The following is a 144,179-nucleotide window of genomic DNA, read 5'->3' as shown; positions in this document are numbered from 1 at the left end:
ACCAGCAGGAGGAAGGAGGTCCCGATTCCCCTATATAGATCATTACTTATCACTAGAGGGGTCACCAGCAGGAGGAAGGAGGTCCCGATTCCCCTATATAGATCATTACTTATCACTAGAGGGGTCACCAGCAGGAGGAAGGAGGTCCCGATTCCCCTATATAGATCATTACTTATCACTAGAGGGGTCACCAGCAGGAAGAAGGAGGTCCCGATTCCCCTATATAGATCTTTAGTTATCACTAGAGGGGTCACCAGCAGGAGGAAGGAGGTCCTGATTCCCCTATATAGATCTTTAGTTATCACTAGAGGGGTCACCAGCAGGAGGAAGGAGGTCCTGATTCCCCTAGGGCTCATGTACACTGCAGCTGATAAACTCACGTATAGAAGCTGTTCTCTCCCTAATGTTTTCCTATGTGTCCATGTGCACATCATCGTTTACAGTCATTTACAGGCAGTTGAGTTTACAGTCTTTTTTTGAATGCAGAAAACTTGCGTTCAGGAGCAGATTTTATCAGCGTTTCAAACACCAAACGCTTGTAAACGCGGCTAACCACGTTTATAAGCGTTTGGAATTTTTTTTAACTCTTCCATTTCCAGATGCTGTCCAGAGCCTTTTTTCATCATGAAAAATGCATGCAAAGTGTTTTCTCGGTACTCCAATGGACCCGGTACACCATACTTTGAGGTTTCGCATGAAAGAAAATATGTTAGACACTGCTGCAATAATTTCTGCACAGAAATGATCTGGAACACATCCAAACACCACAAAAAAAGACAGCTAATCTCAACACATACTGCTCTCTGTGCTTCTGCTCTCTCTATTTCTCTCAAAAAGTCTGAAATATTTAATTTTTTACTGTTTTTCAGTGCATTCTGGACATTTTGGAAGGTCTCCTGAGGTTATCTTTAAAAAACGCTTCTAAACGCAAACGCTCATAAACGCGGTATGAAAACACCTCTAAACAGACAGTTTTTAACCTACGTTTTCCAGCAGTCAGTTTCCATCGTTCAAAAGTGTCCTGTGTACATGGGGCCTAATACTGTAAGAGCTTGTTTACACGTGTGTGCAGCAGGGACTGCCACTCCTCTGAAAAGCGATCCATGCTCAGATCATTTTTCAGAGGTGTTTGACAGGAGGAGAGGAGGTGACATGTCACCTCCTCATCACTCAATTTAACCCTATATTTCCATGCTACTGTGCTTCATTGGCATGCATTGCAGGCAGCTGTGTGGATTGTGGCCTGGCCCATAGAAATGCCATTAGTCATGTTTGGTGGTGGAACCAACCACAAAATTGACATGCTGTTTACGTTTTGCCGTGCCCACTGTGAGGAACTGTATGTTAGTGTTCAGGCAGGCAATGGGGGCGGTTTTACTGCCCCCCCGCCCCCCAGCTGCACGCATGAATGAAGCCTAACACTAACATGGGCATTACACTTTTTTTTTCCATTTAACAGATTCTTCCAATCACACAGAACGGAAGGTGAATGGAAGAATCCCCCCAACCAGGACATTCTATTCTGACAGCTACACCTGCGGCTGTCAAGAGTACACTGATCAATGGCAGCTGATCAGTGGCTGCAGATCAAATGATTGGCTTCTGTCAAGCAGGAACTGTCACACATTGATCGAAATTCGGCCTGCCCCTGCTGAACTGGCCGAATTCTGATCAACCTATGGCCTGTTTATTGTTTTTATAAATGAACATTGCTAGGGAGTTCTTCCTTTTGCATTCAAAGTGAACTCTGCTCTAATGCATGCATTTCAATGCAACAAGTGACAAAGGGAAACGGATCTTAACAGGAGCTGCTTTGTCCAAAGAAAGGCAACTCAAAGCAGGTCATCCACACTCGGGGGCGTCCCTAGGGTTGGTGTCACCCGGTGCGATAACACTTGGTAACACCCCCTCTGACGATCCCCTTTTCGTGGAGCAGGTCCGGTGTCACCCCGTATAGGTTGCATGCCGACAATCCCTGCAGGATGGTTTGGATCTGCAGATTGAGCATAATGGATTGGAGTCCCATCCATTATTATTATATTATTATTATTATTATTACACAGGATTTATATAGCGCCAATAGTTCGCTCAGCGCTGTACATTACAATGGGAGACAATACATGAGACAGTACAATAACAATACAATGCGATACACGAGGGGTTCGAGGGCCCTGCTCCTTGGAGCTTACAATCTAGGAGGGAGCGGATAGTGGTGGATAGTGGTGGTGGAAAAGCTGTGGGGGATGGAGTGGTAGGAAGAGTGGAGGAGATCACCAATTAGCAGGGGGTGGGGTATAAACCCCTGTTATAAACGCATACTGTTAGACAGGTTAATTCGGTTGTTAGCAAGCTGGCTGGCAAGTTGTCCAAGAATATTGTTCTCTCCCCTTTATTCACTATGTGATGCCTGTTTATGTGTCCTTGCTTCATAAGCCAGTTATAGACTTGGGCGGGTGGCCACTTTTATGCATGTTTGAGTTTTTGGTACGTGGGTGCACTAGGGCCCTGGTTGCCATTGTGCTACATGCTGGGGTTCAGTGCACTCCTTTGCCTTTAAGAGGGGTGGCTCCCTCAGGTCCACCTGCCCATGATCTATCCATTAAATGCATGTGCCTCTACTATGGGGACTCACAAATTTTAGAGTTAGGACCACAGATTACCAGGGTGCCGTGTCGTGGCTCTGTGGCTTACGTATGTATTTGCAAATGTGTGCTAACTAAACCCCTGTTATAAACGCATACTGTTAGACAGGTTAATTCGGTTGTTAGCAAGCTGGCTGGCAAGTTGTCCAAGAACATTGTTCTCTCCCCTTTATTCACTTCCCTGAAGAAGTGGGTTTTCAGGGTGCGCCTAAATGAGAGGAGAGTGGGTGATAGTCTGATGGATTGGGGTAGGGAATTCCAGAGGATGGGTGACACCCTGGAGAAGTCCTGGAGGCGGGCATGGGAGGAGGAGACCAGGGAACTAGAGAGAAGGAGGTCTTGTGAGGAGCGGAGTGTGCGTGTTGGGTGGTACTTGGATATTAGGTCAGTGATGTAGTTCGGGGCAGTATTATGGACAGCTTTGTACGTCAGTGTTAGGATTTTGAATTTGATCCGTTGGGCAATTGGAAACCAGTGGAGGGATTGGCAGAGGGGGGTGGTGGAAACGGAGCGGTTGGTAAGGTGGATGAGTCTGGCTGCCGTATTCAGGATCGACTGAAGTGGGGATAGCCTGTGGCAAGGCAGGCCAGTGAGGAGGGAGTTGCAGTAGTCGAGTCGTGATATGATGAGGGAGTGGATGAGCTGTTTAGTGGTTTCTGGGGTTAGGAACGTGCGGATTTTGGCGATGTTGCGGAGGTGGAGTCTGCACGAGTTTGTTAGTGATTGGACTTGGGGCTGGAAGGATAGATTGGAGTCAAGAATGACACCTAGGACTCTGGCTTGTGGGATATTATGCTCCCCAATCCACAGACGCCGATCCATCCTGCGTGGATCGTCGGCTTGCTTTAAAACTGACTTTTTCGTGGAGAGATCAGTTAACCCCGAATAGGTTGCAAGCTGATGATCCCCGCAGGATGGTTTGGATCTGCGGATTGAGCATAATGGATCAGAGTCCGATCCATTATGCTCCCCAATCTGCAGATGCCATCCATCCTGCTGGGATCGTCGGCATGCAACCTATACGGGGTGACACCGGACCCGCTCCATGTAATGGTAAGTTGTAAAGAAAGTCAACGATCCCCGCAGGATGGATGGGATCTGCAGATTCGGGAGCATAATGGATTGGAGGTGTCCGTGCGGTAGGTGTCACCCGGTGCGGCGCGCACCCCTTGCACCTGCCTCGGGATGCCACTGTCCACATTACAACATGGGAGGGCATCTGCCCACTAGTGTTCAAAGCAGGCTTCAAACACACACCAATCAGGGGGGGAACATTAGGCTAGATTCACACTTATGTGGCAGCAGGAAAGCATGTAAATCGCATGCACCCAGGGGCGGACTGACCATTTGGAAACACGGGCACAGCCCGAGGGCCCGGGGTCAGTAGAGGGCCCCATGAGATGCCCCTGGTACCTTTTTCATAGGCTTTTTTGAGTTTGGGCAAGGACACAGGGGCCCCATGATCCCCTATTACCCGGGGGCCCCATGAATTGTCAGTCCGCCCCTGCACGCACCTGTGGGCACCCTCCAGCAAAACACACTACTCTTTAGCACCTCCACGCATTTGAAATAGCAGCAGGTTTTTGGGTGCATGAAACTGCATAATGCAAAACTACCATGCAGTTTCCATGCGGCTGCAGTTTTGAAAAGGAGCTTCCCGTACGTACAGCAGTGGAATGGGCTGCTGTGCCCGGGCAAATGTGGCACATAGGAAACTCTTAGATGTGAAGCTAGCCTTTGGCCTTGTTCACACTGGTAGTGACTTTTACCATGGATAGGTGACAGTTCAGAGTGCGATACTTTGACCTCCTAATTTATTTTTTATTGACTCTATAAACTCAACCTTACTAAGCCTGGCTGATTGAAATAGGACCGAGAAGAATGCAAGCAGAATATTGGGAGCCTTATGTTGCAAGTCACATTTCAGAGTCTGAAATCTTGGTTATACACTTTCTGAAAAAATGAATTTTTAAAGAACATTTAAAGCTGAATTCCAGACATCAATTAAAGCAGATCTGTCATTAATATGACATTAAATGTATTTTTGTTAAATCCAAGCAGTGTAAGTACTTGAATCTGACCTGGTATCAACTTCTTGCAGTCCCTGTTCTTAAAGCGGAGTTCCACCTAAAAAAAAAAATGAAAGTCAGCAGCTACAAAAACTGTAGCTGCTGACTTTTATAATACAGCCACTTACCTGTCCCTCGGTCCAGCGATGTCCTCACTACGGCTGGTTTCACTGGCCATCTTCTCTCCCTGGCGCCGGCATCTTCAGTGTGGGCACCTGGCTGTGACAGCTTGTGACTTCACAGCCGGGTGCCCACTGCGCATGCTCGAGAAGGCCCCGTAGTCTTCTGGGACCTGTCACGTGTCCCAGAAGGCTACGGGGAGGGAAGTGGAGAGGACAACTTCCGCTTCCAATCGCCTAGGCAATCGCAGCGGAATTGGGAGCGAGTACCTGTCAAATTTGGGTACCCGCTCCCAAAAGGTACCAATCTTTAATGGGGAGCGGGGGACAAAGGCTTAAAGTGGAACTTCCCCTTTTGGGTGGAGCTCCGCTTTAAAGTGATACTAAACCCAGGACCCTGCATTCCCTATATCTGGTCTCCCACAGTACACGAAAATGCAATTATTTTAGTAAATATAAATAGCTAAATACCTTTACTAATCAGCGGCTAGAGCAGTGTTCTATCAGTGCCCAGCAGAGCACCGGTTAAAGATTAAAGGAGGAGTGTACATTCTCTCCTTTTTTTTTTTTTCTTTTTTTTTTTTTTCTTCTAATGGCACTAAGATCATTTTCAATTGTTACCCAACTTTTCCCCTTATGGTTAAATGTCCAGTCATATATTCTTGCTAAAACCACTGCTTTATAGTATCTCTTGACATCTGGTAGACCCAATCCCCCTTTCTCTTTAGTCCTACTCAATGTTTCATATGCTATTCTAGGTTTTTTATTCTTCCATATGTATCTTGTTAACATTTTTTTCATTATCTTAAAGAAGGCTTCTGGAATTTTAATTGGTACCATTTGAAATCTATACAGTATTTTAGGCATAATTACCATTTTGACTAGGTTTATACGTCCTATCCAAGATGGATTTCCTCCTTCTAGTCTTTTTAAATCTTCCCTGATCTCATTTATCAAAGAGATATAGTTTAATCTATACAAATGCTTAGATGAGGCAGTGAGTTTTATTCCTAGATATTTTATCTCTTTTTCTCTCCATATAAAGGGGAATTCTTTTTGTAGTTTTTCTTTTTCATCCTTTGATATATTAATATTCAAGATCTCTGTTTTCGTTGCATTAATTTTTAAATTTGATAGTTCACCGTACTCCTTCAGAATCTTCATTATATTTGGGAGAGTTATTCGGGGATTCTCCACATAGAACAATAAGTCATCCGCAAAGGCTGCTACTCTATGTTCTATGGATTCTATCTGAATTCCCTTTACCGATCCACTGTTTCTTATTATTGACAACAGAGGTTCAAGTGACAATACATATAGCAGAGGGGACAGTGGACAGCCCTGTCTTGTACCATTAGACATTCCAATGGGTTCTGATCTCTCCCCATTTACCGTAATGATTGCAGTAGGCTCCCTATATAGTTTACTTATCCACTCTCGCATTCTATCGCCTATCCCCAGCACTTTTAAGTTGTCCATCATAAAGCCCCAGTCCACTCTATCAAATGCCTTCTCTGCATCAATTGACAAGAGCACCACCGGGGCTTTCCCTTTTCTACTTTTCTGAATAAGCATCAGGGTTCTCAAGCCGTTATCTCTACCTTCTCTCCCCGGTACAAAACCCACCTGGTCTCCATGGATCCAATCAGGCATCAGATCCCTCAACCTGTTTGCTAACACCTTTGCATACAGTTTAGTATCTGTGTTCAATAATGAGATAGGTCTATAGCTGGAGCACTGAGATGGATCTTTTCCCTCTTTGTGAATAAGTACTACATGGGCCTGTAGGGATTCTCTCCTCACTTCCATCCCACCTCCCAGAGCATTCATATATTTCTCCAGCTTGGGTAACAGTACTTCACTAAATTTCTTATAGTACTTAACTGTATAGCCATCCGGGCCTGGGCTTTTTCCCCCCCCTGTTGTACATTCTCTCCTGACTGTCCTATGAGGCTGTATGACCCTTGACCCTCTGTCTGGACAGTGTTGATTGGTCCTGTGCTGATAACATGCTCTCTCCCAAGAAAAAAAACTCTCTAGCAATACACATCAAAGAGACCACTTGCAGCTTGCTGCCAAGGCTCTGTTCCATCAGAGATGGATTGGGGACAGTAGAAGAAGGGGAGGATCAGAGAAGTCAGGATCAAACATCTTTTTTTACACAATACGGAGGATTAACCCTTTAGGTTTCACAGTGAGTATAAAAAGCATAAACAGACTGATTTTACTGTTGTGAGTTTAGTAACAATTTAAAGGCTCAAATCATTCAATTAGAGATGAGCGAATCGAACTCGGCGAAGTGGAATTCGTTTCGAATATTAGGAAAATTTCGATTCGCGACGAATCCGAAAATTAGCAGACTTCGGATGCGCGAATCGAAATTTTTCCTAAAATGGCGGCGACATGTGCGGCGACGGAGCGGGGATGTCTGGGAAGGCGCGCAGACAAGGCGCGCTGACCCATAATGCATTCATTCATGACATGTGATCGCATTAGCCAATCAGCAGCCAGCCAGCCAGCACTGTGTAATGGTCGAGCTATAAATGGCGGCCATTTTAGAATTCTCCATTTGCCTCCAGTCATTCAAGAGAGGCAGACCTGGCTGTATTGAGGGAGAGAGTTAGGGCCAGAGAAACGTTACTTAGGGCCAGAGAAATGTTACTTAGGGCCACAGAAACGTTACTTAGGGCCACAGAAACGTTACTTAGGGCCACAGAATCGTTACTTAGGGCCACAGAAACGTTACTTAGGGCCACAGAAACGTTACTTAGGGCCACAGAAACGTTACTTAGGACCACAGAAACGTTACTTAGGGCCACAGAAACGTTACTTAGGGACACAGAAACGTTACTTAGGGCCACAGAACCGTTACTTAGGGACACAGAACCGTTACTTAGGGACACAGAATTGTTACTCAGGGACAGACACAGAATTGTTACTGAGGGACACAGAATTGTTACTGAGGGACACAGAATTGTTACTGAGGGACACAGAATTGTTACTGAGGGACACAGAATTGTTACTCAGGGACAGACACAGAATTGTTACTCAGGGACAGACACAGAATTGTTACTGAGGGACACAGAATTGTTAATGAGGGACACAGAATTGTTACTCAGGGACAGACACAGAATTGTTACTCAGGGACACAGAATTGTTACTCAGGGACACATAATCGTTGAATTAAAGAGTATGTCAGACAACATGCAGAGGAGTGGCAGAGGAGGCAATGTTTTAGGAGCGAGCAGACGTGGCAGCAGAGGAAGGGGTCGAGGCAGCACTAGTCGCAGCCAGAGGCCATTGCTCCCGGTGTCATCCAGCGGTCGTGTCTCCACCGACAACCCTGCCGTCATCGATTGGTTGGCTCGGTCGTCTTCCTCTTCCCAGGTCACCTCTGACACCTACAGCCAACGGTCGGTGGGTACGTCAGACACAACCGTTAGTTGGCATGGCCCGGGAGCAAGCCCACTGAAATCACGTGTCCTCTACCTGCCCCTGTCCTTTGGTGTTCCCTCACCAAGCGAAGTATCGCATGCTGTGGGCTCAGCCCCACTGTACAGTGAGGAAGAGCTAACAGAGGGCGGTCAGGAACGGGGGGAGACATCCGCCTCTTCAGCAGCCAGGCGAAGAAGTAGTGGCGAGGAGAGTGGCTCGGTAGCCGGTCTAGAGACAGGTCTGTCTCCTGACCCACACGCAGCCGAGGGGGCTAGTAGTGAGGCGGAGACCCTAATTGATGATGATGAGGCTGATCGCACTTGGCAGCCTCGTCGTCATCAGGCTATTGCTTCCGCATCATCAGGAGAAGAGGGTGGCAGCTTGGCAGCGAGCAAAACAGTCGGTGGGTTGCCCAGGAGGCAGCAGGGTCGCAGCAGTGTCAGTGGAGGCAAACGGCCACGGAGTAGAGCACCAGCTCCACTGCAGCCTACCACCACGGCCAGTAGTGGTGCCGGTGTGCACGGAGGAAGTAGCAATCAGCCAGTGAGGAGTATCGGGGGCAAAGTTTCCTACTCGGCGGTGTGGCAATTTTTCGTCAAGCCACCCGAGGAAGTAAATGTAGCCGTATGTCGACTATGTGGCCAGAAAGTCAAGCGTGGCCAGGGGGCCCATGTTGGGACTACAGCGTTGCGTCAGCATATGCAGCGTCGCCATTTGGTGGCCTGGGAAAACCGTGATAAAGATACGGCGGTTCTGCCTGCCCCAGCCCCCGCTCCATCACCCGCTCCGTTACTTGCTCCGTCACCCGACGTTAATCGCCCTCTATCAGCCAGTCAAGGCTCCAACACCTCTGCTGAGGGGAGTTGTCGCTCGTTGGCATCTTCCGCTCGTTCAGATGCTCCTTCTCCTGCTACTCCTCTTCACGGATTCCGTCAGCAGTCTTTCTTGGAATCCGTTTCCAAGAGACAACAGTTTGCGAGCACGCACCCGACGGTGCAAAAGCTGAACGTCCTCCTGTCCAAGTTGCTGGTGCTGCAGTCCCTCCCTTTCCAAGTGGTGGACTCAGCACCTTTCCGAGAAATGATGGCTTGTGCCGCGCCGCGGTGGAGAGTGCCAAGCCGGCATTTCTTCGCCAAAAAGGCAGTGCCAGCCCTGCATTCACATGTAGAAGAGATGGTGGGCCAGTCTTTGAGCATGTCGGTCTCTGCCAAAGTGCACGGCAGTGCCGACGTGTGGAGCTGTAACTACGGTCAGGGACAGTACATGTCATTTACGGCCCACTGGGTGAACGTGGTGCCGGCACAGCCGCACCAGCAACTTGGACAGGTCACGCCGCTTTTGCCTCCACGTTTGCACGTCCTTGGTCCACAAAAGATGTCTGCCTCTACCACCTCTTCTTCCGCCGTGTCCTCAGCCGCCACCCCCGTGCCAAGTCCCATTACCCGACCGGCATATCACATGTGCAGGGCGCAACGGTGTCACGCTGTGCTGCACCTGGTATGCCTTGGCGAACGTAGTCACACAGGGAAGGAACTTCTGAGTGTAATGAACAGAGAAATCGACAGATGGCTGTCTCCGCGCAAACTGAAAATCGGAACCATGTTGACCGACAACGGAAAGAACATGGTGTCTGCTCTGCGTCAAGGAAGGTTGTGCCATGCGCCATGCATGGCTCACGTGTTCAATCTGGTTGTCAAGCGGTTCCTAAAATCCACCATCCCACTGCAAGACATCCTTAAAATGTCACGTAAACTTTGCATGCATTTCAGCCATTCCTACACCGCAAAGCACACCCTCCTTGAGCTGCAGCGGCAGAACGGAATTCCACAGCATCGCCTGATCTGCGACGTTGCAACAAGGTGGAATTCAACCCTACACATGTTAGACCGCCTTTACGAACAGCGAAAGGCCATCACCGATTTCCTGATGTTACAAGCGGATAAAGGTACTCCCCTGTGTAACTTCGATGTCAGCCATTGGCAGCTCATGCGTGACACCTGCCGCTTGCTCAGGCCCTTTGAGGAGGCCACGCTATTCGTGAGTCGGCAGGACTATGGGATGAACGACGTCATTCCTCTGTTGCACGTCCTGGAACAAATGCTGTTAACAATGGCTGGTCAGGGTGCGGTAGATGTGGCGCACAGATCTCAACGCCACATGACCCCTGTGGGGGCAGGACAGGAAGAAGAGGAGGAGGTAGAGGAGGACATTTGTGCTCAGGAATTATTGAGTGAAATGGGTGGTTTTTCCACTCAGCGGACAGGAGTGGAGGAGCAGGAGCATCTGGTAGAGGAGGAGGAGACAGAGGACCCAGACGCACCGTGGCAGTATGCTGTGGAGATGGAGGCAGGGAGTCCCTCGCATTCCTTGGCACAAATGGCCCATAGCATGCTCGGTTGCTTGCGTAGCGACAGCCGAATAATAACCATCAGACAGAGGGATGACTTTTGGCTGTCCACCTTGTTGGACCCTCGCTACCGTTCAAAAATGGTGGCCTTTTTCACACCTGCTGAGAGGGAGGCCAAAATAACGTACTATAAAAACCACCTATGTAGTCAGTTGGTCTCTGCCTTTCTGCGCCAACGTCCATCCTCAGACACTGTGGGCCCTGTGCGCTCGCGTTCCGCTGCCATGGCAGCAGGGGAGGGGTGGGGTGGTAGGAGCAGTGGCAGCTCCACCAGCAGCGGCTGCCTCAGTCTGCAGTCGATGATGAGTAGCTTTCTTCACCAGGGCAGTGAGGAAACTACTAACCAGCCGCAGCAGCAGCAGCAGCATCAGGTGGACCTGGAGCAGGACCTCAAACAACAGGCTTGGGCCTACTTGGACAGCACCCTGCCAACCGAGGTAGACAATCCCCTTGACTACTGGGCAACGAAACTTGACCTTTGGCCCCAACTAGCTGAATTTGCCCTTGAAAGGCTGTCATGCCCGGCCAGTAGCGTGGCATCGGAGCGCGTGTTTAGTGCGGCAGGAGGTATTGTAACTCCGCGGAGGACACGACTGTCCACCCAAAGTGTGGAGAGACTCACGTTTGTGAAAATGAATCAGGCGTGGATTAGTCTGGATTTCAAACCACCAGTTCCTGACACAACTGACTAAATCCGCCATGAATCATGCCCCAAACATGTGCCACTTTCAGGTCTCCTCACACTGCTGGTGTGTTCCATTTTTTGTCATAGGGTGCTGGCAGATTACGGGCCTCCCATTGCTGCTGCCAGACCCGTAATCTGCCATGGGCCCCCGTACCGCCTCCTCATGCTGCTGCCAGGTCCAGAGTCTCTCATGGGTCCCTGTATGGCCTTCCATTGCTGCTGTCTCCATCGCCACACTCTGCCATGTGCCACTTTCAGGTCTCCTCACACTGCTGGTATGTTACATTTTTTGTCATAGGGTGCTGGCAGATTACGGGCCTCCCATTGCTGCTGCCAGGCCCGTAATCTGCCATGGGCCCCAGTACCGCCTCCTCATGCTGCTGCCAGGTCCAGAGTGTCTCATGGGTCCCTCTACGGCCTCCCATTGCTGCTGTCTCCATCGCCACACTCTGCCATCTGCCACTTTCAGGTCTCCTCACACTGCTGGTGTGTTACATTTTTTGTCATAGGGTGCTGGCAGATTACGGGCCTCCCATTGCTGCTGCCAGGCCCGTAATCTGCCATGGGCCCCAGTACCGCCTCCTCATGCTGCTGCCAGGTCCAGAGTCTCTCATGGGTCCCTGTACGGCCTCCCATTGCTGCTGTCTCCATCGCCACACTCTGCCATGTGCCACTTTCAGGCCTCCTCACACTGCTGGTGTGTTACATTTTTTGTCATAGGGTGCTGGCAGATTACGGGCCTCCCATTGCTGCTGCCAGGCCCGTAATCTGCCATGGGCCCCAGTACCGCCTCCTCATGCTGCTGCCAGGTCCACAGTCTCTCATGGGTCCCTGTACGGCCTCCCATTGCTGCTGTCTCCATCGCCACACTCTGCCATGTGCCACTTTCAGGTCTCCTCACACTGCTGGTGTGTTACATTTTTTGTCATAGGGTGCTGGCAGATTACGGGCCTCCCATTGCTGCTGCCAGGCCCGTAATCTGCCATGGGCCCCAGTACCGCCTCCTCATGCTGCTGCCAGGTCCACAGTGTGTCATGGGTCCCTGTACGGCCTCCCATTGCTGCTGTCTCCATCGCCACACTCTGCCATGTGCCACTTTCAGGTCTCCTCACACTGCTGGTGTGTTACATTTTTTGTCATAGGGTGCTGGCAGATTACGGGCCTCCCATTGCTGCTGCCAGGCCCGTAATCTGCCATGGGCCCTAGTACCGCCTCCTCATGCTGCTGCCAGGTCCAGAGTCTCTCATGGGTCCCTGTACGGCCTCCCATTGCTGCTGTCTCCATCGCCACACTCTGCCATGTGCCACTTTCAGGTCTCCTCACACTGCTGGTGTGTTACATTTTTTGTCATAGGGTGCTGGCAGATTACGGGCCTCCCATTGCTGCTGCCAGGCCCGTAATCTGCCATGGGCCCCAGTACCGCCTCCTCATGCTGCTGCCAGGTCCAGAGTCTCTCATGGGTCCCTGTACGGCCTCCCATTGCTGCTGTCTCCATCGCCACACTCTGCCATGTGCCACTTTCAGGTCTCCTCACACTGCTGGTGTGTTACATTTTTTGTCATAGGGTGCTGGCAGATTACGGGCCTCCCATTGCTGCTGCCAGGCCCGTAATCTGCCATGGGCCCCTGTACCGCCTCCTCATGCTGCTGCCAGGTCCAGAGTCTCTCATGGGTCCCTGTACGGCCTCCCATTGCTGCTGTCTCCATCGCCACACTCTGCCATGTGCCACTTTCAGGTCTCCTCACACTGCTGGTGTGTTACATTTTTTGTCATAGGGTGCTGGCAGATTACGGGCCTCCCATTGCTGCTGCCAGGCCCGTAATCTGCCATGGGCCCCAGTACCGCCTCCTCATGCTGCTGCCAGGTCCACAGTGTCTCATGGGTCCCTGTACGGCCTCCCATTGCTGCTGTCTCCATCGCCACACTCTGCCATGTGCCACTTTCAGGTCTCCTCACACTGCTGGTGTGTTACATTTTTTGTCATAGGGTGCTGGCAGATTACGGGCCTCCCATTGCTGCTGCCAGGCCTGTAATCTGCCATGGGCCCCTGTACCGCCTCCTCATGCTGCTGCCAGGTCCAGAGTCTCTCATGGGTCCCTGTACGGCCTCCCATTGCTGCTGTCTCCATCGCCACACTCTGCCATGTGCCACTTTCAGGTCTCCTCACACTGCTGGTGTGTTCCATTTTTTGTCATAGGGTGCTGGCAGATTACGGGCCTCCCATTGCTGCTGCCAGGCCCGTAATCTGCCATGGGCCCCAGTACCGCCTCCTCATGCTGCTGCCAGGTCCACAGTGTCTCATGGGTCCCTGTACGGCCTCCCATTGCTGCTGTCTCCATCGCCACACTCTGCCATGTGCCACTTTCAGGTCTCCTCACACTGCTGGTGTGTTACATTTTTTGTCATAGGGTGCTGGCAGATGGGCCCCCGTACCGACTCCTCATGCTGTGACGTTGCAACAAGGTGGAATTCAACCCTACATATGTTAGACCGCCTTTACGAACAGCGAAAGGCCATCACCGATTTCCTGATGTTACAAGCGGATAAAGGTACTCCCTGTGTAACTTAGATGTCAGCCATTGGCAGCTCATGCGTGAGACCTGCCGCTTGCTCAGGCCCTTTGAGGAGGCCACGCTATTCGTGAGTCGGCAGGACTATGGGATGAACGACGTCATTCCTCTGTTGCACGTCCTGGAACAAATGCTGTTAACAATGGCTGGTCAGGGTGCGGTAGACGTGGCGCACAGATCTCAACGCCACATGACCCCTGTGGGGGCAGGACAGGAAGAAGAGGAGGAGGTAGAGGAGGACATTGGTGCTCAGGAATTATTGAGTGAAATGGGTGGTTTTTCCACTCAGCGGACAGGAGTGGAGGAGCAGGAGCATCTGGTAGAGGAGGAGGAGACAGAGGACCCAGACGCACCGTGGCAGTATGCTGTGGAGATGGAGGCAGGGAGTCCCTCGCATTCCTTGGCACAAATGGCCCATAGCATGCTCGGTTGCTTGCGTAGCGACAGCCGAATAATAACCATCAGACAGAGGGATGACTTTTGGCTGTCCACCTTGTTGGACCCTCGCTACCGTTCAAAAATGGTGGCCTTTTTCACACCTGCTGAGAGGGAGGCCAAAATAAAGTACTATAAAAACTACCTATATAGTCAGCTGGTCTCTGCCTTTCTGCGCCAACGTCCATCCTCAGACACTGTGGGCCCTGTGCGCTCGCGTTCCGCTGCCATGGCAGCAGGGGAGGGGTGGGGTGGTAGGAGCAGTGGCAGCTCCACCAGCAGCGGCTGCCTCAGTCTGCAGTCGATGATGAGTAGCTTTCTTCACCAGCGCAGTGAGGAAACTACTAACCAGCAGCAGCAGCAGCATCAGGTGGACCTGGAGCAGGACCTCAAACAGGCTTGGGCCTACTTGAACAGCACCCTGCCAACCGAGGTAGACAATCCCCTTGACTACTGGGAAACGAAACTTGACCTTTGGCCCCAACTAGCTGAATTTGCCCTTGAAAGGCTGTCATGCCCGGCCAGTAGCGTGGCATCGGAGCGCGTGTTTAGTGCGGCAGGAGGTATTGTAACTCCGCGGAGGACACGACTGTCCACCCAAAGTGTGGAGAGACTCACGTTTGTGAAAATGAATCAGGCGTGGATTAGTCTGGATTTCAAACCACCAGTTCCTGACACAACTGACTAAATCCGCCATGAATCATGCCCCAAACATGTGCCACTTTCAGGTCTCCTCACACTGCTGGTGGGTTCCATTTTGTCATAGGGTGCTGGCAGATTACGGGCCTCCCATTGCTGCTGCCAGGCCCGTAATCTGCCATGGGCCCCTGTACCGCCTCCTCATGCTGCTGCCAGGTCCAGAGTCTCTCATGGGTCCCTGTACGGCCTCCCATTGCTGCTGTCTCCATCGCCACACTCTGCCATGTGCCACTTTCAGGTCTCCTCACACTGCTGGTGTGTTCCATTTTGTCATAGGGTGCTGGCAGATTACGGGCCTCCCATTGCTGCTGCCAGGCCCGTAATCTGCCATGGGCCCCTGTACCGCCTCCTAATGCTGCTGCCAGGTCCAGAGTGTGTCATGGGTCCCTGTACGGCCTCCCATTGCTGCTGTCTCCATCGCCACACTCTGCCATGTGCCACTTTCAGGTCTCCTCACACTGCTGGTGGGTTCCATTTTTGTCATATGGTGCTGTATGGCCTCCCATTGCTGCTGCCTCCACCGCCGCACTGTGGCTCCACACTCTGGTTTTGGCCCCGTGACTGCCCAAATGAGTGAAGTGTGCGGTGATTCTAAGATCGACGGCACTCATCTGCATGTCATACTGACTGACAGTATTATTTCTCTTCCCCAGCAGACTCCAAGGGCATTTAAATTAAAGGTACAGTGTTCTGCACTAATATAAAGGCTCTCTGAAGCCTAGAAACACCCTTTTATAAGTTAAAATCGCAGCGAATATATTCGCATCGAATCAAATTTATTCCTCGAATTCGCCGAATCAGCCGAATCGAATTTTTTAATACTTCGCTCATCTCTACATTCAATCATTCAAAGGCACGAGAAGAAGCGTTTGGTATTTGGGGAATACCTGGAGAGGTCCTGGTGCCCTGGATAGTTACATAGTTAGTCTGGCTGAAAAAAGACAAAAATCCATCCAGTTCAACCATTAAAAAAAAACAATTTATAATCCTACACCCAGAGTTGATCCAGAGGAAGGCAAAAAAAACCCAAGCAAAGCATGATCCAATTTGCTCCTGCAGGGAGAAAAAATTCCTTTCTGATCCCCCGAGAGGCAATCAGATATTCCCTGGATCAACTTTACCTATAAATGTTATATCCAGTTATATTCTGTGTATCTAGGAAAGAATCCAGGCCTTTTTTAAAAGCAATTCACTGAGCTGGCCAGAACCAACTCTTAATGGAGTCTATTCCACATTTTCACAGCTCTTACTGTGAAGAAACCTTTCCGTGTTTGGAGATTAAATTTCTTTAATAGGATAAGAGGGAGTTTTGGACAGTACATAGATTGCTCAACCTGGGAAAATGCCCGATGACCGCTATCATCATTGGTGAGAAGTCGCATGCCCTGAAATTGTCTTCCTTGAAGTTGTGCAAGCAAACCTTTGCAAATATATTGCCTCTTCCTTATACCGATGGCCTATTCTTTGAACGGGTACCTGGCTTAGCCGGGAGGAATGTGGGGTGAAGTGTTGAGTATGTGTCAGGGCAGGGGCCGAGGAACGGACAGGCAGGCCTAACAATGTAACGCACTGGCTGACGACAACCACTACCCACAGACCGAAGTCCCTCAGGGCGCGGAGTCTAAGTCCCAGGCTGCCCTTCACCAGGGCCCCTGATGGTGGGGATGGACTTGACGCAGCCAGGAACCAGGTCGCGGCCCCCGAGACACCTCAGTTGCGGTAATGGCCGCCGCCAATGGCGTGTAGCTGGTGGAAGAGACAAAAGAGTAGTCAGACAAGCCGGGTCAACAACAACAGGACAAAACAGTACAGGACAGCAGACGAGAATCACAGGTCACGAGCCGGGTTCAGCAACAGAGGATCAGATCAAGGGAGAATACAAAGAATAGTCAAGTCACAAGCCGAATCAGATACCAGGAGAGTCACGAGAGTCAGAACAGAGTAATAGCAACACCAAGACACAAGACACAAGTGCAAAGAGCATGTGCGGGCCACAGGCTTATATGTCATCAGCCACACCCCTCTGGGGGATGGACCACAGAGACCTGAAGGCATAAAAGGATTCCCATCATGCACAGCAGAATCCAAGATGGACGCCAGCACATGGAGTAACATAACCTCAGGGAAAAGGTAGGACCTTGACAGTACCTCCTCCTCAAGGACCCCTCCCCCTCCGCGGCTCAACAAAAGGTTTCTGAGGAAAGCGGGTATGAAAAGCGCGGAGGAGGGCAGGAGCATGGACATCCGCGGAAGGGACCCAGGAACGCTCCTCGGGGCCATAACCGCGCCAATGAACCAGGAACTGTAATCGACCTCGCACCAATCGAGAGTCCAGGATCCGGCTCACCTCATACTCCTCATGACCGTCAACCCGGACAGGACGGGGCCGAGGCAGAGAGGTAGTGAAGCGATTGCAGATCAGAGGTTTCAACAGGAAAACATGAAAGATATTGGAGATCCGCATCCCAGACGGAAGGGCAAGGGCATAGGCCACCGGATTCACTTTGCGGAGAATGCGGAAAGGACCGACAAAACGGGGAGCTAGTTTGGGTGTGGGCACCCGAAGATTGAGGTTGCGAGTAGACAACCACACACGATCGCTGACCTGGTATGAAGGAGCGGGCAACCGTCTGCGATCAGCCTGGAACTTCTGGCGCTGAGCTGAGTCCCTCAAGGCCCTCTGGATCTGCCCCCATGAAGAACGCAGGGCAGCAAGATGGTTCTCCACAGCCGGAATGTCCTGTGGTGAGAACCTCTCAGGTAATACCGCGGGTTGAAACCCATAGTTGGCCATGAAAGGAGACATCCTGGAGGAGGAGTTGACCGCCGAGTTCCTGGCAAACTCTGCCCAAGGCAGGAGATCGGCCCAATCGTCCTGATGGTCTGAAATATAACACCGAAGGAATTGTTCTAAGGCCTGATTGGAACGCTCCGCAGCCCCATTGGACTGCGGGTGGTAGGCTGAAGAAAAGGAGAGACTAATACCCAACTGGGAGCAGAAGGCGCGCCAGAATCTGGACACGAACTGACTCCCGCGGTCCGAGACAATCACCTTAGGCAACCCATGCAGGCGAAAAATCTCCCTGGAAAAGACCGTGGCCAGTTCTTGCGCTGTGGGTAATTTCCTGAGTGGAATGCAATGGCACATCTTGGAAAACCGATCGACGATCATGAGGATGACCGTATGACCCCGAGACACCGGGAGGTCTACAATAAAGTCCATACCTAGATGTGACCAAGGACGCTCCCCATTGGGAATGGGTTGCAGAAGACCCAAAGGGAGATGCCGTGGAGACTTATTCTGGGCACAGATCGAACATGCCGCTACATAAGAGGCAATGTCGGCACGGAGGGTTGGCCACCAGAATAAGCGAGAGACGACCCAACACAGCTGGTTCTTCCCCGGATGCCCGGCAGTTTTGGCGTTATGGTAGGTACGCAGCAGGCGGGTGCGCAATCCCTCGGGTACGAAACATCTACCCTCCGGCTTCCCGGGAGGAGCATCAGTTTGAGCCGCCAAAATCTGCTCCCCAAGAGGAGAGGTCAGACTGGTGCGAATGGCAGCCAGGATCTGATCTGGAGGTATAAGTGAGATTGGCTCAGAGTCTTCCCTGGACAACTCAGAGTATTGCCGTGATAACGCATCAGCCCTGACATTCTTGGAACCAGGCAAATATGAAACCACATAGTTGAAGCGTGACAAGAACAGAGCCCATCTGGCCTGGCGGGGTGTCAATCTCTTGGCCTCCGCAGCAACCTTCTGAGGGTCCATGGAAAATCTCTCCGCGGAAATTATGTAGCCCAAAAAGGCAACTTGGGATCGATGGAACTCGCACTTCTCGAGTTTACAAAAGAGTCCGTTCTCACGCAATCGTTGCAGCACCTGCTTGACATCCTGGACATGAGACTCCATGGAGGTAGAGTAAACCAAGATGTCATCCAGGTAAACCACTACGCACTGCTGCAACAAATCACGAAGGACATCGTTTATGAATTCCTGAAAAACCGCGGGCGCATTACACAATCCGAAGGGCATCACCAGGTATTCGTAGTGCCCGGTTCTGGTGTTAAACGCGGTCTTCCACTCATCCCCCTGTCTGATCCGTACGAGGTTGTACGCCGCCCTAAGGTCGAGTTTGGTAAAGACTGTTGCTCCCTTAAGGCGGTCGAACAACTCAGAAATCAAAGGAATCGGATATGCATTTTTAATGGTAATCCGATTGAGACCCCTATAATCGATGCAGGGCCTCAATTCCCCACCTTTTTTCTTTACGAAAAAAAAACCTGCTCCTGCTGGAGAAGTAGACTTACGAATGTGCCCCCGGGAAAGTGCATCCACAACGTACTCCTCCATGGCCTTATTCTCCGCAACCGAGAGAGGGTACACCCTGCCACGCGCAGGAGTGGCCCCGGGTTGCAAGGATATGGCGCAGTCGTAAGGACGATGCGGTGGTAAGGTACCAGCGTGTACCTTATCAAACATGTCCCGGTACTCCCCATAGTCGGTGGGCAACGCAGAGTCCGAGGAGGCACACAATACCTTAACCGGCCCCCGGATGCACCCGGCCCCACACTGTGGAGACCATGAGAGAATCTCGGCTGTTTGCCAATTGAAGGTTGGATTGTGCCTCTGGAGCCAGGGATACCCCAAAACCACCGAATAGTGTGGGGAAGAAATCACCTGAAAACAGGCCAACTCCCTGTGAACAGCCCCAATGGCTACCTCTATCGGCAGAGTCTCGTGGGTAACCTGCGGCGGCTGCAGGGGCCTGCCATCTATGGCTTCGAGAACCAATGGGGTGGCGCGAGCCTGCAGGGGAATGGAGTGCTGTACAGCAAACAAGCTGTCCAAGAACAACCCACCGGCCCCAGAGTCTACCAACGCCTGGGCCGTCACCGAGCCCTCCGTCCAAGAAAGGACCACGGTGATCAGTGGCTTATCCTTGTGGAACGCCGGGGACGAGGAAACTCCACCCAAGATCTGTCCCCGACATGATCTCAGGTGCGAGCGTTTCCCGGAGGGACCGGACAAGACTGCCGAAAGTGCCCACCGAGGCCACAGTACAGGCAGCGACCCTCTCGACGCTGAGCGGCCCGCTCCCCCTCGGAAAGGCGAGCAAACCCCAGCTGCATGGGTTCCCCACCAGACAAGCTATCCCCAGGAGGCGTGGGAGGAGAGGGAGGAACGGGTGGGACAGAAAACGCAGGTGCCAGTCGATTGGAAGGCCTCCGCAGGCGTTCCCTGAGTGAAGGCCTCTCCCTGAGCCTGGTGTCAATCAGGATCAGGAAAGAGATGAGCTCCTCCAACACCACAGGCAGTTCCTTAGCTGCAATCTCGTCCTTCAATGTGTCAGAAAGACCATGGGAAAACGCAGCCACCAGAGCCTCATTGTTCCAACCGACCTCTGCCACCAGGGTACGAAACTCTATAGCGTACTCGGCCACGGTCCGTGAACCCTGATGCATGGTCATGAGCAGTTTGGCCGCCGAGGCGGAACGAGCCGGTACGTCGAATACCCTACGGAAGGCATCGACAAAACGGGAAAAATCTTGAATCACCGGGTCGTTCCTCTCCCATAAGGGATTTGCCCAGGCCAAGGCCTTGTCTGAGAGTAGGGAAATTAGGAACCCCACCTTTGACCTCTCAGACGGAAAGGCGTGGGGTATTAATTCAAAATAAATACCCACCTGGTTGAGGAACCCACGACACTGACTAGGCTCACCCCCAAAGCGCTGTGGAAGAGGGGCTGAACCAGTCATACCTCTGGGCGCCGCTGATGCAGCCGTCGAGGTGGTGGACGCAATAGGCGGAGAAGCTGCGGGAGAGACCACCGGAGTGACTACTGGCCTAATAGCACCAGGATCAAGGTGTGCAGTGCGTGCAAGCAGAGTTTGCAACGCCTGAGCGAATTGATCCAACAGGTGATCCTGTTGATCGAGTCTGGCGACTAGCATTGGGAGCGAAGGCGTGCCTGCACCGTCAGGGTTCATGGCACTTGTGTAATGTCAGGGCAGGGGCCGAGGAACGGACAGGCAGGCCTAACAATGTAACGCACTGGCTGACGACAACCACTACCCACAGACCGAAGTCCCTCAGGGCGCGGAGTCTAAGTCCCAGGCTGCCCTTCACCAGGGCCCCTGATGGTGGGGATGAACTTGACGCAGCCAGGAACCAGGTCGCGGCCCCCGAGACACCTCAGTTGCGGTAATGGCCGCCGCCAATGGCATGTAGCTGGTGGAAGAGACAAAAGAGTAGTCAGACAAGCCGGATCAACAACAACAGGACAAAACAGTACAGGACAGCAGACGAGAATCACAGGTCACGAGCCGGGTTCAGCAACAGAGGATCAGATCAAGGGAGAATACAAAGAATAGTCAAGTCACAAGCCGAATCAGATACCAGGAGAGTCACGAGAGTCAGAACAGAGTAATAGCAACACCAAGACACAAGACACAAGTGCAAAGAGCATGTGCGGGCCACAGGCTTATATGTCATCAGCCACACCCCTCTGGGGGATGGACCACAGAGACCTGAAGGCATAAAAGGATTCCCATCATGCACAGCAGAATCCAAGATGGACGCCAGCACATGGAGTAACATAACCTCAGGGAAAAGGTAGGACCTTGACAGTATGGTCATGTACATGTGCTGGTGAATGTACGCTATTTAGCTCCCTCCGGAAGCGGTAACTCACACAAATGGAAATTAGGGCAAGAGGCCTGTTAATGGTACCCAGGAATGAAACATTTTGCACAAGTTCCCTGCTTACAGGTTGGCAAATGCTTCATAACATGTTGAAGAAAGCTTTAAAAAAAAGGGAAGCACAAGTGAAGTCCTGAATACATTAGTGTGATGGTTCCACCAAGTCCATGAGCAACACCAAAGATTCACCTGGGGAGTGAAGAAGAAATATACACCCACCGGCCACTATATTAGGTATACCTTGCTGAAGCCAAGAAAATCTCCCCCACACAGGGGCCGACTGACCATTTGGAAACTCAGGCACTGCCCGAGGGCCCGGGGTCAGTAGGGGGCCCCATGAGATGCCCCTGGTACCTTTTTCATAGGCTTTTTTGAGTTTGGGCAAGGACACAGGGGCCCCATGATCCCCTATTGCCCGGGGTCCCCATGAGTTGTCAGTCCGCCCCTGCCCCCACACCATTACACCACCACCACCAGCCTGAACTATTGATACAAGACAGGATGGATCCATGCTTTCATGTTGTTTTTTGAGTTATTGGAGTTACTGTTGCCTTTCTATCATCTCACACACGTCTGCCCATTCTCCTCTGACATCAACAAGGCATTTTCATCTACACAACTGCCACTCACTGGATATTTTCTCTTTTTCGGACCATTCTCAGTAAAATAGGCAGTTTTTGAAATACTCAGATCAGCCCGTCTGGCACCAACAACCATGCCATGTTCAAAGTCACTAAAATCCCCTTTCTTCCCCATTCTGATGCTCAGTTGGAACTTCAGCAAGTCATCTTCACCACATCTACATGCCGAAATTCATTGAGTTTCCGCCATGTGATTGGCTGATTAGCAATTTGTGTTATCAAGCCATTGAACAGGTGTATTTAACCCCCCTGGTGGTATTCCCGAGTGTAGCTTGGGGTTAACTTTCAGTACCAGAAACGGTAACCCTGATCTACACTCGGTATCACATTGCAGCGTCGCTCAGGGATTCCCTCAATCACTTACCTTGTCCTTCACTCCCGCAATGTCCACCCTGCAGCGTCCCTGGCCATCTCCTCCAGCCGATGCCGGGATCCGTCTTCTGGGTTCCGTTCCCTGCGAGCGTCAGGACATTCACTCAATACACTAAAATCATATAGTAAAACATTCCTGTATCAAACCATTTCACATACATTTTGTCCCGAGTGCTTTGTCCGGCGCCCTGCCTGCATTTTTACTGTTATTTCTGCCTGGAAACTGAAAAATGTCCATGGCGTCCAAAAAGCGTCCCTTTAGGTCAAAAACGTTTTTAGACCGGCTAGAGAACAGTGATAGTAAATTAGAACCACTTGCAGAATTGAGTGATAATGATTCGTGGGGGAAATTCATCATCAGACACTGAAAACGATTTTGTGACTAAGCTCAGTGATGTGCGAACTTGGCGCTATTATATTTCAAATTTCAGTGTTTTTGGTTTGATTATATTATTGAATTAAATTTATTATTATTATATTATTATTTTTTATGATTATTTATTATATTATAATTTATGATTTTGTGTTTCAAATTTTATCATACCCGGGATGTTTAATAGACTCTTGTTCGGACAGATTTCAGTGAGTTATTCCTAAGAATTACAGGCCTACATAAAAAAACAACATATTTCCATGCAAAAAAATGTACCGCTTTGAGCACAGAAATATGGACATAATCAGACTGCTAGGGAGGTTAAAAAAGTGGCCGGTGAGTGCAGAACAAAAAAACAAGAAAGCCCTATAATGCATCAGGGAATTTGACCTACCATGCCATTGCATAAGCCGTGTTGCCAAATAGTGAAATAACAGCGTGTTCCACATATTTTGGGAGGGTGTTGGGTTAAGGATAGCTGCTGATTTGCTCAGCAGGTACAATTACTAAAAGCAGTACAGTGCAGGCCTGGATTCCATTGTGGACTGAGAATTTGGGAAATCCCTCAGTTTCCTTTTGCTGTACATCTAGTGAATTGAACATATAAATAACTGGCCTGTCATAATGTTACTGTTTATATCTCCCGTCCTATAGTCCCACACGGGGCCTCAGCTGTCCCCACTCTGACTCCGTACATGTGGAATGTTGGCCCCCAGGGGCCGGATTGGGATTAATTCCTATGGTTTCTGCAGTAGTCTGCCCCATTACAAACAGTAACTGTTGCACTACCAGAGAGGAAGCTGAAGTATTTCTAACCGATGACACAGGTGAATTATACAGGATTTAGACACAGTGTCAGAAGATGATTCAAAGGGAAGGCCAAAAACGGTCAAATTAAGTCACATTCATGACTGGATCCTGCTTTTTAATGTATTATTTTTTTGCTTTAATTTTTTCCTTCTTGCCTACCAGGCACTTATACCCCCTTCCTGCCCAGGCAAATTTTCAGCTTTCAGAGCTGTCGCAATGTGAGTGACGATTGCGCGGTCATGCAACACTGTACCCATATGACATTTTTATGCTTTTTTTCACACAAATAGAGCTTTCTTTTGGTGGTATGTACATGCCGCTGGGTGTTTTTTTTTTTTGCGCTATAAACAAAATAAGAGCATAAATTTAAAAAAATATATATTTTTTTCTTTGTTTCTATTATAAAATTTTGCAAATAGGTAATTTTTCTCCTTCGCTGATGTGCGTTGATGAGGCTGCACTGATGGGCAGCACTGATGGACACTGATGAGTTAGCACTGATGAGCTGGCACTGATATGTAACAATGATGGGCACTGATAGGCGGAACTGATGGGCACTGATAGGTGGCACTGCTGGGCACAGGTGGGTGGCACTGACGGGCACAGGTGGGTGGCACTGCTGGGCATTTGTGGGCAGCACTGCTGGGCACAGATGGGCGGCACTGGTGGGTATCACTGCTGGGCACCGATTATCAGGGCACTGATCATCAGTGCCCTGATGATCAGTGCCAATCCCTACTCTGACAATTGCTGGTTATCGGCAGTACTTTCCTCATGCTGTGACAGCGTGAGGAAAGTGCAGCCGATGACCGACAACTGCATTTACCGGTGATCTGCTGATTATGTGTTAAGAGGCTGCTGTGATTGGCCTTTTACCACATCACGTGATCAGCTGTGACTGTAAGACACGGCAATCATGGAGATCAGCGGGGGCGCACGAGAGGGCGCGTTCTGGGAGGACGTCATAGGACGCCCTCCCAGAACATACCGGCTGCAGTGAAGCCGTCATTCAGCTATCTGCGGTCGGCAAGTGGTTAAAGCCCAACTCAGGGAAAATGTTAAAGTGGTTGTAAAGGCATTCTATGCATGAAGGTAAAAAACCTTCTGTGTGCAGCAGCCCCCCGTGCCTCCCTAACACTTTCCTGAGCCCCTTCTCTATTTAGTGATGTGCGCAAGAGCCTTAGTTCTCCGGGGAAACTCCCTCTTTGGTGGGACAGCAGCAGATGTCTATGGCCATCACAGCCAGTGAGCCAATGAGGAAGGAGAGGGGATGGGGCCAAGCCGCGGCTCTGTGTGTGAATGGACACACAGAGCAGCGGCTTGGGAGCGAGCCTGCATGGGTGCCCCCATAGCCAGTTGCTTGCTGTGGGGGCACTCGACAGGAGGTAGGGGCCAGGAGCGCTGGTTGGGGACCCAGAGAAGAGCAGGATCAGGGCTGCTCTGTGCAAAATTGTTGTACAGAGCAGGTGAGTATAACAAGTTTGTTATTTTTTTTATTTACCTTTAATATTACTTTAATTTATCCTTTGCAGTGGGGCTACACTCTCAACATGTCCAGTGCAGGGCTAGGGACCCTGCTCTGGCCTTGATAAAGTCAGGATCCTAGACTGCTATAGGGTAGGTGAGAAGACACTGCAGGGACCAGTCTAGCAGTGGGGAGGAGAAGAGAATCAGGCAAGTAATTCCTCTTTTTTTTGTTGCCCTAAACCTAAAGGTGGGCCGTGTCCAGAGGTGATCATTCACAGGTAATAGCTGTTTGAGCCATTACATGTAAGTGGCTGCGAATAGCTGCGGGAACTGTCAGCCTCCCATTGCTTTCAATGGGACATCCTGTTTACAGCTAATCATGGGTTACCAGTGCTGGGACTCCTGCATCTAATCGTGGCCTAAGGCCTCATGGACACTGGGTGTTTAGCCCTGGTGCATGAGATCCCAGCATTTTGGTACGGGTAGAAGGCACAGGCACACCAACCAGTCCACCCACGCTTCTGGCAGCCTGAAAAAGTCAATGAGAGCCTGAAAGGTACTGTGGCTGGACAGTATATGTAGTGATACTAACATGAACGGCAGTAGGTGTCCAGTGATGAATGGTCGCAATGCAGACTGCTGGGCATTCATCCCTGGGCACTTACTACCCGCTTGTTAGTACCACGCAGTACACTGTCCAGCCACAGTACCTTTCAGCCTCTCATAGAGTATTACAGCCTGCCAGCAACATGGCTGGATGACGTACTTTCAGCTCACCAGTGTGCATGAGGCCTTAACTTTAACATTTCTGTCATCAGTTTTGGTTTGCGTTGAAACAGGAGGTATTAGGCATGGTTAATGCCAGACCTCTGTCTGTAGTCTAAGAACTGACACTTCCTATGAACAAACTACATACCCCACAATCTTGGGTCTCTCAGTCTAGGTGCAGGTGAGAGCTACACAGTAATTAGATCTAACACAGACACACACAGGCAAAGCATTCACAGATACATAGAGAGCTCGCCATGCAGCTAGATTTTCTTTTGATATATTAGCATGTCCACATTTGTGTTGCTACACAGCGAAGAAGTTAACGCAAGCAATGGAAGTTATCCTGTCCTCTTGGTGGATAGGGGCAATGTAGCTAAACAAATACATGGATAAAAGGGAATCGATCTGTATTGACAGTACAAACTGCAGCCATCTGAGACAATCATTACAAAGTAAGTCAAACAATCGATATAGAGAATATAACTACACCTAATACACTAAAACAATGAAAACATTTGGAAGTGTATAATGACTTTAACCACTTGCCGTCCGGCCGCTGTACATAAACGGCCAGACAGTGGCTGTCCAGGGGCGGGTTGGCGTTCATAAACGGCACCCGCCATTATGGACTGTGTGCACTCCCTGGGAGTGCGCAGCACTGCGATCCGGTGCCCGCTGTGTCCTCCGGACACAGTGGAACACTGATCATCGTATGGGACACGATCATATGATCCCGATCATATGATCACTGATTGGCCAATCAGTGATCACATGCAGAGTAGTAAGCAAGATGTCACTTCTGGCATCATTGCTTACTACGTGTGAAATCTGTGAATGATCACAGAGGTCACATGGTACAAGGCTAATCACAACAAATGATCACAATGAAAGTAAATGTTGCATTTCATTTGGAAATCAAGGTCCCAGAGTCTGGAGGAAGAGTGAAGAGGCACAAAATCCAAGTTGCATGAGGTCCAGTGTGAAGTTTCCACAGTCAGTGATGATTTGGGGAGCCATGTCATCTGCTGGTGTTGGTCCACTGTGTTTTATCAAGTCCAAAGTCAGTGCAGCCCTCTACCAGGAAATTCTAGAGCTCTTCATGCTTCCATTTGCTGACCAGCTTTATGGAGGTGCTGATTTCATTTTCTAATAGGACTTGACACCTGTCCACACTGCCAAAAGTACCAGTAACTGGCCTAATGATCATGGTATCACTGTGCTTGATTGGCCAGCAAACTTGCCTGACCTAAACCCCATAGAGAATCTGTACTGTATTATCAAGAGGAAGATGAGGAACACCAGACCCCAACAATACACATGAGCTGAAGGCCACTATCAAAGCAACCTGGGCTTCCATAGTGACAGCTCTTTGGATCTCATCTTGAGAGTTGACAGCAACAGATTCCAAATGCAAATAGCACACTTGAAATGAACTCTGGACCTTTGATCTGCTCATTGTAATTGGGATAATGAGGGAATAACACACACCTGGCCATGGAACAGCTGAGAAGCCAATTGTCCCATTACTTTTGGTCCCTTAACAAGTGGGAGGCACATATGCAAACTGTTGTAATTCCTACACCGTTCACCTGATATGGATGTAAATACCCTCAAATTAAAGCTGACAGTCTGCAGTTAAAGCCTATCTTGTTTGTTTCATTTCAAATCCATTGTGGTGGTGTATAGAGCCGAAAATGTTAGAATTGTGTCGATGTCCCAATATTTATGGACCTGACTGTATATATATATATATATATATATATATATATCAAACCACTATACATTTCTTTTTCCATTCTATAACTGGGTTTCAATGAAGATTGAGTCAACTAATTAGGGTGCATACATTATCCTCTAAAAGTCTGGCATCAAATGTTTTTCATAGGTAAGGATGCTGTAACGTGCGGAAACACTCAAGGATTCTGTTATTTCTTTTTTGTTTAGTAAATGCAAGTTGGCACTGAAGACTATATACTGCTGAGACTAGCCAAGCAGAAAATACACTCCGAGAAAGAGAGAGATCAGATGCTTCCTGTGCTCCCCTCATTCACAGCTGTGTATACAGCTCACCATTTGCCGAAATGCTTTTTATAGCAATTCAATTATAGTGCCATAAATCCTATAATGTGATCAGTTGTAGAAGAGGATGTACTGCGTGATCTTAGATTTCCTTCAATGTCAGAGCCAGCTTGCTCCTTCAAACAAAGCTGAGTGTGCGCCATCTATCCCAGTCACTGACTTAAAGTATAACTAAGGGCAACATGTTGGGTTTTTTTGGTTTGGGACAGAATGGAGATGGATTAGAACACCTGTCCGGTGTGACCCCGTTACGAAGATTCGCTCTCTTTATTTGTCCAGTTTACCACCAGGGGCGGACTGACCATTTGGAAACTCGGGCACTGCCCGAGGGCCCGGGGTCAGTAGGGGGCCCCATGAGATGCCCCTGGTACCTTTTTCATAGGCTTTTTTGAGTTTGGGCAAGGACACAGGGGCCCCATGATCCCCTATTGCCCAGGGGCCCCATGAGTTGTCAGTACGCCCCTGTTTACCACTATCACTGAAAGTAAAAGAAAATACCACATTTAGAGTTGTCACCAGAACAGGAAGAGAGGAAAAATCTTTCAATAGGGACACTAGTTTGGGCTGTGGCCAGGGATTTCCTCACTTTGGAGGGATTTCCTCTCACTTCCTATTTGGGCTATGGGACAAGAAGTGAAGGAAAGTCTCCCCAGTGGACGCAAATGGCAAAAAAAAGCTGAAACGCCAAAAAAACCCCAAAAACCATGAACAGGAAAATTAGAGAGGGTGAATCTTCCTAACGGGAGGGGGAACAGACACCAATTTAAATCTGACCTCTGCACTCTATACAAAACAAAAAATACAATTTTGCCTTTATACTTTAACATGTCCCTACCATGTTCTAGCCTACTGTAGCTGCATGGGAAAGAGAAATTTATTTATTTCAGGTACTTATATAGCACAGTCAATTTACACATATATATATATTGTACATTCACATCATTCCCTAACCCTCAGGGGGTGTACAATCTAAAGTCCCTAACTCACATTCATACATACACATACTAGGGCCAATTTAGACAGGAGCCAATTAACCTACCAGCATGTCTTTGGAGTGTGGGAGGAAACCCACACAGGCACAGGGAGAACATTTAAACTCCAGGCAGATGATGCTGTGGTTGGGATTTGAACCAATGAACCTAGGACTAGCAGGTAGATGTGTTAACCATTTAGCCACTGTGCCACCCTAAATAAACTAAATAAAAGATCTAAGATCAATCAATAAAATCATACATAAACTTTAACATATTAATGAAACTCCAAACATTTTCAGTCTTTTTTAAATTTCTATCTTTAATAAAAGAATACTAAAGGGTGTATTTAAAAATAATATGGAGAGCTTTGTTGTGCAAAATTGTACTTTTGTTCTCTGTAAATGTCAGCAAAATTGATTGTCACTAGGCTTTTTTCATGGATGTTTTTCATTCATAATAGCAGGTATCAGGAAAATACTGCATTACGGCCTCTAGATGGAGCTGACGATCATAGTAAATTGGTATTTCTTTCTTATAATCCTTAGCCCATTCTAGTGGCCATATCGAGTCATTTTATTGATTCACACTGTTCGTATAATTGAAGAACATCTGACCAGGAAAGAAATTATCTTAGTAGCATTCAATTTGGCTGGCATTCACAGAGCGAATGGACATGCAGTTTTGCAGGACAAATAGATGTGCAATTTTTTTAATGAATGCACCCTCTAGTGATCCTGACCTGAAGGTCATTGTTTAGGAACATCCTGCTACAAGGTGACAACTGTGGCAGCACAGTGGTTAACGGTTAGCACTTCCACCTGACAGTACTAGGGTTGTTGGTTCAAATCCCAGCCACAGCACCACCTGCCTGGAGTTTGTATGTTCTCCCTGTGCCTGCATGGGTTTCTTCCAGGTAATCCAGTTTCCTCCCACACTCCAAAGACATGCTGGTAGGTTAATTGGATCCTGTCTAAATTAGCCCTAGTATGTGTATGTATGAATGTGAGTTAGGGACCTTAGATTGTATGCCCCTTGAGGGTTAGGGACTGATGTGAATGTACAATATATATGTAAAGTGCTGCGTAAATTGATGGCGCTATATAAGTACCTGAAATAAATAACTGTCTCCATTGTCACCCTGTCACAAGCACCTTGTGTAGACCACAAGCATCTTTGACATGCATTGTGTGGGTATGGCCCACCATTGTCACTGTCAGGAAGCTGATTCAGATCAAAGATGTGCAACTGACACTGCATGTAGACAAGAAATGGCAGTTCACATTGGTTACTTGAAGCCTGATGTTTTTCAGAGGAAACTACCAATGCCAGACTTCTAATACAGAGAACAAACTATTGCATTTTCTTTGTCTACGACAGCACTGGTACTAAAGGATCAACATGACAGCAATGCAATCAGCATTTTCAGGAGGGCTCAGCACAGGTCTACCAAAAAAGAAGTACATAGGTTGCTGTTACTGACCTCCTCCTTAAAATGCCTGGCTACTCAAGTTCAGCACTTTTTGAGACAGTGACATGAAACAAATATGCGGATTAGGAGATCCTACCTCCCATTGGCCTGATTTGCATTAGACATGTTTTGGGATTGTGATACTGAACCCAAATGAACTGACATCACAGCCATGTAAATAGCATTTCCGGTAGAGGTCGCGGCACTGCAAGTCCATAAATGTCTCAAATTCCAGGGTTTCCAGCTGAAAGCAAAGAACGTACGTTTAATATTAAAATATTAGTACTGCTAAACAGTTCTTTAACTATTTGCCACCCACAGATAGCCGAATGATGGCTACACTGCGGCCGGACAGTTCTTGGAGGGCGTCATATGACGTCCTCCCAGAACACGCTCTCCTGCGCGCCCCTGGGGGTGTGCACCCGGCGATCTCTGTGATCGTTGTGTCCTACGGACACAGCTGCTCACGTGATGTGGTAAAAGGCCAATCACAGCGGCCTTTTACCACATGATCAGCCGTGTCCAATGACACGCTGATCACGGGGAAATGCAACTGCCGGTTCTCAGCTGCACTTTCCTCATGCTGTCAGAGCGCGAGGAAAGTAACGCCGAGAACCGGCAGTTGTCAGAGCAGGGATCAGCATTGATCACCAGGGCACTGATGATCAGTGCCCTGATGATCGGTGCCCAGCAGTGCCACCCACCAGTTCCACCCACCTGTGCCCAGCAGTGCCACCCACCTGTACCCAGTAGTGCACCCACCTGTGCCGCCCACCAGTGCCACCCACCTGTGCCCCACAGTGCCACCCACCTGTGCCCAGCAATTTTGCCAGTCAGTGCCCAGCGGTTGTGCCAGTCAGTGCCCAGTGGTTGCACCAGTCAGTACCTAGCAGTGCTGCCAGTCAATGCCCAGCAGTGATGCCAGTCAGTGCTGTCTATCAGTACCCATCATCAGTGCCGCCTATCAGTGCCGCCTATCCATGACACCTCATTAGTGCTGCCTATCAGTGCCGCCTATCAGTGCCCATCAGTGCTGCCTCATCAACGCACATCAGTGAAGGAGAAAAATTACCTGTTTGAAAAATTTTATAATAGAAACAACATTTTATTTTTTAATTTTTTGCATTTTTTTTGTTTATAGCACAAAAAGTAAAGCACCCAGCGGTGACTAAATACCACCAAAAGAAAGCTCTATTTGTGAGTAAAAATGATAAAAATTTCATATGGGTACAATCTTGCATGATTGCGCAATTGTCAATCAAAGTGTGACAGCTCTGAAAGCTGAGAATTGGCCTGGTAAAGAAGGGGTATAAGTGCCCGGTAGGCAAGTGGTTAATAGAACATATGCATTTGAACACAAGGGAGTTCCTTAGCAGCAATATAAAATATTACATGATTTAAAAACCTGTCCATTACATAAACCTAATTCTGGAACAGAAATGATTGAAATTGTTTTGCTGTCTTTGAAACAGCTTTGCATGAGAGAAGGGGCTTAATATTGGGTTAAAGGAGTCTTACACAAAGCGCATAGACTGCCCTCTAATGATGACTGAGGGGTATTGCTGACACCAGTTGGAACTAGAACTGGCAGAGCATGAGAATATCTAACTTTCAGGTAAAGCTGAATCTCACTCGCTGGAAATATATCACATTTACTTCTTTTAAACGTTTTTTTTACATTTCTTCAGTTGCTTCCTGGTTTCCAGGCCAGGGCAAATTATGTCAACTAAGCACACCTTACTGTCTAAGCTAAGGGCAGATGGATTCCTGAAAGTAAATGTGACATAATTATTCAGCCCTATCTCAAGATGGCCATAACCAGAAATGCTAAGGAGTGATTTCTCAGCAAAATAAAGCATGTAGACATGGGTGGATGGGTGAGTTTGCTTTGAATAATAAAAAAGTGGATAATAAAGTGAATTAAATAGTTTTCTTGCTTTGTGGTGCTCAGATGCAGTTTAGTTTCACTTCAAGCTCTCAGCAAGCAAAGCATAGCTGGGTAATGTGCAGTCTTTTAGTTGTTGAGGTGCAATATCTTCATGTATTGCCAGGCAAGACATGTTGGGGCTTAAAGTGTTACTAAACCCAGGACCCTACAATCACTATATCTGGTCTCCCAGGACCCTACAATCACTATATCTGGTCTCCCAGGACCCTACAATCACTATATCTGCTCTCCCAGGACCCTGCATTCACTATATCTGGTCTCCCAGGACCCTGCATTCACGATATCTGGTCTCTCCAGACCCTGCAATCACTATATCTGGTCTCCCAGGACCCTGCAATCACTATATCTGGTCTCCCAGGACCCTGCATTCACTATATCTGGTCTCCCCGGACCCAGCATTCACTATATCTGATCTCCCCGGACCCTGCATTCACTATATCCGATTTCCCCGGACCCTGCATTCACTATATCTGGTCTCCCCGGACCCTGCATTCACTATATCTGGTCTCCCCGGACCCTGCATTCACTATATCTGGTCTCCCCGGACCCTACAATCACTATATCTGATCTCCCCGGACCCTGTATTCACTATATCTGGTCTCCCAGGACCCTACAATCACTGTATCTGCTCTCCCCGGACCCTGCGCTCACTATATCTGATCTCCTCGGACCCTGCATTCACTGTATCTGATCTCCCCAGACCCTGCATTCACTATATCCGATCTCCCTGGACCCTACAATCACTCTATCTGGTCTCCCAGGAACCTGCAATCACTATATCTGGTCTCCCAGGACCCTGCAATCACTATATCTGGTCTCCCAGGACCCTGCATTCACTATATCTGGTCTCCCCGGACCCTGCATTCATTATATCTGATCTCCCCGGACCCTGCATTCACTATATCCGATTTCCTCGGACCCTGCATTCACTATATCTGGTCTCCCCGGACCCTACAATCACTATATCTGATCTCCCCGGACCCCGCATTCACTATATCTGGTCTCCCAGGACCCTGCATTCACTATATCTGGTCTCCCCAGACCCTGCATTCACTATATCTGGTCTCCCCAGACCCTGCACTCACTATATCTGGTCTCCCCGGACCCTGCATTCACTATATCTGGTCTCCCCGGACCCTGCATTCACTATATCTGGTCTCCCACAGTACACACAACATGGAAATGCAATTATTTTAGTAAATATAAACTGCTAATTTACCTTTTCTAATCAGCAGTTAGAGCAGTCTTCCGACTTTTATCAGTGTCCAGCAGAGGACATTAAAGCTTGTAGGAGTTTTAATTCTGCTCTAGGAGGATACAGAACCCTTGACCTCTGTCTGGACAGTGCTGATTGGCCCTGTGCTGATCACATGCACTCTCCCAAGAAAAAAAAACCCTCTCTAGCAATACACACTAAACTGAGTATGTGCAGTGACTCCACACGATATATCTTATCAGGAGATAAGAGGGGAACATTGGAAGAAGGGGAGAATCAGAGAAGACAGGATCAAATAGCCTTTTTATACAATGCAGAGGATTAACCCCTTAGGTTCCACAGTGAGTATAACAAGCATGCTTTACTACATATAAAGACTGATTGTACTGTTGTGGGTTTAGTAACACTAATGTTCTAATGCCAAACCATGATCATTAGTCATCAAGGGGAAGCTCTGATATGTGGAAGAAAAGCCCAGATTCTATGATCAAAGACACAGTACAGAACAAAGGCATTGTAAGCTGGTCATGGGGAAATTATCAGCTGCAGGGAGGCCGGTGACTAAAGCTAAAGAATGTACACATATTTGCCAAGATATTGCCTATTTATCCTTACTTATCTCAGATACACCGTATGGTCAAAAGGTTGTGGGCACCTGTCCATCCATCACCTATATGGGATTGTTGGACTTTCCATTCCAAAACCATGGGCATTAATATGGACATTCCACATTGCTTGTGGTTATTTCAGCCTCCACTCTTTTGGGAAGGCTTTCTCATGATTTTGGAGTGTCTGTGCCCATTGAGTCCATTTGCATCTATAAAAGACTATAAAAAAGAAATTCTTCTGGGAAGTCTTTTCACAAGACTTTGGAGTGTGTCTGAATATTTTTGCCCATTCAGCTAAAAGAGGAATTGTGAGATCAGGCACTGATGTTGACAAGACCTGGCTCACAATGAGTGTTCAAATTTATACCAAGGGTGGGGTGGAGGTCAGGGCTTTGTGCAGACACAAGTTCCTCCACAACAAACCTACCTAAGATGGCTTTAAAGCAGAACTAAACTGCATCTGAGCACCACAAAGCAAAAATGCTATTTTATTCATTTTTAATAATCAAAGCAATCCCCCCATCCTTCCAAGTCTCCATGCTTTATTTTGCTAAGAAATCACTTTGAGAAGCACCATTTAGCATTTCTGGTTGTGGCCATCTTGAGTAAGGGCAGATGATTCATGTAGCATTTACAATGTGGCACTGATGGCAGAGGAAGTCTGACTGCCAATTGTCCATGCCTGACATTTTAAATCAAGGACAAGGCTGAAGTGTGAAGTTCTGCCCAGGACAGAATGCTTTCTACTTCTCTTGTCACAGCAAAAATTTTGATTCCCCTGATAACTGATGTACTGCACTAGAGTGGCGTTGCCCGACTTAATCTTGATTGAATGACCAACCAGATAGGGTGTCCAGTATTTCAGAACCATCCAGAATTCCTGATCTTCCAGAATGTTGATTGGGGGCCAAGATTTCTCCAAAACCCCTGCCCTGACAGGGTATCTAGGACTCCTCCCCAGCCTGACAGGCTGGCATCCTTCATGAGGATCTTCCATGAGATTGAGCTGGAGAAGCACTTCCCCAACCACAAAGAAGGGTTCCAGAACCAGTCATATAGGTCTGTACAAGGAATGAACCAACTTGGCCAATGACAACAGGATGTTATGTTGTAGGGGTTTGAGGTAGAACTGGACAAATGGGACAGTCTGGGAGTTGAAAGTTCCTCCTGTGGAAGGAAAACTCTGGAGTGAGCAGCGAACAGCATAAAACCAAAATATCCTAAGTAGCGACTTGGTTCCACACTTCTGGACGGTTTCTGATACACTGTGTGCCAGAACCGGAGCCGAGTGTTTTCTCAGCAGAAGGCTATGTATTCCAGAATGGCAATGTCCTGGGAGCACAAAAAGGTTAACACAGGGACTAGCAACTTGTTGAACACTAAAGGTACAGAAGAGAGGCGGAATGACAGTGCCACAAACTGTAGGTGGGGAGAACCCACACGAAAGTGAAGGAATCGCTGATGTACTGAGAAATGGGAACATGTAGGTACGTGTTGTTAATGTCCAGTGACAAGGTTGATTTCATTTGGAATTTCTGGGCCCACACAGACAGTTAGGGACTTGAGATCTAAAGGAAGGATGGAGGTTCAGGGTGGGCAGATGGACTGGGAACCATACTTGGCTTTGGAAATCGAGTCCTGCGAGTAACAAAAAGGACTCTTCCAATGAGGAGTGAGCCTTCCTAGCCCGAACCCTAGGTTTTTTCTGCTGAAGATGGATGGGATAATCTTTCCCCCAGTAACATTCTTGATGAGGTTGTCCAGTGCCGCTCCAAAGAGACCTCCCTGAAAGGGCATGCAAAACAAATGCTTCTTGCATGCGGGTTCCCCAGACCAACACTTATCCTCAAGTTCACCGTTAGGGTTAGAAGGAATGAGGGGGGTGTATCAGCGCAATCACTGCTGAGAGCCTTTAGTAGTCTAGTTGGGGGTAATGGTGGTCCATGTAGCACTGAGGGCAAAGCTTCAAAATAGGCTGTAGCAGACTCTGTGGATGAGAGGAGAGAAGCACCTCTAAGTGCAATATGACTGTAAGGGACCGCCCTGCGGTACCACTAGCGCTCCACTGATCAGGCGTTCCCAGAGCACGGAATCTAAGCCCCAGAGTACTTGTTCACCAGGGCCCCTGATGGTGGGGATGGACTTGGAGTACCCTGAGACAAGGTCATGACTACTGAGCACGCCCGTCAGTGGTAGGGGTATTCGCCAGGGGCTCCCGAAGGGGAGAGCCTGATATGAGGAGGTCGGGTGACCCCGATGGGATGGATGGATGGCTGAGCAGGTGCAAGGTCAGACGAGCCAGGTCGGGAGCCGTGGGGACGATGTGGTACAAAGCAGCAGGCAGAGAATAGTCGGGTCACACGCCAGGTCAGTAACAGAAAGTCAGATCCAATAGGGGGCATCCGGGAGAGAGGTCAGACAAGCCAAGGGTCAGAGCAGGAGAATACAGCGCGGTCAGGTACAATCCGGGTCAGCAACTTACAGGATACAGGTTCACAGGATCAGGAATGCAGGTAAGACCAGAAGGCACTGAATGACAGCTCAGGGCCGTTTAAATATCGCGCCCTGCGCCGTCATTGGTGCCAGGCGCATGCCCGCGGCTCCTAGTGCGCATGCGCGAACCCGGACGCCGCGGCCGGCCAGGACCTAGTGCCCGCGTCCCTGCACAAGGCGGCGCACTGCACCTGCGCCGGAACCAGCGCCGCGGGGATCCCTGACAATGATTCTTTATTAAAAGTTTATGTGTAGGAACACTCACATAGATAATGTATGGGCATAAAAACCGTGGTGAAAAGGTAGGGTGGTCTTCAGGGTGAGAAGCCGTCATCTGCTGCGGTGAGGAGCGGTCAGCTTGTCGCTGGAGCAGCGTGGTAGCTGGAGGAGAACAGCGGTGAGGCCGGCGTGCACGTCCTCCCTCTGAGCTTGGTGGAATGCACGCTGGAGCGCAGCGGCGGCGTGGCCGTGATGATGTCAGACACCCAGGATGCACTGCGACGCGTTTTGGAGTATGCACTGGCCGTGGAAGGCGGAAGTGCGCTCCTTTTTCAAGCAGCTTGAAACATAAACTTTTAATAAAGAGTCATATTGCACTTAGAGGCGCTTCTCTCCTTCTCTCACCATTAGGGTTAGGCCCATTCTGGGAATTCTAACACATGCACACTGTAGTTTGACTGCAGGCATGAGTTTCTGACATGCTATGATTAAGGAATCATCTGTAATAGGGAACAGATCCCTTCTGATGGCCCTATCCCAGTCAGCTAGAGAACAGTTTTTTTTTAAAAAGGCCTTCAGCCATTTAATATGAAGTCCTTCAAGACAGGTGCATCCTCCACTGGGATCGTCTATGCTTTGTTAACACAGGAAGCTGCCAGAAACCACCGAGGAGGCAATCCATTTTTAAACAAAGTCCTCCTAAAACATATAGAAGACACACAATATGTCAGGATTCTTTCAGTGACCATAAAGGAAGACTGCAAATAGCGGGTACAGCAGAAATGTCTTGGCTGTCTTGAGAGCCCTAAGGGAGCCTAGACTGGGAACAGCACTGGTAGAAACTACAGGCTGACCAACACGTTTTAAAGTGTTGTATGCCGCATTAATAACTGAAATGGTTTCCTTTAATTTTGGAGTGATGGCACAAAAATTAAACTCTTCAGTGTAGGTTAGTTTTTTAAGGCCTTAAGAGCTTCAGCATCAGAGAGGGTCTTGGCAGCTTTGGGCTCAGAAGCTATAGCAGGTCAGATAAGGATCTTCCAGGGAAGGCGTAAAACACTTATGATCTCTACAGTCAGGGTTCACAATTAATTATGCTATTTGGACCATGAAGTCCTACATGTATGCAGTGAACGTCTCCTGGGATATAGCCAAGGAGGTGTCCACACCTGACAGATCTAAAGGAAGATTGAGAGTATGTCATAGACTATCAGAGGCAAAATTCAAGACTGTCAGGGGTTTATTTACTAAAGCTGGAGTCCAAAATCAGACTCCCTTCTGCATAGAAACCAATCAGCTTCCAGGTTTCATTGCCAAAGCTTCATTGAACAAGCTGAGGTTAGAAGCTGATTGGTTTCTATGCAGTAGGGAGTCTGATTTTGGACTCTCCAGCTTTAGTAAATAAACCCCTCAGTGTCAGGCACCTCAGGTGGGGGGGGGGGGGGGTACACTACAAGGGTGTATGCTGGACCCACCTGGTACAGCAGGACTTCCCCCCCCCCCATGTGTCTAGAACCAGACATGTTACACAGCAAGGTGGAGCTTAATGAAAGGTTAGGCCTTGGACACTCACTAATCTGGCTGCTGGGTAGCAGGATTAGGGTCAGGCGGCTGAAGGTGACCAAGTGATTGCAGGCAGGCAGCAGAGATGAGCTGAGAACTGATCCATGTATCACTTGCATTTAGAAGCAGCAACAGCGGGAAGGCGCATTCTCAATTCTGAGTGGCAGGACAGAATGCAGCATGCACAGAACTCCACCCAGCAGAATTGAGCAAGCCCCCAGTGTTAACTCCTTCTGTGGTAAAACTGTCAGGAATTTTAAATGGCTCCCAGCAGTCCTAGCAAAGAGGTAGCTCCCAGTGCTTGGCCCGCACAGCTGACTCGTGAAGTGTCCCTCAATGAACGAGAAAGGAAATTGGATTAAATGTTCAGGTTTAGATACGCTTTAAGGATTTGAGGTTTTTTAAATAACAAATAATTGATATTCTGCTGTGCTTGCTCTTCCACATGAGGAAGGCAAGAGTAATTTAGCCTTTAAAACGTATATAAACCTGAAAGGGTTACATTTGTTGCAAAAACAAAAAAACCTGAAAACCCTGCCAAAAATCCAGTGATGCCAAGTACACTTTACCCTACCCAGTTTAGCTCTGTGAGCCACTGTATACTACAGAACAACTACCCCCCATGTTATGGAGATAAGGAAATGGGAGGTGTTCTGTGGCCCTAACACATTTCTTGTCCTAGAGTCGCAACGCTGCTCCACCGCAGATACAGAACGATTACTCATGGTCATCCTAGGACAGAAAGTGTGTTACTGGCAGGATCTCCAGGTAAAAAAAGCCTGAAAGAAGATGAAATGAATGCAGCGATCACTGCAATAAGCTGTAATATATACATTTTCACTTTAACCACTTCCCGTCCTGCCCATGTACATAAACGGCTGGGCGGGAGCAGTGCAGGGGCGGGTGGGCGTTTATAAACGGCCTCTGCATTCCCTGCCTGTGCACGCTCCCTGGGTACACCGATCGCTGTACGGGACCTCTGTGTGAGGTCCCAATTCATGTGATCACTGATTGGCCAATCAGTGATTACATGAATAGTAGCAAGCAAGATGTCACTTGCTGACATCATTGCTTAGTACGTGTGAAATCTATGAATGATCACAGAGGTCACATGGTACAAGGCTATTCACCACAGCCTTGTACCATGTGACAAGCTGTGACCAATCACAGCTCTCACAGTATTTCTTAATGGCTGCAAGAATGTAGCCAGAGAGGAGAAATGATTGCTTTTACAGCCTTTATGAGTATAAAAGCAATCAGTGCAAAAAAAAATATATATATATCTTCATCACCCCCCACAAGTAGTACAGTGTCACTATGGTGACACTGTACTGCTAGGGTGACAGTATGTTAAAAAAAAAACATAAATAATATAAAAAAAATAAAAATATAAAAAAAAAAAATGTTGAAAAATAATAATTTTTAGTTATAAACTAATTTGGGTTTTTTTTTACCAAAAAGATAGCTGAATACATTTTGGCCAAGATTTATGAAGAAAGATTATATATTTGAAAAAAAAAGTGTTTTTCTTATAAAATTTTGCAAAATGTTTGGACTTTTTCATTTATATAGCAAAAAAATAAAAATCCCAGTGGTGAATAAATACCATCAAAATAAAGTTTTATCTGTCTCAAAAAAATTCATATGGGTAGTGTTGCATGACCGCGCAATTGTCATTCAAAGTGTGATAGCGCTGAAAGCTGAAAATTGGCCTGGACAGGAAGGAGGTGAAAGTATCTGGACCTGAAGTGGTTAAAAAAACAAAAACTTAAACACTCATAATGGCTCCTATTGATTAGAAACATATTTTTCTTATATATATTTTCTTATATATAGGATATATATGTCCCTAAAGTCTGGACAAACAGAACAGGAAATATAACTGTGTGTGTGTGTGTGTGTGTATATATATATATATATATATATATATATATATATATATATATGTGTGTGTGTATGTATATAATGTATCACTGTATAAGCTCCCCAGACCTTAACCCCCTTGACTTCTTATTCTGGGGTATGCTAAAGGAGAAGGTGTACTCAATGAAAATCACAGATATGAATCACCTGAAGGAACGCATCATAAACAAATGTGCTCAAATTGACAGAAATGTGGAGTTACTGCATCGGGTTCATGTGAGTCTTGCAAAGCACATGGAACTTTGCATCACAAAAGGTGGAAATCACATTGAAGATGTTATTGATTAATATTCCAATGAAATAAAATATTGTAGAAAAATGTATTGAAAACATGCATTTTGCCTGTGTCCAGACTTTAGGGACCCCCTGTACATAAATATACCATTTTTTGTAAGTTGGAACAAACCTGTTTTTTATTGCCATCTGCATCACTATTAGCGAGATTTACTATCGCTTCCTGTCAAGACAAGAAGAGTGGGGAAGGGTCAGAACAATTCTGTTGTAGCGGTCTCTGCCTTCCTGTCCCGGTGACAACTGCTCTCCCCATTTTCTCTAAGTGTCCCAAGGACAAAAAGAAGCAGAACCCAGCAGAAGTTTTTAACTCCTACCCATTCTATCCAAAACCAAAAAATGCTTTGAGATTTGTGATTAGTATCAATACGTCCAGAAACATATTACTCTGTATGAGGTCTTCATAATAAAAATAACAGACAACAGATTTCTAAAAAACAAGTACAAACATTTTTATTTTGTTTCTTTACAAAGGCCAATGCCTAGAAGGGTTTTTTTAATGTCACTTTCTTAACAAAATATAAAATAGCTTTTTCTTTCCTCAATAAACACAAGAGCTGAAATGGTTTAAAAAAAAATAGACAGGAAGATCAATCATAGGTAAAAAGGGGGGAGGAGTGCTGAGGATGGGCGGGGTACCCTTATTTCCTATGCTAGAATCATGCTGTAAGGATCAGTGGTACAGAGCTTAACCATCATGAAGGGGCCATTTTGTTGGAGACAAACAGTCTACCTAATTGAAGACATAACTGTGACATTAGACATGAAGGAAAATATTAGCTTGGTTACAAAGTACTATAGATATTTGCATGACTGCAAGAGGGTGAGAAAACAGAAAACTATTGAATTAAGAATGCTAAAAAAAATGTAGTTCAAGTGCTTTTGGAGCTTAAAGGAAAGTTTGGGGTTCTATACTGCAGCATCGGTCCCATGTCGGTTCTAAGCCTGTCAGCTGAGTGATCACATAACCACTGATCGCTCAGTTCCCGGTCTGCTTAGAGCAGAGAGCAGTAACTGTCAGTCACCGCTCTTCCCTTTGCCTCTCCAGCACTCACTTGAGGGCTGGGTAGGAGAGGGGGAAGATGAACAGGGCTTCTATCAGGCAGCTGGATGGATCCTGACAACATTGTCGGGATCCTTCCAGAGCTCTGTGTAGCCATCTATCAGGCAGCTGGATGGATCCTGACCACATTGTCGAGATCCTTCCAGAGCTGTGTAGTCAGCTGATAGTGAGCAATAGCCCACTATAAACTGATTCTGAGTAAAAGCAAGTTCACTTCTGTGACCCACAAGAGAACTGTGGCCAAAAAAAAGCTTTGATCATACTTCTCTTTAAAAGCGACCCTTTACTCTTCCATGTAAGGGAAAAATGAATTTTGGTAGGATGCCATGGGGTTTATTTACTAAAGCTGGAGAGTCCAAAATCAGACTCCCTTCTGCATAGAAACCAATCAGCTTCTAACCTCAGCTTGTTCAATGAAGCTTTGGCAATGAAACCTGGAAGCTGATTGGTTTCTATGCAGAAGGGAGTCTGATTTTGGACTCTCCAGCTTTAGTAAATAAACCCCCATAAGTCAACAGATAGACTCAACTAGCTGGGGAGGCTTCACCCTCAGTGCTGATGGAGCCCAGAGAACTCACTATGCATATAATATAGCCAGGACTTGCATAGGCAAAAGCTGGCCATACACTGATGGTCAGAAGGCTCAACAAAAGAAATCCAACAGAATCATCCATCCATGCTAAACGGTGCCCCGCTGCGCCTGTTGAATTCTATGCTGCCACCTGTCAAATTACCAAAACAGTGGGTGCTTCTGATTGGAGGCAGATGTTGTTCAGGAGACAACTTTCTGTTTGGCTCCTTCGATTTTTCAGTCAAAGGATGTCAGGTGGAGTGTTGCAGACAGGGCCATCATCTGATCGAACTTTAGCTGGTTCATTAGCAATCAGCTAAAATTTGCTCGGTGTATGGCCAGCTTTAGTCTTGACCTGCCATGACAGTGCTCTGGCATTCGGATCCTTCACTGAGTACTGTCAGATGACCACTGTCTCAGGTCAGTTTCTATTTTCTGTAGGTTCCCACAGCTCTGGAAAGAAAAAATTCCAGGCAGACTGAAGCTGGATTTACATCTACCCATTGTGGTAACACATGCCACTCCGTGTGCTACATTACGGTACCGTTTCTTTAGAATGGCACCCCAGTGCATAAGTACAGTAGGTGCCGATGGACCCACACTGCCATGCACTACAGAATACATGGCTTGTGTGGTAGTGCATTGCTTTAAAAAAAAAAGTACAGGTCTACATTTCCCTTCCATTGCCATGTGTTGGCAACAACCCATTCTAAATGAATAGGCTGCCTTAACACATTGCACCTTAACATGAATGTGGTAACACCCTACAACAGAATGCTGTAGTGAGAAGGAGACCTGAAGGTACTACCAGCTACTTTTTGGTCCTTGCCAAAAATATTTCAAGCTCTAAATAGACATTTTGGGGTTTATTTACTAAAGCTGGAGAGTCCAAAATCAGACTCCCTTCTGCATAGAAACCAATCAGCTTCCAGGTTTCATTGCCAAAGCTTCATTGAACAAGCTGAGGTTAGAAGCTGATTGGTTTCTATGCAGAAGGGAGTCTGATTTTGGACTCTCCAGCTATAGTAAATAAACCCCTTTGTGCCTCAACCTCAAACATCACCAAATCTTAAAGAATGGAAAGAGTCAACTTCACAAATTGAAGAAATACAAATCTGGTATATTTCTTAAAGCAACCAACTAGACACCAACACCTATCTACTTCAGAATGAAAAAAAATGAAAAGAAGCATTTACTGGGTGCTGTGAGACATGCCTATCCTTTCTTTCCTGTAGTTCTGGCATACACCTCACATATGTCCCAACAGAATGGCTTCCTCATTTGTGTATAATTCTTTTGGTTTTCCCTTGTACACTCCTTGTGCTGAAATGTGTATACACAGATGTTGTAACTTTGTGAAAAGCTTGCCCCACTGAAAATCACAGCACGTTCCTCTGCAGGGAAAAACTAGGAAGCAAAAAAATACAATAAAAAAAAAATGTTTCCAACAAAATGACAGAACATGTAGGGGAAACTGCAGCAGCCTATCTAATAGTTAGCATCTTTACTGGCAGAATTATCGCTGGCAAAACAGAAAACATAAAAATGACTTAAGTGCTTACGGTTTTAGGGAAAATAAATGGTAAACCATGGAGCTATTAAAGCACAGGTTCCATCTGGTTAAATGGGAGCCTGCTTCTCCACACAAGAAAGCTTTATATTTCAATAAAACTGCATGCAGCTTCAAATCTCTTGGGCGCCAAAAAAAAGGAATATAAATCTTTCACAAGCATGGAGTTGATTAAGATGAAGAACAATGTGTTAGGTGCAGTAATCCATAGTAATGTACGCTAATTTGATTGCTCCAACCTGAATAAGTCAAGTTGGTTACTGTGGTTTACTGTACATCATTACCCTTTGCAGTGACTTATTAAAGGGACAGTCCACCCAAACATGATATTTTCAGTGCATACTGCTGCAATGCGATTTTTATCTCACTTTCAGTGTGATTATGTAGTGCTATTTGGATGCAACTTTTTATATTCCATGAAGCCACAATTGCACTGGAAGTAGTACAGGAACCTTTTCTGAAAATCACTCGGTGCTGAGTCGCATTGATGTGAACGGGCACCAGTGAAAACAATGTGATTTCCATTGTTATATAAATCTCTCAAGTCGCATCTAAAATTGCACTAGTGTGAGCTAGGCCTAGAGGTCTGTGTCACCGACTTTCTATTACTCCTGGGGACTCCAGTGGTGCAAGCTTTTTCTTTTTTTTTTCCTTTTTAGTTTTGGGTCCCTACTCCTTCTGATGCATTAACCATGTTATACACTGGATTAAGAATCCAGCAAGGACAGCATGACCCCTTGCTACAGCTGCAGTAAAAGTGATAATATTGGAACAGCAAGGTCCCAAGGTTCATACCGAAGTGTTGCTCGATTCCTAAAATGCAACAGCTCTCAAGCAGAGGAGAATCCCATTTTTCTCAATGGGCCCATTCACACTTGCTGTATCCTTTGTTACACAAAGCTCGAAAAAGTACATGAGCTTCTTTTGGGACACATTTAGACTCTAATAGGAGTGCCTGTAAAAAAGAGCATTTACAAGCGTGTTTCAGGTGTTCCTGTACAATTTTGCTCAAGTACTACAAGTGTTATTAATGCAGGCCATAAACGGGTCGAAAATCGGCCGATTTTTCAGCCAAAAAAAAAAAAAAAAATCGGCCAATTTTCACACCGTTAGTGGGTTAATTGGTCGGCCGTTTTTCGGGATTTTGGCAATTTGTTTTATCGGTGAAGTTGGAAAAGAAATCGGCCGCTTTTCCCGGCAATGATTTTTACCGATAAAAAATCTGCGCATGAGCCGTGACCTGCAAGAAGAAGAAAAAGAAGAATTCCAGTCCGCTATTATATTTGTTGCAACCGCAATACTTTTTCATGTCAATGTATCTATTTGTATCCGAATAAAAACATCTGTATCTGAAATGGATACAATTAGAGACATTGTTGCAACCGCAATACTTTTTCATGTCAAATATAATAGCGGAGCTCTCTGCAGGGACAGAAGTAATTAAATGCCAGCCGTAGACGGGACGAAAATCGGCCGATTGTTTTACCGTTGGTGATTGAACGACCAATTTTTTTTTTTTTTAAACAGTCAGTTTTCGACCAGTCTATGGCCTGCGTAACAGATACACGATAAAAGCATCTAAAACAGGGGTGTCCAAACTATGGCCCTCCAGGTGTCGAGGAACTGCAAGTCCCATGAGGCCTTGCAAGACTCTGACATCCACAGGCAAGACACCCAGAGGCAGAGGCATGATGGAACTTATAGTACTTCAACAGCTGGACAGCCATAGTTTGGACATCCCTGATCTAAAATCACCTGCCTGTGCCCACACCTAGTGTGAATGGGTCCTGGGAGCTGTACTTTAACTCTTTTGCATCTACCCAGCATGGAAATACATTTTGAATGGACTGACCCATTAAATATATTTTTATTAAACCTGGAAAAAGTAGCTTAGCACAAGATGGCTGCCAAGTCTGTTTTCCTGGCTCAATCTGGAACAAAATGTTTAGGAAACTAAAATAGACCCAGAGCGCACATATATCCCAGAAAGCTACCTGGTGAGCTGAAAGGAGCTATTCACTAACTGGGCTAATCAATTCATTGTGTGTGATACTTCCACTTTAAATATATTGATGTCTAAAATGGCAGAAATAAATTCACACGTAGGTTTTTTTTTTTTTTTTCTTTTTTTGTTAATGAAGAACAAGATTTAGAATGTCAGCTGCTTTAGCTTCCAAACCCTGTTTAGCTTCTACAGGGCTTGCAATTTCATAGCAAGAAGATTTTTGTTCCTATTGGTGAAGGGTAGACGTACTGTTATCGTTGGCAAACAATGATGCCAACCAAACATCAGCAGACCGTCCTACCCAGTTTAACACCTTTAAAAGGTCTTCAAAACTATAGCCTGTCAGTTTGCTAGAGACTAGCGACAACACTGCATCCGGAGACATGGGAGATCTCGCCATCTCATATTGAGCCGACACAATAAACGCTAGTTCAGGCAAACTCTGCTGTCCAAACGGAGTTCAACCCTGAAGCAGAATAGCGAAAACATTCATATGCTCCACAATATTGCAACTGAGCATATCATAATATAAAATTATTAACCAAACAAGTCTAACTTGTTATACTGGCTGAGTCCTCTATTTTTTTTTTTTTTTTAACCCCTAGTAAACCTATTCTGGCTTCAGAGAAAATGCAAATAGATTAGAAAATGAAGGCCACAGCAGCAAATACTAAAGCAAAATAATTTGATGAATGGATGTCATCATCTTACATGTAGTGCTAAGACTTTGTGTGGGCTCATTTACAATGCAAACAAGAAAAAAGAAAAAAAAAAAAAAAGGCAGAAAACTTCTGATCCCCACAGTGCCATCATGTGGTCTTAAAGAAGAAGGCCTGCACAATACTTTCAGGCAGTTAACAAGGGGAATATTTCAGGATGACATTATTAACTCAAACCAACAAATAGTGTTTGCTATGCTATCTCCCTACTGCTGTTCCATCCTGATGACGTTGTTTCCTATAAAAGAAACACATGTCAAATATAGGTCTGCTATACGCGTGCTAGCTCTCTATAAAATATACAGAAGTATAAAATGTTTCTATAAATTTAGAAATTGCAAAGTTACCTGTATGTATTGCACTAATACATACAGTATAGATTTTGTACTGTGTCCTTTCAAGGGCAGCAAGGAGGGACACTTTATAAAAGCTTATTTTAACCCCTTTTTACCAGTGCAGGCCTTAATCCCTTCCACTAGGAAAGACTTAAAGAGAATCTTAATAGGAATAGAGGGACTGCTGCAAGCTTTGGGACTATGTTTAAGGACCCCCCACCACAATGAACCTCCTCCTTATCTTTATTAGACCAGGGCAATCCCTTAGTGCGCTAACCCTTTTGCCCTCAACCTCATTACAGTATCTTTGTGGTCAGCGGTAGACCACCCCTAGAAACCCTACAAGATTTGGGAAGGAGGCTGGATGAAGGCAACTCTTGGTAGGGCTCCCTCTTGTACCCCCCCCCGCAGCCTCCCCCCCTCCAGTTTCCCCCAGTCTCTCCCCACATGTGGGTGGGGCAGCAGATGTCAGGGGTCCTCCATGGTGTCGTCCTTGCTTTGCTCTGCACCACTGTCATCGCATTCTGTGTCTGAAGCGGTGTCTGAATCTTCACATGGGCGGGGGGCATTCACGATGACAGCCCTCCGCTGCTCTTCTTCTTGCAACTGCTTCTCCCGTGTGCCCTCTATGTGCTGTATGGCCTGGTGGCGACAAGAAGCAGTATAGAACATTAGTCTGTTAGCTCTACCATAAACCCTAAATCATGTCTGGTAATGCTTGACCAACAATGGACAATTTCATGCAGAAATCAAAAGCCAGTCCAACTAACCTAAAGCAAGCCTTATGCAGGCCATAGATGGGTCGTTTATCGGCCGAATTTTCGTCCACACAAAAAAATCGGCCGATATTCACGCCGTTAGTGGGGCAATACCGTCAGCCGTTTTTCGCGGATCTTCTCGTTTACTTTTATCGGTCATGCTGGAAAATGGCAGTTTTTCGTGGACATTGGTGGCAGCATTGGTGCCAGCAACGACCGATTTTTCGTTTATCGGCCAAAAATTTGGCTAATAAACGACCCGTCTAGGGCCAGCCTAAATCCTAAATCTGCACTCTACCCTTACCTTCTGTCTTGCAGTTATACAGGCTCATCTCCTGTACTGAAATTGGTTACAATGACTTCACTGGACACTGTCATTTCTCATTGTGTGCATTAGAACCTACAGAACATCAGATTAAGTCTGCCTAATTTCCTGGCTGGAGGACATCCAGCATTATCTAGCTCTTTTACTTTTTCAATCATAGCGGCTTAGCATCACACGTGGGCATTACCTAGGGCAATCTGCATACAGATGCACACTATCTAGGAATGGCCATTGTTCCACACTGATATCTACATATTAAGGCCTCATTTGCACAGGGTGTATCAGTGTGTGCCCAATGTTATGGCCATATTTACCCACACAAGGATGCACAGGTGTTCTGTGCATCCACTCCCATTAATGTCAATTGGAACGCAGCTACTGTACAAGCATGGCCACTGCTCCCAGTCTGACATCCATGCAGGAGCACTGTTCCTGGTTGTGTTTGGGGCCATGCACTCGCGAGGATATGAAATTGGGAGCAGTGGCCGTGTCCGTGCAGCCGCTGCTTCCTAATTGACATCCATAGGAGTGCTTGCATGGGAATTCATGTAAATGAGCCCTAAGACACCAGGACACCAGTACTCTTGGGAAGAGTACTGAGGCAGGGTGCTGTGATGTTTTCAGGAGGCTTTGTACAGCACCCTGCTGGCCCAATCTACCGAAATCTATCAAAAAAGGTATGTAATAAATATAGAAAGGTTTTATTTAAAAACTTCACTAGCATGTTGATGATTTGGGGGAAGAAAAGGAACCAGAAAAAACAAAACATAAGCAGGGTAAACTCCCGCTTTAAAAAACCAACAGTGGAAGTGGTTTAAAAGAGTCGGCCACTAATTGTAAATGTATTTAAGCCCAAAAGATAAAAATTCCAGAACCTGTGTAGAATATTTCTATGCTGTGAGGGAAATAAACATGTGTTTTTGAAGCAATGAGGCTTCAATCTCTCCCTCTCCACTGGCACTTTCCCCTCCCCTCTAAAGCACACGCACATCACCCCCTAAGGTGTCCTAAACAACCTTAGACCCATCTCCCTGCTACCATTCACTTCCAAGCTCCTTGAGCGCCTGGCCTACAATCGCCTAAGCGCCCACCTCACTGATAACAACCTCCTTGATCCACTACAGTCTGGCTTCCGTCCCCTACACTCCACCGAAACCGCCCTACTTAAAATCACCAATGACCTGCTAACCGCCAAAGCTAATGGCCATTACTCTGTCCTCCTACTCCTTGACCTCTCCGCGGCCTTCGACACAGTCAACCACCCCCTCCTCCTTACTAAACTGCACTCCCTTGGCATCAGGGATGCTGCTCTCTCCTGGCTCTCCTCCTACCTATCCCAACGCTACTTCAGCGTCACCTATAACACTGCCACCTCCCCCTCTCTCCCCCTCTCTGTTGGGGTCCCCCAAGGCTCTGTCCTCGGACCCCTTCTCTTCTCCATCTACACCTCCTCCCTTGGCAAACTGATACACTCCCATGGCTTCAATTACCACCTCTATGCCGACCTCACACAAATTTACCTCTCCACCCCCCACCTCACTCCCTCTCTCTCCGCCCGCATCGCCCACCTCCTGAACGACATATCAGACTGGATGTCGCCCCATTTCCTCAAATTAAACCTGTCCAAAACCGAGCTCCTGGTCTTCCCCCAGCCTGTGCCCCCCTCCCATCCTCTCCATCACTATTAACAACGCCACCATCACTCCCACCCCACATGCCAAAGTCCTGGGTGTCACCCAGGACTCAAACCTTTCCTTCCAACCCCATGTCCAATTACTATCAAGGTCATGCAGGCTCCACCTCTGCAACATCTCCAAGATACGTACATTCCTCACCCCAGACACTACTAAACTACTCGTACACTCCCTCATCATCTCACGCCTGGACTACAGCAACTCCCTTCTCCCTGGCCTACCCAAACAAACGCTATCCCCACTCCAGTCGATCCTAAACTCAGCGGCGAGACTCATCCACCTCACCAACCGCTCCACATCCGCCACCCCCCTCTGCCAATCCCTTCACTGGCTCCCGATTGCCCAACGCATCAAATTCAAACTGCTAACTCTGACATACAAAGCCATTCACAACGCCGCCCCAAACTACCTAACCGACCCGATACCCAAATACCACCCTACCCGTGCCCTTCGCTCCTCACAGGACCTCCTACTCTCTAGCTCCCTGGTCTCCTCCTCCCACGCCTGACTGCAGGACTTCTCCAGGACTTCCCCCATCCTCTGAAACTCCCTGCCCCAATACATCAGACTGTCACCTACCCTCCTCACCTTCAGGCGCACCCTGAAAACCAACCTCTTCAGGGAAGCCCACCCCACACTCACCTAACAACTGACCTCCTCCACTCCTCCCACCACTCCATCCCCTACAGCCATTTCCTCCTGTACCACCTTCCCCTCCCTCCTAGATTGTAAGCTTGAAAGAGTAGGGCCCTCGAACCCCTCGTGTATTGTATTGTTACTGTCTTGTCTCATGTTCTGTCCCCCTTTCTATTGTACAGTGCTGAGCAAACCCTTTGGCGCTATATAAATACTGTATAATAATAATAATTTATTTGATTACATTATAAAACAATAGAAAACAACGTATAGAGCCATTTATAACTCGGCCCCAAATTACATCAATGATCTTGTCTCTAAATATCACCCAAACCGTACTCTCCACTCCTCGCAAGACCTCCTGCTCTCTAGCTCCCATGCCCGTCTGCAGGACTTTTCTAGAGCTTTCCCCCATCCTCTGGAACTCTCTACCCCAATTTATCAGACTATCGCCTACTCTGCTCACTTTTAGGCGATCTCTGAAAACCTATCTCTTCAGGGAAGCCTATCCTACCCTCAGCTAATAATGGAATTTTCTACTCTTCCAACCAGTCCATCCCCCACAGTTACTACCTTTTGTACCACTAGCCCCTCCCTCCTAGATTGAAAGCTCCAAGGAGCAGGGCCCTCCTATCCCTCTTGTATTGTTGCTGTATTGTCTCCCGTTATATTGTAAAGCTCTGCACAAACTGTTGGCGCTATATAAATCCTGTATAATAATAATAATAATAGAAAGCTGATGGGCAAGTTACTTATGCAAACTCAGGCTTTTCCTGATTAAGTCTCGCAAACTTCCCGAAAAAATGTGCAGCTATATGTAAATCAGGGGTGCTTTGTAATAGAGGGAGATAAAAAACAAAGAACTTTAAGTGAAAAAGGGAGAATGACTGTACTGTGCGTCTTCTATTTACAAGACTAGATTGTATCCCCCCTCCTTTTTCTACACTTACCTGCACAATGGTGTCCAGGTTTTGACGGGACGTGGACACAGAACTGATTACAGAGGAATGTCCCATAGTCACAACATTGACATGGTGAGAGGGTGGAGGTGGTGGAGCAGGCACTATTACTGTGGGGTGGTGGGTAGGTGCCAGGGGCAGATGCGGTGCCAGGAGCTGTAGGAAGAACAAAAAAAAAAAGAAAAAAAGTGTCAAGCATGCTGCAATTAAATATTAAAGAGGAACACAGATAACACACATAGGCACCACATTGTGAGGCATTATTGGATGCAGGAGTTAGAAGTTTCAATAAATACATTTTACGAAGCAAATCAACATTTCGACAAAAAACTGACACGACTTTGTATTATATTTTAGCTGATGTTTGGGCAAATTATGCACATAACCTATTTTGTCCTTGATCTACATGTTGGTAATGACGGCAAGTTGGGCAACTATGCTTGGACTTAGAATAGGCACTGATAGAAAAAAACAATGGAGGACTCACCTGGGAGTGAAGGAGCTGCTCACTCCTCTCCGGTGACTCTTGTGGCTGTCCCTGTGCTTTCCCTCCCTCATCTTCCTGCTGGATTTGCTGAGCTATCGCCTTCAACTTCTCGGGGTACATATGAGCTTCCAGAGCTCGAACCTAGTAATAAGGCAGATCAATTAATCACTCCAAACCTAACCAATTAGAAGTTGATAACCCACAAGCACCAATTCTCATAGACCCTTCTCTATAATCAAAGCAGAAGGTCTCTAAATTTTAAAAGCTACCAGGAAGTGTGTGGGTTGTCTATCCCAAAAACTCCCCTAACTAACATTCCCTCCATAATAATAGGCTCCACCTTACAGTTTGGGAATTTAGTGGTTTTATACCAAATGTATTTTTAATTTTATGGACAGTATTAAAGTGTTACTAAACCCACAACAGTAAAATCAGTCTGCATATGCAGTAAAGCATGCTTGTTATACTCACTGTGGCACCTAAGGGGTTAATCATCCACATTCTGTAAAAAAAACTTTTTGATCCTGTCTTCTGTGATCCTCCCCTTCTTCTAATGTCCCCAATCCATCTGCTGGTAGTACAGAGCTCTAGGAGTCACTCTGCACATGCTCAGTTTGGTGTGTATTGCTAGGAGGGTGCATGTAATCAGCACAGGGCCAAGCAGCACATTTTAGACAGAGGGTCAAGGGTTATGCAGCCTCATAGGACAGTCAGAGGAGAATGAAAACTCCTCCTACAAGCTTTAACCAGTGCTCAGCTGGACACTGATAGACGTCACAAGACTTCTATATACTGCTGATAAGAAAATGTATTTACCAGTTTATATTTACTAAAATAATTGCATTTCCATGTTCTGTGGATATAGACTGGATAAAGTGAGAGCAAGGTCATAGGTTTAGTAACACTTTAAAAAACAAATTAAACTATTTTAGGCACATATAAAATAATGCATTTAATGTCTTGCATTTTCTTTTGAGCTTAAGATAACTTTTCACTTTTTAAAGATTCTCAGCTTTCTTCTTTGATGTAGTCTATTAATGCAGTTTTATAAACAACTGAAAAAGTCAGAGCTATCTAAGATGCCTCAGTAAAAGTTTCCGAGCCCCTTTATACCAGTGTGGAGTGTAGCATCACCCAAGTGCAGGGTGATGGGAATGGGTTGTCAATGTACCCAAAACCGTAACTGACTTTACTCTGGCAGTATACCGCCCTACAATGCATAAGCATTGGAGTGTGTTTGGCATGAAGGGTTGGGGTGCCATTCAAAATGAATGGCATCACAATGCTTACATGAATTGCATCAAAGCACAGGAAAACATGCGCTTTACTGCACGTTAGCACTATTATAGGTATAGGTGTGAAGCTGGCCTGGTCAGAAAAAGGTAGTCTCAAAGTAGGCAGTCTGCTGTGCTAGATCACAGAGCCCAAGGGAATCCTTTGTCATGTATTAAAAGTTTTTTTTAAACAAATATGGTTTATAAATAGTTCAAAAAAGGACATGTAAATCAACATAAAAAAGTAAAAAGATACAAACAGAAAATCCAATGTTTGCCTTTGTAGTTTCCCTTTAACCTCCTTAGCGGTATTCCCGAGTGTAGCTCGGGGTAAAATTTCAATACCAAGAGCGGTAACCCCGAGCTACACTCGGGCTTACCATGCGGCATTGCTCAGGGGGTCCCTGCAGCACTTACCTTGTCCTTCGCTCCCGCGATGTGTCCCCTGCAGCGTTCCCGGCCATCTCCTCCGGCCGATGCCGGCATCCGGCTTCCGTGTTCCGGTCCCTGTGACATCGGGACATACGGGCGCCGGAACCGGCAGGAAATTTGAAATTTTTAAAAAATTTAATTTTTGCTGTCATTGCTGTTTCAATGCATTTCACATATATTCTGTCCCTACTGCTTTGTCCTGTGCCCTGCCTGCATTTTGAATGTTCTTTCTGCCTGGAAACTTAGAAAAGTCCATGGCGTCCAAAAAGCGTCCCTTTACGTCAAAAGCGGTTTTAGAACAGCGATAGTAAATCAGAACCACTTGCAGAATTGAGTGATAATGATTCGTGGGGAAATTCGTCATCAGACACTGAAAACGATTTTGGACTTTGCTCAGAGATGTGCGAATTTGCCTCTGTATTTCAAATTTCAGTGTTTTTGGTTTGATTATACTATTGAATTAAATTTATTATTATTATATTATTATTTTTTATGATTATTTATTAAATTATAAATTTATGATTTCGTGTTTCAAGTTTTATCATACCCGGGATGTTTACTAGACTCTTGTTCGTACAGATTTCAGTGAGTTATTCCTAAAAATTACAGCCTACAATAAAAAACTACATATTTCCATGCAAAAAAATGGTACCGCTTTCAGCACAAAAAAATCGGAAAGAATCATACCGCCAAGGAGGTTAAGGGCATTATACACTTTCAGATGTTTTTGTTGTTCTAACTAGGTATTAGTGTAGTTATATTTCCTGCATTGTTTATTTGCTTTAACTTGTAATAATGGGCTCACATGCAGTGACTGCAGGTTGTAGTGCCACGGCTGATTGCTTCCTCTATGTTTTGCTTCAGCCAGCGGGTCCCTATGCGCCAAGGGGACAGGACAACTTCATGCTGCAGATCACACATCATCCAATGAATGCCTCACCACCCCCCCTGTGTTGCATCACAAATGTGGGAGTGCTAATGTGATAAAACACTGCATCAGTGAGCATGAATGTATGTCTATGAATGCTCTGTCTGCTTGTGTCTGTGTCATATCTAATTACAGTGTAGCTCTCATCTGCACCTGCTCTAGATTGAATGACCCAGAAATTGTGGGATATTCTCTTTCTTTGTAGGAAGGGTCAGTTCTTAGACTACAGACTAAGGTCATGCAATAACCTCTACAGTGCCATGACTCAATGTATGACACAAACTGAGACTGAAATCTGAAGATGTACCCTACTATAGGCTGTGCGTACAGGGCAACAAATGACACCATGAAACTATCAATGCAGGTGAAAAACACAAGATGCAGGTAGGAATGGTTTACCATGCCCTCAAATTGTCTCCATGGTGAATAAACAGGTATAAGAATTTAATTTGGTTGTTAGGACAGAGAAACTGACTCCTGAAAAATCACTCTTTGTCAGATGTAAATCAATTTAAAAACTTCAAAAGAAACCAACAAAAGTACAATTCATCCAAGACCATTATAGTTTCCCTTTAAGTTGTCTCCACAGTGACAGAACAGGTAGAGTAAGAGTTTAATTAAGGTATTAGGATAGAGAAACCAACTACTTGAAATTACTCTTCGTCAGTGAGGCTACCTATTATAGTAATGAGCCAATAGAATCCTCAAATTCAACAAAAAGGATTGCAGATTAGAATTGTTTCAGGTCTCTTATGAAGCTTTGTATTGATAGGTGCAGGCCAAGTTGCACTTTAGTCATGCGACCAGCAATAAAAAGTTACCTGCTCCTCCAGCATCATCCTGACTGAGCGTTCCTTGTCTAGTTGTTGCCTCAATTCAATCATTTCTCTCCGAAGATCGTCTGCCTTCTCCTCCTCCCAAATATCTGGAGAGCCGATCCCTTCATCCTTGTCTTCTGCCCGCCGCCGCTTGGGAGAGGAGCCACTGAATTCCTGCCACAAACAGAGATCATTACTCTCACCATTCTGCTGTTGAAGCAGGGCAGCAAGTGGACTGCAAAATCAGCAGAACATATAAAACAAATTTTAGCAAGTAAGGTTTACTGTTCCCCAGTTTTTCTTTTCACTATATGATGAAAAAGATCTGCTAGATCTGCAGTCCCAGCTGTAGATGTGCAGGATTAAAGTAGAATTCCTGGATAAGCCAAACTAATCTTAAAAATGCTCCCCCCCCCCCCCCCCCCCCAACACCTGTGCTGACTAGCCTTTGTAACAAATATGTGTACACTTACCTATTTTCATGCCGTTCCAGTCCAGTCACTGGCTGTAGGGGAAAGAAGAGGGCGCTCCAACAACAGCTGGCAATGTGGCAATGTATGGGAGCGGTGATGTCACCTATAGGCTTCCTATGGCCCACCCATCCATTGTCGGTGCTCCCTCCCCTCCCCTGCAGCTGCTGCTGGCTGACATGAAGCAGCTGGATCACATGACCAGACCAGAGCAGCCTGAAAATAGGTAAGTATATACATCTTACATAAGTTAGTCAGCATAGGTGTAGGTTAGTGGGGGTTTGGGGACGGGGTAGTATTTTTAAGATTAGGTAGGTTAATCCTGGATTTCTACTTAAAGCGGAGTTCCACTCACTCTGTCAAAAAATAAAAGTCAGCAGCTACAAAAACTGTAGCTGCTGACTTTTAAAAAAACAGCCACTTACCTGTCCCTCGGTCCCGTGGTGTTTCCCTCGCAGCCCATTTCACTGGCCGTCCTGTATTCCAGGAGGCCGGCATCTTCAGTGTGGGCACCTGTCTGTGATAGCTTGTTGCTTCACAGCCGGGTACCCACTGTGCATGAGCGAGTAGCGCTGCGCTTCATGAATGGTCCTGTAGTGCTCTAGGACCAATCATGTGTATTCCAGGAGGCCAGCATCTGCACTGTGGGCACACGGCTGTGATAGCATGCGGCTTCACAGCCGGGTACCCACTGCGCATGAGCGAGTAACGCTGCGCTTCATGAATGGTCCTGTAGTCTTCTGGGACCAATCATGTGTATTCCAGGAGGCCAGCATCTGCAGTGTGGGCACCTGGCTGTGATAGCTTGCGGCTTCACAGCCGGGTACCCACTGCGCATGAGCGAGTAGCGCTGCGCTTCATGAATGGTCCTGTAGTCTAGTGGGACCTGTCACATGTATTCCAGGAGGCCGGCATCTTCAGTGTGGGCTCCCAGCTGTGATAGCTTGCGGCTTCACAGCCGGGTACCCACTGCGCATGTGCAAGTAGTGCTGCACTTCATGAATGGTCCTGTAGTCTTCTGGGACCTGTCACGTGTCCCAGAAGACTACAGGGAGGGAGGGAGGACACCTTCCGTTTCCGATTGCCTAGGCGATCGGACCTGAAGTGGGAGCGGGTACCTGTCAAATTCGGGTACCCGCTCCCCCTACACCCCCCAAAGGTGCCAATCCTTAATGGGGAGCGGGGAATCAGTCCTTAAAGAGGAACTTCCCCTTTTGGGTGGAGCTCCGCTTTAAGTCAGAACTCCATATATTCAAAACCACAACAGACCTAAGTGGTATATTTACACCTAATATTGTTTGCATATTAACCAGGTCCTATTCTTATTGTTAAACTAACTTTGTATACCATTGTTAGTCAACTTACAAGGTATAGGGATCTTAACTGGAGTTCTGGTATCATTTGAAGGGGATGCATATAACATTAAGTTTATGCAATGCTACATGTGATGTCATCACGCAATTTGCCGGCGGGAGTTTAGCATTCTGGAACAGCCTGGTCTGCATTATGATACAATAGGTGAGCAGGAATTGTATTGTGGAAGTACACTTTATGCCGCAATAAAAGTTTATAATATACTACACTACAGTCTGCATTCGATGCCCTTTTGTTTGTCGCTACTAATGGTGTTGTTGGAGGAGCCGCACTGCTGATTGTCTGATAGGAATATGCTGACAAAGCGCTACTGACCATTTTTAAAGGTATGGTCCACATCATCTGGTAAGAGGCTTATGCTCTTTGTCTTCCCACTTGTTGGTGGCATTACTGCGGAGATTGGTTACTACCAGGCACGGACTGACCATTTGGAAATTCGGGCACTGCCCGAGGGCCCGGGGTCAGTAGGGGGCCCCATGAGATGCCCCTGGTACCTTTTTCATAGACTTTTTTGAGTTTGGGCAAGGACACAGGGGCCCCATGATCGCCTATTGCCCGGGGGCCCCATGAGTTGTCAGTCTGCCCCTGGTTACTACACTGGATGATGAAATAATTTATTTAAAGCGCTATTGACCATTTATGCATGAATGGTCTACTGTGTCAATTTGCCTCTTTGCAAAGTTTAATTTTATCATTTGTAATGCTACAGATGACTGTAAGAAACTGCATCATACAGGAGATGGTCAGAGGCTGTGGACATGCTACAGTACATTGTCAGGGACTGGTTACAAGAGACTGCTAAAGATCACTGCCATTACAGTCCCATAAATCAATGTTCTTACTCCCACTGCTGATCGCTGAGATCCAAGGGCCATGCAACAACCTAAAAAACAAGGTCTTGTACATTTGTCAAGATGCATACCTAATATGTGCACATTTGTATGTTTTTTTTTCATTCTGGTATATACTCCTTGAATATATTTTTTTAATGCACCTTGTCTTAACAAAAGCAATTGTGTAGTAGCAAGATGTAGTACATATATTGCTCTCAGAGATTATTCTATTACCTGGATGAACCTTTTCAGTTGGGTGTTTTGCTGCAACAACCTGGTCTTCTCCTGCTCCAGGGAGAATATATAGTCAGCTGTCTGTTGCAGTATGGCTGCCTGTGTGGGAACACACAAAAAGTAGACATTATAAATATATAATATCCTCACAGTTACATCAGTGGCTTTTGGATGATGGATGGAAGATTCGACCTAGGAGACAACAAAACTGCACATCACTACAGGTATATTACAGCAGAATTCAAGGTTGACTTATTTCACCGTCCGTTCACTAAAATAGGCCTATGGGCCTTTTCAAAATCATCATTTAGCACTTGGAGCCTGCATCCCTTCGTTCCTGCATCCCGTCGTTCCTGCATCCCGTCGCTCCTGCATCCCGTCGCTCCTGCATCCCGTTGTTCCTGCATCCCGTCGTTTCTGCATCCCGTCGTTCCTGGCAGCACTATGTTACTAGTCAAAGACCAAGTGAGCTTTCATAATAACTTCAGTGCCCAGTGTTGTGACACTATTTGTAAGGAGGTCTATTCCCGTTGATTTGGGTAAACCAAAGACAGTAGGACAGTAGTACAATAGTAGCAATTCAACCCTGCAATTGCGTTTTTGCTGTGCAAAGGAGAAAACAAGAGCAAAAAGAGCAATGGACAGTGCAAAGCACCTGAACCCACCCAAAACAATGATCTCAATATAAGAATGGGCGCTTGGTGGGCATGCAATTTAAAGACTAAATTTAGAATTGGCAGGTCCAATCTCATGCTCAATGGGGGCTTTAGTGGTATGTTATATAGACAGAAGTGCTAAGAGACAGTCCTCTTTCTATAACAAAGAAGAGGCTAATACCTACGAAGAGATGGAAGAGACCCTTGGAAAGTAGTGCAGGCTTCTTTGGCATGGTCCAGTACAACTCAAGTGATTTCATTGTGCCTGGAGATCAACTTTAACGTCTTCCCGCCGATGTGACACATATGCAGCCTCTCGGCGAGTGGACTTTAATACCGAGAGGCTGCATATATGCAGCCCTATGTAAACAACTCTCTGTGCTGAGAGTGTGTGCACTGTGCACTCCCAGCACGGACACCAGCGGGGACCGGAAAGCTCCCGACGCATACCAGCGATCGGGAGCTTTCCGATCATGTGACCGCTGTGACAGCCAATCACAGCAGACCCAAATGCCCACCTCCCGGCATTTAAAAGTGCGGAAAGGGCTGGGAGGCAGTGGCGGGCAGGGGTTGAAAAAAAGAACCTCTGTCCAACTGTTAAGCATGGGGTTGGATCAATCATGCTTTGGGGTTGTGTTGCAGCCAGTGGCACAGGGAACATCTCACAAGTAGAAGGAAAAATGGATCCAATAAAATTTCAGCAAATTTTGGATGGTAACTTGAGGCCATCTGTGAAAAAGCTGAAGTTAAAGAGAGGATGGCTTCTACAAATGGATAATGATCCTAAACACACCTCGAAATCCACGGGGGATTACATCAAGAGGCGTAAACTGAAGGTTTTGCCATGGTCTTCACAATCTCCTGACCGCAACATAATTGAAAATCTATGGATAGACCTTAAAAGAGCAGTGTGTGACAGACAGCCCAGAAATCTCAAAGAACTGGAAGACTTTTGTAAGGAAGAATGGGCAAAGATACCTCAAACAAGAATTGAAAGACTCTTGGCTGGCTACAAAAAGCGTTTACAAGCTGTGATATTTGCCAAAGGGGGTAGTACAAGATATTAACTCTGCAGGGTGCCCAAACTTTTGCAGACGCCATTTTTTTGTTTTCTGTTATTTTGAAAGTGTAAATGATGGAAATAAAATCTAACTTTTGTTGACATATTATAAGAATGTCTAATCTGTAATTTGATGCCTTTTGGAGATTTTTCCATCTTTCCTTGGCTTCTTTATGCACATTAATACAAATTTTTAGATGGGGTGCCCAAACTTTCGATCCCCACTGTATAAACTGGCGCACATAGAATCTGGTGCAGCTGTGTGCAGTAACCAATCAGCTTCTAACTTCAGATTGTTCAGTTAACCTTTGACAATAAAACCTGGAAGCTGATTGGTTACTGCACACAGCTACATCAGATTCTGTGTGCACCAGTTTTAGTAAATCTCCCCCACTGTGTTGTACATTAATTAGGGCAGCATCATTTTTTTTTTTGTAACACAACACACCGCAACGCAGCATGTAGCACAGGTCCACCAGTGAACAAAAGAAAAACAGGGCGCACTCTCTTCGTGCATTAACATAGTAAACCAAGAATTTAATATAAAGCATAAAAATGTGTACTCACAAAGCAAAGCTCTGATGAAGGGAGTTTGTCTCCCGAAATGTGTTAGCTTGCCTCACTAAGGGTCTATCGTCACTTTGGACTGTAATTATAGACTCTTTTTGTCTGTTTTTTTTACCCTTTGGTGTGTGAGTAAGCTTTATATTAAATTCTTGGTTTACTACGTTAATGCACGAAGAGAGTGCGCCCTGTTTTGCTTTTGTTCACCAGTATCAAGATTTCCCGATCCTTAAGGGCTGCACCTCTACGAATGACAGTTTCAGTTATCTTAGTCTGCATGAAGATTTGAGCGCTGGTTTCGTTTGTTCACAGGTCCACCATTAGCTATTGCACAAAGTGGCTTTCATTATGTTAAGACGCAGTAAAAGGCACATCTGACTGTGCGTTAGCGCAATGCGCAGGTGTGCAAGGGACCCAATACTCTGAGTAAACAAATAAGAACTACTGATTTTATTTACATGCTTTCTTGTTTCGTCAAGTGATTCACAAAGTATTTAAACTGAAGGTTCAGCATAAAAGTTAGGCAAGTAGCATTTTCAATGGTTAACAACAGTACCAATATTTTGTTTAAGAATGGTTTTCTTTAAAGCTGAACACTGGGCACAAAAACTCTCATTTAACCCTTCACGCCTAAAGGTAAAACAAATCTAAATGCCTAAGCACAATTCTGCAACGTTGACATGTGATAGTAAAACCGTACATATCATCACAACTACTTTGTACATCCAGGTGGATTATACCTTGATTTTTTCAGGAGAAATTGGGCTTTCATTTGGTGGTAAATGGTAATGGATAGCTCCTAATTTTTTTATTATCAAAGGAAAACTGGCCTAAAATAGTAAAAAAAAAAATCATTTTTTTAAATTTATCTGTGCGTTTCTTGTTAAGGTCATAACCTACCACCAAAGAGCAACCCAAAATAAATTCTCCAGCTCTGGACGATCGCAGCGATACCATATATGTGTATGTTGTGGATTGTACCCGTAGTACAGCCCAGAAACAATAGTGCGCATTTTGTTTTTGTCTTTTTTTTTTTTTTACCTAAAACACACTGACATTAACACTAACTGACAGGTTTTTTTTTAAACCTCACCTTTGACCTTGACCCAAACACTAACCCTGGCACTGAACTAGATCAAACCTTGATCTAGGTATTTTTCTTTATTTTTTCATATTTATTTATCTTTTTTTTTTTTTAACAAACATTTTTTTCTCTCTATGCCAGGAGTTAGAGAGATACAATGTATCTCTCTTCTCCATTCATAGAGAGAGAAAAAACAAGGGGGCGGGCTGCACAGTGACTGATCACTGTGATAGCCAATCAGAGGCTATTACAGCGATCACGTGACCCGGAATCGTGAGTCCCCATTCCCGATCGTTAGAACGGGACCCGGGGTTCTCAGTGACACCGCGGTCTCGGTGCTGGGAGCGCACTGAGAGGTGCGCCCCGAGCACAAAGACAGGTACGCAAATATGCAACACCACAGAAAAAAGCCCAGTTCTGTGAGGCTGCATATTTGTGTTGGCGTCAATGGGTTAAATATATTTCTCAATAGCAACAATAGATATTTAATCACTTTCTATGCACCAAATGCCTTTGAAAATTAAGTTATTACCTTATAAAAATAGCAAAATTAAAATGACTAAAAAGGTAAGGTATAAAAAAAATCTCCCTTGATGCAACTGGATCCTTCTATTCAATGTAAAAGGAGGTGGGGACAGATAACATTTTTCAGGATGTCAGTTCCTGGTCTGCATATTAAAGCTAAACTTCAAGAAACCTAAATATCCTAGGGGGATTAACTGCTCATTTATTCCTCTTGTAAAGGCAAAACACTTATTTCACCTGAACCTCTGCTCCTACAGGCTATTTTGTCCTGCTAGAACGATCTTTATAGCCGCTTCTCCCCTATAGTCTGGGGGGCTAAGGTCCTCTGACATCGAAAAGACCGTTGCAGGGACCATAGCTCTACACTGGACATAATACTGAGGAACAGTCCACCGCTGAAGCATGGGGGAGCCCTGTCTGTGCCAGGCAAGCAGGTAAGAAAAACTGATTTTCTGTCTCCTGAAAAGCAAGCAGTTAATCCTTGCAGTGCTGGTGCAGCCCCACTGAAAAGAAGGGTTTTTAGATTTAGGAGTTTAGCTTTAGACTTACTTCCATTTCAAGAAAATTAAAAAAAAGCAAACACTGGTTGTATTTAGTGATTTACCCAGTTCAGCTCCAGAGCAATTTTTTTTTATTTTTCCCAGACATGTAAAAATCTTAATTTTTGGCAATTACTTAAACCCCCAGAACATTACATATTTTCTGAAAGCAGGAGGCCATGTAGAATAAAAAGGTGACAGTTGCAAATTATTATGTCATGATATTTGTGCAACTCTTTATTAAAATGCAAATGTTCAGGAAAAACATACAAATAATTTTAGTGCAAAATCACACAAAAGAATACCCATTTTTGGTTAAAACATAAAAGATGAGGTTGCATCAAGTAAAACAGATACCAAACATTGCATGTCTTAAAACTGTGCGCGCCCGTAAAATCGCCAAAAACTACGGTGTCCAAAAATCACCACAGGTGACAGTTTAAAAGCATTTACAGCTCAGCAGTTTAAAATTAACTAGGAGCTGTTGTGCTAGAATTATTGTTCTCACTCTAGAATTATTGTTCTCGCTCTGACATTTGTGGCACTATGTTGCACGTGTGGTGTGGCCGCAGATTACATATATGTGCACGCCCTGGGCTTTGTGCATGTGTGCGGGACAACAGGGGTTTTCATATATTTTATACTATATATATATATATATATATATATATATATAAAGTAATGGGGCAATTTTTTTCATGTATTTTATTATAATTTTATTTTTTTTTTTACTTTTTTCTTTTCTTTATTTTTACTTGATTGCCATCACTATGTGATAGCATTGGGCAGGTGACAGGTACTCTTTAAGGAGTCATTAGGGGTCTAATGCTGGCTCTGTGAAAGTGATCGCCAGCTATGGAGCTGCCGCATCACTTTCACTTTCAAGCCGGGAGCCAGCTAAACAAGACCCGCAAAGGTTTACTCTTTGGACGTATGTAGTACGTCCAGAGCTGAACTGGTTAAACAGCTCCTCATTTTAAAGCACTACCTTTCAGCAGATCAGGTCTATGTAACCTCCCTAGCAGTCTGATTATGTCAATATTTCTGAACTCAAAGTGGTACATTTTTCTGCATGGAAATATGTTGTTTTTTATTGCAGGCCTGTAATTTTTAGGAATAACTCACTGAAATCTGTCCGAACAAGAGTCTAGTAAACATCCCGGGTATAATAAAATTTGAAACACAAAATCATAAATTATAATATAAAAATCATAAAAAATAATATAATAAATTTAACTCAATAATATAACCAAACCAAAAACACTGAAATTTGAAATAGAGCGCCAAGTTCGCACATCAGTGAGCTTAGTCGCAAAATTGTTTTCAGTGTCTGATGATGAATTTCCCCCCAGGAATCATTATCACTCAATTCTGCAAGTGGTTCTGATTTACTATCGTTGTTCTCTAGCTGGTCTAAAACCACTTTTGACGTAAAGGGACGCTTTTTGGACACCATGGACATTTCTCAGTTTCCAGGCAGAAAGAACAGTAAAAATGCAGGCAGGGCACAGGGCAAAGCACTAGGGACAAAATGTATGTGAAATGGTTTGATACCGTAATGTTATACTATGTGATTTTAGTGTATTTCCTGAATGTCACTTTTTAAAATTTTTATATTTCCCGCCAGTTCCGGCCCCTGTACGTTCCGTACATCCCGACACTCGCAAAAACCACAACCCAGAAGATGGATGCCGGCATCGGCCGGAGGAGATGGCCGGGGACGCTGCAGGGGACACATCGCGGGAGTGAAGGAAAAGGTAAGTGAAACAGAGATCCCGGAGCAACGCTGCAGGGTATTCCCAAGTGTAGCTCGGGGTTACCGCTTTTGGTACTAATAATTAACCCCGGCTACACTCGGGAATACCGCCAGGGGGGTTAAGAACCATTACATCATTTTAAATAAGTGATTTCTGTTCTCACCATAAAATCCTTTTCCCTGCGATCACTGAAGGACACAGCAGATCTTCATGACAGATAGGTTTGATGTTGCCACCCGCAGGAGACATCTGTCATGAAGATCTGCTATGTCCTTCGATGAACAGAAGAGAAAATGGGATTTTTGCACTCACTGTAAAACCATTGAAGGACACAGCAGATCTTCATGATGGATGTCTCCTGCAGATGGGGTCATCAAATCTATCCCTCATGAAGATCTGCTGTGTCCTGAAGAGAAATAATAACAACAACTAGTACTGACTTAATTTCTACTGTCTCACTGGAAAGCAGCCAGTAAGGAAATCCAGCAAAAAGGTTGCAAGTTTTTTTAAACTGCATCATTTTTATTACATAGCCATATCAGATATAAATGGTCATCTCCCATATCTAAATAACATGAATACATTGCCCCTTACAGGGCATATAATGCACAAAATATCCTTCAGGAGTTAACAGCCACTGACTGAAAAAGCGCATACTACACATCTCTGAGGTATTGCATCATTTACAGAATTTCCAAATATAGTTCACCCCCTGATAATGACCCGTCTACTGACCTTGCTTAGTTTCTCCCCATCTGTATGAGGGATTAGAGTTTTCAGAGACTGGAAACCAGCATTTATACTTTGCATTCGACGTCGCTCGTTGCTGTTGGCGATTTCACGGCGTATTCGCCTTTCCTGGTCTCGCTGTGTCTCGGGAGTTAATGGGATATTCGCTAGGCTGAAAAAAAAAAGTTAAAGAAGAAGGTTAGCTGCTGATGAGTATGCCAGTGATGCTGCTACCGTGTTGGAGTCAACATCCTTAGGGTCAGATGAGGCTCTGTATTATCTGAACCATAGCGTTTGTTGGTTGTCGTATACTCTTACATCTTCTCTGAAACCCACATCCAAGGCCTGGTATCAGATTCAACAATTATTCTACCCAAACGGCACTACATACTCCCTTTATATTCCTCTGTGGAGCAAACCACTTCTACCATACTGTTTTAGAGCTCCCTGGTCAAGCTTTATGGGCCTCCAAAAGGTAATTACCTAAGTGGATGCAGCATCAGTCCAATGCTACATCTGTCCCCTGTCGGCTCTAAGAGTGAGAACTCGGTATTCACATGACCGCTGATCGCTGAGTTCTCTCTGAGCAGAGGGACTGTCAGTCACTGGAGTCTGCTCATGCCCCCCCAGTGCTCACTGGAGCACCAGGCTGTGGAGGGGGAGGCAACGGCTGGATCATGCTCTCAGCCCTTCACTGAGAGGCTGAGCCAGGTGCCGCGCCAGACTCCATGGTGGATCCCGACTTTGAAGTCAGGATCTTTTCCCAGCCTGGACCGGCTGAGCGATGTCAGCAGATACCCAACAGAACAAACTACACTCCTGTAATCCACAGAAGAGCAGCCAAAAAGCTTTGGCTTTACTTCTCTTTTAGTACATTAGGTGATTTTGTTCAATCTGACACCCTTAATTTCTTTTAGTACCTACAGCTCTGCCATGCCTTTGAGTCCCAATTGGGCTTTCTCACCTTGGAGACTCAATTTTTAAAACTTGAAATATTGTTAGGGGATGCCTCCCTTGGGATACCTCAACATATGAAAATTATTCCCCCTCCCCCTACTGAAATGTAAAGTGATTGAAGGATGTTTCTGATCTGGACGATGATATGTTTGATAGGTAAGATTATACCTCCATCCACCCACGGTCTATGTAAGAAACCGTTTTAGCTACTTCCTTCCTCCGCTAGATTAGCCATCATCTACCATTCTATGTCTTCTAAATATACAGTAAAATGGGATAAAAGACGAGCGCTTGGTCTCAAAGATTCAAGCTGCTAGCATGAAGGTAAACCTCGTATAACCTCCTCATAGACAAATAAAAACACCAAAAATGCAGCGCTTGAGCATGTAGTGAGAAGAAATTAGCGTATGCACATCCGGATTAAAAGAAATACATTAAAGGTATAACATGCACCAACTTAAACGCACAAATTAATGCAAACAATGGACGGGTAAGTATTAATGATTCATCCGACCAAAACAAAGTGCATATAGTGATAGGGATGTTAGAGTCATTAGAAGTGCATCCGTGTATCAATCAAATTCGTGACTTCCGTGATAGGAGAATAGCTGCAAAACGCACTAACCAGATAGCGCAGGAAAAAGCGCATTGGAGTATAATGACCTACTCCCGGTCACAGCCCAAAGATCATCAGCGAAGGGACCTCAGGAACAACTTTGCATCAATCATGCCGTCTCCTACCACCAGGGGGGGGGTACGCCTCCTTACAGTTACACGAATTTGCCTTATATCATCCCTGGGATAAGGATACCTCTCATACTACTTGTTACCCACATGGTCCATGCATCTGACTGTCGGCCATCTTTTTGGATTCTGTTAATCAGCTTTTCTGGATATCATTATGTAAGTGTGCTACTTGTTCTTTAGCAACCTTTTGAATAAAAATTACTACACTATCAAGATTTCTCTCTTTTGGGTCTTATTGCTGAGTCCCTAAGGTGATCTCCTGATACGAAAGCACACCACCCCTGGCGAAAGATGATATAAGGCAAATTCGTGTAACTGTAAGGAGGCGTACCCCCCCCCTGGTGGTAGGAGACGGCATGATTGATGCAAAGTTGTTCCTGAGGTCCCTTCGCTGATGATCTTTGGGCTGTGACCGGGAGTAGGTCATTATACTCCAATGCGCTTTTTCCTGCGCTATCTGGTTAGTGCGTTTTGCAGCTATTCTCCTATCACGGAAGTCACGAATTTGATTGATACACGGATGCACTTCTAATGACTCTAACATCCCTATCACTATATGCACTTTGTTTTGGTCGGATGAATCATTAATACTTACCCGTCCATTGTTTGCATTAATTTGTGCGTTTAAGTTGGTGCATGTTATACCTTTAATGTATTTCTTTTAATCCGGATGTGCATACGCTAATTTCTTCTCACTACATGCTCAAGCGCTGCATTTTTGGTGTTTTTATATGTCTTCTAAATGCTGGCATCGTCCAGCCTCTCCTGCTGATTTTATCCATAGAACTTGGAAGAGTGCAATTATTTAAAATTTAAGGATGGAGGTCATCCAGATTGTACAGAATACCACTGCGGTGCAATTCATTTCTGCAAAGGTTTCCATTTGTCTATTGGTTTTGGTGCAGGTATCAGACCAAAGCCATCAGAACGTCTGCACAAAAAAAGCCAAAGTCCTGAGTTGGAAGAACTTGGATCCTCCATTATCCTACTGGAAAAGGACTGACCAGCTCCTCACTGCATTTTTATAAAGTCACCTATGATTATCAAGCTTTTGAAAGTAGTAACTTTCTAAGCAACTAAAAAACAAATCCAAGTATCTCAGAAAACTAAGTCAGATTCCCATCTGCATAAGCCCTTACACTAGCTGGAAATTGCTAAAATGTACCTGCGTGTTTGCTATGAGTTTCTGTATATTCAACACAAGCACTTTACGGTAGTATTGAAAAAGCCAGAATCAAATTCACCTTAAGCATACAAAGTTGAAAGTCAGCGCCCCATAAGGGGTATATTACCTTTCCAGCAGTTGGGGTGTTGAAAGTTTGCTCTCTTAAGCTGCCCTACACTAGTAGAAATTTGTTCAAAATGTTCATTTTTGAACATTCTTTTGATTTTCCAGTAGCTAGTGGGGTCAAATTAATGTTCAATTTCAATCATAGTGATGAGAGAATTTAAAGGAGCAGGATGGAAAACTTCTTAAACGAACAACGAAGTGCGAATGTGGTTTTCGTTCGGGAAAAATCGTACATATTGTAATGAAACCTGGTTAATACACCAAGGACTCCATTCAAATAGCAGGTCTGGACAGAAATTTTGAGGGCTTTCAAATTAGTTGACTCAATGATGGCAAGATAGAATGCTCTGAGGAACAATTTTTCAGACTTTCTGTACAATTGTTCAAAAGAAATTCTACTGATGTATGGCCAACTTTAATTTAGTAATGACGTAGGTGGGAAGCACTGGATCCAGCAAGGAATACGCTGGAGCTCAGAAGCTTCGAGCAAAGTTCCTACACACCCCCTGCCAGACAGATAAGAATAAACCTTTTACAAGGCACTGATGGATTAACATCCCCCACCTGGCATTAGGGTCTTTTTGAAGAAAACTTGTAAAGAAAAGAAAAAAAAAAAGCCTACCACTGACTAGCAAATCTGCTCTCATTTCTACCTAACCCTCCCCCCTCCCATTAGAGTGCCCTCAACCTTCTGGTACTTCTAGGTATTGGGGAACTTCTTATGTCCCATCGTGCAATGTTCAGTGCCTGTACGCCATCGCAGGGGGGTTGGGAAAGTTTCAACTTTCTCAGGTTCAAACTTGCATAGGAATTTCGGGAGTACCAGAAGCAGATCTTGGCAGTGGTGGACAGAAGCGTAGGTGACAGCAAACACCTTATGTCTTCCATACATCAACAGGCTCAGATTGTATCCCCATATCCCCAGGGTCACTTTATCTTAGGCTAGTGATATTATCATGTGATTCCTGATTTCTTGCTGGGGACTGGTGCAGTTTGTACTGGAAGTCTCTTATCAAGGTGCTTGAAGCAAGTGATGCTGGTGCTGCCTATAGCAACCAAAGTCCAACTGTCCTACCTTAGAAAATGATATTCAGGAATCAGGATCCTTAATGCCAACACAGATGCTTTGATATGGTAGGCCTACTTCTAAAGTATGTACACTAACAAGGCCAAATAAATGAATACGCAGTACACGTCCTTTGCTGCAGATGCACAGCACTGAAAGGGTTAAGGTGGGTGTTGGTTGTACATCGGCCAGCATAATATGACCTATTAGGTGCCTCTGTGTGTGGGCCCTCTCAGGAAAGGATGGAAACCGGAACCAAGGACCCCCCTTTCATCCCCTCCTGTCTGCCCTCAGGCCTCCGTAATAATTTCCAGATGACAGTACAGGGGGAGAATGAAGGCAGCTGACCCCCTCAGGGTTGAATGAGGGAACTCCAGCTTCCTGCCCCCACCAAAATCTTTTCCCCTCCCGAAAGAAGGGATTAGTCACAGGACGTGATTAACAAGAGGACAGAGCATAGCAATAAGACACTTCATGCAGCAATGGGACAGTGGAGAAATGTTATCTTAATTTTATGGACAATAAAAGGACTTTGTTAATCTGGTATTTGGCTCAGTAGGGAAAAAAAGTTTTTAATACCTCAGTTATCAAATGTGCACAAGACATGTCTGTAGAAAGAACAAAATGGCTTCAGGCATCCATTTTGTGCCCCGTTCTTTGGAGAGGTCCTTAATTTCGGAAGAAATGATAGGTTAATGCAGCCTTTCTCAACCTTTTCACTTCAGAGGAACCCTTGAAATATATTTTCAGGTCTCAGAAAGCCCCAGGTAAGATTAGTGCATTGAGGGTCATTGGGAAACTGCCCCTTACATTGGAGGTGATAAGTAGAAAGATATCCACCTTACAAGGTGGCCAGAATGACACCCTTGCAATCATGCTGCTGACTCTGCCAACTGGTGTTGGACCGGGAACTATGCAGGCACCATCAGATGGGAGGTCAGTTGGCCACGGCTCATGGAATCTCTAGCCACCCCTGGAAGAACCCTAGGATTCCCTGGAACCCTGGCTGAGAAAACGTAACCTTCAGACATCCAAGAATTCATTATATGGACAAAATATTTTTGTAAAACAAAAGTTACAGAAACATGCACACTAGGATTGGGCAAATTCCCACATTAGGTGAATAGGAGCGCCTGAATAAAGATGAGCCTGGACGTATTTAGATGCTCTTCTGAACCCACATGGCCAAGCCCAGCAGGAATTTGTTGCCTGTAATGGGCATTCCTCAGCCTGCAGCTGCACATGTACAAGGGGCAAGTATACGCATGGCTGCAGGGTGTGGAATGCCTTGTCCGCAGATGACTGGTCCATTACAGGTGACAGCTTCCCGGGTGGATTCAGGACAGCATCTGAGCTCACCTGTGCTCATCTCTACTCCTGAGAGCCAACTGGAAATCAGTCCCAACTGATCCCTTCATCCTACAACTCAAACAGCTTTAGCATTCATACCATAGTTGGTATAGTCCTTGAAAATTTGGGAGGATACTTCCAACATCCCAATAAAAAAAAATCGCTTGCCTAACTCAAAGTTCCACGAAGCATGAGGATCATGGGGCAATTTCCAAATTAGGGGGCCTGTCCTACAGAAAGCAGAACACATGACAACTGTCATAACTAGACATGAAAAAGCTACCTGAACTGCCAGATTTGCAGATTTATTTTTTTTAATTTCGCATGCTGCACCAGGGTAAGTATCTGATCCAGGGGTGGATTTACCATTTGGAAACTCGGGCACTGCCCGAGGGCCCGGGGTCATTAGGGGGCCCCATGAGATGCCCCTGGTACCTTTTTCATAGGCTTTTTTGAGTTTGGGCAAGGACACAGGGGCCCCATGATCCCCTATTGCCCGGGAGCCCCATGAGTTGTCAGTCCACCCCTGATCTGGTCAGATATTGTGAGGAACAAAGAGTTCAGGTGGCATAAACAAAAAAACTAAGAAAAGAAAAATTCAAAATTCAGATTGCTGCATTGCACTAAGGCAGATAATACATGAGTTTTACCATGCGTTACGGCAAACACAGCAAAGCATGTACTGCAGTGCAATTCGTTTTAAATAGCACCCCAATCCACTAACAAGTGACCCATGCTGTTCCTCTTCTGTTTACTGATATTTAAGGGCACCTTTAGTAAGTGACCAGGAATTTGGTCCAGATGAAGGAATGTGTCTCCATTAACAGTACAGGACATCAATGTTTAACATTCTTCCACTTTTAGAAGGATCATGTATACAGGACAGCAGTTATATCCTAAGGCAGTCTTTCCTAAATACCAGTCAGTGTTTAGGTCAGTGCTTTCTGTTGGGATTCTGTGGTCTTAACTATTCTTAACCAGTATTCCATTCTTTGCTGTGGACTCCCACAGACAGACACCACAACCTACTGGCCACTGTACTGGAGTAATGGCCACTCCATGCCTTCAAAGCAGGCAATGCCAACTTTTGCCAGGAAATAATTCGTCTCTCCAACAAAATGGTTGTTGTAGTATCGGCCAAGCACTATATAAAGCATGCAGATTCAATATATATATATACATTCCAGGCCCAGGTACCACCTGCAGAACATATCCCACACATAAACTGCTTTAGCACACAAGCCCCCTTACATTCCTATTGACCCATCATAATGATGGGCAGCCTCAATGGCCAACAGGAATGTGCAGGATGTAGAATGGATGGGCAAACATTTTGATAGTGCCAAAGGTTAGCCCAGCAGAACGGCCTGATGATTGGCGATAAGAATATGGAGCCAAGTTTAAGGTGGTTGTAAACTCTTACATATACCCAGTGAAGTGACTGGCCTCAGCTGATACAGAGATGAAACAAATCCTCCTATATATGTTGTACCTTTCTGTCTGCCGTCTTCTATTCTCTACAGCCAAAGTGCTGTATTTAAACAGGTTGTCTGAGAGTTCAGAAAAAAAGGGGGAGCTGAAATTACACACTGCAGTGCTCAGTGAGGACAGTTCTGAGAAATGATTGGAGCGACGAGACACACCTCCCCTCCACACAGCTCACAGGAACAGAGCTGAGGCTGTCAATCTGCTGGAGGTCCCTCCTGTCACCATTTTCCTCTTGGTGTCAGGAAAACTTGTCAGGAGTGAAAAATTATGAAAGCGGAGGAAAGAGACAGCAGACAAAAATGACACCTAAATATAATCAATATCACAACGCTGTGATTATACTTATGTGTGATGGGTCTTTTACCTTGTGAGCAGCAGCATTAGTCATTTGAGTTTATAATTTGTCACATTAGCGAGGGTTATCCATTGTTTTTTTATTTTAAAAATGACAGTGTAATTGAGAAAAGTACACACTATAGAGGGGTATGCTTTGTTTGTATTTCACGTCTGAGGTTTACAACCACTTTAAGAACATGGGGACATTAAACTAGCAAGAAGAAGGTTCAAAGTGAATCCTAGAAAGAATTATTTTATCGAAAGAATAGTTGATGCTTGGAATAGGCTTCCAGCAGATGTAGTAAATCAGTCAACAGTAATTGGATTCAAACATGGTTGGGACAAACCTAGATCTATACTCAAAAAAAATAAATAAATAATACTAGTGGTGCACCAAAATGAAAATTCTGGTGCATAAACCGAAACGTCAAAATGCATTTGGCCGAATACTGAAACCGAACTGTGCAGTTTTTAAAAATTAATATATATATTTTTGGGGAAAAAAATACACTGATTATAAAAAACAAAACAAAAAAAAAAAACACCACAATATATACCCCATTTTTTTTGTAAAATATGAAAGTGGATGTTACAGCGAGTAAATAGATACCCAACATGTCATGCTTTAAAATTGCACACGCTCGTGGAATGGCGTGAAACTGCGGTACCTAAAAATCTCCATGGGTGACGCTTTACAAATGTCTACTGGTTAGCAGTGTAACATTACAGAGGAGGTCTAGTGCGAGAATTATTGCTCTTGCTCCGACGTTCGTGGCGATACCTCACGTGTGTGGTTTGAACACCATTTACATATGTGGGCATAAATTATTATTTATTTATTTTGCACTGTCTCTTTAAAAACGTTTCTAATCACTTTTATTCTTATCACAAGAAATGCATTCATCCCTTGTGATAGAAATAATTAGTGACAGGTCCTCTCTATGGAGAGATATGGGGTCAATAAGACCCCACAATTAAAATTGAAATATAATCCTGCGCTCAAGTATGAAATTACCCAATAACCATTTTTTGTTATAATAAAACCCCACATCTCTCCTCTGCAATGTAAAGCATTGGATCAAAAAAAAAAAAAAAAAAAAAAAAAAAAAAAAAAAAAAAAAGCATTGATCTAGTGCTTTGAAGAAAAAAAAAATGGCCGAAACGGGAAGTGACATCGCTCCGATCCTCCAAGGGGATAGAGATAAGTGGCGGCCACTTTCCTTTACTCATCTCTACGCCCAGCGCCGAGATCGATGGTTTCTCAGGTAAGGCTGAGAACTACCGAGCGGCGGCTGGTGGCGTCAGCGGGCGGGCAACGTTTTTCGTCACCTGTGTCGGTGCTTTTTTTCCATTTCGGCCAACGGCCGAAAAGGGTGTTTTCAGCCGTTTTACGAAATTAAAAAAAGCCCGGATACATTTCGGCCACCGAACTTTCAGTGCATCCCTAAATAATACAAAATACATTTCTGAATATGGAGCAGACCCCATAGAGCACTTGGTGTTTTTTCTGCCGTCATTCTTCTTTGTTAAAACAGAAAGCTTGAGAGGCTGCTGTAGGTATGCAGAAATACGGCTAATTGCACTTCATCCCTGCAACTGTTTCCCCTCTTCCCCCATGACAGAGGTCTCTTTTAGGAAAGCAGTTTCCTTAATTACCTCTTTAGGGCAATTAAGACAACTGCTGGGAATAGTTATACCTGACAAACCCCCGCTGTGAAGACTGCTTCCTTTGCAGCCAAAAAATGCAAATTAAAGAAGTCCACACATGAGTCCTCCTAATCAGCTTATCTCTTGTGGCTTTTCTATTTTTATTCATTGACCAATACACATTGTTAACCTGTTTGTACAGTCTTGGGATGATCTACTCCAGTGTCTATTATTAGAGCTGCTTAATTATTCACAACATCCAAATTTACAGCTGAACCATTCATACATGAACTGTCTTATCTGCCAAAGGAGATTTGTAATGGTGTCCAGACACGTTTGTGATCCATACAGCAAAGCCAAGAGCCACCACCATCTCTTCTAAGCTGGTCATACATGTGGTGTACAGGATTTATATATTATTATACAGGATTTATATATTATTATACAGGATTTATATATTATTATTATTATACAGGATTTATATATTATTATTATTATACAGGATTTATATATTATTATACAGGAATTATATATTATTATTATACAGGATTTATATATTATTATTATTATACAGGATTTATATATTATTATTATACAGGATTTATATATTATTATTATTATACAGGATTTATATAGCGCCAACAGTTTGCTCAGCGCTTAACAATATAACGGGAGACAATACAGCAACAATACAGTTCAATACAAGAGGGTTAGGAGGACCCTGCTCCTAGGAGCTTACTAGCTTCCCTTGTCTCCTCCTCCCATGCTCGTCTCCAGGACTTCTCCAGAGCTGCCCCCATCCTCTGGAACTCTCTACCCCAATTTATCAGACTATCGCCTACTCAGCTCACTTTTAGGCGATCTCTGAAAGCCTCTCTTCAGGGAAGCCTTTCCTGCCCTCAGCTAATTATTTCTTTATTTCAGGTACTTATATTGCGCCGTCAATTTACACAGAGCTTTACATATATATTGTACATCAGTCCCTAACCCTCAAGGGGCGTACAATCTAAGGTCCCTAACTTACATTCATACATACACATACTAGGGCCAATTTAGACAGGATCCAATTCACCTACCAGCATGTCTTTGGAGTGTGGGAGGAAACCGGAGTACCCAGAGGACACCAACGCAGGCACAGGGAGAACATGCAAACTCCAGGCAGGTGGTGCCGTGGTTGGGATTCGAACCAACAACCCTAGTACTGCCAGGCAGAAGTGTTAACCATTTAGCCACTGTGCTGTCCATATCAAAGATATTTGCCGTAAACAACGCAATCTACAAACTACGAGTTCACTCAACCAGCAGAATTTGGTCACTCGTGAGGTTATTATTATTATACAGGATTTATATATTATTATTATTATACAGGATTTATATATTATTATTATTATACAGGATTTATATATTATTATTATTATACAGGATTTATATAGCGCCAACAGTTTGCTCAGCACTTTACAATATAACGGGAGACAATACAGCACCAATACAGTTCAATACAAGAGGGTTAGGAGGGCCCTGTTCCTTGGAGCTTACTAGCTCCCTTGTCTCCTCCTCCCATGCTCTTTTCCAGGACTTCTCCAGAGCTGCCCCCATCCTCTGGAACTCTCTACCCCAATTTATCAGACTATCGCCTACTCTGCTCACTTTTAGGCGATCTCTGAAAACCTCTCTTCAGGGAAGCCTATCCTGCCCTCAGCTATTTATTTATTTCAGGTACTTCTATAGCGCCGCCAATTTACACAGTGCTTTACACATATATTGTACATTCACATCAGTCCCTAACCCTCAAGGGGTGTAGAATCTAAGGTCCCTAATTCACATTCATACATACACATACTAGGGCCAATTTAGACAGGATCCAATTCACCTACCAGCATGTCTTTGGAGTGTGGGAGGAAACTGGAGTAGGCCCTCGGCATCTAGACTTAGGGCGGGATCCCACTAGAAAGCGGTACAGGAAAGGCACGTTCCATAATCGCTTCCCCCATGTGAACGCACTGCCCTTGCTAGATGTGCGCGGGTGCCATTAACTGTGAATGGCAATCCAAACACAGTGTGTTTACGGCCAGCAAACCGCATGATACCACAGTACCATTCAATAGATATAAATGGCGCTGTTGGAGGTGTGTACTACCCCAATGCACAAGGTTAAAAAAGCGCTCCTTGGTGGCGTCTCCTCTGGTTTCGTTCCACGCTGGCCCTGCTACTTCCGGTCGTGACTCAGCGCAGTGAGCAGCAGAAAAATCAGTCCAGTCGGAGAACATGACTTGTGCCCACTATCATACTGCAGGTAAATCAGTATTAGTGCACTGAAATGAAAATTCTGGTGCCGAAACCGAAAATTCAAAATGCACTTGGCCGAAAACTTAAACCGAAATGCGCAGTTTTTAAAAATGAATATATATTTTTTATTAAAAAAAAATACACTTTGATTAAAAAAAACAAACCAAAAAAAAAAAAAACTAAAAACACAATGTATACCCCAATTTTTATGTAAAATATGAAAGAGGATGTTACGGCGAGTAAATAGATACAAAACATGTCAAGCTTTAAAATTGCGAACACTCATGGAATGGCATCAAACTACGGTACTTAAAAATCTCCATGGGTGATGCTTTAAATGTCTACAGGTCAGCAGTGTAAAGTTACAGAGGAGGTCTAGTGCGAAAATTATTGCTCTTGCTCTGACGTTCACGGCAATACCTCATGTGAGTGGTTTGAACACCGTGGCCTACGTATTCATTCACCACTACATGCACGGGGGGGGATTAGGGGGACACGGTAAACTTTAAAAAAAAATATTTATTTATTTTGCACTGTCCCTTTCAAAAATAAAAATGTAATTACTTTTATTCTTATCACAAGAAATGCATGCATCCCTTGTGATAGAAATAATTAGTGACAGGTCCTCTTTATGGAGAGGTATGGGGTCAATAAGACCCACATCTCTCCTCTGCAATGTAAAGCACTAGATCAAAAAAAGCATTGATCTAGTGCTTTAAAAAAAAAAATGGCCGGAAACGGAAGTGACATCGCTCCAGTCCTCCAAGGGCATAGAGAGGAGTGGAGGCCATCTTTCCTTCACTCATCTCTATGCCCAGCGTTGGGATCGTGGTTTCTCAGGTAAGGCTGAGAACTACTGAGCGGCGGGGGCGAAAGGTGGCAGCGGCAAGGATTTTTCGACACCTGTATCGGTGCTTTTTTTCCCCATTTTCGGCCACTGAAATTTCGATGCATCCCTATAAATCAGACATGGCTGCCTTTCTCTTTTTACATGCGAGTTGCCCATTGGCTTTTTAATAAACTTGTGTTTTAATACTGCACTTAGTTGGCGCCCCTTTGTGTTCCTACCGCCGTACCATGTGGTTTGGTGCGACGCAATTCACAAAAGTAGCACCTGCACCACTTTTTGCACATTCCTGCATGTTTGGGAACCTATTGAAATGAATGGCCTGTCAAAGCCAGGATGTGTTCAAGTGTAAACTGGCCCTTACAATGCAGGACTGATGGTTCTGCATTGTATGTGACAACACAGCTGAGAACGCCGGCCGGAGAGCCGAACAGAGAACGCTGTGAGGAACTAGTCACATGGCAGGACAGGCTTGTGCAAGCGAGGGAAAGACAAGTAAATGAAGTAGGCGAAAATTAGCATTTACCCCTTGCAATGCATGGGAAGCTATACTGCAAGAGAATTTTTTCATCATTCCCCCCCCCCCCCCCCCCCCCAAGTCCAGCTTCAAGTTTTAAAGTGTTTCTAAACCCACAACAGTAAAATCAGTCTGTATATGCAGTAAAACATGCTAGTTATACTCACTGTGGAACCTAAGGGGTTAATCCTCTGCACTGTGTAAAAAGGCTGTTTGATCCTGTCTTCTTTGATCCTCCCCTTCTTCCAGTGTCCCCCTCTTATCTCCTGATAAAACATATCATGTGGAGTCACTCTGCACATGCCCAGTTCAGTGTGTATTGCTAGAGATGTTTTTTCTTTTTTTGGGGAGAGTGTATGTTATCAGCACAGGGCCAGTGAGCACTGTCTACACAGAGGTCAGGGGTCCTGCATCCTCCTACAGCAGAATGAAAACTCATCCTACAAACTTTAACATATGCTATGCTGGACACTGATAGAATTCACAAGACTGCTATATACTGCTGATGAGAAAAGGTATTTAGCAGTTTATATTTACTAAAATAATTGTATTTTTATGTAGTGTATACTGTAGGAGACCAGATATAGTGAATGCAGGGTCCGGGGAGACCAGATATAGTGAATGCAGGGACTAGGAAGACCAGATATAGTGAATGCAGGGTCCTGGGAGACCAGATATAGTGAATGCAGGGTCCGGGGAGACCAGATATAGTGAATTCAGGTCCAGGAAGACCAGATATAGTGAATGCAGGGTCCAGGAAGACCAGATATAGTGAATGCAGGGTCCAGGAAGACCAGATATAGTGAATGCAGGGTCCAGGAAGACCAGATATAGTGAATGCAGGGTCCGGGGAGACCGGATATAGTGAATGCAGGGTCCGGGGAGACCAGATATAGTGAATGCAGGGTCTGGGGAGAGCAGATATAGTGAATGCAGGGTCAGGGGAGACCAGATATAGTGAATGCAGGGTCCGGGGAGACCAGATATAGTGAATGCAGGGTCCAGGGAGACCGGATATAGTGAATGCAGGGTCCGGGGAGACCATATATCGTGAATGCAGGGTCCGGGGAGATCAGATATAGTGAATGCAGAGTCCTGGGTTTAGTAACACTTTAAGTGTATTAACATCAACTTCCAATTTGAGCTCATTTCCATTTGCCATTGGGGGAGGGGGTGGTAAAAACATACAGCTCAGCTGTGTTTCTATCACCCACAAACTGCTCCCCCTTAAGCTGCAAAGACAGCAAGTATCAAACCCTCTATCAAGTTAGATGGGTATCATTGTCTGCCGAACGCAACCTATTCAAGTGAAATGGACTGGGAATGGGACTGCATCTTAACTGCCGGGCAACCCATCCAATGCACACAGTTGTGGCGCTGTGGTGTGGGCTTTTAGAGGTTAAAACAGGCAGTGAGCAGGTGACATAACACCTCTTCACCACCTGTCAAGTGACCTCTGAAGAGCGATTCAGCATGGACTGCTCTTCAGAAGGCCAATGCTACAGTAAAGGAGCCCAGATTCTTTGTAACGGTTGACTGGTTCACTGTCCTGTTCCCACTGTACTGCTTGTGTCTACAGTACGATAGTCATCTTCTAATTACACCATGTGATGACTGAAATGTGACACTGCAACTTGGATTTTCTGCTTTGTATTTCCTTATAAGAAACCAGCACCACAACCAGTGAATAAACGGCTACTGCTGAACTTTTAAAGATGCCGATCTCTTGCACAGATCCAAACGCAGTGGAATGACAACAGACATAGCAGCCCATGTGGCTACCAAAGGGCCTGGGGTAGGAGAGGACCCCCAATAGGGAGACTACACTGTAAAGTGTCCAGTATAGAAGGGTCCTCCAGGGATCCCCCTCTGTGCAGTAAGAAGTATTCCTTATCTGTGTTAGCAGTGTAGGTTTATTTCCCTCTGAACTCCTGCTACAGACTGAGATTAATCCTGTATGCCTTAGGGCTCCTTCACACTTGACTTTATTTCTAATGCCGGCCATAGACGGGTCGAAAGCCGAAAATAAAAATAAAAATTGGCCGATTTTCACACTGTTAGTGGGTCAATTGGTCGGCCGTTTTTCGCACAGTTTTTTTTTTATCGGTCATGTTGGAAAATTTGCAGCTGATTTGGACGATCGGCCAATTTTCCCGGTAATGATGGGAGAAGAAGAGGAAGAAGAAGAAAAAGAGGAGGAAGAAGAAGAGGAAGAAAAAAAAAAGAGGAAGAAGGAGAAGAAGAAAAAAAAGAGGAGGAAGAAGGAGAAGAAAAAAAAGGAGGAAGAAGGAAGAAGAAGAAAAAAAAAAGAGGAAGGAGGAAGAAGAAGAAAAAAAAAGAGGAAGGAGGGAAGAAGAAGGAAAAAAAGGGGGGGGGGGAAGAAGAAGAGGGAGGAGGAAGAGGAGGAGGAAGAGGAAGAGGAGGAGGAAGAAGAGGAGGAAGAAGAAGAAGAGGAGGGGGGAGGAGGGGGAGGATACAGGTGTCACTGGACAGCAGCTCCATTCTTCTTCCACTATTATATTTTATATGAAAAAGTCTTGCGGTTGCAACAAAATGTATCCATTTGTATCCAAATAAAGACATAATGCATTTGTATTGCTGTCACATTGTATGGTGTGCTCCCCTGTCTCTGTCAAACTGGTTTCTTGTCCCATTCTTTCGTGTGCATTGGTGGCAGCATCGGCACAGACCGATTTTTCGTTTATCGGCCGACAATTCAGCCGATAAACGGCCTGTCTATGGCCTGCATAACTCTTGCCAAACGTCCCTATAGCGTTTGACAGGCATTAGACAGGCATTTGGGAAGTATTTTTAACGCTCCCAAAAAGCCCTATGTGCAGTTTTGAGGCGGTTGAAGCGTTAAAACTGCACCACAAACTCCTATAATTAAGTTAAATGGTATTAACGCTCCGCAACTGCCTCGCAAAAGCGTCATAACCACGCAACATAGCGGCACCATAGACTTGAATGGGAGGCTTGAACTCCTGACTCAACTCGAGGCGTCAGTTTTACCGCTTCCGTGTGAACAGCACTGTGTGCTGCCATGTGCAGAGTTTTCATAGGAGTTTGAGAAACGTTAAAAACACTTCCCAAATGCCTGCCTGATGCCTGCCTACAAAGCTAGTGTGAAAGTAGCCTAATGAAGGCAAAAATCCAACATCTCGTGCATGAGGCTCCGGTGTTTAGGTGCAGCAGAAAGACACATGTGCACCGGTCAGTCCTGCTGTCAGCAGCCTGTCAAACTCTATGAGCGGCTGACAGCTGATTCTGCTGGACGGCGCACCAAGAGCTACTAATGTTTAGTGCCCAGGAACAAATGCCCAGAGTGCAACAGTCTGCCTTCCTGGCATTCCTCCCTGGGCACATGCTGCCCCAAACATAAGTAGTGCTCGGTGCGCCATCCAGCTGCAGCAGCTGTCAGCCTCTCGTAAAGTTTGACAGGTTACCTGCAGCAGGGTTGGATGGAGCACCTGCGCCTTCTGCCCGCACCTAAACACCAATGCTCCAAGCACTGGGGCTCAACACTCAGTGGGCATGGGGCCTAAAGGACAGCTGTGGTTTGTAGTTCTAATTGGTGATAATTTTCATATCGGCCGATAGGGGTGTTTTCGGACAAAACTTTTCGACCACTGAAATTTCGATGCACCCCTAGAAGACAGACAGTTTTTATTTTATCCAGCTGTATTTACTCAAGATATAACACCAATTGTCAGAAATAATTAAAAATAAAAAAAGCCCCAGAATCACCGAGTTGAAAAAAAGGATCCCCCTCCTAAAAATTACTCGTAAACTTAATCAGGTGTTGCTAATCACATTCTCAATGGCACACAAAGCCATTTGACTTTCAGTTGTGATCAGCTGTGGTCGTTTTAATTAGCTCAGAATGAAAAGAGCTCTCCTGGAGCATTCAGTCCCTGGAAGAACAACTGAAGCAAACAATCAACTATGGGTTGCAAGGCACTGTCAAAAGATCTCCAGGATACGGTTGAGGACAGGCACCAGCCAGGAGATGGATACAAAAAAGTTTCAAAGGCTTTATCAATGTCTAGAAGCACAGTGAAATCTGTTATTAAGAAGTGGACGGTATTTGGTACAACATAGACCCTCCCTGGATCAGGACTTCCCTCCAAACTGGATGAAAGAGCCAGGAGGAAATTTGTCAGAGAGGCTACCTAGAGGCCTACAGCAAATCCAAAAGGAGTTACAAGAACTGATGACAAAGAGTGGTCATTGTGAACATGTGACAAGATCACAAATTCTCCACAATGTGGCTTGTATGGGAGGATCCCAAGAAAAAAGCCGCTCAAGAAAAGCCACATGCAGTCACGAATGAGCTTTGCCAAAACGCACCTCGAGTGTGAGGTTCACACTACGCGGTGCGGGACACCTCATGCAATTCGCAGAGGAATGTCACCGCATTCCTGTGCAAATTACATTCAAAGGTCTGTGCGGTGTGATTTGAGCCACTCTTTGTATGGCTCAAATTGCATTGCATCAGCACCAATGCGGTGGGGGAAACGCACAGAATTCGCAGCGTTTCCCGCACTGCATTGGTGGGAAGACGAGCTGAAGATTCTAAGGCCACATGGAAAAAGGTGTTCTGGTCAGATGAGACTAAAATTTAATTATTTGGCCTCAACACTAAATGATATGTCTGGTGGAAATCCAATCCAGCCCACCACCCAAATCACACCATTCCTACAGTGAATCATGGAGGTGGCAATGTCATGTTATGGGGGGTTCTCTACAGCAAGGACTGGAGCACTTGTCAGGATAAAAGGAAAATGGACGGGGCAAAATACTTTCAAATTCTGGAGGAAAATCTGCTGCCTTCTGCCGGAAAGTTGTCAATGGGAAAGTGGTTTCTCTTCCAACAAAGCACACAGCAAAAATGACTCCACAGTGGATGGAGGGAAAGAAGGTGAATGTCCCTGCATGGCCTAGCCAGAGCCCAGACCTAAACGCCACTGAAAATCTGGGCAATGACTTGAAGACTGTCACCATCCACGACTTGAAGACTGTCACCATCCACGACTTGAAGACGGTCACCATCCACGACTTGAAGACGGTCACCATCCACGACTTGAAGACGGTCACCATCCACGACTTGAAGACGGTCACCATCCATGATTGAAGACTGTCACCATCCACGACTTGAAGACTGTCACCATCCACGACTTGAAGACTGTCACCATCCATGATTGAAGACTGTCACCATCCATGATTGAAGACTGTCATTATCAATGACTTGAAGACTTTCACCATCCATGACTTGAAGACTGTCACCATCCATGACTTGAAGACTGTCACCATCCATGACTTGAAGACTGTCACCATCCATGATTGAAGACTGTCACCATCCATGATTGAAGACTGTCACCATCCATGGTCTGTCACCATGACTGTCAAATGGTCACCATCAAATTTATCTGAACTTGAACAGTTCTGCAAAGAAGAGCAGGCAAATATCGCAAAGTCTAGATGTGCAAAGTTAGTAAAGACACATCCAAACAGACTAAGCCTGGGTTCACACCAATGCGGTGTGGGAAACGCTGCGAATCCTGGCAATGATAAATGAATGATACCCCAATACAGAAAAAACACAATGTGATTTTGCCACATTTAGCGGTATTTTTATGCGATTGTGTTTTTAGCGTTTTTTTTTTTTTTTACAAAAAAAAAGGTCCAAAAACACCGGTTTGCTGTGTTTAACCGTGATTTAGGTTTTTTCCAGTCAAAAATGTCCCTGCCAAAAAACGTTGATTCCAGTCTGTGTGTATGGACACATAGGATAACATGCTGGGGGGTGTACTAGCTGTAGAAAAAAAAAATGTCAAAAAACGCCAAAAGCCAAAAACGTCCGCTGTAAAAACGTCCAATGTGCATGAGGACTAATGCTATAAAATCCATAACTTTTATCCAAAGCACAGATCCCTAGCAATGTACTGACTATGCCGACAACTCTTCTGCTGCCAGTTCTTGATTGGGCCCATTTGTTTCCAAGCATGCGCGGTCTTGGTCACTCAATTTTTTTTTTTCGGACGAATACTGTACTCAGACGAAAATCGTTCGTTCTGTTATCTTCCGAGAAAAGTTTTCACGTTTGTCCCTTTGGATAACTTCACATGAACTGTTGTGATCGGCTCCTGAAAGTTGTGTACTAATGGTCAGAATATTGGGCGATCACTCTGAAAATGCCATTTGTCTTCTGATTTTCTCATCGTGTGTAACACACAAATATGCGTATGTGAGGGGGGTTTGAATCAGACAGCTCACTCTTGTGATGGCGAGGCTCCATTCACATCTAGGCGGTCTTGAATCCCAGGCAGAATCACTGCGATTCTGCCCTGAGACCCCAAAACACGCAGCAAAACTGACACATCGCACCACACTTGTTCATTTTCAAAGGCACCTGAACTGTGATTAATCGCTCAAACCGTTTCGCGTGAAGTCTGACGCTAAAAAAAGGGAGAAGCTTTGTTCGGGGGACAATCGCAGAAGAATCGCACCCTGGTTTACGTGCCATTGACATGAATGACACCTGAACACAAGCGGGGTGCGATTTGTCAGTTTTGCCGAGCCTTTTGGGGTCACAAGCAGAATCGTGGCTAGGTGCGAATGGAGCCTGAAGGTAAACACTAACAGCTGGGAGTGTCTTAGCAACGGCCTGGCAACAAGGCAGGATGGGGAGATGCAATTTCTGGTAGGTTTCCAGTCAGGCTTCATGAGGTACATAAATGGCCTCCACCTATAACAAGGGCATGATTTGGCTTTGGTGTAAACTGCAGTTTGTTTTTATCTACAGATGCCCCTTATCTGCATAGGCTTGTTTTTTAAAAGGTAAACCTTTAATGCAGAGTCACTAGGCAGGTCTGGAGTTCTGACTTTACTAGGCGCATGCTTGTTCCAGGTCAAACAGAGCCTGAGTGCAGAGCAAGCCCAGCAACTAGCATTTTCAGAAGCAGAGCAAGGAGTCACAGAAGCAGCCAGTCATGTGGCAATTATAGAAGCAAGTCAACGACCCTCTTAATTCTGTGTTTTTTTTCTATAAAGCTTAGACTGTTCAATTCCTCCAGCAGCGCAGTAAGTCGCCATTCTGCTCTACAGTCCATTGGCTATCATTTACTGGGACAATAAGCAGGGTGTATTAATACAATGAAGCGATTTCCTTCTTTATTGCAGTGGGTGATGAACAAGGCGGAAGCTCCATTACATAACACAGTACATGAGGGGGAGAGGTGCAGCCAGGCCCGGCACACTGACCGCCGTCAGCTGAACACCGCGTCACGTGACTGCCCTCCCCGCACCACGCTTTGTGCTGAGAGAACGCATGGCCAGGCAGGGACTACACCTCCCGGCGTGCACTGCGCGGCCGAACTACATTTCCCGGCAGCGCCGCGAGCGCGCGCGCGCGACGGCACTCTTACTCCAGGCGGGCTGCAGAGTCACGGCCAGGCCTGTCTGCGCTGTTCTCCCCCTCAGCCCACAGAGTGCAAGGTCACGAGTGGGGAGCCCTGCGATATCAATAGAAACACCGCCCTAAATTCTGACAAGACTGCCCTGAGGATAATAAAGCTGGTGCAGCTAGTCTTTCACCATCTCGCCACTTACTATGAGGGAGGGGGTGGATGGAGTGCAGGGCCAGCTTCCAGCATCAGTACTCGGGCTGCACACTATGGTGGCACACAGTGAGACTGGTGGAGGCCACACTCTGCATGCAGCATTTGAGTCCGCTGGAAGCGACGCAACGCTTGCGAAACGTAAAAATGTAACCTTTGGGGCCACATGGCACAGGTCTGATGGGTCTTCATTTAAGCAGCCCATGCAGATTTAGGGTGAGGGGTATGAAACAAACCAATGGCAGCCTACTCACATGCAGCAAGAACAGTCATGCCTTGGTAAACACTAGAATAAGGCCTCGTTCACAAGGGGTGTCTGTGTCCCATGTGAGGGCTGCGTTTACCTGCACAGGTGTTTTCTATTCAGGTAATCCCATTCAAGTCAATTGGGATGCAGGGCCACAGCCGGTGCTCCCAATGTGACATTGGTGCGGATGCACAGCTACCTGCGCTCAGAGCCACGCACCTGCATGGAAGACTTGTGCATCCCCGAGCGGGTAAACATGGCCCTGACACGGGGTACAAACACCCCATGTGAACGAGGCCTAACAACCACACGTCAAATTGATACCCTTGAAACAAAGGCAAACCAATCCCTAGGATGGAAAAGTCTGAAGTACTGCCATTTTTTCCCAGCTGGTAATACATATAGTTTAATATTCGTATAAAATATGACCAAAAATGTTTTGATGCTATAAAACCTGCAACATTATGTATTCATTACAATGTTTCAATTTCACTAGATTTAAAAAAAAAAAAAATCACGAAAGTAACTAAAACAAAAAGACCCAATTCCTGGCCGTGCTGCTGCCAATCTCTGCAGAGCCAAGGATGAAGAATCTTCAGCATCCGACATTTCCAGGAGAGTCAGATGACTGGTCCCCCCCCCCCCTTTGCAGCTTCATGGTTCCTTCTGCTGGCCCCTGTCGCTACTGTGCCCTGTAGGGGTGGGCGATCGAACCACAAAGCGCAAGGGGGGGCAGACATCTAGCCCTGCCAGAAACTGAACACTATTTGGCAAACTCAAGGTAGCAAAGATCAGTGGTGCAAACAGCAAGACAGGTAAGTAATAAAGTCTTCTCTTTCCAGGCAGCCCTTTTTAGTTTTTATTCTACTTTAAAGAAGACCCCCGGCCCCAGATTTCCATTGCAGTACTTTTTCCTGCTGCTAGATATCCTCGGTCAGTTAGAATCATTCAGCCCACTTCCCCTGATCCCTGGTCATCCTGGACCAGCCTGTGATTACAAAGTGAAAGAAGTAGAGCAGTGATAAGCTCATATCTGTCACTATGCTCTCTCCCTATCAACATGCTTCTTATCAGCAAATGTACTGATTGGCTCTTTGTGCTGCTTTTTTCTCTCGCACTCCACCCCTGCTGTACTGAGACTGCGAGAGGCAAGTATGTCAAATTCAGGTGCTTACATTGAGAAAAAAAGTGATGTATTAATGATTACAGATCTGCATTAATTGGTGTCATATCTGTCTAGAGTTCAGATTTAAGTATCTCGCTTTTTCTAAATAATTACAGATAATTCACAGAGTACAGCACTGGATCAGGAATATTAAAACAAAAACAAAATAAATAAACAAACAAAAGTTACAAAGCAAATCAAGTCATACAGGTAAAGGTAGGATACTACAGGTATGAGATCATCATCATCTGGATCGCATCCATTTTATCAGCAAAAGGGCCCCTGGAAATGATTGTACAAATGTTGGCAATGACATAAAGACAGTCCAATACACAGGTATTCCCATAATAATCGGGCAAGGGCCACAGCAGCGAGCGTGGATTCAGATTGACCTTCAATACAGCAATTCCACAATTCCCTGCCTGCCACATGGACGGCATCAGAGTATTCATCTCCAATAGCCAGGTATCCTAATGACTTGGGTGTAGTTAGGGCCCCAGCTAAGAGCAGCAGGGGCCCCAGCATCCAGGTACGCATTGCTACTGACCTTGTGAGAATACAAAAGCCTCCATCCCTCCTCCTCCCACCCATTAATAGAGCCACATGGTGGTATTAGTATACAGTACACACTACTGAAAAGCACAGCATGCAGCAAAACAACATGACCTTGGAACATGTTTATTACTACAGCAAACAAGAAACGGTTACCCCTAGAAACCCCATCTCGTATTTCACCGGGTTGTTGCTCATGGCAACCATTCCACGCAAACACAGAGCGAGCCTGCGTCATCTGAACACGCAGGTTAGATTTGAATTAAAAATGGTCACCTTTGGACAATTTTGAACCGTTATTGAAGCCAAATCAATGATGAATTCCAGTATTACGGACAGAAATATTTGAATGATCAGGATGGAAATTTTTTCTCATTTCCATACATGACCCAATATTACCAACGATATTTACTGATTTTTGCTCATCGCTGGTAGCAAATGGGGTTCACACAACTGTCTCTCCAGTGATCACTGAGGCCGAGACTTTGGTGACTTGGTGGTCATTCTTTTTTCTCTAAGCAAAGAAAAATAAAAATATCCTGTTTGCCGCCTCCATTGCGGAAACGTTACGATGGTGTAAAACTGGTTGCTTAGCGGCCAATAGCTTCCGAAGAACAGCGGCGAACAGTTGTTTGCCATTTTCCTTGCCTATTCGCCGCATCAGTACGTTGGCCCAACCAAGGTGAAAAATTTTGGCAAATTGTGGTCAATTGTTCCTAAAGAATGGCACCAAGTGACTGATCCCCTTTTCACCTCTTTGACGCAAGCATACGTTGGCTGATGCCATGGCCATTCTACATTGGCCAATTAGAGGGGAAAGTTCGAATTTTGTCCATTAGTGGCAAATCACTCCCAAAGAAGAGATCGTCTCTATTCTCCCTGCCTCTACTCCACATCATTACGTTGGCCGACCCAAGGAGAAAAGTTATGGAGGCTCAAATTTTGTCAATTACAGGTCAATCATTCCTAAAGAATGACATCGAGTGATAATTCCCTTTTGGCCTCTTTGGCACAACCATACCTCGGCAGATATCATGGCCATTCTACATTGGCCAATTAGAAGGGAAAGTCATCCTGGTTCAAATTTTGACCATTAGTGGCCAATCGCTCCCAAAGAACAGCGGCAAGCAAGTGTTCCCTATTCTCCCTGCCTCTTCGCTGCATCATTACGTTGGCCGACCCCAGGTGAAGTTTCGGCGGTTCAACTTTTAGAATCACTGGCCAATTGTTTCTAAAGAACCGCACTAAGCAATCATTCCATTTTCACCTCTTCGGCGCAACCATACGTTGGCTGATTTCATGGCTGTTCTAATTGTGTTGCATGGCGGCCAACTGTTCCCAAATACCAGCAGCAAACGATTGTTCTCTATTCTCCCTACCTCTACCTTGGCCAATCGAAGGAGAAAAGTTATGGCGGTTCAAATGTCAATTCATGGCTCCTGAAAACCAGCGCCAAGCGATCATTTTCTTTTCCCCGGAAAAATGAATAACCTCTTTGGCGCAATCACACGTCGGTGAAAAATCCCGGCGCTTCTAATTTTGACGATTAGTGGCCAATCGCTACCAAAGTATGGCGGTGAGCGATTGTTCCCTATTCTCCCTGTCGCTTTGCTATATCATTCCGTCGGCCAATGGAAGGAGAAAAGTTATGGCGGTTCAAATGCTGTCAATTCGTGGCTCCTGAAAACCAGCGCCAAGCGATCATTTTCTTTTCCCCGGAAAAAGGAATAACCTCTTTGGCGCAATCATACGTCGGTGAAAAATCATGGCGCTTCTAATTTTGCCGATTAGCGACTAATCGCTACTGGCGAGTGACATATCCTTTTCTCCCTGATCCCCGCATCTATACACTGGCCAATTATTTGTCAATCTCCTAGATTGTAAGCTCTCACGAGCAGGGCCCTGTTTCCTCTTGCACCAATTTGTATTGTACCTGTCATGTCTACCTTCATTTTGTAAAGCGCTGCGCAAACTGTTGGCGCTATATAAATCCTGTATAATAATAATTAGCAGCCAACTGTCCGCAAAGACCGGCGGCGAGCAATCTTACCAAGCGATTAGTCCCCTTTTTCTCCTGACAAACCGAACTACCCTCTTTGCCGCAACCATACATCGGCCGATGTCACGGCAGTTCCTAATTTCGTCGGTTAGCGGCCAATCGCGACCGAACTACGGCGGCGAGTGACATTTCAATTTTTTATATCCATTTAGATAAAATTAGGGGAGAAAGTTAAAAAAAAAAAAGCGCCAGCGTGCGATCTGACCACGTAGGGCACTCTGGGACTTGTAGTCCCACAGGTCGCCTTATCACACCCCCTACTGAGTTTGCAATCCCAACCTCCCCCCAGGTGTTGCTTGTCTGGTGTGTAATCAGCTGATTGCTCAGAAGGGGGGGGTGTGATGTCTGCCACTATTAGATTTAAATCCCCCCCCCCCCCCTTATGTCGCCCCCAGCAGCAGTGGCGGAGCCGCAGTGGTGCTCCCAGGCAGGCAGCGCTCTCCGCTCTGCAGCATGGCCGGGGCACCACGTGGGTCTGTTTGCAACTGACAAACCTTCCTTTGCGCCCTTTAAAAAACAAACCCCGATGATCGCCGGCCATTCCCAATCCTGGGGACCCCCCGCCCCCATCGGGCTGCCTGTTTGGGGGTGCAGAGGGAGTCCCCCGTCCCCCCCTGTTTTGTGTTGGCAGCACACAGCTGATCGGGGCTCCCCGCCTCCCTCCCCATGTCTGCAAGGTGATCTAAGGAGATCTGCAGCGTGCACGGTCGGGGCCATGTGCGCCAGCAAAACAGAAAGCAGCAGAGTGAGTGGTCGGGGTACCTACCTGCACAGCCCCCCGATCACCTCCTTCTCCGTCTTCCTGAAGTGTTGCAGGGAGGGCACTTTCTGCGCGGGCATCATGAAATACTCCATAGCAAGCAGCAGGAGGACCAACCTTCCAACACCCCCCCACCACCCCCCCCAAAAAAATAAACCCTTGCACCCCCTCCCTCCCCCCCTTCCAGTAGCTGCCCCCCCTTTTTTTGGGGCTACCCCCTGTTCTGATCAGCCTTATTGATCAGGTGATGGTGCATGCAGGGAGATCAATGGTGTAGTGTGTGTAGGATGTCCCAGATGATCAGGGGGAGGTGTCTGTCTCTCTCCTTGTGTTCTGCCTCTCAATGTGAGTGTGTGTTTGCAGCTGATGTCTGTTTCAAGGCGGGAAACAGCTGGTGAGAGATCAGAAACAGCACCCCTCCCCCCTGCACCCCCCACTCCCCCCCCCCCACCACACACACACACACCCCCTCCCTCCTTCCACCCAGAGCCAAATCCCAGCCCTTCTTCCGCAGAGTAAGGCATTGCATGTAAACAAAGGACTATTTGCAAGGCGTTGCATGGCCTGCTGCGGTGGGGAAAGGGCTGTCTGGCTCTGATCTGGGGGGCGCATGCTGGGCTGGGGGTCCCTGGGGTATTTTGGGGGCGCAGAGTAGGTGCCTAGGGGTGAGCGATCCAAGGGCGGGGGGGTGGGGGGAGAGAACAGAAGCTGAATGGGGAGGCTGGGAGGTGATCTGGCTGCATGCGCCACGCTTGGGTGATCAGTCCCATCAGCTGACAGCTTGGCAGAGAGGAGAGCAAGGGGAAGGAAGAAGAAAGGAGAAAAAGAGCCGAGCACATGTTCTCTGCCTGCATCATCCCTAACCCCTGCACTGCCAGAGAGGCCTGCTGCAGGGCTCCGCTACCGCCTGCAACAAAGCCAGTGTGATCATGGGACACATGGAGGGTGATGTGCGCAGGCCATTCGTTTCAGAAGGCTTCTTGCTGCAAAGCATAGCCCCCCCCCCCCCCCCTCGACGATTTTGGAAGCAGGTTTCTTCGTTGCTCAGCTGAGCTTCCTTTTTTTTCTTTTTTTTTTTCGTGCGATTAAGACCTCTAAGAATTTCCTCAAATAAAAAAGAAAATATTCAAATACCCAAACCATTATTTTACACTAAACTTCTCACGTAAACCTCAGTCCAATTTCTGGGGTTCCTCCAAAGGGTTTTGAGCAATGAGTAAAGACCTTTATAAATTTCCTGAAATTTAAAAAATTATTCTAAAACAGAGAACCTGTTCTTTACTTCGAACTTTTAACTCAACCAGATTTCTGGGGAACCCTGGGGTTCCTCCAAAGGTTTTTGAGCAATGAGTAAAGACCTCTATAAATTTCCTGAAATTAAAAAAATGATTATAAAACAGAGAAATTGTTCTGTAATTCAAACGTCTAACTCAACCAGATTTCTGGGGTTCCTCCAAAGTTAAGGGTTTCCTGAGTAATAAAGACCTCTATAAATCTCCTGAAATTAAAAAAAATTATTCTAAAACAGAATCTGTTCTTTACTTCAAACTTCTCACACAACCTCTAACTCAACCAGATTTCTGGGGAGCCCTGGGGTTCCTCCAAAGTTTAAGGGTTTCCTGAGTAATAAGTAAAGACCTATAAATTTCCTGAAATTAAAAATAATGATTCTAAAACATAGAATCTGTTCTTTACTTCAAACTTCTCACACAACCCCTAACTCAACCAGATTTCTGGGGAACCCTGAGGTTCCTCCAAAAACTTTTTAAGGGTTTCCTGAGTAATAAGTAAAGACCTCTATAAGTTTCCTGCAATTAAAAAAGATTATAAAACAGAGAAACTGTTCTTTTACTTTAAACTTCTTGTGGAACCTCTAACTCAACCAGATTTCTGGGGAACCCTAAGGCTCCTCCAAAGGTTTTTTAATGGTTTCCTGAGTAATAAGTAAAGACCTCTATAAATTTCCTGAAATTGAGAAACTGTCTTTACTTTAAATTTCTCGCAGAACCTCTAACTCAACCAGATTTCTGGGGAAATATGGGGTTCCTCCAAAGTTTTTTAAGGGTTTCCTGAGTAATAAATAAAGACCTCTATAAATTTCCTGAAATTGAGAAACTGTCTTTACTTTAAACTTCTCGCAGAACCTCTAACTCAACCAGATTTCTGGGGAAATCTGGGGTTCCTCCAAAGTTTTTCATAGGGGTTCTTTGTATAAATGCCCTCTATACATTAATCGAAATAAAAAATGGTTATAAAATATAGAAACTGTTATTTGCTCTAAACTTTTCATGAAACCTCCGACTCAATCAGATTTCTGGGGAACCCTGGAGTTCCTCCAAGGTTGTTTAGGGGGTCCTTGAGCAAGGTGTAAAGTTCTTTATACATTTCCTGAAATTAAAGAAGTGACTAAAATATAGAAACTGTTATTTTACACTAAACTTTTCATGCAACCTCTATCGCTACAGGTCTCCGGGGAACCCTGGGGTTCCTCCAAAGGTTGTTAGGGGTTTCTTGAGTGATGAGTAAAGATCCCTATACATTTCCTGAAATTAAATAACATTACTAAATTATAAGAAAACCTTTGAAAATTTCCTGGGAAAATGCTAAAATACAGAAGGTATTATTTTACACTCAACGTTTCATGATGCCTCTAACTCAGCCTTTCACCACCAAGTGTCCTTGAAGCCCTGGAGTTCCTTTAAAGGTTGTTGAGGTTCCTTGAGCAATTGCTGCCTCCTAAGACCTCTATGAATTTTTTCAAATAAATAAAAAAATACTGGAGTACAGAAACTGTTATTTTACACTAAACACTTTGTGCAAACTTTAACTCCACCTTTCTCAAGCAGTTTTTTGGTGGAGAGCTGGGGTTCCTCCAAAGGTTATTGGGGGATTCCTTGAGCAGTAAGTAATTTCTGTCTCCTAAGACCTTAAAAAAATTCCTGAAATAAAAAAAGAAAATACTAAAATATATAAACTTATTTTGTATTAAACTTTTCATGCAGGCTCTAACTCAACCTTTCTCAGCCAGGTTACTGGGGAGCCCTGTGATTTCTCCAAAGGTTGTTAGGGGTTCCTTGAGCAGTGAGTAAAGGCCTCTATACATTTCCTGAAATAAAGAATAAACAGTAAACTACAGATACTTTTATTTCATGCCAAGCTCTTTATGCAACCTCTAACTCAAACTTTCTTAGTCAGGTTTCCATGGAAACCTGTGGCTCCACCAAAGTTTTTCGGGGTTCCTTGAGCAATAAGTAATTTCTGTGTCTTAAAGGGTAACCTCTCTAAAATATACAAACTGTTAAAGTTAACTTTTCATGCAACCTCTAACTCAAACCAAGATTGCAGGGAACCCCAATGTTCCTTCAAAGGATGTTAGGGGTTCCTTAAGCCAGCCTTTCTCAACCAGGGTGTGCAGGTATCCTGGGGTGCCTTGAGATTTCTTTAGGCGTGCCTTGGCAAAATGTCTAAAAATTGCCCAAAAGTTGTATACAAACCAGCAGGTGGAACAAACCCACCTTCTAGTTACACAAAGCCACAGGTTTTCATTGTGCAACATTAGGACCTTCTAGTCACTGGAATCCTGACAACCAATGATATCATCAGTTGATAAGGAGGATGTCAGCTGCCTGCACACCATCCTAGTTTGACCCTCCCCTGCCCCTCTCCATCAGTACTGGAGTCACATTAGCTCAGTGATGGAGAAAAACTGAGGAGAAGAGAAACATTGGAATACTAGTCAGTACCAGTGTGCAAAAGTGTATTTGCTTTGGAAGAATAAATCACCTCTAATGCTAATGTAACTGACCTGATACCAAAATACTACCCTACCCGTGCCCTCCGCTCCTCACAGGACCTCCTACTCTCTAGCTCCCTGGTCTCCTCCTCCCACGCCCGATTGCAGGACTTCTCTAGGACTTCCCCCATCCTCTGGAACTCCCTACCCCAATCCATCAGACTGTCACCTACCCTCCTCACCTTCAGGCGCACCCTGAAAACCCTCCTCTTCAGGGAAGCCTACCCCAACCTCACCTAACACCTGACCTCACCTAACAACTAACCTCCATTCCTCCCACCACTCCATCCCCCACAGCCATTTCCTCCTGTACCACCTTCCCCTCCCTCCTAGATTGTAAGCTTGAAAGAGCAGGGCCCTCAAACCCCTCGTGTATTGTACTGTTACTGTCTTGTCTCATGTTCTGTCCCCCTTGCTACTGTACAACGCTGAGCATACCCTTTGGCGCTATAAATACTGTATAAAAATAATAATAATAATGTTGGGTGTCCTAAGTGTGTGGATGTTGCTGCATTATATAAAACTATTAGAATACCTTTTCACATTTTAGAATGAGGTGCCTCAAGACTGTCCATAATTTTAAAGGGTGCCTCGGGACTGTTCATAATTTTAAAGGGTGCCTTGACTGAAAAAAGGTTGAGAAACTGCCTTAAGCAATGAGTAAAGATCTCCAAAAATTTCCTGAGACTAAATAAAATTACAAACATTTTACTTCTGTAAATTTTCTGCAAAAATACTAAAATACAGAAACCGTTATTTTATATAAAACCTTTCATGCTATTTCTCATTCTGCCATTTTCTGCCAGTTTTTTGTGGAACCCAATTGATGCCACCTAAGACCTGAATTTTCTAAAAAAAAAACCACTGAAGTACAAAAACTGCTAGTTTACAACAAATGTTTCATGCTACCTCTCATTCTGCCTCTCTCGGCCAGTTTTTTGTGGAGCCCTGGAGTTCCTCCAAAGGTTATTGGAGGGGTCCCTTGATCTGTAAGTAATTTCTTCTCCTAAAACCATGATAAATTTCCTGAAATAAAAAAGAGAATACTTAAATATGAAAACTGTTTTTTTAACAATAACAATAAACTTTTCATGCAACCTCTAACTCCATCTTTCTCAACCAGATTGCTGTGGAACCCTGGGGTTCCTCTAAAGGTTGTTAAGGGTTCCTTGAGCAGAATAATAATTAAGATCTCTGTAAAAAAAAAAAAAAAAAAAAAAGCTAAAATGCAGAAAAGGTTATTGTACACTAAACTCTCTAACAATCTCTAACTCAGCTTTTCTCAACCTCTTTTACCCCAGAGGAACCCTTGAAATAATTCTCTGGTCATGGTTAGCCCTACTAAAAATGATCATATCTATGGCTCACGGAGCATTACTGTAATCAGTAAGTTGTAGGAAACTTTAAACAATGTGACATTTCCAACATCAATATTTTTTCAACCAAAAACAATATAATGAATACCGACAATAGAAAAGAAACATGAAAGTAACCACCTACATTGGTGACCACTGCTCAAAGAACCCCTAGCAACCTTATGTGGAACCCTAGGACTGCTCTACCTCAATATTTATCAACCAGGTTTTTAATTTCTGCCTCTCGAGACTTCTTATAAATTTCCTAAAATAAAAATTTTACACTAAACTTTTCGAACAACTTCTAACTCAGCCTTTCTCAACCAGGTTTCTTTGGAGCCCTGGGATTCCCATGGTGGTTGCTGAGGGTTCCTTGAGCAGTGAGTAAAGACCTCTATAAATTTCCTGAAAAATTACTAAAATATAGAAATTGTGGTTTTACACTAAACTTTTCATGCAACCTCTAACTCAACCTATCTCATCCAGGTTTCTTTGGAGCCTTGGGATTCCTATGAAGGTTGTAAGGGGTTCCTTGAACAATGAGCAATTAATGCCTCTTAAGATCTCTTTACATTTTTTCAAATAAACAACTAATATATTTTACACTAAATGTTTCATGCAACCCCTAACTCTGCATTTCTCAATCAACTTTTTGTGGAGCCCTCAGGTTATTAGGAGTTCCTTAAGCAGTAAGTCATTTCTGCCTCCTACAACCTTTATAAATTTCAGCAGATAAGTAACCACTGAAACCAATGATCTTTTTTAGATATCAGTAAGGGGATTCTTTCCACTGGCCACCAATATAAAGAGCATTCTTTTGTATAACCACCAGCTGGGTACACATGGGCCAAAAATTGGCCGAAAATAGTGGTTCAGCAGGAACCACTTTTGGCCTGTGTATACACCTCCCTGTTTGACAGGAACCGGTCTCATGATGGGCTTCTGTTGAACGGGCATGCTGGAAAACCAGCATCCAATCAGCGCTCACAGCCAATGGGGAGGAATTGGGCAATCCCCCTGTCACAACTCAATAGCTCAGCAGGTCAGATCGCCGCACTAACATCGCTCAGTACGGCGACCTCTCAGGTTTTTTTTCGTTCAGCCCGCTGGGTTGCATGAAAAAAACCTCTGTGTAGTCAGCATAAGGGAGCGCTACACCCAGTGACAACCAATGTAAGAGGACACTTTTCCACTGACCATATTTGCAAGAGGGCATATTTATCAAATATGTGAAGTATTCCCTAATCCTGTATCTTTTATTTATTCTTACTCATGCAACATATTTTTCATGTTATTGTACCTTGAGATGTTGATATAAAAATGTAATATATTATTTCCTAAGGTCTGAGTTATGCCAAGGGTTCCTCTATTTTAGAAAAGGTTGAAAAAGTTTGCGCTAACTTATTGCATTTGTAATTTTCAAATGCTAAAAATAAAGGGTTAGCAACTCATTTTATCCATGAATTCTCCATGGTCCACATAGACCTGCGGATGTGGCAGGAGTATGTACTTTGCCAGCATACTTTGTGACGCAAACTGTCTCATTTTGCCATCTCAGAAAGTTGGAAAATGAATTTCTTTGGGAAGGAAACACAGCAAAAACAATAAACAACAGGGTTCTTCACCACTAACATTTAAACCCCTTTATAATGAAAAGAAAATCCCTTTCATAGGAAAATCATTTAACAATGTGCATAAGACTTTTAGCACTTTTGCTATATTTAAAATAAAAAAAAGCTGTCCCTTCTTATTGAAACAAAACGGAGATGATATACAGTAAATAAAAGCTTAAAGTGATTGTGAACCTTAGGTTTTTTTTTAACAACAAACATGGTATACTTTGGGTTTGCACAGAACAGCCTTGATCCTCCTTCTCGGGTCTCCTGCCAGCACTCTTGGCTCCTCCCCTCTGCAGACTGCCCCTATAGCAAGCCACTGTTTGTGGGGGACACTCGTTCTGGCTCACTCCCAAGTTGGCTCTGTGTGTTCTTTGACACACAGAGTGTGGCTTGGCTCCACCCCCTCTCCCTCCTCACTGGCTGTGATTGACAGCAGCGGGAACCAATGGCTCCCGCTGCTCTCTCTGAGCCAATGAGGAGGAAGAGAGCAGTTGCTCTTGTGCACATCTCTGGATCGAGATCAGGCTCAGGGAAGTATAAAGGGGGCTAGGGGGAGCTGAGCATTGAAAGCTTTTTATCTTAACTCCTTGGCACCGAGCATACGGAAATATGCGGCCATTTGGTGGCCGGGCCTTGGTGCCAAGGGGCTGCATATGTGCATACCCAATGTAAACCTGAACGCTCCCGGCACTTTTATTGGCGGCTCATGGAAAGGGCCTGGAGGCACCGGTGACAAGAGGTTAATGCAGACAATGCTTTAAAGTAAAAAAAAACCTTCAGCCTTTACCATTTTAATAAATAAAACCTCTTTTTAGAAAAGTCATACGATGTTCAGGATCATATTTTTCCGTGGATCAGTGGGCTCTCCTGAATAATATAGAGTGCAGCACTGTGATCACATCTGCATCACTGTTTTGTGAGTACAGGACACCATGATGACATTCCAGGACAGGGTCAGTGATTCACTGCACTCACAGGATGTCCTCAGTCTTCCAGGTAGACGGAGGACATCTAGTGGTGAAATGAATTACTGCAGGGGACAGCACCAGAGAGGAGGTAAGTATTCATATGTATACATAAATACATGTAAAATGTAATTTATTTGTGAGTTATTTTATCTTGTAATCATTACTCATCAATGTTCAGTTCACAAACAAAATATTGCATTGATTTGAAATACTTATATTTTCACCTCAAGTAAATACCTAACCGCTAAAAGCTTTATTATCTAATTAAAAAGTATTTCATACTATTGCATGTTGTACACGCCTATGCTCTGCCATTTGTGTAAAGCGCTACTTGCACACTGACATAAGTCCCTGAACACTGATGTAAGTTCTTTGAATGCAAGTAGCAGCACATAACTGTGCACAGCCGCCTGCAATCGTTCATGTCTATGGGTGGCTGCATGAAGCACCAGGAGCTCCCAGGTACCATCATGCTGTACTAGAGAATGCACCCCTTTCCAAGGCCTAAAAAAGTGGATCTAGAACCACCCAGATCACATTTATCTGAAAGCCATTCACTGGCTGTTAAAGTCAGTACCAAGCATCTGTGAGCTTGCTTTAACCCCTTGTCATGCCATTTATAAATGTACCGTGGTAGACAAGTAGTTGATGCAAAAATGGAATAAATACACATTTTTTTATTTCTTGCTTTTAAAACATACAAAAACCCAAAAATTCAAATATATTGCAGTTTACCAATCCTTGGATGTGGTGACTGCATTAGTTTTCTTTTTTCAAGCTAAGAACATTTTCAGCAAGTACAGAAAATACCTGTCGATCTTGCCAGAAATGCAATGTCCTTGTTGCTTCCTGAATAGACATATCGAACAATGTTATATTGCTTTCAGTTTTCTTCTGTAATCTGGTAATAATCCCCACCCCCCTACATGTAATAATGGTGACGAAAGGATGACATGTTGGTAGTCTTTGTTCTAGTGTGACAACAATGGCTCCCAGATCCAGCGGAACGAGTGACTGTTATCCTAGGAAAGGAAGTTTTTTTTATCTGCAGGATCAGGTCCAGGTGAAAATAAAGAGAGAGAAGCTTAAAAAGGAAACTATTGCATTCACTATAAAAAAGAGGCTGGTAAGCTGCAGTATATTATATTTTTGTTTTTGAGATTTGGGATCCTTAAATGTAAAAACAATGAAGACTCTGATAGGACGCACACAATGCAGAGGCACTGTGGATCACGTGACCTGGAACTCGTGCACAATGGGACCTGCTGTTTTCAAGTGACATGTAATTCTTTGCACAGCAGAACCTCCCACTCTGCTTTTCTAATGGCTCGGTATTATTCTTAAAGCACAACTGACCTTCCTAACAAAGCGTGGTATCTCCAGTCTCGGTATAGGCTCTCAATCTAGAGAATATTGTTACATATGTTGGCCCCGTCGGGAAGTGCAGCAATGGATGACAAACAAACTCAAAGCTTAGGACAGGTCATGGCCAGGGGCAGACTGACAACTCATGGGGCCCCCGGGCAATAGGGGATCATGGGGCCCCTGTGCCCTTGCCCAAACTCAAAAAAGCCTATGAAAAAGGGACCAGGGGCATCTCGTGGGGCCCCCTACTGACCCCGGGCCCTTGGGCAGTGCCCGAGTTTCCAAATGGTCAATCCGCCCCTGGTCATGGATATGAGATACTAGCATGACAACTTCAGTGGTATGTAATAAAGGCTTCTTTCACATTATTGGTCCTGCTTACCACCATCTGAAAAGTGATCCGTGGTAGATCACTTTTCAGAAGGCAGTATAGCAGCAGCTGACAGAGGTGCTACTGCCCCCTCCTGACTGTGTTTTTTTTGTTGTTGTTTTTTTTGCTTTTTGCATTGCAGGAGCACACCACAACTGCGAGCGTTCAGCTCACGGTTGCAGTGCACCCCCATTGAACTCAATGGGTGAGTTTGACAAGCAGGGGTTTATTTACTAAAGCTGGAGAGTCCAAAATCAGACTCCCTTCTGCATAGAAACCAATCAGCTTCTAACCTCAGCTTGTTCAATGAAGCTTTGGCAATGAAACCTGGAAGCTGATTGGTTTCTATGCAGAAGTGAGCCCGACTTTGCACTCTCCAGGTTTAGTAAATAAACCCCGCAGTGTCACCTGTCAAACTCTGCACTCCATGTGTACAGCCATGTCCAGCTAATTGTTACAGTTCTGGTGGGTTGTAAAACCGCGGCTCAGCCACCTGCTTTTAACACATCCTGGCTGACCTTCTGAAAGACCCCTAGTGGTGCTCAAAAGATGAAGAAAGTGTGGCATGTTATACTGCCGTTTATTAAAAAGTCCAAGTACGATTGAAGGTTCCTGTATGACAATCTAAATAGGTGCCAAATCCAGTTACTATGCAATGCATAACATTCATAAAGTAAACAAAAAACTTAAATGACCCAATTTATACAGCGCTGGTAGTTAAAATAGATAACAGTGTATTCAATCCAAAAATAGTCCTAAACAGAAGTGTCCAAAAATGATACAACAGTCCTCCAAGGAGTGAGAAAATCAAAATCCATGTACACACTTCTTAGCTACTTCCAGTCTGGGCCAATTCTGCCTCTCCTACATGTTAAAAAACATAATTTTTTGCTAGAAAGCTACTTAGAGCCCCCAAACATTATATATTTTTTTAAGCAGAGGCCCTAGAGAATAAAATGGTGAGTGATACATATTTTTATGTCACACTATATTTGCTCAGCGTTTTTTCAAACACGAATATTTGGAAAAGATACACTTTAATGCGCAAAAACACAATATAATACCACATTTTTGGTAAAATATAAAGATGATATTATGCTGAAATAAATAAATAATTACCAAACATGTCACGCTTTGAAATTGCATACGCCCATGGAACAGTGCCAAAGTGCTGTACCTAAAAAAAATCTCCATAGGTGACACTTTAAAAGCCTTTATAGGTTACAAGTTTAGAGTTATGCGGGCCATAGATGGGATGAAAAATGGCCGAAAATTGGCCGGAAAAAAAAATCGGCCGATTTTCCGATGGTTAGTGCGGTAATTGGTCGGCCGTTTTTCGTGATTTTTGCCCTTTTGGATTATCGGTCCTGCTGAAAAATAATCGGCCAAATTTGTCGTTCCGCCGATTTTCGCGGCAATGATGGACAAATCAGCCGATCTTCTTACCGATTTTAAAAAATGCGCATGAGCAGTGACATGAAAGAAGACGGAAAAGAAGAAAAGGAAAAAAATAGAATATGAATAAGAAGAAAAATAGAATATGAATAAAAAGAAGAAATAGAATATAAAGAAGAAGAAATAGAATATGAAGAGGAAGAAGAAAAAGAATAAATAGAATATGAATAAGAAGAAGAAAAAAAGAATTTCAGTCCGATATTATATTTGACATTTAAACGTATAGCAACATTGTATCTATTTGTATCCGAATAGAAACATCTGTATCCGAAATGGATACAAATAGATACAATCCAACACAACAAACACCTTACTCCTACACTAGGAAAGGACTCAGTAGACCCAATAGGAATGTTCTGGAATTTTCTGGAATATGCACTGCTTGCTGCCCTCAACAGACCGGGGTGGTCCGAATACACTGGATACAAATGAAGAAACAGAAAAAGGGGTTGGCTCTGAGGAAGAGGTTATGTCCTCGAAACGCGTTAGCCAGTTGGTCATCCAGGGTTCCATCGTATGGACTCAGATGTTGTTTGGATCATACATCTTGTTCAGTTTGACATGCCTGTGTTATTATGTCCATTGTGAGTATGATACCTATTTTTGTTTCTTTATTAAATTATTTTAAACGATAATGCACTAGGTCGGTGCGCCCTTTTTCTGTTTCTCCATTTGTATACAAATAGATACAATATTGCAACTTTTCTTCTTCTTCTTCTTCTCATTCATATTCTATTTCTTCTTCTTCTGCATATTCTATTTCTTCTTCTTCTGCATATTCTATTTCTGCTTTTTATTCATATTCTATTTCTTCTTCTTCTGCATATTCTATTGCTTCTTCTTCTTCTGCATATTCTATTTCTTCCTTTTCTGCATATTCTATTTCTGCTTTTTATTCATATTCTATTTCTTCCTTTTCTGCATATTCTATTTCTGCTTTTTATTCATATTCTATTTCTTCTTCTTCTGCATATTCTATTGCTTCTTCTTCTTCTGCATATTCTATTTCTTCCTTTTCTGCATATTCTATTTCTGCTTTTTATTCATATTCTATTTCTTCTTCTTCTGCATATTCTATTGCTTCTTCTTCTTCTGCATATTCTATTTCTTCCTCTTCTGCATATTCTATTTCTACTTCTTCTGCATATTCTATTTATTCTTTTTATTAATATTCTATTTCTTCTTCTTATCGTATTCATATTCTATTTCTTCTTTGTCTTTTTTATTCAAATTCTATTTCTTCTTCTTTTAAATGTCAAATATAATAGCGGAGCTCTCTGCAGGGACACCGCTATTATATTAATTGCCGGCTGTAGACGGGACGAAAATCAGCCGACTTTTTTTTTACCAATGGTGGTAACGTCGGCTGATTGAACGACCGATTTTTCGTTTTTCTAAGAAAAAAACGTCCGGTTTACTCCCCATCTATGGTCTGCATTACACAGCAGGTCTGGAGCTAGAATTATTGCTCTTGCTCTGACGTTTGTAGCGATACCTCACACCTCACATCACATGTGTGGTGCAATTACCGTGCACCGGCGTGCGCATTCGCATTTGCACTTTAATTTTTTAAAAAATGTATTATGTATTTTTAGTATACTGTCTGTTTTTTTTTAAATCAACTTTATTGCTATCACAAAGTATGAACAACATCACTTGTGATAGCATGGGCCGTGACAGGTCCTCTTTATGGAGAGATCAGGAGTCTATTAGACCTCAGATCTCTCCTCTGGCCTCAAATGCAGCTGATCAGACACAGATCGGTATGATCGGCTGCTTCACTGGCCAGTAACGGTCAGGTAGACAAAGAAGTGTCACTTCTGGTTTCTGACGTTACACAGTTTGGGGGGAAAACATCATTTCCTCTCACTATGTCCCAGGAACCAGATGCCACCAGTTGCATTCTTACTGGGCTCCCCAGTCACATGGGAGAGTCTAGTAAAGGCGGCGGTGGGGGGGCCCCTTCTGCTGCCTGTGAAAGTAATCCAGCAGCTCTATTGCTGCTAGGATTACTTTTACATGGAAGGGAATCACCAGATGAAAAAATTATATCCCAGTCATTGCTGTTGCTGCAGCTGCAGCAGCGATGACCAAGATATTATTTTTCCTGGATGGGAAACAGTTAACAAAGAAATATATGTAGTCCAATGGTGTACCGTCCTAAAATTTCCACCATAGTTAGGTCCATATATATTTGGACAGAGGCACAATTTCCATACTTTTGGCTCTGTCTACCACCAGAATAATTTTTTTTTTAAAATCAGAAATGACGTTTATTAAGTGTTCTTGCATGGCAAGACCACTTACTGTTATCTCACATATATATTCTTATTATTATAGCCAATTTTACCACCCTAACTCCTCCCACAGTTTTTACACTACATAGACAGTAATATACCGAAACGTGTGGATTGTTCCCGATTGGTGCGCTATTACTTTGTGGAACGTTTTGCCGAATGGTTCATGAAATATCACAGCGTAGAGTGGGAGCTGACAAAAGCTAGAGTGTGAGCTGAAAAATCAGGATATGATTTCTAAACTGCCATCATTCCCTCATTTTCAAGCCCACCTACACAAATCATATATCAAAACGTTCAGCTATCCCTGCTGCCACTAAAAATGTCCACAGCTAAGCCATAGTCCTGATAGTTTGCACAATATGACCATTTGTTTGCAACTCACCTATCCTTCCAGCCCCAAGTCCAATCTTTAACAAACTCGTGCAGACTCCACCTCCGCAACTTCACCAAAATCCGCATGTTCCTAACCCCAGAAACCACTAAATAGCTCATCCACTCCCTCATCATATCACGACTCGACTACTGCAACTCCCTCCTCACTGGCCTGCCTCGCCGCTGGCTATCCCCGCTTCAGTCCATCCTGAATATGGCTGCCAGACTCATTCACCTTTCTAACCGCTCCGTTTCCGCCACCCCCCTCTGCCAATCCCTCCACTGGCTTCCGATTGCGCAACGGATCAAATTCAAAATCCTAACACTGACGTACAAAGCTGTCCACCATACTGCCCCGAACTACATCTCTGACCTAATATCCAAGTACCACCCAGCACACACACTCAGCTCCTCACAAGACCTCCTTCTCTCTAGTTCCCTGGTCTCCTCCTCCCAGCCTCCAGGACTTCTCCAGGGCGTCACCCATCCTCTGGAACTCCCTGCCCCAACCCATCAGATTATCACCTACTCTCCTCTCCTTTAGGCGCACCCTGAAAACCCATCTCTTCAGGGAAGCCTACCCCACCCCCTGCTAACTTGCCGACCTCCTCCACTCTTCCTACCACTCCATCCCCCACAGCTATCTCCTCCTGTGCCACCATCCCCTCCCTCCTAGATTGTAAGCTCGAAAGAGCAGGGCCCTCAATCCCCTCATGTTTTGCATTGTATTGTTCTGTCACATGTTCTGTCCCCCCTTGTAATGTACAGCACTGAGCGAACTATTGGCGCTTTATAAATACTGTATAATAATAACTCACGCCGCCCAGCTCAAGCCACTCCACCCAGTTACTCCGCCCACTCCAGTTGTAGACTACTGGTGGAGGCAAGAACACTTCACACAATTTCCCCAGAAATTGTAGCTTTTCTAGTTAATGTTGAAGTCATACAAATCTCAAAATGACAAAGCATATACAGAATGATATCAAAGACTCAATCATTAATAAACCGAACAGAATAATAAATAAAACCTTCCAGTGCTATCAATTAGACAAGAAATCCAAGAGTTTCTGCATCATTACAGAGATAACTTATTACAATGCAATCAGATGACATGGTAATTTTGCAGTATAAGACAATAGGAGTAACCCCACAATAGTAGACCCACAGGAAACAGAGAGTACCCCACCCACTGCCAGGGACTGCAGGAGAGGCATTGGCTAACCATGAGAAAGTGATAATCAAATTACAATTAAAAACAATTACAACAGCCTATGCATTATTAAATCAAAAGGGGCTAACCCTGGAGTGGCCAACCAAGCATCCCAAAGTTTCTCAAATTTACCCGAACATCCTCTATGCTGGTAAACTAAACGATCATATCGTAAAATAATTCCCATATTCTGCTTCCAGTCGGCAACAGTGGGAGGAGTATCTGAGGCCCAGAAGAGCTTTGCGCGCCTGGAATAAGGCCTTGGAAAGGGCCTCCAATATAAATGTATCCTGCGTAATAGCAAAGGTTTTCAACGGAATCATGACTGGGGAGTTATGAAGGAAATATAACAATTGAGGCATAAATATAATTTTTATAAGATTAGCTCTACCTGCTAAAGATAACCAGAATTTGGACCATATCTTGACCTTATCTTTAAATTGATTCAACAAGGAAGCTACATTAAGGCAACAATAATCTATAATATATAAGTGAAGCGCTAATACTTTGGCCAGAATCTTTATGTCAGATTGTAATCGGGATATGGGTCTATAGGAGCTAGGGTCAGTGGCCATCTTGTCTGGCTTGAGTGGCAAGACTACCGTGGCCTTGGTCATAGAGGCAGGTAGAGAGTCCCTGTCATATGCCATCTGAAGCACCGTTAAGAGTCGCAGTAGCATGGTTTTAGCATATACCTTATATACTTCTATTGGGATACCATTCTCCCCCGTAGCCTTGTTATTCGGGAATAAAGTAGTTGCCTTGACAAGCTCATTTACTGTAATCGGAGAGTCTAAATAAGATTTATGAGCAGGAAATAGTATAGGTAAGGGGTGTCTCCAACATATTTGTCTAGGGCCTGTAGAGCAAACGTGGATTTAGAAGAGTAGAGATTAGTGTAATAGTGGACTAGTTCTTCCAGAACATCTGAAGGAGGGTTTACCAAAGTACCTGTCGAGGAGATCAGGAGATGCTGCACTGCATTTTGAGTTTGACACCAGAATAAATTAAAACAAAACAATCCAAATGAATCTGAAGTGCAGACTTTCAGCTTTAATTCAAGGGGTTGAACATAAATATCAAGTACACATTTTAGGAACTGCAACCATTTTTATACACAGTCCCTCCATTTTCAGGGGTTCAAATGTAATTGGACAAATTAATATAAATTAATATAAATAAAATGTTCATTTTTAATATTTTGTTGAGAATCCTTTACTGGCAATGACTGCCTGAAGTTTGGAACCCATGGACATTACCAAAGACTGGGTTTCCTCCTTTCTGATGATTTGCCTGGCTCTACGTACAGCTGTCTTCAGTTGTTCTTTGTTTGTGGGTCTTTCTGCCTTTAGTTTTGCCTTCAGCAAGTAAAATACATGCTCAATTGGGTTGAGATCAGGTGATTGACTCGGTCATTGCAGAATATTCCACTTCTTTTCCTTCAAAAGCTCCTGGGTTGCTTTTGCAGTGTGTTTTGGATGATTATCCATCTGTACTGTGAAGCGCCGTCCAATCAACTTTGCTGCATTTGGCTGAATCTGGGCTGACAGTTTATCTCTAAACACTGCAGAATTCATCCGGCTGCTTCTGTCTTCTGTCACATCATCAATAAACACCAATGACTCACTGCCACTGGAAGCCATGCATGCCCATGCCATCACACTGCCTCCACCATGTTTTACAGATGACGTTGTGTTGTTTAGATCATGAGCTGTTCCAAGCCTTTTCCATACTTTTTTCTTCCAGTCATTCTGGTACAGATTAATCTTAGTTTCATCCGTCCAAAGAATGCTTTTCCAGGACTGGTTTGGCTTTTTTAGATTTTTTTTGGCAAAGTCTAATCTGGCTTTTCTATTTTTCAGGCTTATGAATGGTTTGCACCTTATGGTGAACCCTCTGTATTTGCTCTTATGAAGTCTTCTCTTGATTGTAGACTTTGATAATGATACGCCCACCTCCTGGAGAGTGTCCTTCACTTGTCTGGATGTTGTGAATGGGTTTTTCTTTACCATAGAGAGGATCCTGTGATCATCCACCACTGTTGTCTTCCATGGATGTCCATGCCTATTTATGTTGCTGAGCTCACCAGTGCATTCTTCTTTCCTCAGAATGTACCAAACTGTTGACTTGGCCACTCCTAATGTTGCTGCTATCTCTGTGATGGATTTGTTTAGTTTTTGAAGCCTTACAATGGCCTGTTTCACTTCCATGGACAGCTCCTTTGAACGCATGATGTAGGTTCACAGCAATAGATTCCAAATGCAAATACCACACTTAGAATCAACTCCAGACCTTTTACCTGCTTAATTGATGAAGAAATAACGAAGGAGTAGCCTACAACTTGCCATGAAACAGCTTTTGATTCAATTGTCCAATTACTTTTGGTCCCTTGAAAAAGGGGGGATGGCTATTCTTAAGAGCTGTAATTCCTAAACCCTTCCTCCAATTTGGATGTACATACCCTCAAATAAACCTGAGAGTGTGCACTTTCAGCCCATATTCATTATATAACTATAGCTTGAATATGTCTTGGTAAATACATGAAAAAAACTAAAATTGTGCCTGTGTCCAAATATATATGGACCTAACTGTATATTCCAAAAGTGTTCCCTTCACCACACTCAGGAAATGGACTTACCAGAAGTATGTTCCTAACTTGTTTTAAAATAGGCAAACACAGATTGTATAAGCTCAAAGCAGATGAGAATCACACTTGCTTCATATTTGGGGTAGTACTCCTCCACCTTCCACTCAGAATCCCAGAATGAGCATATACTGTAAAAGCTAAAGAAAAGCTCACATAGTGTAATACCATTTAGACCTCTTTATCTGACAACTTTATCTGACCTCTTTATCTGACAACATTAAAATTATACTCACAAAGGATTAGAAGATAAAGTGCAGAAAGCAAAAGTGTAGCTGTGTAATTCAATTGCTGGATCGCAGTTCACAGAGACTGGTGAATTAGATAGCTGCCGGCCGCTCAGCTTTTCACCATTCCCAGCTTGAATGCACGCACAAATCCTCAACACTGCAATCCAATAGACATCAGACTCCGCCCCTATATGTTTCGTCATAGGAGACTGTCCCCTTTACAAAGTCTTCTATGGTAAAATGCGTCAGCGTGGAGCTTGTTGATTTAAAAATAGATAGTATATTTATTTATACTGCTTTGTACATCAGACTAAAAAGAGGGACAACATATGAAACAGTGGGTCAAACACTGATGACATCCTCAACTGTCCCTCTTTTAAGTCAGCAGATCACAATAGATCCCACCACTCCAAAGACTGTGTTCACGCCACATCGGATGCCAACCAAACAAGCTTATCCATGCTCTGTACAGATCCACACCAGTGACCTCACTTGTTAAAACCAACTTTATTAAGCCAAGCAGTATATACCACAGATACCCACCTGGAGACCACCCCTCTTTGACAAATTTCACCCTAAGGCTACGTTCACACTAGCCTTGTGTGCAGGCGGCAGAGAGGCATTTGGGAAGCGTTTTTACTGCTTCCCAAACGCCTCTGCCAATTCTGCACATTACAGCACATGGTGCTGTTCTAACGGGAGCGTTTGCGTCGCGTTGCATCGCGGCAAAACGGACGCCTCTGGTCGAGTCAGGAGGCTTTGAAGCCTCCTATTCTCGTCTATGGTGCCGCTCCGCAAACGCCCGGCCGGCGTTTGCGGTGCGGTTGTGACGTGGTTGCGGGGCGTTTGCGGAGCGGTAACACCACTCAAACTGCATTATAGGCGTTTGTGGGGCGTTATTAACGCTCGGCAAACGCCTAGCAACCGCCGCTAAACCGCGCATGCGGCGTTTGCGGAGCGTTAAAAAATGCTCTGCAAACGTCAGACCAATGCTTGCCAAACGCTATAGGGGCGTTTGGCAAGCGTTGGTAAAACAGCCAAGTGTGAACGAGCCCTTAAAAGTCTCTACGACTAAGCCCATAAAGGTAAAACACATCAGGACAGGTGGTCTCAAAGTGGGAATCTGTGGCATGTGCTGCTTGGCTTAACCCCTGCCAGCCACCGCCTCCCTGCCCTTTAAGTGGATCTAAATACCGGGAGGTGGAGGCAGGCATTCAGATAGGGTTGCCACCTCATCACTTTAAAACCAAACATATATTGATTGCACAGGTTCTGTGGCTGATTAAGGTGGTAACTAAACACACTTGGTGCCTTATCTGCAATACATTTTCCTCAGGACCTGTATAATTATTATGTGTTTGGTTTTAAAAGGATGAGGCGGCAACCATAAATTTAGATCATGTGACTACAGTAACTGGCATTCACAGCGGTCACATGATCGTAAAGCTCCCAATCGCAAATATGCATCAGGGTGAGCTTTCCAGTAACCGTTCGTTGCTGTGCTGGGAGCTCGCTCTGGATGCCAGGAGGAGGCCAGGGATTTCAGTGTGTTGATAGCCTATGGATACATTTTTGGTGATGCAGCCCTCCTCAGACTGGGAAATCATCAAAACTGGAAAGGAAGCACACAGGAAGCACACATTATCCAAGGTTTATTTTGAAAGAAAAAAGACAAAAAACATACTCACAAAATGAATAGAATATAAAAGAATATAAAAGTCTGAATGCCACAATGATGGCCTACAATGGCAAAGTGTCCGACTGGTGGTACGGTCTTGCTGACATGTCCTCTTCCTCAGAGCTGAACACATATGTTCAGCAGATCAGCGTTAAAGCTAGGGTTGCCATCTCATCCCTTTAAAACCTAACACATATTAATTACCCAGGTCCTGTGGCTGATTGAGGTGGCAATTAAACTCACTTAGTGCCTTATCTGCATTAAATTGGGCTCAGAAGCTGTGTAATTAATGTGTTTGGTTTTAAAGGGATGAGGTGGCAACCTTAGTTAAAGCCCACACTCTGAGAGGCTGCATATATCTGCAAGGTCGACGGTAAGTGGTTAATAAAGTCGGTTTCTAACAAGTGTGCTCATCCGTTTCATGCCTTGGATCCATATAGAGAATGAACAGGGTTGTTTGGTTGGAACCCGATGTGCTCTGCAGTGGAGGAGGTGAGCAGAGCCTTTAGAGCGGTGGGATCTACTGAGATCTGCTAACTGAAAAGAGGGACAGTTGGAGAACACAGAGTGAGATTTCCCTTGTTCATAAGAAGATGACTTGGAGAGGGATTTGCAGTTTCCATCAGTTCATTCTCTATGATGGCATACATGTCAAAGGAGCATAATCTGGAGGAGTTCAGACTGAAGCCGTATCTTTACCTCTCTAAGGCTAGGTTCACATATGTGCGGGTGGTGCCGCTGCAGATCCGAACAAAAATCACCCACACAGAAGAATGTGGACCCGCGGGCAGGTGCCATTAATTCTAATGGCACGCCGCCTGCACTGGAAATCACAACCGTACTGGGAACCGAGGTTACCGTGCGGGCTGCGTTTTCAAAAGTGTAGGGACTTCTTCCCTGCGTGTCCCGGGGCACGGGAGTCCATTCAAATGAATGGGCTCTCGTTCCCGTGCCCACAGGAACGCGGCTATGTGAACCAGGGGTAAAGATGTGTGCGAAGTTTCCACCTTCTGTCTTCCGATCTCCCATCAGTCCAGGGCTCACAACTGTCCCCCTTTTTAAACTTCAAATACCCAATTAGTAAAGGGGCCCTTTTACCCTTCCAGACCCTACGGCAAGTGACCTGCCAGTAATCGATTTTTTCATGCCCCACAAAACAATTTCTTTAATTTTAAAACACAAGCTATGACTGGTTTATAATCATGACATCTTTGCCACAGTTTTCAGAGCCACGAATGATATGAATATTCTTTGTATGTTCGGTATCTAAATCCAATAGTTTATTCCTGAGGCAGCCAAGGATCTCGCGTATGCAGCTCTGCATGTAATTACACCCTGGTGGAGTCCTTTGCTTTGTGTGCGTGAGATTAAAAAGGAGGCCGACAGAGCTGTGTAATAGTGAGTTCAGGAGCAGGGTGTGGCTGGGAATCAGCAGTGAGTTCTGGTTATAGCAGAGACGAGGTGTGTGGGTGGATATTAGCGTGAACATGAAGGGCATAATATGACTTCAGCTCATCGCGTTGAGCTGTGGAATTGCGCTTTCATAATTCATGGGGTGGAACTTGCAGAAAAATCTATGACATTTCTCAGTCTAAAACTATTCCTTAGGCACCACCGATGGGTCATAGCTTCAAGGTCACTTCATAGAGTCACAGGTGAAATTATTGGAGGTCATCTTTGAAATTATGACTAATAATGAGAGCTGTATGAGTGACTGGAAGCTGGAGAAGTGACCTGGAAAGGCATCTTCAAGCTAGCCAGTCTGGAACAGCTATAGAGTCGCTCACATCACCATTTTTGTTGCTGTCAATGAATTGAAGCCAATGAATGCATTGCAAAAAATAAAGGGAAGGAAGCAGCTCAACATTTAAAAGCCAGTATTCAGGTTTATAGAAGAAACATTGCACAGACTAGTCCATCTGGTGTTACCACCACTAACACGTCTACGAATAAGTTCCATGTAGGAGTGAAACGCATTAGAGTGGCTTCTTCATCCTTTCTATGAAGACTGGAACTTATGAAGAGGTCTATGTCCCTTAAGAGCCTGCATCCAGTGCTGGGGGATTAGATAGAAGGAATTTATGCCTGCAGCAAGATACAACTTTCTTAATTGACTTGGCCATTCACTTAATTGAATTGGCAGCACTAAAAATAAACCTGTGGCCAGGCTATAAGCTGTTTTACAGTTGTGGCCAAAATTATTCAACCCCCACTGAAATTGAGTGTTTTGGCCAGTTTGACATTGCTTTTGATCATTCAGTCATCTTGCTTACATTTACATTAAAGAGGCACTTGTAGGTCAGACAAATATAACATAACAGTTATAATGAAATAACCACAAATGTCTTTTCTGTGCTCACAGCATTATCAGTTTTATTCAACCCCCAAGTGACATTCAATCTTAGTACTTAGTACAGCATCCTTTTACAGTTATAACAGCTTTTAAACGTGAAGCATAGCTTGACACAAGTGTCTTGCAGCGATCTACGGGTATCTTCGCCCATTCTTCATGGGCAAAGGCCTCCAGTTCAGTCACATTCTTAGGCTTGCGCACTGCAACTGCTTTCTTTAAGTCCCACCAGAGGTTCTCAATCGGATTTAAGTCTGGTGACTGCGATGGCCACTCCAAAATGTTCCAGCCTTTCCTCTGCAACCATGCTCTAGTGGACTTGGAGGTATGCTTGGGATCATTGTCCTGTTGAAAGGTCCAACGTCTCCCAAGCCTCAGGTGTGTGACGGACTGCATCACGTTTCCATCCAATATCTCCTGGTACTGAAGAGAATTCATGGTACCTTGCACACGCTGAAGCTTCCCTGTACCTGCAGAAGCAAAACAGCCCCAAAGCATGATTGACCCTCCACCATGCTTCACAGTAGGCAAGGTGTTCTTTTCATCATAGGCCTTGTTCTTCCTCCTCCAAACATAGCGTTGATCCATGGGCCCAAACAGTTCTAATTTTGTTTCATCAGTCCACAGAACACTATCCCACAACTTTTGTGGTTTGTCCACATGGCTTTTGGCATACTGCAGTCGACTCTTCTTATTCTTTGGAGACAGCAAGGGGGTACGCCTGGGAGTTCTGGCACGGAGGCCTTCATTACGCAGTGTGCGTCTTATTGTCTGGGCTGAAACTTCTGTACCCACATCTGACAAATCTTTTCTCAGTTCCTCAGCAGTCACACGGGGACTTCTCTCCACTCTACGCTTCAGGTAGCGCACAGCAGTCGAAGTCAGCATCTTCTTTCTGCCACGACCAGGTAGCGTTTCAACAGTGCCCTTTGCCTTGAATTTGCGAATGATGCTTCCTAAGGTGTCTCTTGGTATGTTTAACATCTTTGCAATCTTCTTATAGCCATTGCCCTTCCTGTGAAGAGAAATCACCTCTTCTCTTGTCTTCCTGGACCATTCTCTTGCCTTCACCATGTTTGTAACCACACCAGTAAATGTCTAGAAGGAGCTGAGTATCACAGTCATTTTAAAGCTGCCTAATTGGTGCTTATTATGCTTGATTGCTGCTCGGTGACATCCACAGGTGTTTTCAATACCTGATGGAAAGCACCTGTATGAACCTCTGTTCTTCAGAGTGGTAGTCTTTAAGGGGTTGAATAATTGTGGCAATGAAGAAACCACATAAGAACCATTTACTACTGTATTACATAAACAATTGATGTCATTTTAGTTGCATTTGGGTAGTTACAACGTCCTTGTAGGATTTGATTCTGAATACAATTCCAAATGTACACTATAGTCCCTAAACCCCTTTACAGCATTGGGGGTTGAATAATTTTGGCCACAACTGTATATATATATATATATATATATATATATATATATATATATATATACAGTGCCTTTAAAAAGTATTCATACCCCTTGAAATTTTCCACATTTTGTCATGTTACAACTAGAAGCGTAAATGTCTTTTATTGGGATTTTATGTGACCAACACAAAGTGGCACATAATTGTGAAAAATTGTGAAAAGTGAAAGGAGCCACTGTGTGCATATATATATATATATATATATATATATATATATATATAAAATAACAAGCAATAAATTAACTTTATTGACCTCTTGGAATTCAAGGAAGTAAATGTTTGGGGATCTTCACAAAGTAAGTTTACAAACTTCCAGTTCATTCAGAATAATAGGAGTAAGCTGGAAATGATTGAAGTCCAATGTGGAAATTAATATATGATTTTACATTTTGACCATAGATACACTTAAAGCGGAGCTCCTCCTAAAAGGGGAAGTTCCGCTTTAAGTCTTTGTCCCCTGCTCCCCATTAAGGATTGGCACCTTTGGGGAGCGGGTACCCAGATTTTACAGGTACCCACTCCCACTTCCGCTGCGATCATCTAGGCGATTGGAAGCGGAAGTTGTCCTCCTCCCCTCCCTCCCTGTAGTCTTCTGGGACACGTGACAGGTCCCAGAAGACTACGGGTCCATTCACAAAGCGCAGCGCTTCTCACCCGTGTGAAAGGACCCTTATGGACTCACTGGATAGGCTCAGGAGCGAGCACGCACGAGTGCCCCCAGAACAAGTGGCTTGCTCTGGGCGCACTGGACAGGGGGTGGAGCCTAGAGAGCTGGCAAGGCACCCAAGAAGAGGGGGATCGGGGATGCTCTGTGAAAAACCTTCACACAGAGCAGGTAAGTATGACATGTTTGTTATTTAAAAAAAAAACAATTTAAGTATTTTTTATCACTTTAACCTCTTGCTGTCCAGACTACATATATAAACATCCTGGAAAGCAAGTTCAGTTCAGTGTTTTCCTTTGCTGGTACCAGGGTAGTAGCCGATCCAACCGATCTCAGTCTGATCGGCTGCTTGACAGGACAGAGTAGAGAGAGAGGTCTTTTAACCCCTGATCTCTCAATAAAGAGTACCTGTCACTGTCCAAGCTATCACAAGGTATGCTATTTATCCCTTGTGATAGCAATCAAGTTGAATGAGAAAAAAAATGTAAACACTGTAAAAAAAAATTTTAAATACAAAAAAAAAAATGTACAGCACTCTTGTCCCTCTGTGCTCACACACAAATGGAAATGCGCACGTAGGCCCCACACACATATGTAAACGGTGATCACACCACACATGTGAGGTATCACTGGGAACGTCTGAATGAGAACAATATTTCTAGAGCCAGAGTTCACGTTAAACTCTAAACTGGAAGCCTGGAGGCTTTTAACCGCCTCCTGCCCGCCATATAAGGAAATGATGGGTGCAAGGTGGTTCTCTTGTTCTGGGGGACCGCAGCACGGCGATCGGTGGTGCGCTGTGTCCCTGGGACACAGTGGATCACTGATCAGCGGAAAGAGCCACTGACTTTGGCTCTGTCATGTGATCAGCTGTGTCCAATCACATGTAAATAAGGAAATGCCGGTTATCGGCATTTCTCTCCTCACGGAGAGGAGAGCCGGTAATCGGCATTCCTCAGAGGGGACATCTACACTGATCATCAGGGCACTGATGGTCATTGCCCTGGTGATCAGTGTAGCCCCATCAGTGCCACCTGTCATTGCCCATCAGTGCAAATCAATGCCACATATCAGTGCCCATCTGAGCTGCCTTTCAGTGCCACCTATCAGTACCAGTCAGTGCCGCCTATGAGTGCTGCCAATCAGTGCCAGTCAGCGCCGCCTATCAGTTCCCATCAGTGCCGCCTATCAGTGCCAGTCAGTGCTGCCTATCAGTGCCGCCTATCAGTGCCGCCTATCAGTGCCATATATGAGTACTGCCTTTCAGTGCCCATCAGTGATGTCTGTGAATGTCCACCAGTGATGCCTGTCAATGCCCATCAGTGCCTCCTACCAGTGCCTCCTCATCAGTGCCTCCTCATCAGTGCCCATCAGTGCAGCCTATCAGTTCCCATCACTGCAGCCTCATTAGCGCACATCAGTGAAGGAGAAAATATACTAATTTTTTTCAAAATTTTCTGTTGTTTTTGGTTTGTTTATAAATGAATAAAAAACCCAGTGGTGATTAAATACCACCAAAAAAAATCTCTATCTGTCTCAAAAAATGATATAAATTTCATATGGGTACAGTGTTGCATGACCGCGCAATTGTCATTCAAGGTGCGACAGCGCTGAAAGCTGAAAAATGCCTGGATAGGAAGAGGGTTAAAGTGCCTGGTAGGCAAGTGGTTATTAAAGTGTCACCTATGGAAATTTTTAGATGCTGTAGTTTGTTACCATTTCTCTGACTTGCCAAATTTTATATCTTGACATCTATTGTTTGATATCTATTTACTCGGTGCAACATCGCATTTTATATTTTACAAAAATTGTGTAAAAAAGGCATTTAAGTGTATTTTTTCCTGGAAATTTGCATTTGATAAATGGCTGCACAAGTATCGTGCGACATAAAAATTGCCACAGCCACCATTTTGGGGGTTCTAAGTAATTTTGTAGCAAAAAAATGCTGATTTTCACATATATGTGAAAAATGTCAAACTTGTCCTGGATGATTTTGTCATTGCCCCCTATAAAATAGCAAATGGCACTACTCTACTAAAATGCTTCTGTTAACCCCCCTGGAGGTATTCCCGAGTGTAGCTCGGGGTAAAGTTTCAGCACCACAACAAGTAACCCCGAGCTACGCTTGGGAATACCTTGCAGCATTGCTCCGGGTTCTCTTCTGCACTTACCTTGTCCTGCGCTCCCGTGATGTCCCCCCTGCAGTGTCCCCGGCAATGTCCTCTGGCCGATGCCGGCATCTGTCTTCCGGGTTCCGTTCCCTGCGATCGTCAGGATGTACAGGGGATGGAACGGCGGGAAATTTACAAATGTGGAAAAGTGACATTCACTAAAATCACTAAAATCACATAGTAAAACATTACTGTATCAAACCATTTCACATACATTTTGTCCCGAGTGCTTTGTCCTTTGCCCTGCCTGCATTTTTACTGTTCTTTCTGCCTGGAAACTAGAAATGTCCATGGCGTCCAAAAAGCGGTTTTATGTAAAAATCGGTTTTAGACCAGCTAGAGAACAGCGATAGTAAATTAGAACCACTTGCAGAATTGAGTGATAATGATTCGTGGGGGAAATTCGTCATCAGACACTGAAAACGATTCTGCGATTGAGCTCAGTGATGTGCGAACTTGGCGCTCTATTTAAGATTTCAGTGTTTTTGGTTTGATTATATTATTAAATTAAATGTATTATTATTATTTTTGAAGATTATTTATTATATTATAATTTATGATTTCATGTTTCAAGTTTTATCATACCCGGGATGTTTACTAGACTCTTGTTCGGACAGATCTCAGTGAGTTATTCCCAAGAATTACAGGCCTACAATAAAAAAAAACAACACATTTCCATTGAAAACAATGTACTGCTTTGAGCACAAAAATACTGACATAATCAGACCACTAGGGAGGTTAATAACACTTTTCTTTTTTGCCCTTAATGGGCAAAGTGACAGCTTCCCTTTAATTAAAACGTTACAAATATACAATTTTCTTTTATTGCACTTAGCAGGACAACGTTATACCTCTGGAGCCTAAAAGCAGAATGGACACAGGGATTCCCAATATCTTTTCCATAATACTTTATCTCAGTACTGATTATGCTATATTATCTCATGTATACTCTTTGCCGGCATGTGACATTCATTATGTGTCATGTTTTCTTGTCTTCCCTCCAGCCCGGACACCACCCCCCATTGACTTCTCCATCATGTCCAACAACGCCACCATCAAACCCGCCCTGCAGGCCAGAGTACTTGGTGTCATTCTGGACTCCAACCTATCCTTCCAGCCCGAAGTCCACTCTTTAACAAACTCATGCAGACTCCACCTCCGCAACATCGCCAAAATCCGCACGTTCCTAACCCCAGAAACCACTAAACAGCTCATCCACTCCCTCATCATATCATGACTCGACTACTGCAACTCCCTCCTCACTGGCCTGCCTCGCCGCTGGCTATCGACGCTTCAGTCCATCCTGAATACGGCTGCCAGACTCATTCACCTTTCCAACCGCTCCATTTCCGCCACCCCCCTCTGCCAATCCCTCCACTGGCTTCCGATTGCGCAACGGATCAAATTCAAAATCCTAACACTGACGTACAAAGCTGTCCACCATACTGCCCCGAACTACATCACTGACCTAATATCCAAGTACCGCCCAGCACGTACACTCCGCTCCTCACAAGACCTCCTTCTCTCTAGTTCTCTGGTCTCCTCCTCCCATGCCCGCCTCCAGGACTTCTCCAGGGTGTCACCCATCCTCTGGAACTCCCTGCCCCAACCCATCAGATTATCACCTACTCTCCTCTCCTTTAGGCGCACCCTGAAAACCCACCTCTTCAGGGAAGCCTACCCCACCCCCTGCTAACTTGACCGACCTTCTCCACTCTTCCTACCACTCCATCCCCCACAGCTATCTCCTCCTGTGCCACCATCCCCTCCCTCCTAGATTGTAAGCTCGAAAGAGCAGGCCCCTCGATCCCCTCATGTTTTGCATTGTATTGGTATTGTTCTGTCACATGTTCTGTCCCCCTCTGTAATGTACAGCGCTGAGCGAACTATTGGCGCTTTATAAATACTGTATTATAATAATAATAATAATAATAATGTTATACAACGCACGTTTTATGTGTTATATATATTTTTATCCCCTCTGCTCCTCCATGTTGTGTCAGTTTATACAGCACATAGGTGTTATGTGCACATATTTGTCTAATATGTCTGTGATAAGTGTGTGTTTGTGTGAGCTGTTTAGGCAAGTGTGCTGTGTTTGTATTGGAGGAATAGGTCTGCCGCTTTGTTTATTGGCCTGTGTGCTGTGTTTATTGTAAGAGCAAATGACTACTGGAACAGCTGTTCTTTTACCAATGCAGAACAGGTAGAGAAATATATTACATATACAGTATATGTATCCAGTATATAAAAATCTGTATTAGACATTGATTGTTTAAAGTAGAAAGTTTTACGTTTACGTGATGCCCCTGGTTGGCTGAAATGTTAACATTTACCGGTGAAACATCACAAACTTATAAAAGCGCACTATATAATAAATTTTAAATGCAATCAGCCTTTTCTGTCCTAATAAAATCAATTTGTGATCCTGCCACTGCCAGGCACTTCCTTCAACAAGGTGACAACGTAGATTCCTCTGCAATGAAATCACTGCAGCGTTGTCACCTAGTTAAATGCTGTACAATCACGCTGGCAGAAGAGGAAAGTTTGCAGCTTTGTCACCATTGAGTACCCTCCTTGATTTTTGTCAGCACTGCCCGTGTCTATCTCCTTTCAGGTGTTGTTATTGACAGCACAGAGATAGTCACATGACCTAGAAAGAAGACTGGCCATCAGGGCTTTTTTTCTCAAAAAATAGGTCCTTCTGAGTCACTTCTTGTCTCTGCTCCCTATCCACCTCTAAGCACTGTCCCTTGGTGCCATCCCCTACCCACCTCCCAGCACTGTTCTTTTTAGAGAATACAGAGCCAAGTGTCATTTTGTGATGCTAAACAATTTGCATGGAATTTGTTAATGATAACAAGAAAATCAGTAAAATAGATCCATTGCAGCCAGCAGCAATAGACCCCCCTGCAGCTACAATAGATTCCCCAGAAACAATGGACCCCCACAGCAAAATACCACCCCAGCAACAATAGACCCCCAGCAGCAACAACAGATCTACCAGCAGCTAGCTTCAATAGGCCCTCCAGCAGCCAGCATCAACAAACCCCTCCTTCAATAGTAGATCCCTTCCAGCAACAATAGACCTCCCCAGCACACCCCAGCACCCCTCCAGTGACAATACATCCCCCAGCATCAATAGACCTCCCCAGTAGCAACTGCTCCCCTCCAGTGACAATACATCCCCCAGCATCAATAGACTTCGCCAGTACCAACTGCTCCCCTCCAGTGACAATACATCCCCCAGCATCAGTAGACCTCCCCAGTAGCAACTGCTCCCCTCCAGTGACAATACATTCCCCAGCATCAATAGACCTCCCCAGTAGCAACTGCTCCCCTCCAGTGACAATACATCCCCCAGCATCAATAGACCTTCCAGCACACCCCAGCACCCCTTGCCAATACATACATTCAGTTCTGGAGGTGCCAAAACTGTATTCCCCCAATGAAAAAAAGTCCTGCTGGCCATGGTGACTTTTTGTATTCCTTCTCCAGGCTGTGGCAGCAGGACAAAAAGAGCACTGTAGCCCCTGAAATGATGTCACTGGGGCTACGAAAAGGAATTTCCGGTGTTTTCCGGTAATAAAAAAAAAGTCATTAAAAGAGGCATAGGGAACTGAAGAGCTTTCAAAAATCACTATAAATGTATTTAGGTTAAAGTAGGCCTAAAGGCAAAACTTTTTTTTTTCCATTTTTCGATAGAGTAAGGGAGGGTTATAACCCCTGCCAGTTTTTATATTGCCAGCCAACCACCCGTGTGGTGCGATTTTGCAGCCCGTTCATTTTAATGAACTGAAATCATCAACATGTATAAATACATCAGTGGTTCATATAGTGAACTTGGTGTAGAGCTATTCACCCTGAGGTATCACAGAGGACAAGGGGGCGCTCTTTACTTCTGGAGGAAAAGAGATTTAATCTCCAAACACGGAAAGGTTTCTTCACAGTAATGCAGGCCATAGACGGGTCGAAAATCGGGCGATTTTCGCACTGTTAGCGGGTTAATTGGTCGGCCGTTTTTTGGGGTTTCGTCACATTTTTTTTATTGGTAAAGTTGGAAAATTCATGGCCGATTTTGACAATCGGCCGATTTTCCCGGCAATGATGGGCAAATCGGCTGTTCGTTTTACCGATAAAAAAATCAGCGCATGAGCCGTGACCTGCAAGAAGAAGAAAAAGAAAAAGAAGAAAAAGAAGAAAAAGAAGAGGAAGAAGAAAGAGAAGAAGAATTCCAGTCCGCTATTATAGTTTATATGAAAAATCTTGCGGTTGCAACAATGTATCTATTTGTATCTGAATAAAAACATCTGTATCCGAAATGGATACAAATGGATACATTGTTGCAACCGCAATACTTCATTCATGTAAAATATAATAGCGGAGCTCTCTGCAGGGACAGAAGTAAAAATGCCGGCCGTAGAAGGGTCAATCGGCCGATTGTTTTACTGTTGGTGGTAACGTCGGCCAATTGAACGACCCATTTTTCATTTTTTTTTTTTTTTTTAAATGGCCGGTTTTCGGCCCGTCTATGGCCTGCATTAGAGCTGAGAAAATGTGGAATAGACTTGGTTCTGTCCAGCTCAGTGGATTGTTTTAAAAAAGTCCTGGATTCTTTCTTAGATACACAGAATATAACTGGATACTAACATTTATAGATAAAGTTGATCCAGGGAATATCCACTTGCCTCTCGGGGGTTTAGGAAGGATTTTTTTCCCCTGCAGGAGCAAATTGGGTCATGCTTTTTTGCCTTCCTCTGGATCAACTGTGGGTATAGGATTATAACTTTTTTTTTTTTTTTTAATAGTTGAACTAGACTTTTGTCTTTTCAGCCAGACTAACTATGTAAACTGCATTGGAATGCATTCACTACTTTAAAAAATGTGGTGTGTTCAAACGCACTACGCTTGTGTTCTGTGTTTGGGGTGTCATTAACATTACATTGGCATCCACAGCAGTGTGTTTTGAGCGCAGTGTGAAAAACACTCACAGAACGCACCTGCCCCGTACCGCGTTCTGGTGTTAACTGGCTTTTTACTCACCTGTCCCTTATCCAATGACATATCACTGACTAGATTGTCCAACTGAAAATCTTCCTGGCTAGGCCCATGTGTGTGATCCAGGGTGTGACGAATGCGATGCCCGATCCCTTCCCTTCTCACCAACTCGTGACAAAGGACCGGACAATCTCACACCGCGCTGTCACTTCCGTAACAATGCCACTCTCAGCTGCGCCCTGCACAGAGATTTTCCAGCTCACGGGACCACAATCTAGGTGCTGCAGCCTTAGAGCAATTGTCACTGGGCTAGGTTAACTAAGCAATTAACTCTTTAAAGCGGAGTTCCGCTCACACTATAAAAAACTTAAAGTCATCAGCTAAAAAAACTGTAGCTGCTGACTTTTAAAAAATAGCCACTCACCTGTCCCACGATCCCGCGGTGTCCTCCCTGCAGCCTGTTTCACCAGCCGTCTGGTGTTCCAGGTGCCGGCATCTTCAGTGTGGGCACCCGGCTGTGACAGCTTCCGGCTTCACAGTTGGGTACCCACTGCGCATGCGCGAGTAGTGCTGCGCTTCCTGAATGGCCCTGTAGTCTTCTGGGACGTGGAAGACTACGGGGAGGGGGGGTGGTAGGACAACTTCTGCTTCCGATCACCTAGACGATCGCAGCAGAAGTGGGAGCGGGTACCTGTCAATTTCAGGTACCCGCTCGCCAAAGGTGCCAATCCTTAATGGGGAGTGGAGGGACCAGTCTTTAAAGCAGAACTTCCCCTTTTGGGTGGAACTCCACTTTAAGCTACCACCACCGCCTTTTTACTGAGAAGGAGGAAACTCACAGTCTTAACAATAGCAACTATGATTTGTGAATAAACGTCTGTAACACACACTGTCACCACAGACAGGTATATTCAGAGATTTGTAATACAGTAGCACTCTTCAAGAGACAGGGATTCTTTAGTTTGCATTAAAAGCCTTAGGGACAGTTCAATGATTTTCAAAATAGGGTTTAATAATGAAAAAGTCATAATGGTGCAAATAAAATATTTACAGAAAAAAAGGTGTTATAAAGAAATAGAGAGACCTTAAAGCAACAGATAATTAAGAAAAAGCTGAAAATGAAGAATACTTGCAAAGTCCTTGGTTTTAGCGGAGTCCAATTGATCAATTATAAAACGGTACAGTGGCTCTGTCAAGTTCAGTTAGGTGTTCCTTGGTTGATGTTAAATGAGAGCTGTCAGATGGTCCTGACATTTTACTTTTTCTGTCGTAACAAAGGGCTGTTGACAGAGACCATCTGACCAATCATCTGATTTAAGGGGTGGTGGCTGGCAGGTCACCATCTTTATGACGGTATCGTAGCCCTCCCTTACACACAATTTTATACCAATATTAATATCTTCCACAGGTTGTACAGGTGGCATTATGGATACTGGTAGAATATTGGTCAGCATTATATTTTGTGTCCAGGGATGCCAAACACAGAGTATTTCGGATGGGTCTGTCACCCAGGAGGTAGGAGACTGCTTTCTCCCTTTATGTATGTGCTAGCTTAGTCATGGATGACTTTGATTTGTTTAGTATAATATTCCCCATTCAAATATATACTTATTATTAATGTGCCTTGGTCCTGTTGGATTTTATGAATTGTGTGTGGATTTTGTTAAGTTGTGAATTGGGCAGAGGTCGCCCATGCTTGACTGCTTTCTGTGTAGACTTTTTAAGGCACACTATGGGGTTTATTTACTAAAGCTGGTTCAATCAGAATCTTGTGCACTTCTGCATGGAAACCAATCAGCTTCCAGGTTTTATTGCTAAAGCCTAATTGAACAAACTGAGGTTAGAAGCTGATTGACCACCATGCACAAGACTCTGAGTGAACCAGCTTTTAGTAAATCTCTCCCAATGTGTTCCTAGTGCTTTATCCGCTTCCCGACCACCCTATAGCAGAACTACTGCTACAGGGTGGCAGGGCTGCGCAAAATCATGTGTATGTATATATACACACGGCTGCAGATGTCGATCACCGGGTCCTGGCTGGAGCTTCCCTGCTGGCACCCAGCGATCTCCAAGTATCACTGACAGGGGAGAGACCTGTGTGTAGACAACACAGGTCTCTCTCCCGAGCAGTACCATGCTGCTGTGTATTTCTCTGCACAGCAGAGAAATACACAGCAGTATGTTTCCATAGTAAAGCACACTCCACACAGTAACACAGCACACAGTTAACCCTTTGATCGCCCCACATGTTAACCCCTTCCTGCCCAGTGCTATTAGTACAGTGTCAGTGTTTTTTATTAGCACTGACTACTGTATTAGTATCATTAGGATGTCAGTGGCAGTTAGTCAGTTCCCCCCAGTGTCAGAATGCCCGACGCAGTCCCACTATAAGGCTACTTTTACACTGAGGAGTTTTTGAAGCGTTTTTGCGGTAAAAAAAAGCGCCTGAAAAGCTAAAGAAAGCTGCTTCCCTGTGTATGTGAATGTATATCTGTGTATGTTTTCAGACTGAGGCGTTGTGCTTGCGGTGTGGTGCAAAAACTCCTGCTTGCAGCATCTTTGGGGCATGTTTGGGGAGTTAATAAAACGCCCAAAAAACACCTCGTCTCATTGAAATCAATGGAAATCGCCTGAAAAACTCCTCTGAGAAGCATACGTGGAACAGTTTTAAGTCATATGCGGCAAATATGTGCTAAAAATGTTGCAAAACCGCCTAAGCGTTTTTGAGGTGTTTTTGCAGCAGATCAGTTAAAGAAAAAATATATATACTCCTCCTACCTCTCCATTCCCCACAGCCATTTCCTCCTGTACCACTATCCCCTCCCTTCTAGATTGTAAGCTCCAAGGAGCAGGGCCCTCGAACCCCTCGTGTATTGTATTGTTACTGTATTGTCTCATGTACTGTCCCTCACTATAATGTACAGTGTGGAGCAAATTTTTTGGCGCTTTATAAATCCTGTAGACGCTATAACTTTCATGTAAACCAATTAATTTACACGTATTGGGATTTTTTTTTTTAGCAAAGACATGGAGCAGAATACATTTTGGCCTAAATTGATGCCGAAATTTGATTTTTAAAATTTTTTTACTGGATATGATTTATTGCAAAAAGTAAAAAATATTGTTGTTTTTTTTTTCAATATTGTTGGTCTTATTTTGTTTATGAAAAAAAATACCCCGCACAGGTGATCAAATACCACCAAAAGAAAGCTCTATTTGTGGGAAAAAAGGACGTAAATTTCATTTGGGTGCAGCGTTGCATGTCTGCGCAATTGTCAGTTAAAATAACGCAGCGCCGTATCACAAAAAATGTCCTGGTCAGGAAGGGGGGTAAATCCTCTGGAGGGCAAGTGGTTGTGTGACAGAATGATGTGCTTCCGTGCGCATGCGCAAGAGTGACGCCATCACAGCCTAGCCATTCAAGCGGTTAAAGATAGAGAACCTGGAAGGAAGACTGGGAGAAGAGGGATGTGCCGAGGGCCAAGGGGAGACAAGACAGCACAGCGCTGAAGGGCTCATTTTGTAGGTAAGTCTGTCATCATATGCTGGTTTGTGGTGCATACTAGTTCAATATGACTTAAACCTGCAGTGTTTTATTTTTAAAAAATTATTTTACTACCGCTTTAGATTTGGTTCATATCTATGCAGGTTTGCACGTGCACGGCAGCCCATTCATTTAAATGGGCTGCTGTGCCTGCATTTCCCGCAGAAAAAAGGTGCATACAGCATTTAAAAAATGCAGTGGCCTTATTGCATGATGCGATTTCAAGGCCACTGCATTTTTAAAATGCTGCATGCAGCTTTTTCCTGTGGGAAACGCAGGAACAGCATCCCATTGAAATGAATAGGCTGCCGTGCCTGCTCAAACCCGCATAGATGTGAATCAGGCTAAAATAAGCCCATTGAGCAGTGTTGTGTTTCAGTATGTCTACGTTTGGAAGATGTCATGTGCCAGTGCCACTGGTGGCCCACGCTCTCTAATTACATGACAACAGCCACAGCCAGGTTAGGGTTTAGGAACAGTCCACAGTAGGGGCGGACTGACCATTTGGAAACTCGGGCACTGCCCGAGGGCCCGGGGTCAGTAGAGGGCCCCATGAGATGCCCCTGGTACCTTTTTCATAGGCATTTTTGAGTTTGGGCAAGGACACAGGGGCCCCATGAGTTGTCAGTCCGCCCCTGGTTCACAGTCTATATGGGGAGAAGGTCCTGTATGGTCCTGTCCAGCTGACCTGGGCTCACCATCCACAGGAGTACCCAGCAGACAGGCAGCATGGCATGGGCGGAGTCAAAGCGTCAGTGGAGCACATGGCCCCGCCCACTCCTCGTTCGCTGGGGAAAAATATACAGCACAGTGCACTGCTGCTTGTCTCCTGTCCTTTCTACAGTGTCATTCCGCAGTGCCAATGGGGCCCCCAATTTGCGGGTAACGCGGGCTCAAGGGCCACCTACTTTGGGCCCCAATACAATGACTGGGCCCTGCACAGCTGCCCCTTTTGCCCTGCGTTAAAGAGAGCCCTGGTGGGATCTATAATCTTTTTAGTTCCTCTTGACTTTATGGCTGGTTAACACCTGAATCCGGTTCCTGTGCCACTTAAAGTGTGATGCGATTTTCAGCCCATTTATCTGAATAGGCTGAAATCACAGTGGAATGCACAAAAAGTAGTGCATGCGCCACTTTTCCAAAATGCAAGACATTGTATTTCGATTATGACCTGCGTTTGAGGTGTCATCGGGAATATATCGACACCGCAGCAGATCACATATATCAACACCGCAGCAGATCACATATATCAACACCACAGCAGATTACATATATCAACACCGCAGCAGATCACATATATCAACACCGCAGCAGATCACATATATCAACACCTCAGCAGATCACATATATCAACACCGCAGCAGATCACACACTCAGTGCGTTTTGAACATGGTGTGGGAAACACCCACCAAACGCAGGTTTCCTGCACCATGTTCTGGTGTGAACGAGTCCTCAGAGTATGAGCTTGTTAGGTTCCTTCCTTTGGGCGGGGTATTATAGAGTTCTGAAAATGGTTCTGAAAACTAGATATTTTTATACACTGTAACAAAGAAAAAATGATATACAACTACTCATGAGATACAATTGCTTTTCCAAAGAGACTTGAGTAGTAATGGATATTGTACTGTATGTTAGGATATATAGTGACCAGGGATTATTATTATACAGGATTTACGCAGCATTTTACAACATGAGGGCAGACAGTACAATTACAATACAATTTAATAGCAGAGGAATCAGAGGGCCCTGCTCCTTAGAGCTTACAATCTAAGAGGGAGGGTCAAGAGATACAAACGACAATAACTATAGGGGATGGGCTGATGGAGAGAATAAATGTACAGTTGTTGGGTGGGTACAGGATAGGCCTCTCTGAAGAGAAGGGTTTACAGAATAGGAGATAGTTGGACAGATTGGGGTAGGAAGTTCCAAAGGATGGGAGAGGCTCCGAAGAAGTCAGGGAGGCGAGCATGGAAGGAGGTGAAAAGGGAACTAGAGAGCAGGTCTTGGGAGGCATGAAGAGAACAATTAAGTTGATATTTTGAGACCAGGTTGGTGATGTAGCTGGGGGCAGAGTTGTGGATGGCTTTGTAAGCCGTTGTTAGTATCTTGAATTTAATATTAGGAGTTATTTAGGAGTTATTGAGATGCTGACACATGCTGGGCCACAGCTTCCCTCCTGCCAGGTCATGGCTGCCTTTCTACTAGAGTCTACAGCCAGGAAAGTCTAGAGTTCAGGCACTCCCTGATCCAAAACCCCTCCGATCACAACCCCCCCCCCACCACATGAGTATCCCCATTACCTGGTACACTTAAAATCACGGTACGTGTTTTGCAAAGACACATATCGTGTTCTGATAAATTTTTCATGTGTTTTTGGTGCGCTTTCTGGATTCCTGACTCCCAGCATGCATCAATAAAACTTGGACAAGTGACTCAAAAAACGCACCAAAAATGCACCGCGGGTGCATTATTGATGCATTTTTGATGCATTTCCTATAGAAATTAATGAGAGGTGAGTTTTAGGTGCTCTTGTGAAAAGTGCACCAATGGTGCAGCATGCAGGGCTTTTCAAAATGCAGCACAAGCACAGCAATGTGAACAGTTGCATAGGATTTAAAAGGGAATCATTTTCTTGTGCTTTTGTTGTGCTGGAAAGGTGTGTTTTAGGCTTTGTTCACACCTATGCAGTTTGCTTTTTATCTGTTTTTTGCAATGCTTTTTGCATTTCGCTTTGCATGTTTACATGCATGTTTTTTTTGCCGCGGTTTGTGTTTTTTCAACTTTTTTGGTTTATTTTTTTGATAAAGGGGAATTCTTTTTGTCGCTCGGCAGAATAAAGATGCAAAACGCAGCAAAAACAAGGCGCTACATGCCTTTCAGCAGCGTCTCCATTAAAGTTTATTGGAGCAAAAACACTGTTTTTTGCAATTAACCGCTTCCGCACCGCCCTATAGCAGATATACTGCCACAGGGCGGCACGGGTGTGCAAAATCACATTATATACATAATTTTGCAGTTCCTGGTAGGGGGCGCACGTGAGCCCTATCCACGCCGCCATTTGTGGCTTTGGCTGTCAATCACCGGGTCCCACATACAAAGTAGTGTGCTTATAATGAAAAACACACTTAGCCCCTATAGTAAAATAGCACACAGTTAACCCTTTGATCACCCCAGATGTTAACCCCTTCCTTCCCAGTGCCTTTAGTACAGTGTCAATGCTTTTTATTAGCACTGATCACTGTATTGGTGTCACTGGGGATGTCGGTGACACCAAGTCAGTTCCCCCCAGTGTCAGAATACCCGCCGCAGTCCCGCTGTAAGTCGCTGATGGCCACCATTACTAGTATAAAAAAAAAATTCCAGTATAAATACCGCCATTTGTAAACGCTATAACTTTCACATAAACCAATTAATTTACACATATTGGGATTTTTTTTTAGCAAAGATGTGGAACAGAATACATTTTGGCCTAAATTTATGACGAAATTTGATTTTTTTAATTTTTTTACTGGACATGTTTAATAGCAAAAAGTCAAAAATATTGTTTGTTTTTTTCAAAATTGTTGGTCTTTTTTTGTTTATAGCAGAAAAAATAAGAGGTGATCAAATACCACCGAATGAAAGCTCTATTTGTGGGAAAAAAGGATGTAAATTTAATTTGGGTTTAGCGTTGCATGACTGCGCAATTGTCAGTCAAAGTACCACAGTGCTGTATCACAAAAAATGGCCTGGTCAGGGAGGGGGGTATATCCTCTGGAGGGCAAGTGGGTAATGGTGTGTTATTTTTTAGATTCGATCTCTCTAATTGTCCTAATCACCAAAGTTACTGAGAATGAGTGAGGGTAAATCCTAAATTTTGAGTTGCTACTAGAACAGCAGTAGAGGAAAAATCTTGCAATGGGGACACTTTGGGGGTTATTTTATTACAGGCACTTGTATCATCATCATACCATCAATTTACATAGTGCTTTACATATATTTACAGTATATATATATATATATATATATATATATATATATTACATTCACATCAGTCCCTAACCTTCAAGGGGTGTACAATCTAAGGTCCCTATCTCACTCATACATACACATACTAGGAACAATTTAGATAGGAGACAATTCACCTACCAGCAGGGGCGGACTGACAACTCATGAGGCCCCCGGGCAATAGGGGATCATGGGGCCCCCATGTACTTGCCCAAACTCAAAAAAGCCTATGAAAAAGGTACCAAGGGCATCTCATGGGGCCCCCTACTGACCCCGGGCCCTTGGGCAGTGCACGAGTTTCCAAATGGTCAGCCCGCCCCTGCCTACCAGCATGTCTTTGGAGTGTGGGAGGAAACTGGACAACCCAGAGGAAACCAGACAACCCAGAGGAAACCCATGCAGGCATAGGGAGAACATGCAAACTCCATGTAGGTAGTGCCATGGTTGGGATTCATACCAACAACCCTAGGGCTGCCAGGCAGAAGTGCTAACCACTTAGCCACTGTGCTGCCCACTAAAGCTGGAGAGTGCAAAATCTGGTGCAGCTCTGCATAGAAACCAATCAGCTTCCAGGTTTTATTGCTAAAGCCTAATGCCGGCCATAGACGGGTCGAAAACCAGCCGTTTAAAAAAAAAGAAAAAAAAAATCGGTCGTTCGATCGGCATATGTTACCGCCAACGGTAAAAAAATCAAAACGATTTTCGTCCCATCTATAGCCGGCATTTAACCCCATAATTACTTCTGTCTCTTGCAGAGACAGGGGAGCACACACGGGAGCAATACATAAGAATAATAAGAAGAAGAAAAGAAGAAGAAGAAAAAGGAGAATTCCAGTCCGCTATTATATTTTATATGAAAAAGTATTGTGGTTGCAACAATGAATCCATTTGTATCCATTTCAGATACAGATGTTTTTATTCGGATACAAATGGATACATTGTTGCAACCGCAAGACTTTTTCATATAAAATATAATAGCGGACTGGAATTATACTTCTCCTCCTCCTTCTTCTTCCAGGTCACGGCTCAGATTTTTTATCAGTAAAACGATTGGCCGATTTGCCCATCATTGCTGGGAAAATCGGCCAATCATCAAATTGGCCGCAAATTTTCCAACATGCCCAATAAAAAAAATGTGCAAAAAGCCTGAAAAACAGCCGACCAATTAATCCACTAACGGTGCGAAAATCGCCCAATTTTCATCCCGTCTATGGCCTGCATAACTGAACAAGCCGAAGTTAGAAGCTGATTGGCTACTTGCACAGCTACACCAGATTCGGAGTGCTCTAGTTTTATTAAAACCCGCTATTTGTTCTTATCACAACTTTCTAAGACGGGATATCCATCACATTTCAAAGATATCCTCTCACTTCCTGGTGACTCTACAGGGAAATCTTCATCATCTGACACATCTGACAAAGAAAATGTACCCAGCCAATACTCTGTCTGAAATGGCCTGTATATAGCCACAAAGGAGGAAGGGGGGAAGGGGTGCTCCACCTTAACATTTATGGTTTTGGAACAGAAGGTCCAGCAAGCTCAAATTGGTGTGATCATCTGAGTGATGTACTATCACCTGAGGCGGCCATCTTTGTCATGGGGAATAGCAAAAATGGCCAACACGGGTGCCATCCACCACTGGCATGGCCCTGGTTGTGATGTTAGGGTGTCCACAAACTTTTGATCACAAAACATTCCATATATGAAGACCTGCAGCAATAATTACCCTGTAATTCAGGGGTGCTCAACCCATGGTCCTTGGAGCCCTCTGATGTGGCCCTCGACCTCAAACTGAAAGCAGGAGTTTTGGTGCACTTTCAGAAAGTACACTGCACCCGCCAGACATAATAGAAGTCGATGGCAAAGCTCAGCTAACCTGCAGCAAAACCGCAGCGCATCAGTGTGAAAGCAACCTTATAGGGGGTTCAGGACAGAAAGGGCTCGTTTACATTTACACTTTTGGGGGTGGTAAAACCCCTAGTTGAGACGTGTTTTTACCACCTCTCAAACCCCCCCCCCAACCACTAATGTAGCGTCAGGGGCAGAGGGGCAGGGGCGGACTGACAACTCATGGGGCCCCCGGGCAATAGGGGATCATGGGGCCCCTGTGTCCTTGCCCAAACTCAAAAAAGCCTATGAAATAGGTACCAGGGGCATCTCATGGGGCCCCCTACTGACCCCGGGCCCTCGGGCAGTGCCCTAGTTTCCAAATGGTCAGTCCGCCCCTGGTCAGGGGTAACAATGGTGACCTTGGCCCATGCTCCAGTTGGCCCATGCAGCCTCCCTGTCACATTCTGTTTTACACTTGGACAGGAGGGCCAACATACACAGGAATTGATCCGCTCTATTTTCCTCCTGCTGAAAGGCAGCTTCTCCTCCTCTTCCTCCTGCATTCAGCAGCTGCAGGAAGAAAATGTTCATTATGCTATTCGAAACGATTTCATTTTATTGTGACCCACGACCAGCTACCTAATCACTTAAAGAAGAACTCGGGGATAGGCAAAAAATCACCCATTAGTACCCCCCTACACAAAACACTTAACAGTTAATACAATTTTGAAAATCCTTACCATTTAGGAGAAAAGTCTGATTGAATTTTCATGACCTCATCTCTGTAATTCTAAAGATAACAGCATCTGCTCTGTCAAAGAGGAGGTGTATAAGCAGGGATTACATCATATCCTCTCCTATCTCTCTTCAGTAAAAGGAAACTACAGTTCCCATCAACCACAGGGAATTGTAGTGAATGTGAGCGGGTACACTAGGCCTGTACAATTTGAATGTGTCTGAGAGTCTCGGTCCGCCCAGTACTGCAAGTGGGGTAGATTCCATCACTGCTTCCTGGAGAAAGAACTACAGAAGGAATGTGCCAAGACCAATGTCTGGGGGAATAGGAGGCATAGTAGCTACCGGTCTTACAAACAGGAAACCAATGAGAATTAATGGTTGGATTTGAAAATTAATAGGCTATTTCAGGGCAGCTGCTGAATGAACCGGAAGATTAATGACATAGTCAGTGAAGGCAGGAAATCAGCAATATGGACATGTAATGAAGGTTTTGCCCGAAGTTCTGCTTTAACGGGCCCTCACTCTTCAAAAGGTTGAGCACCCCTTCTGTATTTTGTGCTCTTGTAATCCTGGTATTGGTATTTATTACATGGGGCCCTTTCAGATGTGTTGTAGTTGTCACACCAAAGAAGTACAGACGCTTCTTTGAGGCAGGATTGTGCATTTTTTTGACCCCCTAGACTTCAAAGGGAGTGCCCGAAAAACACACATAATACACTTTTTTTGTCTAAGTCCCCTTTCACACAAGGGGTCTGATTAAGTCAGTTTTTCAGGTGGACCTGACTGTACGGTCCTTTTTCCCCTATAGACCGTACCCCCCTATCTCCAGTCTGTTCATGTTCGCTTAAATAAAATGGACCCTCCATCTAGGTGGATCAGATCAAAAGGCAATTGGGTGTGAAGGGTGTGAACAGACAGTGGAGTCCATTTACTTCTGGCCACCCAGACAGCAGAGCGGGCTGTGTCCATGTCCACTCTGCACACTAAACAGACATGGACCTGTCATTTGCCCGCATTGCTCAGCAGGCAATCAGAGGACAGATCCACTGCTGATCAAAATGGAGTCCACCCTCGTAAAAGGGGCCTAGCAGTCAGGTTGACCTAACCAAAAATTGTGTGTAAAAACATTTCAAAAGTGCAGCTAAATCACTTCTTTGAGGCAGGACTGCACATTTTTGGCCCTATAAACTTTGAAGGGAGCTCCGGGAAAAATGCACCTAATACATTTTTATCTCCTCCTAGTAACCTGCTTACTATTGGCCTAAACAAAAATGCACATAAAAAATGCTTCAAAAGTGCCGCTAAAGTGGTGTGATTGTACACTTTGTCTGCCCGTCACAATAGCCTGGCTGGCATCATAATATGGAGACTGGCGCCTCCATTGCCAGCGATCTATGAGCCTCCCCAGTCCCCCTGCTAGGCCTTCTGGATGTAAGGGAGGACTCTGGTGGGCTCTCCTTGATGTAAGGGGGGTTCTTCATAAAACTGATTTTTTTTTTCATTCTCTAAATATTTGTAAAATTCCCCTACCCATTGATGCCCTCCATGGTTACCACCCTGCGAGTCTAGCGAGCTGGCCTAACATGCTAACATTACCCCAAATTAGCCATTTCCCTGAATAACCCATTTTGGCTTAATATCGTCCTGCCCCATTTTTATAAGTCACCTGAACCCCATGTCTGGACTAAACTCATTATCAAAATCATCTCCCAAATTGTCACCAGTTCTGCACTTTCCCCTCTGTCTGTCTTTTCTTCCACTTATAATGTTCTCTCAGTGTTACAATACACCCACCATTCGATTTTTAGACTGATCAATACTTTGTGAGTGGGCAAACATTCAATATCAGCAGGAGATCAAATACTTATTTCCTTCACTGTATCACTAGCGGGGTCACCAGCAGGAGGAATGAGGTCCTGATTCCCCTATATAGATCTGTAGTTGTCACTAGAGGGGTCACCAGCAGGAGGAAGGAGGTTCTGAATCCCCTATATAGATCTTTAGTTGTCACTAGAAGGATCACCAGCAGGAAGAAGGAGGTCCTGATTCCCCTATATAGATCTTTAGTTGTCACTAGAGGGGTCACCAGCAGGGGGAAGGAGGTCCCGAATCCCCTATATAGATCCGTAGCTATCACTAGAGGGGTCACCAGCAGGAGGAAGGAGGTCCCGAATCCCCTATATAGATCTGTAGCTATCACTAGAGGGGTCACCAGCAGCAGGAAGAAGGTCTTAATCACTTATATAGATCTTTACTTATCACTAGAGGGGTCACCAGCAGGAGGAAGGAGGTCCTGATTCCCCTATATAGATCTTTAGTTATCACTGGAGGGGTCACCAGCAGGAGGAAGGAGGTCCTGAATGCCCTATATAGATCTTTATATCACTAGAGGGATCACCAGCAGCAGGAAGGAGGTCCTGGTTCTCCAATATAGATCTTTAGTTAGACCTCATTTAGAATACTGTGTCCAGTTCTGGAGACCTCACCTACAAAAAGATACTAATAAGATAGAACAAGTCCAGAGACGGTAACAAAAATGATGAAAGGTCTGGGATTAAAACATATCAAAAGCGACTTCAGGAACTTTACATGTCCAGTCTGGAGGAAAGAAGGGAAAGGGAAGACAAAATTGAAACATTTAAATACATCAAGGGGGTGAATTAGGTGCAGGAGGGCAGGATTCGCAACATGAAACCAAAATCAAGAACACGGGAACATGACCTTAAACTAACTGGAGGAAAGTTCAAAACCAATCTCAGAAAGTACTATTGTACTGAAAGAGTAGTGGATGCCTGGAATAGACTTCCAGCACAGGTAGTGAGCCAGTCAACAGTAAATAGCTTCGAACATGCTTGGGACAAACATAGATCTATACTCAGACAAAAAAGTTAACAAAAAAAAAACAAAACAAAAAGAAAACCCCAACGCCCCCCCCCCTAGAAAAAAACCCACACACACAAAAAATGGGCAGACTTGATGGACCACTCGGTCTTTTTCTACCGTCACTTTTCTATGTTTCTATGTGGACACAGTATATGAAAATCGCACCATCGAGCCTCGTAGGGAATGTTTCTCCTGATTTTCTCATAGTGTGTTCTCCTCCTAATAATCTGCTTTCCTAAACAAATCCGCGTGAATAAAAAAAAAAAAACGCTTCGAAAATGCCACTAAAATGCGAACCTATCCTTCAATTGATTTGGTGTTGAAAGGCCAGATGAGGCCTACGGAAATCGATGAGCAGGAAGCCAGGCATAGACCTGGGGCAGTGTAGAGGAGTGTCATACTAACATGGTGTCATGGTGTCATGGTGTCTGCTGGTACAAAGCCCCTATTCTTGTATTGTATGTGCGGTGATAAGGCTGTGGTGTGTCATGTGTGTGCGGTGTGTGTGTCCGGGTGGAGTTGTGTATGTGTGGTATGTGTGTAGGGGTGAGAGCCAGGCTGTGAGAGAAGCCCTTATATTATTGAAAACCACTCCTTTCCCCCTGTGTGCTGGGAGAGAAGGGGAGAGAGGGCTCTCTGCAGCAGCCCCCTCCTATGGGCAGAGACTGGGAGGAGAAGAAGTGGAGGGGGGCGGTGTGGCGAGGAGCCCCCCTTCTCCTCCTCTCCCCTGCAGCCCCTGTCTGGCTAGTCAGGAGCATGCGCAGTGGCCTCAGCCCTGGAGTAGAACTGATGTTGGAGGGTCATTCTCAGACAGTTCTGCAGGGCTGCAATAAATCACCCTGCACATTCCCACCCCTCCCTCCCTCTGTCTGTCTCCCTCCCTCCCTCTCTCTCTCTCTCTCTCTTCTCTCTCTCTCACTCACTCTCTCTCTCTCTCTCCTTCCTTCCTTCCTCCCATCAGCTTGCCACCTCTCACTTTTGCAGCCTCTTCTCCCTGCTTCCCTAACCCAGAGCTCCCCCCCTCCCCCTTGTCCCCTATCCTTACCCCTATAAAATTGGGGGAGCTGATAAGCTCCCCTTCCTCCTAGCAATCCCTGACACTAAGAGCATCCTTTATCTTTGCAGACTGAGCAGGCTCTGCCCTGCCACATAATAGGAAAAAAAAAAACCCCATTCTGTATAGCCTGACACCCCACTATGTCTCCTGGATCCCTCCAGTAAAAAAAAGGGGGGGTCACCGCTTGACCACATCTGGATCCAAATCTGGAAGACTCGAGGAACCTTCTCTAGACATTGATACAGACTGATCTTTTTTTTTGGTGGGGGAGCCTTTCGATATTTTTAAAACAAATATTGAAAAAAAAAATATTTTGCAAGGGTTATTCTTCTGGATTCATAATATTATTATTATTATTTTTTTATGCAATTTTTTTGAAACCAAAGAAGACGGGAATTGTCTATCCTACAGACATTGCAACCTGCAGAAGGTGAGAATGGGTAGGGGTGTTCTGGGGGAGGGGGGGATTTTTAAGGGGCTGTTTGTTAACCAGTTATAGAATGCATGCTGTAGTTTTATTGGTAGGAGCCAACTATATGGGGGATTTGTTATTTGGGGTCATGGAAAGGTGATATTATGCGGAAGGTGGGCTTGCAACCCCACCGTTGGCTGGTCGGTCATGGTGATTGTCAGGGTACGCTGTGTGTTATGCCTGAATATGTGGTGTACAAGGGGAGACCTGTCACACCAATACACCAAGGGGGGGAGGGCGAGCTGTCATTTCTTTATAATGGGGGAGGGTAGACTAGGGGGATTCTCTGTACACCAAGAACCCCATTGCAGGGAGAGTGGCAGTCTACTGTCAGTGTCACCACCTCTGTAGCTGGCTAGATGTCCTGAAGATTGCCTTATAGGTAATGTTGGGTGATATACATGGCCACTTTTACTGTAAAACATTTGGGTTTACTATATTCCTGCATTTTTTTTATATTATTGTATTTCAGAGTAATGAAGAAAATGTTATTTCTATATTTTTGGTATAAAGGACGTATTTTGTGACTTTGTCTTTGTACCCATGGATGATACTCTATTGCTGGAACGGATTGTGCGCTCCTATACGGTGCTAAATAAGTTTGTGGAAAATGCAACTGAATGACTAAACAGCACATGTAATGTATGCAGGAAAATTGTACCTTTGTGGCCTTTTTTGTCGGTTTATTTTAGTGACAATCAATAAAAGTTTCATTTTTCTGGAAAAATAGTGGCGAGCGATACAAATAAGATTGGATGTTAAAAAAAAGTATGAAAAAAGCAGCACAGCAGTTGTTTGGATTAAAGTTCCTTTTTTTCGTTTCTATTAATTTTCTGAGATTTTCTGTATTTTTTTTTGTTTTTTGTTTGCTAGATCTGTCATTAAAAATGTTTCCATTGGTTTTGAATTCAGGTAAGGAGAGCTCTGTGTCCTGATATCTGTGTATTAAGAGGAGAGGAGAGCTCTGTGTACTGATGTCTGTGCATTAGGAGGAGAGGAGAGCTCTGTGTACTGATGTCTGTGTATTAGGAGGAGAGGAGAGCTCTGTGTACTGATGTCTGTGTATTAGGAGGAGAGGAGAGCTCTGTGTACTGATGTCTGTGTATTAGGAGGAGAGGAGAGCTCTGTGTACTGATGTCTGTGTATTAGGAGGAGAGGAGAGATCTGTGTCCTGATGTCTGTGTATTAGGAGGAGAGGAGAGCTCTGTGTACTGATGTCTGTGTATTAGGAGGAGAGGAGAGCTCTGTGTACTGATGTGTGTGTATTAGGAGGAGAGCTCTGTGTACTGATGTCTGTGTATTAGGAGAAGAGGAGAGATCTGCGTCCTGATGTCTGTGTATTAGGAAAAGAGAGCTTTGCGTCCTGTTGTCTGTGTATTAGGAGGAGAGGAGAGCTTTGCGTCCTGATGTCTGTGTATTAGGAGGAGAGGAGAGCTCTGTGTCCTGATGTCTGTGTATTAGGAGGAGAGGAGAGCTTTGCGTCCTGATGTCTGTTTATTAGGAGGAGAGGAGAGCTCTGCATCCTGATGTCTGTGTATTAGGAGAGGCGAGCTCTGTGTCCTGATGTCTGTGTATTAGGAGAAGAGAGCTCTGTGTCCTGATGTCTGTGTATTAGTGGGAGAGGAGAGCTCTGTGTCCCGATGTCTGTGTATTAGGAGGAGAGGAGAGCTCTGTGTCCTGATGTCTGTGTATTAGGAGGAGAGGAGAGCTCTGTGTCCTGATATCTGTGTATTAGGGGGAGAGGAGAGCTCTGTGTCCTGATGTCTGTGTATTAGGAGGAGAGGAGAGCTCTGTGTCCTTGTGTCTGTGTATTAGGAGAGGAAAGCTCTGTGTCCTGGTGTTTGTGTATTAGGAGGAGAGGAGAGCTCTGCGTCCTGGTGTTTGTGTATTAGGAGGAGAGCTCTGTGTCCTGGTGTTTGTGTATTAGGAGGAGAGGAGAGCTCTGCGTCCTGATGTCTGTGTATTAGGAGAGGAGAGCTCTGTGTCCTGATGTCTGTGTATTAGGAGAGGAGAGGAGAGCTCTGTGTCCTGATATCTGTGTATTACGAGAGGAGAGGAGAGCTCTGTGTCCTGGTGTCTGTGTATTAGGAGGAGAGGAAAGCTATGTGTCCTGATGTCTCTGTATGAGGAGGAGAGGAGATCTCTGTGTATTAGGAGGCGAGGAGAGCTATGTGTCCTGATGTCTGTGTATTAGGAGGAGAGGAGAGCTCTGTGTCCTTATGTCTGTGTATTAGGAGGAGAGGAGAGCTCTGTGTCCTGATGTCTGTGTATTAGGAGGAGAGGAGAGCTCTGTGTCCTGATGTCTGTGTATTAGGAGGAGAGCTCTGTGTCCTGATGTCTGTGTATTAGGAGGAGAGGAGAGCTCTGTGTCCTGGTGTCTGTGTATGAGGAGGAGAGGAGAGCTCTGTGTCCTGGTGTCTGTGTATTAGGAGGAGAGGAGAGCTCTGTGTCCTGGTGTCTGTGTATGAGGAGGAGAGGAGAGCTCTGTGTCCTGGTGTCTGTGTATTAGGAGGAGAGGAGAGCTCTGTGTCCTGATGTCTGTGTATTAGGAGGAGAGGAGATCTCTGTGTCCTGATGTCTGTGTATGAGGAGGAGAGGAGAGCTCTGTGTCCTGGTGTCTGTGTATTAGGAGGAGAGGAGAGCTCTGTGTCCTGGTGTCTGTGTATGAGGAGGAGAGGAGATCTCTGTGTATTAGGAGGAGAGGAGATCTCTATGTATTAGTAGGAGAGGAGATCTCTGTGTATTAGGAGGAGAGGAGATCTCTGTGTATTAGGAGGAGAGGAGATCTCTGTGTATTAGGAGGAGAGGAGATCTCTATGTATTAGTAGGAGAGGAGTTCTCAGTTCTCTGGCCTTCTAGGCTGAATGAGAGAGGTTACTTGGTTCCCACATCCATGTTAAACAGTTTGGATAGGCTCATTTCTCCTGCCCGGTGTCCCCGGATGTCAGAAAATCAGAACAGTGACTACAGCTTGACTGGGTGCTGTCGCTGTTCGGCCGACAATTTTCCACGTGGCTACTTGGATTTTTCTATTGAAATCTGTGGACCCAGGCAGTGCCGGCATGGCCACTTGCAGTTAGAATTTAGGCCAAAATTCTAACAATGTATGTCCAGCTGAAGGAACAGGCCAGGTATCTTCCTGGGTCTACACGTAGCCTGCTACTTTCTGCTCTCATTGCTTTCCTATTAAAGAGCTAAAGAGCACAATGGGGCCAATGCAAAGGATGTGGACTACACATGGACCATACGGATCCTGGGAACCAGAACCAACTGTGCATGTGAGCATAGAGGAGTACCTGCACTGTCACATAGCAAAGAGTTTCAACTTAGCAGTGAAAAAAAAATAATTTAGACATATGCTTAAGGCTGGGTTCACATTAATGCGGTGCGGTACATCGCATGTGATTCGCACAGGAAGCGCACCGCATTCTTGTGCAAATCACATGAGATTTGTGTGCGGTGCGATCGGAGCCATACATTTTGTATGCCTCAAATTGCACCTCACCCGCACCAAAAATGCGCAGGACCCTTTTCTGGGTCCACACTAGAATCGGATCGCATGAGTATTCACACCTATGCGATCCGATTCTGCACATCGCACTGCGTTTGGCGGACCGATGTCGGGGTGTTGTTAACATACAGACCCACATTGGTTCTCATGAACGGGTTGCGATTCTGATGCGGTGCGGAATTCGCACAGAAAACGCTGCAAATTCCTCACCGTATCAAGGTGAACCCAGGCTAAAGGGAACCAAATCATAAAACACTTCACAAGAATTCATTGAGCCTACGGCAGCAACGCTAAATCATATTTTTATAATTCTGTTCCCTTCCACTAAATTGTGACCTTACCTACAGCCTAGGCAAAACTTTACATGGCCTCTGGAAATTTGTAGGTGTTTTACTTCAGAAAGTATTGTTTTCAGTCAGTCAGATTCTGTTTTTGACAAGTTTGTGGTGAAAGAGGAGGAGTACCAGGGCAAAACACTGTGCAGCACTGCTAAGGAGGAAGCAGAGGCTGCATATGTAATGCAGCAATTGTATACAAATAGAAAGAATAATGGTTTTATATTTGAATTAACACACATTGTAAATCGCCTTTATTTAGCTACTACGCTGACTCACCAGTAAAGCCCCGAGGATAACCTGGTATTTCTGGGTATATATGGCATAAATAAACATTCCTCTAATTGGAAAAAGTGGGAGGACTGTGGAGGACATGTGAACAAGAAGTATTTTAAACAAGGGGTGTAATTAGAAATCAAAGGGGCAGCACAGTGGCTAAATGGTAAGTACTTCCGCCTGGCAGGTCTAGCGTCGTTGGTTCCAATTCCAACCACGGCACCACCTGCCTGGAGTTTGCATGTTCTCCCTGTGCCTGCGTGGGTTTCTTCCGGGTACTCCGGTTTCCTCCCACACTCCAAAGACATGCTGGCAGGTTAATTGGCTCCTGTCTAAATTGGCCCTCGTATGTATGAATGTGAGCTAGGGACCTTAGATTTTACACCCCTTGAGGGTTAGGGACTGATGTGAATGTACAATATATATGTAAAGCGCTGTGTAAATTGACGGCGCTATATAAGTACCTGAAATAAATAAATAGCTGAGAGCAGGATAGGCTTCCCTGAAGAGAGGCTTTCAGAGATCGCCTAAAAGTGAGCAGAGTAGGCGATAGTCTGATAAATTGGGTTTCCTCTGGGTACGCCGGTTTCCTCCCACACTCCAAAGACATGCTGGCAGGTTAATTGGCTCCTGCCTAAATTGGCCCTCGTAGGTATGAATGTGAGTTAGGGACCTTAGATTTTACACCCCTTAGGGACTGATGTGAATGTACAATATATATGTAAAGCACTACGTAAATTGACAGCTCTATATAAGTACCTGAAATAAATCAATCAAAGGTCTCTGTAGCAAAGGTTCCGTGGAGCCCCTCCAAATAGAAATTTTTTTTTATCAGTCACAAATTTGTTCTTCTGATGCTCCCTTGTGACAAATCAGAGCAGGAAGTATGTCACCAGGACACCAAGGATCTCCAGAAACGGTCCAAAGCTCTATTCAGGTCTGATGAAGAGGTCCTGCAAGGCTCCGAAACATTGATTGCTGAACAAAGCTTTGGACCCATTCTGGAGATACTTGGTGTGCTGGTGACATACTTTCTGCTTTGAATGTCTACAGTGTCCAGCTGGTGGGCGCTGACATCCTCAGCCATTTTTTAGGAACGTGTGCTTTGGGAATATTGGGGTGGACCAGGGGCGGACTGACAACTCATGGGGCCCCCAGGCAATAGGGGATCATGGGGCCCCTGTGTCCTTGCCCAAACTAATAAAAACCTATGATATAGGTACCAGGGGCATCTCATGTGGCCCCCTACTGACCCCGGGCCCTCGGGCAGTGCCCGAGTTTCCAAATGGTCAGTCCGCCCCTGGTTTGGACTTATGACAAATCAGCTCACACTGTACAGTAGAACGGAGGCATGGACCTCTTTATAAAACCACATAACATCCCGTTCCATGGTTTCGTATCTTTCTTCGTTTGAGTGGTCCCGATCTTGCAGGTCTCCCTTTTTTATGTGTGTTTTTCAGAATGTATCTCCTTGCTTTTGTGTGGCCTATGTTACATCTGGAGGAACCCACACAAGCACAGGGAGAACATGCAAACGCTAGAAGATAGTGTTCTGCTGGGTTTCGAGCTGAAGACCCCAGTTGTTCCAAGGCAGAAGTTCTAATGACCAAGCCACTGTGCAACCCACCTTTATATTTCTCTCCACTCTTGTGTCATTTTGATTTTTTGATTATTTGCTTTGTGTCGTGATATTGACTGGCAGTGGCCATATTTATTCCATACTGTGACTGTTTTCCCAGGTAGCAACCTAGAGAAAGATTGGGGACCAAGTACCTTTAGTTCTTGGCAATGGTACAGGTGAAATGGGGGGAGCTTTCTACATATCTCAGTGTTGAAGTAAAGCTTGGCTTGATGCCACTGACCCCTTAGTGCAGTGGAATGGCAGTCAGAGTATCAAGAAAGATGCTAAATAAAATCCCTTCTGTGAGATATGAGTATTTTATTTATTTCAGGTATTTATATAGCACTGTCAATTCTATGCAGTGCTTTACATATATATATAGCACATTTACATTAGTCCCTAACCCTCAAGGGGTGTACAATTTAAGGGTCCTAACTTACATTCACACATACACTAGGCCCAATTTAGACAGGAGCCAATTAACCTACCAGCATGTCTTTAGAGTGTGGGAGGAAACCCACACAGGCACAGGGATAGCATGCAAACTCCAAGCAGGTGGTGCTGTGGTTGAGATTCAAACCAACCACCCTCGTACTGCCAGGCGGAAGTGCTAACCATTTAGCCACTGTGCTGCCTGAGTATGAGCAGTACATAGGTTGTGTGAAAAATGGCGCAAGCGACAGCGCAACCTTGTCTGGTCTGAGGAGTGGGTCCTATATCGTCATTTATAAAAGTCCCTGTAACTTGGCCTCATAGCAGTCATGGGGGTGCTACGGCTATTGTTATACCCCTGATTAGTTAGTTATGTAACGTGGACACAGCAGACTTGATACAGGCAGAAAATAATGTACTCTGGGGTTGATTTGCTAAAGGTAAAATAGACTGTGCCCTTTGCAAGTGCAGTTGCTCCAGAGCTTAGTAAATGAGGTGAAGCTTCACTTTACAAAGAGTAAAAGACCAAAGAGTGCTGAGCTACATTCATGTGTCCTTAAATGTAAACCACTTTCTAGTATCAACCGTGTTGGCAATCTTTCTCTAATTAAATGTGTAAATCAAACAAAAATATTGTATACATAAAATCAAATGAATGTATCAAATATTAGTCCAAAATTAACAAGTATGTGTGAGAGGGTTCCACCACCACTTTAACACTGCAGTCATCATAAACAATACAAAAGTCCAGAACATTTTTGAATATTATCTTGATCCAAAGTAATGCTTTCCATTCACCACTGTGAGCAATCTTCAATGAATACCACCACCAGTCACTCTCTATACCTTAATGCCTGGACCCAAAGCCAGGTCATCGTGTACTTTCCCTTTCAGGGGTTTTTAATAGTTGGTACTGCAATATGTATGAATAGTGCCGCACAGCATTAATCAGGTGGTGCTAAATACTTATTATTTATATATACTGTATATATATATAATTATGTATGTTATGCTTGATTTTAGTTAGCAATTAGAAATTTAATTAACAATATTAAAGTGGTTGTAAAGGCTGAAGGTTTTTTTTACCTTCATGCATTCTATGCATGAAGGTAAAAAACCTTCTTTGTGAAGCATCCCCCCAGCCCCCCTAATACTCACCTAAGCCCCTCCTCATCCAGTGATGTGCACTGGAGTCTCAACTATCCTGGGACTCCCTCTCCTCATTGGCTGAGACAGCAATCAATCACAGCCAGTGAGCCAATGGGAAGAGGGGTGGCGGGGCTGAGCCACAGCTCTGTGTGTGAATGTACACACAGAGCAAGCTGCTTGCTGTGGGGGCACCACACAGGAGGGAGGGGCAAGAAACACTGGCTGGGGACCAGAGAAGAGAAGGATCAGCAGGTAAGTATAGACATGTTTTTTATTTTACATATTTAAGGCTTTAGAATCACTTTAAGGCTCCATGTACACGGGACACTTCTGAATGATGGAAACTGACTGCTGGAAAATGTAGGTTAAAAAACGTCTGTTTAGCCACGTTTGCATAATGCGTTTATGTGTGTTTGCGTTTAGAAGTGTTTTTTAAACATAAGCACAAGAGAACCTCCCAAATGCCCAGAATGCACTGAAAACTGGTAAATTATTAACTATTTCAGACTGTTTCAGAGAAAGACCGAGTAGAAGCAGAGACAGCAGTATGTGTTGACATTGGCTAGGTGCGAGTTGCTCATTAACATTTCTTTTGTTTCCAAGGGTGGGAAAGGTGTCTGGTGGAGGGAGTCATTAAGGCCACCTGGCAGGGGGTCTTCATGAGGAATTTGAGGTGTGAATGGTCATTAACATATCTTTTGTTTCCAAGGGTGGGAGAGGTCTGAGGTGTGAATTGGTCATTACAATGTGTGACAAGCTTGGTAGGAACATCCTGTGTTCAGTGTTTTGTCCATCTAAGTACCTTGAAAACGCTTTGCATGCATTGTTCATGATGAAAAAGGGCTCTGGACAGAGTTAAAAAAAAATTTTTCAAACACAAACGCTTATAAATGCAATTTGCACCATTTAGCCACATTTACAAGTGTTTTGCATTTGAAACGCTGATAAAATCAACTGCTGAACACAAGTTTTCTGCGTCAAAAAAACGACTGTAAACTCAAATGACTGTAAATGAAGA

The 144,179-nt window shown here is 44.8% G+C and overlaps 2 protein-coding genes and 1 long non-coding RNA gene across 9 annotated transcripts in view; 2 read left to right on the top strand and 1 right to left on the bottom strand.

Annotated features, from left to right (window-relative positions):
• Nucleotides 1-47,672: 47,672 nt before the first annotated feature.
• On the bottom strand, nucleotides 47,673-90,439 carry TFAP4 (transcription factor AP-4). Of its 2 annotated transcripts, XM_089684328.1 has the most exons (7): nucleotides 90,320-90,439; nucleotides 65,386-65,551; nucleotides 58,466-58,564; nucleotides 55,558-55,728; nucleotides 52,103-52,243; nucleotides 51,607-51,771; nucleotides 47,673-47,885 (listed from the first exon to the last, which is right to left on the bottom strand). In XM_089684328.1, exons 1-7 carry the CDS (start codon nucleotides 90,406-90,408, stop codon nucleotides 47,712-47,714), a joined length of 1,005 nt encoding a protein of 334 aa, XP_089540454.1. In that variant the 5' UTR covers nucleotides 90,409-90,439; the 3' UTR covers nucleotides 47,673-47,711. The 2 variants fall into 2 exon arrangements, with proteins under 2 accessions (XP_089540454.1, XP_089540463.1); XM_089684337.1 differs by lacking the exon at nucleotides 52,103-52,243.
• A 4,600-nt stretch (nucleotides 90,440-95,039) lies between these two features.
• On the top strand, nucleotides 95,040-99,168 carry LOC149473213 (uncharacterized). The gene is made up of 3 exons (XR_016313789.1): nucleotides 95,040-95,095; nucleotides 95,789-95,841; nucleotides 99,024-99,168. It is a non-coding gene; the product is annotated as an uncharacterized LOC149473213 (long non-coding RNA).
• Nucleotides 99,169-135,190: 36,022 nt separating this feature from the next.
• The window catches only part of GLIS2 (GLIS family zinc finger 2), an 88,672-nt gene continuing 79,683 nt past the window's right edge, over nucleotides 135,191-144,179 (top strand). For 2 of the 6 annotated variants that reach the window (XM_089683398.1, XM_089683386.1), the window contains exons 1-2: nucleotides 135,191-135,627; nucleotides 135,755-135,795. The gene's annotated coding sequence lies outside the window, so the exon portion shown is untranslated. Of the gene's footprint in view, nucleotides 135,796-144,179 lie in introns of all 6 variants that reach the window. The other 4 variants (XM_089683393.1, XM_089683382.1, XM_089683374.1 and 1 more) reach the window with 2 other exon arrangements.

Source organism: Staurois parvus, unplaced genomic scaffold, assembly GCF_062004578.1.
Source record: "Staurois parvus isolate SC_StPar_1 unplaced genomic scaffold, SC_StPar_1.0 ptg000018l, whole genome shotgun sequence".
In the NCBI taxonomy this organism is placed as follows: Eukaryota; Metazoa; Chordata; class Amphibia; order Anura; family Ranidae; genus Staurois; species Staurois parvus.
The sequence above is the reverse complement of the archived record's forward strand: the minus strand, read 5'-3'. Positions and strand labels throughout refer to the sequence as shown.

Coding starts and splice junctions, on each gene's coding strand:
- TFAP4 (XM_089684328.1), bottom strand. CDS start 90,408: ATGGAGTATTTCATGATGCCCGCGCAGAAAGTGCCCTCCCTGCAACAC. Junction 51,772..52,102: donor AGCAGCTCCTTCACTCCCAG/GTGAGTCCTCCA, acceptor TTCTTCCTACAG/CTCCTGGCACCGCATCTGCC. Junction 47,886..51,606: donor ACCTGGACACCATTGTGCAG/GTAAGTGTAGAA, acceptor TGTCGCCACCAG/GCCATACAGCACATAGAGGG.